The 115,544-nt window shown below is 53.1% G+C and overlaps 2 protein-coding genes and 2 long non-coding RNA genes across 11 annotated transcripts; all 4 read right to left on the bottom strand.

The window, feature by feature from the left end:
* Positions 1-23,037: 23,037 nt before the first annotated feature.
* LOC120760684 (uncharacterized) lies at positions 23,038-31,924 on the bottom strand. Its single transcript, XR_005703444.2, has 2 exons — positions 31,812-31,924; positions 23,038-27,126 (listed from the first exon to the last, which is right to left on the bottom strand). It is a non-coding gene; the product is annotated as an uncharacterized LOC120760684 (long non-coding RNA).
* Positions 31,925-33,205: 1,281 nt separating this feature from the next.
* HSPB8 (heat shock protein family B (small) member 8) lies at positions 33,206-36,814 on the bottom strand. The gene is made up of 3 exons (XM_040081269.2): positions 35,954-36,814; positions 34,894-34,957; positions 33,206-33,968 (listed from the first exon to the last, which is right to left on the bottom strand). Exons 1-3 carry the CDS (start codon positions 36,330-36,332, stop codon positions 33,815-33,817), a joined length of 597 nt encoding a protein of 198 aa, XP_039937203.1. The 5' UTR covers positions 36,333-36,814; the 3' UTR covers positions 33,206-33,814.
* Positions 36,815-45,334: 8,520 nt separating this feature from the next.
* On the bottom strand, positions 45,335-90,934 carry SRRM4 (serine/arginine repetitive matrix 4). Of its 4 annotated transcripts, XR_009208387.1 has the most exons (14): positions 90,791-90,934; positions 71,850-71,993; positions 69,567-69,647; positions 68,205-68,276; positions 66,584-66,610; positions 66,076-66,126; positions 63,471-63,563; positions 62,319-62,481; positions 53,828-54,165; positions 52,039-52,251; positions 51,674-51,784; positions 50,488-50,628; positions 45,616-49,890; positions 45,335-45,520 (listed from the first exon to the last, which is right to left on the bottom strand). XR_009208387.1 is itself a non-coding variant. In XM_040081053.2 (13 exons), exons 1-13 carry the CDS (start codon positions 90,919-90,921, stop codon positions 49,644-49,646), a joined length of 1,812 nt encoding a protein of 603 aa, XP_039936987.1. In that variant the 5' UTR covers positions 90,922-90,934; the 3' UTR covers positions 45,335-49,643. The 4 variants fall into 4 exon arrangements, 3 of the variants coding, with proteins under 3 accessions (XP_039936987.1, XP_039936989.1, XP_039936988.1); XM_040081053.2 differs by having other exon boundaries at positions 45,335-49,890; XM_040081055.2 differs by lacking the exon at positions 90,791-90,934 and adding an exon at positions 72,444-72,505 and having other exon boundaries at positions 45,335-49,890.
* Positions 90,935-102,895: 11,961 nt separating this feature from the next.
* LOC120760586 (uncharacterized) lies at positions 102,896-115,039 on the bottom strand. 5 transcript variants are annotated; one of them, XR_005703412.2, is made up of 4 exons: positions 114,633-115,039; positions 104,974-105,155; positions 103,743-104,406; positions 102,896-103,525 (listed from the first exon to the last, which is right to left on the bottom strand). It is a non-coding gene; the product is annotated as an uncharacterized LOC120760586 (long non-coding RNA). The 5 variants fall into 5 exon arrangements; XR_005703411.2 differs by having other exon boundaries at positions 102,896-104,406; XR_009208392.1 differs by having other exon boundaries at positions 102,896-104,406; positions 114,637-115,039.
* Positions 115,040-115,544: the final 505 nt, after the last annotated feature.

Here is a 115,544-nt window from a genome sequence, read left to right as displayed (position 1 = left end):
TCTGCTTTATCCCCCTCACAGTACAACTGTGAGATGAAATGTGAACAGAAACTAAATTTTACAGCACCAACAAAGTAGCATCAAGCTGGCCTGGGCACCAACTTTTACAGGTCCTCCACACAGGGATCAAACCTGCAAATGGAGCATCTTTGTTGTCTAAAACCACAGTCACTTTAGCCAGACGTTCAAAATAATTGAAAATTTGAAATTACAAGGCAATTTTTTCCCCAGGAATTACAGTTACAATATAGTATATATAGTATAAAACATCTTACAGTTTTTGCATAGGTCTTACTAAAGACAGACAGACACGCCTAAAATGTTACTAATTTTTCAGTGAAACAGAGCTGAATTCTACTACAAGTACCATCCTTGGCCCAGAAAAAAAAAAAACCTCAGAAAAATGAACTACTTCTTATTTCACTGTCAGACATACAATGGGAAAGAAAAAAAAAAAAAAAAAAAAAAAAAAAAAAAAAAAAAAAAAAAAAAAAAAAAAAAAAGAAGAAGAAGAAGGGAAAAAAAATCCAAGTGCCAACACAATGCAGACAATGCAGTGAGATGTGCTCTGCAGCCTGAGGTGAAAGAAAGGGGCTTTGGAGTCCTTTTTCCAGTAAGCTGCTGTATCCCACTTAGCGAGTAAATGGATTTCTGGGCAAAGCCATTGTCATCACTGAGCCCATTCCCACAGAAAAGCATTCCCTGAGAGGTCCTGGGAGCAACCATGAACCACCTCACTGGTTTTGTCCATAAATAGAAAAACTCATTCTGCAAACAGAAATGAACATTTTTCATAAGAACTAAAAATCATTTTAACCCTCAACAACAAAGAAAAACATGTTAAAAAGATACAATGACAGGCTTCTGACAAGTATGACAGATTCACAGAGAAGAAAGAGGTGGCTGTGCTTTGTAACAGACATTATTTCAAACTCAGATCTCAGAACTCCCAAGAAGTTCAAAGAAAAGGGTTTTTTTAGTTGGTTTAGGGGCAGGAAAAACTATTGGTGGAACGAACAACTATGGTTAAATTCACCTCTGGAAGGAACTGGGGGTGCAAAACCAGTCCTGTAAGCAGAACACACATCCTTTTAAAAGAGTGCAGTTTTCTCATCACATCCAGATAGGCAATATCCTAATGCACAAATTACAGATTACCTCCTTGAAGAACACGGGCAGATGAATCAGAATCTCAGCAGACTGGCAAATACAAAATTTGTTTGCTGTTACTCTGCATGCAGTGACATACCTAAGGTCAGACTGCAACCCTCCATATGGAGGAGTTAGACAACAGGAATAATGGAGTAGGATCATTACGGAATTTATCAAATTATCTTTTGTCTATCAAAACTTCAACTTCTACATTTATTTTTCACACTGTCTAATCTTTTTGAGATTCCAAACCTATTTCAAAAACTCAGATGATTGAGTTTGTATAATGAGAAATTTAATGACCTGTAAAGTGAGTGCATCTGCCAGCCCTAAAAAAGTCATCTTTTCACCACATGCACGTCACAATATGGGACTGATGGTTCCACTGTTACTTTTCCAGGCATCCACTCCTGTTGCCTCCCTAAAACAAACATTTTGGGATGTAAGTTGAAGACTAAGAATATTAAAATGCTTAAATATTCCTTCCAATATTTTTCCAATAACACTTTGTAGAGAAATATCCACATTCTTTAAGTAAACTGAAAATAGAGAGTTTGCAAACAAAAAAGATAAGCAGATTCTGAGCCACTGTTTAGTCTCACTCAAGCATATTTTTGTCAAAGGGTCAAATTCCGCTCTGGAATAAAAATCCTTATTGAATATGTATTTTGACAGGGATGAATATGATCCATATTGCAACAGCAGAATGAGTGTGTATCCGAAGACTGGCTGGCACCAACTCCATCCGCAGTAAACATGAGACAGATGAACATGTCAAGAAAAAGATCTTAGTGGCTATGTTTTATGCAAGATTACAGAGCACCCTTTAATCCTGATACAAACTCCAAATCACCCTTTGTAGCTATGCATACAGAATGTGCTTTAAATGTAACACGCAGAACACAATTTACGCTTAATATACAGAACTCAAAATGACCTCTCTTTATTACGTGTTTGTAATTGATATTAAAACTTTAGCATTCAGGCACACAGATCCAAGCTGGACATCAGTTTACAGTCGTTAACACTCTGGTCTAGATTTGTTTGGTTTTCTGCAAACAAAGCCCTATCTGTGACTTTAAAAAATATTAGTATTTAGGCAGTACCCTGCACTCTTCACAAGTGATGCTCAGTGCAAGCTGCTGAAGTTCTGACACGTAAATAAGGGAATAAGCCCCAATCAAACTTGCCTTTCTGAAGGACAGCTATTTTGAGCAGCAGTTTGTGATGGCCCTGCCAGCTGCACACACAGCCTGCCTTGCATCTGTGGCCCATTCTCTGTGAGCATTGCCTTTGTTTTGATTTCCTAGTTTGTGTCCCATTAGTTTTAAGGCTGGATGTCACACTGCCGTTAAATCACTCTTTTGGAGCAGCGGTGTCTCCCAGCTGACCTCAGAGCAGAGGCACAAAGATTTGCATTCTCTCCACTTTCTCTGGCAAGCCAGGGGTGCTGAGAGCTTCCAGCTCACACAGCAAACTTGCTCTGACTCACCACACACCAACCCAGATCTCACACAGATAATCAAAACGAACATTAATTTACCAGAACAGCTCAAAGTGGAAATACCTGAAGGGAAAAAATTACATACACAATATTTCACTGAGAGCAGCTTCTCCAAAGGGAAGGATTCGAACATTTCTGATGAGCTCATGGAAACAGCAAAGTGACTGTTTGGAAAAGGTTTTTAAGGGTTTTTTTTTTTTAGCCTGTTTTTATCTGCTTTCACTAAGAGATGAAGCGAACTCACCATCAGCAAGAGTGATTTCTGACTGTCAGACAACAAAGCTAAAAGAATTTTGTGCTTTTGAGCTTTTAGAAAAAGTCAGAAAAAAATCCCCCAAAAACTAGAGCTTTCATCTGATGAACCTGGACAGGGATCACTAGGATCCTGCCAAGGTTTAATTTCTCATTTTTCATGGATTAACATCATTGTTTATATAGTTCAGGCTGTTGCATAGTGACACAGGCTCTAAACAGGGTGACAAGAAACAAACCCAGCCAAACAAATAACAATTCCAAGATGCAGCAATGCCTCTGATGGGTGTTTAGAATGAGCTTATTTTACAGAAATCCACCTATGAGTTTCCCCAACAATGGCAGCAGTTGGGAAGCAGAGCTTGGAGGGCATGAGGAGCCTCCAGTGATGTACAGCTGCCTGCACAGAAGAGTCAGCTCCCTGAACTGTGATGAGCAATTTGTCTCACAGCTTTGATCCAATGTCACTTTAGCTGACACTGACTCCAGGAATTAATTTCTAATATTTCAGGGAAACCTAGTAAAATAAAAAGCAGGCAGTGCATGGTGGATATCTGTAGGTAACCCATCACCTGCTGCAGGTGTTGATAGCAAAGTTAAATATCTCCTGTTACAGCACAAAAGCTCTCAATTTCTTGGGTACATGAATACATAACCCCACCCAAGGCAAAGTATCAACAAAGTAAAGCAGCAGGAAAAAAAAATTTTAGCCATATGCTGTAATACTGTGTTGGTCTTATGCATGTGAGAGGCTTCCTGAGTAGAACAGATCCTTTTTTCAACCCTCTGCCCACTGGAAAAGGATGTAAGTTCCATCACAATGGAGTTGGACTGCAACATGTTTGGGGTTTAATTACAAGACAGTTGCTATAGAGCTTTAATTATCTTGTTAATGTAATAAGTGCACTGCATGAAAACCATAAATATTTCTCACTCTGGCTGAACTCATCAACACCAAATAGAGCAGCAAATACTGGCTTTGGAAGTCATTTAGCAAGGGAATCTAAACCCTCGTTAAATTCAGCCCTACTGTTATGCTGTCATTATCCTGCAGATGGATCACAACCCCTCTATTTCAGCACCTTTTGGGCAAAAATCTTGGTCACTGGCGAATTGACACCGAGTTGTGGCTTCGGGTTGTCGTGCTTGGCCATCATGAACCGAAGGCAGTCACACCATTCTTCACCAGCCAGTGCATATACTGAGGTTGTGACCCCTGAAAGAAGATACTGATCCGAAGAGCTCCCAGTGAGCAACCTCTGGTCCTTTCCTGGTTCTTGTTCCCCTGTATCCAGGCAGGAGGTGACAGGAGAGGAAGACCAATCACATGGTAAAAGTCTTATTCTAGCAGTGTCAGGCAGGACAGGTTTGACTTCCTGCCATTAACTCCCCCAATCATAAAGGTAAAAGTTTGTTTAGTTCTAGGCCCTAGCTGTGAGATAACTTCATTTATTCTTGAATTAAATAGCTCCCTAAAAAGCAGGGTAACCAATGAGCCCTGAGGATCAATTGTTACCTAACAAAGCTGTGAGTCTGTCTCTATGTGAACTGAGAACTGTCAGGTTCGAGGGGTACAAGCACTAAAGAACAGCTTTGGGAGAGGGGAGGGAATCAACTGAGAGCAGAAGTCAAAACCACTGGATTCCTGAAGCACTGGATTTCCTTCCACTGGGAAGGAAATGTTGCCAAACACTGGGACTAAACAATGCCACCTGGGCAGATGAGGATCCTTGGCATGGCAGACAAATGAGCCTCCCTGATCACTATTGTACCTGCAGCGGAGAAATGAACCACCAAGGCCAAAACTACTGGAGTAAATACACTTCAGACTGAAGGACTGCTGTCCAAGGGCTGCTCTAACAGATGAAGAATGATATGATTTCACCCTCCCAGCAGTGCCTTAGCTCAAGGCCAAAGACACAGCAGAAAGCACACAGTGACCAGCATTGGCTTCAGCGAGTTCTGGACCCTACTGCAACCTGACTTTAATTGCAGATGAGAAAATATTACAAATAACCCTAACAATTACAAAATAACCCTTTGCAATCTCTTTAACTCAAACACATGGGCTGTTATCTGCAACCTGATGTAACACAGCTAGAATGTGCCTTTTATGGGAAAGGAAACTTAGGAAAAAGTCAGTCATTCTTCAAAAGGGAAGGTTTTGGATGGATGCAGCATATGAATGAGCCTTTATGAATTTAAATATGCAATATCAGCTTTATGAAGCATCTTTTGACCCTTTAAATGAAATTGAGTAGGTGTGAATGAAGTGAAATGCGCACAGACCAAATCTAGCAGTGTTTCTCTTGGAGAACTGTGCTTTGCTCCACGATTACTGCTCTGAGGTTGATAGACAGGCATATGAAATATCTTGGTCCTCCATGCCAAGAAGGATTGTGGAATCTGTCCTTTCTGCCCATTAGATTAGCGGAGAGGATGCCTAAACCTTTTAGCAGCAAGTCATTGAGGAATTAAAGTTAAAATCTCCCTCTTAATACACCAGAAAAAAACAGGTCCAGGCTACAGTACTTGGAACAGCGTCACAGCCCAGATTTCACAATCAGCACAAAGCAACTCCTTCAGAACGGATGGAATGCAAAGCAACGTTAAACCCCCATTCCCCATATCCTGCTTTTGAGCTCTTAATGTACAGAATAAGTTACAGCTGCCTAATTAACTTGGCTATTGCCCCCTAAAAATACGTTCTATCTTAGCTCCCCTTCTGTGCAAACAGCATAATGTTAATTTAATGGAAAGGTCACATTATACTACAAGGAAGGGAGTGACATTCCATTATGTCCTTCTCTCCCTGCTCACAGTCCTCCCCCTGCTGCTGCCATACATGCAAGGCATTTTCTTGTAAACATTTCATGAATAATGAGAAACCATCTATCCAGGGAAAGTGCTGCCTTCCACCACTTGCCGTTGCACATCATTCTGCAATCTCAAGGAAAGCGAAACACCACCCACTTGATTGTAAAATGGTTTTCCCTCTGCAAGCCAAACTCAAGATTTAATTATTATGCTTTCCCTGTCACTCCTGAATGCCTTCATTCACTTTGCCTGCACAAAGAAATATTCCAATCCAAGAACAGGTCTCAAAGTTCTTGAATGTGGAACAAGTTACCCTGAAACTCATTTCCTTTATGAGGGGAGTGATTCCTGCTCTGCCATGCAGTGTTTGGGGGGAATTAGCAAGGTGTCCTGGTTAAACTTCAATTTGCTTCAGCTGCTGTCTGCTCACTGAATCTCACCTCTCCTTTTCAGCTGGATCCATCATTCTTCATCATTTTCTACCCTGCTCTCTCAGGTAGCTTTGCTTTGCTCTGTTGGCCACAGTTAACCAGGGATGGCTGATGTGACCTCTACATGCAGTCTGCAAGGTGCTTTTGACATCATTTGTGGCAAAACTGATCTATGAATACATGATTCTTCCTAGAAAATATTAGAACCCAACCTCTGTCTACAAATCTAGTCCTGCATTTCTCTATCAGTTCTGTTTATTTATTTATTTTTTTTTGGAACATAGTTTTCCACACTGATCATGTTCCCCTGCCCCTAATTAAAGTTACCATTTCCTGCTAGTGATCACAGAGCAATTTCTAAGTTCTGTGTATGCAGAAGAGCTCAGCTTTCCCTCCTGAAACATTTTCTTAACATTTCAGCTATGCACATACTCATTCCAGACATAATTCCACTGAACATGACATTAGAGTAATCCACCAGTGTCTGGTAAGATCAGCATTAACATTCCTTTGTGCTGAACGACACAAAGGAATCAGAAGCTCATCCATAAATTACAAAGTGTTAACCTTACTGTCCAGTGCAAGTTCTAAACTGAGCCTACCCAGAAACAGGAACTACCATTTCGTTCTTACACAGAGCTTCGAGTCAAATATGAAAGGGTTTTTTTCCCATTCTCACCCAAAAATAGCCATTCCATGCAATTACCAAAAGTATTTTTGAGCTGCCACACTACAGCTGGGGGGAGCAACAGATTCTCCAAATACAAGGAATGGTTTATTGCCTTCATTATCCGAACTTACAGAGCATTTGTACGCTCCATTTCAGCGAAACAGGCACTAAACCTGGTAGAAATCCAGTATTTTGAATATTCACTGCTCAGTGTAACCTTTGTAGTGCACTTCCCTCCTGCCCCAGGCAGGATATTGCAGCTCAATTCCCAAAGCCAGGTGAGCTCCGAGGACAGCTCAGCTTTAATCACAGCAGTTAATGCACCATGACTGGACCAGCAGCCTGACATTTGGCAAGTTTACTGAAACCTTCATAACAATGCATTATTACATTTGATATGCCTCCCTTAATTCATTATGGAAGCAGCCTTTAGGAACAGAAATTGAACTTTTGGAATTGATTAGACTGTTTTGAGCTTTGATAGCACGGATATTGTGTGGTCCTTCCTGGGTAGCTGCTGTTTCACAGATATGTCAAACCAATTTGGTGATCATAAACCCTTTATTTTTATAGAACATAACATTTTCACCTCGTTAGGCTCAGGTCAGAAGTACTACCTTGCATGTAATATCCATGTTAGACAGTAAAATGAACACTTTAACCAAATAAAAAAGGCCCATTCTTAAAACCATAGTTCCATAAGCATGAGCCCCATCTCGGGTCTGATTTTTATCACCATTTTTGTTTCACACTCTAAAAGACAAAGCAAAACACTTGCAGGAAAAGCCAAGAGCTCAGGATCACAAAGCCTTTTGCTATAATACCAGTTCTACCCTTTCCATATGCAATTACCTAAAGATAATTCACTTTTCTAAGTCATTTTGTGTGCAAGTACGAGAAAGACAATGACTGTCAGTCTCACAAGGCCACGAAGAAAAACATTTCAACAAACCTCTCAGTAAGGAATGCTTAAACGTTATGGTTAACAGTAATAGAACCAACTACTTCAGCACTGAAGGACAGCTGCTCTTCTCAAACAGTCAAGAATTTCTGATCCAGGCTGACTACAGTAGCAGAATAGATCACAGTTCAGAATAAGCGATAAAATTCAGAAATTCTCCACCACCAGCTTCCCTACGCCTGCTAAGTAATCTCAGATACTTGGCTGCCTGTGTTGTTATTCTCTTGTTAGAATTACTGCAGTATGATGTCATATTTCCCCATTTTGTCTGAGCATGTGTGCAAATAAGAATTTTAGTTCCTCAGATGTGGTGTCGTGGACACTTTCCAATTTTTTATTAATGCTTTTTGAAAATCAAGCCCAAGTTAGAAGAAATACATTTATGGGTCAGACTATCCAATGAGCTTAATTAACAAAACCAACATTAGCCAGTGTACAGACTAACAGCCTAATGTAATATTTGTTGAAAGAGACAGAAAGCTCTCTGCCATTGAAACTTAAACTTGTATCCAAGTTTGATGACATGTATCTAAAATTGAATTTCTCTTCTTGCATCATTTATTCTCTTCCAGTTCTATGACCACCTCACTTCACAGCTTCTGTTTATCTTTCATTCCGCTCCTCCATTCACCGTCACAAACCAAACTGCTGCAGACCACCAGTTCTCTCACCTAAAGATACAATTGTTTCTTACATTGCACAGCCAAATTATTCACATCTGCTTGGTCACCCCATCCTAATTCACCCTCATACCTCATGCATTCAGGCTCACTAACATTCAATAACAGCACAGAAAAGCAGAAATGCAACAGCACTTTATGGTTACATTGCAAATGTCTGGTGGGCCAATGGATGGGGGAGAAGGAAGGAGCAGGAGAGGGAGCCCAGGCCATTAGGCTGTTTATTTAAAAACAAACAAACAAACAAACCCCAAACCAAATCTCCTAGCTCATTTTCTTCACAAGAAACCCATCTTTTGCTATTTTAAAAAAGGAAAAGTCATGTAGTGTTGCCCTTGCTAATACAGTTAAAGGTGACAGGAGACAGTTAAAAATAACACTTGAGCAACTCATTCTGTTTGCTGGAAACCACATTCCCCATCAGACATGTACAGCCAGGGCTCCACTGGCTCGCTGAGAGCTGGAAGTGCACATCAGTTTTCATCGTGAGAAGTGAAGCAGAGACATCACCTCAAATGGAGACTGAGCGTGAATCCTGTCCTGCCTGGGGTTACCAGCTGGCACACAAGTTATGGATGGAGCTTGTAGGAAAAGCCATTGGTGCAACACCCACAGCTCCTTCTGCACACAAACACTGAGCAGAACAGCTGCTTCCCTCTCCCTTCACTCCAGAAAGGAAAAATACCCAAACAGCTCACTCACCACTTGTTAACACCAAAAGGGAAAAAAAAAAACCAAACCAAACCCAAAGAAACAAACCCCAAACAATAAGAAAAACCACAACATCCTTTTACCACCCCCCCCCTCAAAACAAAACCAAACAAACCAGAAACTAGAGAAGGTTAGGCAAAGAAAAACTATATGCAAAATCCACCTATGGTAATGAGGGACAAGAAATCTCCATGGAAACCTAAGTCAGGCATACCTGTGTCCCCTCTGCACGGCAGAGCTCTCAGAGAGAGGCATCACACACCGTGACAAAGTCTTTCTGACATTCCAGGTCCCTCAGAGGCACCAAACCACGCACCCTTTCACTGCTGTACAAGCAGTGAGAGTCTTTCCTTCCCTGTGACACCACCAGCTCTGAATTTGTAACCACACACGGTGCCAGTGTGCTCGCAGCTGCTTTTTTTTTGTTTCACGTACTCCAAACTCACCATCGCTAACAGGTTTAGGCAACAGCAAGGTGAGAAGCTGCAGACAATTGACAAAGGGCAGTTTTCCAACTACTGACTTTTCTTGCACTCTGGAAATTTATTTTGTTCATGTTCTGCAAGATTGTGCAAGCCATGACACCGCTGTGGGCTAAAACAAACCCGTTTTGCAGATGCTTTTAGTTTTCACACTGGTCCATGTGGAGGGCACATGCAGCAGTCAGAGCTTCAAAGAAAAGAAGCAAACCCACACAATTACGCCCAGGTTCTCTTTCCTCATTCCCAATTCTTCATCAGAAATGCACAAGGACAAACAAGATAAACTTGGATGGCTGGGGAAGCTGAAAGCATGACTCTCACTGCTACAATCTCTTCTGCACACTCCCTGTTCTGTCTTGCTCCCTTCATTGTGTCCAAAACACCAGCCCGTACTAACACTGGAATTCTCGAGCTGACAGGTTGTCACATGAGGAGCCTGGCAAAACAGAACAGCAGGAGAAAAAAAGAAAAAAAAAAGAAAAAAAAAGAAAAAAAGAAAAAAAAAAAAAAAAAAAAACCCAAACCAAACAGCTTTAGCTCAAATAGAAATTAACCCCTGCAAACAAAGCACATCGCAAGATTGTCACTTCCATGCTGCCAATATGCATTTTTTTTAACTGTTAAAAAAGATACTCAAGTGTTACCAGTGAAGACTTTGAGACTGCCTCTAGCAAGCCGTGGAAAGACGTGGAAAGGCCCAGTTTGACCTGTCAGGAAGACACCAAAATACCCCAAGAGGTACCTGAATCTGAACATCTCACCATATTTGTATCCACCTCATACAGCTAACACAGAAAAATAGTCTAGAAAGTATTTTGTGCCTTTTCACTTCCAAGGACAGTTGAGTAGTTTATGGAAAAAATACTGGGTTATCCTTTCTCAATAGCATTTTGTTGAAATTTCTTGTTCTTTAAATAGGAGGTTTCAGGGTATGGCTGAAGCTGGGGTGGGTTTTGTTTTTTAAATGACTTAGGCCCTTACCAGATACAGGGAGGACACCTGTGCTGATCAGTGACCACAAACAGGTTCTCAGTTCAGAAAGGATTAGGAATGTCACCACACCAGTGCAGTCTGGCCAGACCAGTTTCTCCATTTTGGAGAACATAGAAGACCATCCACCACCAATATTTTCCTGCTGCTCGCAGAGCAATAAGAAATTATGACTAACCTTCACATAAGAGAGATGGCAGGAGAAAAGAAAAAAAAAAAAAATCTTTGCATTAAAAGTTCTGCCTTGAAATACATGTTTTTAGTCTTCTAGAAAGCAAGGTTTTAAATTGGAAACACTGACAGATCTCTAACTGCAGCAATAACAAATAACATCAGTGTAATTTCTCTTGAAAGAAATTGCTCTGCTTTCTCATCCAGTTTCCAGCTTCAAACCTTTCATTGCCGAGGGTATTGTCAATCTTATCTAGTGACCCATTTACCCAAAGCACAGAATTACAGAACACAATATTATGACAAGCACAGAGCCGACTTTGACACTAATAACACTCGAGATTCTGTGGACTCGGATTGTTTTTAGTGCTTGGTCAGAAAGGCCACCTTCCTTCCAATGCAGAAAGTCAACAATCCACCTCAGAGGTTTTGCAAATGAATTTGTCATGGCAATTAAGGGGAAGAATCTATCTAGCCACGATAAAAGGTGACTGACAACACCGTGCACCGCTACGTTACAGAATAAGAGAGAGACCTTTAACACATTGTTCTGAACACTTAGGAAATCAAAAATACAGTCTGGAGAGCTACATTCTGTGACTTTCAATGAATCAGTGGTGTCTGCAATGCACACCCGACCTCTGAGGAAGAGGGGAGCAAACCTCAGACTGAAGCAAGGAACTTCCAGTGATCTGTAAACGGGGGGTTGAAGGGCTCTGTCTCACGTGGACTGATATCAGCTGATTTTAACCCAACACAGGACCAGGCAGCCCTGCAGGGATTCCTCTCCCCAACAAGGTTTGGGAAATACAAAAACCCAAAATCCACTTGGGAGATGGGGGGTGGTATCAGTTCTGGTTAAAAAAACATGGTCTGTCCAACTCCCCAGGATTCTCCTGGAGATCAGAGTGGCAGGAGCAGATGGAGAAGAACCATGGGCAGTCTAAAGCCATGAGGGTCACAAAATCCACATCACTGTGAAAAATGGCCACTGCATCCTGCCTGGATACTGCTGTACAGGGTGGCTAAAAGAGGTTTCCTTGTTGTGGGGTTGGAGGACTTTTTGCGGGTTTTGGGGAAGGTTTTGTGGTTTGGTTGGTTTTACAAACACCACTGCTGCACACCCTGAGCTTCCCCTGTCCTTCACTGGCATTGCCAGTGGGTTGGACAGGGTTTATTTTGTTCCAGTGTGCTGCAGTGGAATGCAATTCTTCCACTGTGCTGGCCCAGCTTCGTGTTTTCCCTGTAATAGCCACCACATTCCCGAGAGACTACAAAACAACAGCTTCCAGTGCGGCAGTGAGAATATTCAGATGTCAGCTCTATGTTTCCTGACACCAAATTTACTTCACAAAGATACAAAAAGCATCCGTGTACATACAGCTTGTCTGAACATATTTGTTGCCATCAAGTATATTAAAAAGTGTCCTAAACATGCAATTATTCCATGTAATGCCCTATGGCCATTTTATTTTGTGAAACCATCCACACTCCCTCAAGTGCTTTCAGCTCTTAAAATCTATTTTTTAAATAATATCAGTTTAGAAAGCAGCATTTGCCAGCAGATATTAACATACTCAAGGCCTGTTGAATTCACATTTTATCATCATCGTGTTGTTTACAAATTTTCCTGTCATTCATCACTGCAAATCATCATCATGCACTTGTGGTTGAAGAAAACACTAACTCAGAAGGCAGAGATGAGTGCAAATGCATTAATCAGAGATCATGATTTTTCTAGCAGGAATGTTATGCTCTCAGACACCTATAATTAGACATCTCCAGTACCTATAATCTTCTCAGATACTCAAAATATTATGGGGACTGCTCAGTGTGGGTAAGAATGGAATGAATTAACAATATGAAACAAAAATACAGGTGAAGAAAAGTATTTTTAGACCTGGGCTATAAAAAAACCCCACATTTCTGTTCTAGAATGTCTAAAAAAAAAAAAAAAAAAACAAACCCAAAAAACCAAGCCTACAAACAAATATTTCTGCAGAGAAATATTTGACAGCCTTAATAGTGAGACCTGATGTGTGAGCTGCATGAAATCCCTGGGTCTTCCCCAGACCGGGGGTTGGAAAGAAGCAGAGGACAGGTCAGATTCTTCTTTTTTTTTTTTTTTTTTTAACCTTTTCTTTTCTCAACTCAGTAACCTTTTAGAAAAAGGGAAAAGAATCATCAGTCTGAGATTTCCAACACTTTGTAGAGCTTTCAGCACAAAAAGGAACAGCAGGTGAGACCATTCATCTCTGATTGCCTAGTGAAGCTCAAGCATAAGCCACAACCACACATTGAGTAATCTACATGGTTTCGTTTCTGTTTTAATTATGTACTTTTAATTTGGTCAAGTTAAACAGCCAAATTCCAGCTGGGTTTCAGAGCACCCTTAAGGATCAAACCCTGACATCATTTTTCAATACCCAAACCAAATCATTACCTTGAATTAACCAGTATTTTCAGGATTACCAGAATTTAAGAGGGCATATTTGCAGCTAAAAAATCTTGAAAACAACTTCTAATATTCAGCAGAAAATATGTTTGAGAATTTAAGGGACAAGAACACTGGCAACCCTTGCTGGATGACCTCAGGATGAGCACAGGCAGCCAGATGCTGCTTCAGGTGGAATATAAAAATGAAGTGAATGTGGATGTTTTCTGAAGCTGGGCCTGATGGCACAGGGGGGTTGCAGAGGCTCCATTCTGCTTTTCCATGAAAATTGCTCGGTACAAACCAGCCCAGACACCTCAGGGAGCTCCATCTCTCCCTACGTGAGCCAAGAGCACTGAGGAAAAGAGAACAAGCAGCAGAACCCTGCAAGCCCATCTCGAGATCAGCGACACAGCTCTTGTCCCTGGGTTTGGGAGTCAAGCTTGACTTGGAAATGACTTGAGACAGTGCAACACTCACAAAGTCAGTGGCTGCTGCAGGACTGAGGAGACCAGGACATAATCAGTTTGTTGTTTGTGTGGGTTTTATCAGAGTCCTGGCTCGCCCCCCGACACCCTCCTGAAACCCAGCCACAGAGATGAAGTGAAATGTAAAACAGTTATCCATCTCTGAAGCCATCCCTACTTATCTAAGCTGTATTGCAAAAACTTTACATTTTATACTGTTCTTCTGCCTTTTTTTTTTTTTTTTTTGAGCTGTTTACCCATCCCTTAACTGCCAGCATTTATTCCTGCTTCTCAGTCCATTCTCTACCCTCAAACCCTCACTACAATGCCTTTCCTTCCATTTTCAAGACTTGCTACCTTTCCCTGAATATTCTCCCTTAAGTGCATCCTCCTTATGTCACATTTTCCTTTTCACTCAGCCTGCTGCTGTCCCTGCTCCAATTTAAGTGCTCTCATTAAGAACTTCAAATATCAGTTTCAAAAAGCCAATTCCCAAGCCACAACATACCCATCAAAACAGTCCAGCTTTACTTACAAACACTCTGTGCCACCATCAAATATTGTAGCCTGGGACACATTTCCTGTGATTATCCACAGGAAGGCAGGGAACAATGTTCCAAGCATTTATTTAAACAGAAATAATGATTTCTTTTCCCTGAAAAAGAAGAGCTTACTTCAAAGAAAAGTCTCCCCTGCTCTAAAAGGGAACCAGGAAAACTTGGATCTTTGTGGAGAATCTCTCCAAGCTCCTGGCAAGGTTTCTCAGGTGGTTGAAGCATCTCTGAATGAATTATTTTTCTCTCCTAATGATCATTTTTCCAGAATTTTCTCCCTTGGAAGTTTGCTGCTTCAGGTCAAGACCTTTCCTTCCTCCTGAGCAGAGCCAAGCAAACTTTAAATGGGCACAAAAGCCCAAAGATTCAGTTCTTTAGCGGCTGCTGACACCTTTATTCTGCTGTTCCCAGGTGGCTCTGGGACCACAGGTGCCTCGAGTTTGCTGTTCCCACCTGCATTTGCTGTCACAGGTCCCTTGAGTCTAACAATTTTTAAATGCATCTGGTGCTGGCATTGTTCCAGAACAGGAGCCTTGGTGGTTTTAATTCCCTAAGTTATTAAAGCCAGTTGTTTCCCAGTTATGAAAGCACACACACAGCTGCCCAAAGTCTGAGGCAAGAGTTTTTAATTTTCTAGAGGGTAACCCAGCAGAAGGATCTGTAGCTAATTAACACTACACGAGGTCTCATTACCCTCGGCACCCCTCGAAAATAGAAACACATCCTGAGGGGCCAGGACACCTCAAACCTAACCAGCCTCCTGGGGAACACCTCCTTTGGATTTATATGTCAAATAAAGCATATTTATATCTATTTCTAGCTGCAGCACCACCTCCCCTGCCTGCAGCCCTCATGCCAAGGACCTCCCAGCACCCAAACCCAGGGGCTGGGATGAAGTTTCCACATCCCCTCCTGGGGCCATGCGTGAGCACAAGTGGCCACAGACTTGCCAAGGGTCATGGGGCTGTGGCAAAATGTGGAATAGGTAAAACTCTTCTTAGGAAAGGATGCTTTTGATGCTTGATAATTATATATTTTCAAGCCTAATCAATAGATAGGAGTTAATAACCGAGCTCACGCATTAGAAAAAAATAGCCGAATTACCAGTTGGTGGAATTGCCTTGTTAAGTTTAGGGCTTGACATGTTCCAGTGATCACAGGTTTAGGGGGAGGTTAACAAAGCCTGGGGGAAATGGATGTCCACTGATAGCAGACACAAAGAATGCAGAATTATTGGGCCCTCTGGGAGAACTCCCAAGATAAGGAAGAAACTAATAAACCCAACTCAGCAACTGTGCTGGAATCAGCTCTGACATCTCCCTGTGTGCCAGGGCAGAGCTGCGAGGGGGTTCCTCCCGCAAAACCCACCCAGGGGGACACCAGGAGGCAGCTGCTGGTTTCTCCAAGCATGAAGATCACCTCTGGAGAAGGATTTCCTCACCTTTCTTTCAGCTGAGGGTCAAGCTGGGCTGTCCCTTCACTTCACAACGCTGATGGAGAGCCCAGTAGTTAAAGCACTGAATGTCATTAAGGACAATATTAATCAGTATTTCAGTTAGTTAAATATAATGCTTGGCTACTCTCCCATGTGGCATCTTGGGGTACAGGACAGAGCAACCCCTGCCTCCCCAGCCCTTGAGAAAATCCACCAAACCTTGCTCCTCCCACAACTGTTTTCAGTAAAAGCCTTTTAAACTCCACTCAAACCTTGTCAAACAGGCTGTAACTGGTGCAAATGAAAACTCGAGATGAATTTAACACTGTACCTATTCAGCCCTAAAATGCAGGGCTGATCAGCAGCAATAGCACATTATTTGAGGTCTATGATTTCCAGCAGATTGGGTTTTTAGCTTGTCAAGATCACTCCAACCACCTGAATCCTGCGAGTTCTCTAAAGGGACAAGGTATCTGAAAACATCTCCTCCCTCTTTCCTCTCAGCTCTGAAAAAACCTACCCTTGCTATCATTTCTCTGCATTTTAATCTGTCCAACTCTTCTTTGCTATTATGACTTTTGATTTAGAGGGATGTGACCAGACAGGAGAAGTGGGGAGCCACAGTGGGGTTGTGGGGCTCCAGAGGCTGCAAGAGAAAGCAGGGGGCATTTGCAGCTGGACAGGTTCCCCCACCTCATTTTCTTCCCTGGTTTTATATTTTCTACAGGCTGTTTTTTACCCTTAAAACTCCTGCATTGCTCTACTTTTCTTCTCAGGAAAATCTCCTCAGGCACGTGGTGGTCAAGGCCAGAGGTGTTCACCCACTGACCTGCTAAACTGGGGAGCTGGAAATGCCATTTCTGCTGCTTTTCTCATTGGATGCAGTTTAATCATAGCTGTTTCCAGCTGAAAGGAAATATTCCGACACACAGTGTTTGAGACAGCCCTGAGAAATGTCACAATTTGGTAACAATGACCCTCTGAGCACCTGCTGGTTCTGGACGTGGGCATACAGGAATGATTTCAGCTGAAATATTGGAGAAAAACCCAGTTTCAATGAATTTCCTAACACCTCATCTGGAACTGGGATTTCAGCTCGGGCAACCTTTGTCTGCAGCAGGGTGGAACCTGCTGGGGCTCTGGCTCCTGGAGAGGGGGAACCCAGCTGAGACACATCCCCCCCTGCACCCCCTGGAGCTGTGAGTCAGTGCAGGAGCTGCAGAGGAGCGGGTGGGCACACAGGAGCCATCCCACACCCCTGCCCTGCAGGCACCAACACTGTCACCCTCTGGAACTGTGCCCAAGACTCACTCTGCCTCCCTGGCTTTAATGGCTTTGAAACAACCAAAATGCCATTTGGCTTAGGATGTTCAGGAGCCCAGAGGGGATCAGGGGCTGTGAGTGTCCTCCTGAGGCTGGACACTCCCTGTCCCTCCTCATCTCCCTTCCTGCAATTTGTCCCCCACCCCGTGGCCCCTGCAGCCCGAGGGCAGCCTGCAAGCTTTGGGGCAAGGCTCTTGCACAGATCACCGAGTTTGTCTCCAGGCTCTTTGCAATCCCTTTCTCCCAAGATTCTTCCATGGGGAGCCCACCCTGCAAACTCCTTCCCGGCAAGGAGCTCCCTCTGGAACTCAGGGAGGAGCACGTGCCTGTGCCTGGCTCCTTACAGCCACATCCACAGAAATGAGCTCCCTCCAGGACACAGGGGGTTGTATTATTCAGAGACAAACAAAAAATATCCCAAAAGATGGATTTATAGGTGTTGTTTTTGGAGACACTCTCCTAGTTTCCTCCTGTGGAGGTTCACAGAGCTGAGCCGAGTGGGATCTCCCAGTTCTTCCCTTCCTCATCTCCATTTCTCCTCCACCCTGTTCATCTTTAGTCCCATTTTCAAGGAATACTCCAATAACAACAGCTCGGCATTTGTTTCTTTTTCCTTTCTGTGTCATTTCTCCATCCAGCTTACAGTTCTGGCGGCAATTTAAGAGCCTTTACAAATTACATTCCTATCTTTTTCACTGTTATTGTTAGAGGAGAAAGTCCCATTTTTCACTGTGATCCTTCAGGTTTCCGCTGTCACTGTATTTAAGACTTTTTTTTTTTGTCCTTAGCTTTTATTTTCTCATCCCTCAAGGGCAGCCTTGGAAATTCAAAGCTGTTCCCTGCCTATCAGTGGATCTGGTATTCTCTTTTGGCAGTTCCACGGTGACTGTCTCTCTTCCTTCCAACCTTCCACCCAAATGACACCTTTTCTCAATAAATTACGCTTTGTCTCTGGGAGTGATGGTTCCATTTGTGACAGTTTGGATGTACAATAGTTGCATCCCAGTGGATATCTCCAGGACTGTCAACTAACAGGCCAATGCAAACCCACTGGTGCAGAAAATAAAGAGATTTACGTATTTTGGGCTTTATTTCACACCCCCTACCCCAGTAGTTGAGCTGTGCTCTGCATTTTCAAAGTTTTAGTTTAAAGGTAGAGTTGCTCCTTACAAAAAAACAAAACAAAACAACCCAAAAAAGCCCCTCTCCTGGATTGGAGGGGTGGCTGAACTCATGGTAGAATTCCCCTTTTTGCAACGTGACATCCCTTGGGATCCCTGGAAAATGCCTTGGAGCAGCCAAACCCATCCAGCCATTTCTCCCCACACTGGTGCAGGGCTTCACGGATTGTTTATGCTACAGAGGAGACATTGATTTTTTTGCAAACATTTCCTAACAATAACAACAGGGATCGATTTGTGCTGCTGTTTCTCGTGGTTTTGCTAACGGAGGATGAACGTGTGGAGCAGCAGCTTTGAGGTGTCCCTCGGCTCCCTGCGGGGACACACTCACACCCAGCAGTGCTGCAGGGGGGGATGATGCAGAGAAATCTTGAGAAATTTGGATGCTCACGCCCTGCTCCCATCAGATGACAACGGAGATATGCAAGCCCATGGCTGGCAGCAACACCATCCTCCCTGGCTCCTGCAAGCTGCCCAAAAGCAACAGATTGAACGTTTTAAAAGAAGTTGTCAAGATCCAGCCCTTGGCTTTAGCAGCCTGGGACTTTCTTCTCACAACCCTGCACCTTCTGTCTCCTTTCCAAACACCAGACAAGCCAAACATTATTTTCCAGTCCCAGCAGCTGGCACAGGGCTCTGGGCAAGCCTCTCAGCCTGTCGCTGGTGAGATAAATGAGCCTGTTTCAGCGGCCGACTTCATAAAAGTATATGAAAAGTAGTTAACAAAAGGGTACTTCACAAAGAGGGGAATGCAAATGCAACCTCCTAGATAACTAATTAACTGAAGGAGGCAGACAAAGGGGAGGCAGCTTCCCATCTGTGGAAAGAGATGTCATTTTGTAGAGGCTCTAATTAGTTCTGCCCCGTCCCGCAGTCGTTCTGTTGCCCCCGGGCTCTCCAGGTGAGCAGGGGGAGAGCAAAGCTAGGGGAAAAGCTGCTTCACCTTGCTAAAGCCCCCCCAAAGGTCGTGTTTTCAGCAGAGCCCCAAGCAGCAAACAAAGCTGGGGTTGTTTTTTGGGAGTGGCCTGCGCAGCCATGCAGAGCCAACCAGCTCTGGCCACAAGGAGATCACAGAATCACAGAACAACTCAGGCTGGAAAAAACCTTGGCGATCATTGAGTCCGACAATTAATCCAGCACTGCCAGGTCCACTACTAAACCCAGCTCTTCCATGGAGAGGGATTTCTTTCAGGTTGCTGGGGATGCCCCTGGAACTGTCAGTTCAGACTGGGCTTGGAGCAACCTGGTCTAGTCCTGCCCATGGCAAAGGGGGGGTTGAACTCAATAATCTTTATATTCCCCTCCAACCCAAACCATTGTCTGATTCCCCTACCCCTCCTCAAAGCTTTCCAGCCAATTTTGGCACAAGCATTAGGTTTTGCTACACCCCGAGCTTCTACACCCTGTTGTCGTCGATGAGACGGCCGCAGCACCTGAGCGCTTCTTTAAAAACTTCGGGGGGCCTCAACTATCAGCACCTTGTTATCTAAAAGTCTTTCATACCTTCTCAGTGTTGCAGCCCCATGAGCAGCCCCACACGGCTCTGACTCTCTCTCCTGCATTTCCAGCTCGCTGGTTCCTGCCCCTCGCACGGCCGCCTCACCCCGCCTGTCCCCGGTACGGTGTCTGACCCTTCCTGCCCCTCACACCACCTCCTGTCCCTTCCTCCTCCCAGCACAGCCAGCAGACTCCAAGTGACCCCTCCACACCTAACTCCCTCTTTAATCACCCAGAGCTGCGAGGGCAAGGCTGCTCCCACTCTCGGGTAATGAACACAGCTGCAACACAGCAGGGGCAAGAGAGCCCCAGCACCATCTCCGCCTGTTCTCCCACGTGCCCCTGCTTTGGACTAAGGCACAGCTCACACGGACGCGCTCCCCAGGGAATGTGGCACCCGGAGGGAGCACCCTGAGCTCCATCCCCACTGTGCCACCGCCCCCATCTGCCCCCTTCAAGCTGTTCTCTTGCTACATCCAGGTTTTCTTTTGCTCCTCTGCCTGCGAGGGGCCCTTTGCAGCCCCCAGGCTGCAGGAGCTCAGCAGGGTTAACGCTGGGAATTAGTCACCACCGGGACCTCAGTCAAGAGTTTTATTTAATGCCCTTTTCCAAAGACATTTGTACTTGAAAAAAAAACCTGAAGAATTATGAGCTCCCTGCTAACAGACGTGACTCAGAGGAGTGGTGGGCACACGCCACTTAAGCGAGAAGTGTCTTGTGCAGCGTGGGTGAGGAGGGGAGAGGGGCTGCTGACAAAGTGGGTTTTGCAGGGAAAAACACCCAAATGGCTTCGGTTTATGCTGCCAGCAGTTTTGCTACGGCAGGAGTGGCTCAGATCGCTGATGGGGAGAGCCCACCAGTGAAACTGCTCCAGGGGCTTGGCCAAGGTCTGGTGTGCCTTAGTCCCATCCACCAGAGCAGCTCTGGCATTCAGTGCATGGAGCAAATCCGTGCCCAAAACGTGCAGCAGGACAATTCTCTGCTACCAAAGGCCACGCTGTCCCTCATGGTGCTGTCCTGTCCCTGGGAAGGCCAGGAACTTGCTCAGCAAGAAGTTCATGGGACATTGCCAATCCCCTGGAGCTGGCTTTGGACACCACGTGCCTTTGCCAGGCATTACCTGTGACTTGCCAGGTGCACAGGCTCGTGCAAGGAGCACCAGCAGGACAGATATGGGGGGATGCCCAAGTCCCTGTGCCAAGCATGGCAGGTCACTGTGGGGACATCGTAGGAGCTGGGAAGTTTACAGGAAAAAAAAAAACGCTAATTGAGTCATCCCTTCTCAACACATCATGTCCCACCTGCATTCAGCCGGAAATTAACACTGGAAATCAACAGACTGGGCATTGTCAGCAGCCAGGAGATGCTGTGCAGAGGGAGGGGGTCCAGAAATAAAGTTTATAGGGATACAATCCTTGAACTTTCTCTGGACTGACTTCTAGTGCATTACCGGAATGGCCGGGATCGGCTGCCAAGTGGAGGCATTTGGAAATCCGCCCAGCTCTTTCCCAAAGTGGGCGAGGAGGAGGAGGAGTTGCCTGAGCTGAGCTGGGTTCCTCCAACCCCTGTGAGGCCCCCAAGGGACCAGCTGGGAGAGGGGACCTGTGGGACCCGGATGGTTGGGACAGGAACGGTGACTTTGCACAATGCTGTGCCTCGGTGACTCGTGACACTGCAGCAGCTGGCAGAGGCTCTCTGGAGCTGGCTGTACTGGGTATTATTAGAGCTGATGGTTTGATTTCTGCTCCAGCCAAAGTTCAGCTGGTGCAGTTTGAGCTCTGATGCTGGGATGGGCTCTGGATGCATCCTGTCCCTCCAGAAACACTTGGTGCTGACAGTCACCATGTCCCCTGTTTGCCAGCACCCAGCCGTGCAGCTTCCTACAGCAGGGTATTTCCTAATCCTCCTTTTGTTAGCACTAAAAAATAAGAAAAGCAACGACCATAAATGATACTAAGCCAGGGCGTGCAGGGCACCGGCTCTGCCAGGTGATATAACCCTCCTTATTTACATTCCCCAGGGAAATTTACTCCCCACTTTGCAGAGCTTGAGCTCTCAGAAATCCCTTTGCTGCTCTTCTACCGGGGATGTTGTGGGGAATGAAATAAGAGCCTACAGCTCATCTGTATCAAGCTGCAGCACATCCCTCTGCTCCTCTGGGGTCAAGCAGCATCTCCCCCTGTGACTGCCCAGCCTTGCAGAGGAGGGAAGCAGGGAAGAAGCAGGGCCAGGAATTGGCACAGGAAAGCTGCTGGACAAAGTGGGCATTGCTAGGAGTCCAGAGAGACAGGAGATCCCTCTGTGCCACCCCAGCCTCTGTTGGGACGGGGGGCATTTATCCGAGCTGCTGCGCAGCAATTCCTGGCAGGCACAGAGCCTGGGAGGAGAAATGGAAACAGAGGGAAAGTCATCAAGAGCACTTCCATTAACACCATTCCTGCCAGGCCCAGGGAGGCTGGGGTTTTGTCAGGTCGTGTTGTCACCATGACTTCGCTGTTTCCGAACCTCGAAGAGATTCGTCCCAAAAGCGCAACCGCCTCCTCACCCGCTTCCCTTTCGGTCCCCAGCTCTTTTTATTTCACTCCTCGAGATAAAGCTGCATGTGTGGGGGAGGTATTTACACACACACGAGAAAGTATTGATGCACATAAAAATAACCTGATGATTTGAGAAAGACATTTCACTTCCACAGAGCTCTCTGTTCCCTGTTCCATTATAAATGGAAAACGCTTGGTGTTATTGAGGCTGCCGGGAGGTTCAGCATTGCTCTCAGTGTGGATGCAGAGAACATTCTCTCTGCTCATGCACAGGGTCTGCAGCTGGGGGAAACAGGCACTGGGTATGAGCTCAAGGGGGAAAAAAGGTGAGATTTTTATGTTCTTAAGAAGTTTATGGCTCGCTGTGAAGCAGCAGAGATGAATTCCTACAGAAACCCTCCCATATCCTTATTTCATTCATGACACATTTCCAGATGTGTGAGTGCCTGTCTTCACATTGCTTTCATGTTTGAAATACCTTTTTTAAGGGAACAAGGGAGGAGAAAGATAAGCACCCAGTGCCTCCAGCTACAAGCTGACGCTGCCCGCTCTGGGAGCTCAGCTGTGCCCAGGTGTGGGGGCGATGGAGCATCTGCCCATCCCATGGGGCTCACACACCTGCTGCTCCCCTGCACACCCCATTTAGCATCCATTGACCCCCAAATTTGGGATCCATCGGGCAAGACCCCCCTCTGAGCAGCACACGGACTCGGGAGGGAGCGAGCTCACCCAGCGAGGCGGGCAGGCCCAGCCTGGCTCGGGGAAGCATCTCTGCCAAAACAAGACGCTCCCGAGCCCCGGGGCCGTGCTCTCGGTGTCCCTACAAGCCGCAGCACGCCAGGACATCGCTGCACCGGGGCTGCAGCAGCCAGGGAGCAGCGCTGAGCGCTACAGAACATCCTCTGCGGGCTGTGCTCCCTGGCTGCTGCCGGCCTTGCTGGGACTCTTTCGAACACTCTGCCGCACGCAGCACTCTCGGAGACAAGCGACAGCCTCGGTGCATTAACAGCGCTCCGCCACAGGGTATTACTATTATTATCTGGGTTTGCGGGTATAATAGATAACACAGCACTCCCCCCTAAAATAACCTGGCGTTAGGAGCAATTTGGAGCAAAGATTGGGATATTTGCCGAGCGTCCCACGCTGTGATAAGCGAGGCAGCGCTGGGAGCTGCGCACCCCCGAGCTGCGGGAGCTGAGCCGCACGACGGCTGGCTCCAAATCGCTCCGTGATTGCAGGAGGAGATAACAGGAAAAAGCAGCGCTCCGGCAGAGCCTGCCCGGCCAAGATTGTTTAAAAATACCCAGCCCCAGCCGCCGTGGCTTCTGCAGCTCTGCTGGGAGTCGGGAAGCCCACGCTGGTGATGAGCAGGTGCTCCTTGCAGGCTCAGCCCTTTGAAAAAGCTCCTGGGATCTTGCCCGGGGTCTCTTCTCCCAAAATCTAAGCCAGATCCCAGCTGGGAAGCACACTGAAAAAACCCACAACCACATGCCCAGGCAGTGACCTCCCTCTGGTGCTAAGCACAAAGCCACCTCACCACCACGGGGAGCATCACCCTGCCTGCTGATGGACCCATCTGCTGGGATGAATCCGACAACGCTGGAAAGAATTTTAAAAGGAGCATGTAAAAATAGCTTGCCCTGAGGTGGGCTGGAGGCAGGGCTGCCCCAGGGGGACCAGCCAGGATGGAGCTCGAAGCAGCAGCTTCTGACCCGGCTGTGGGTGCAGGTGCTGCCCATCACCGACCCTTCCCTGCCACTGGTGTCCACCGGCACAAGGGAGGCAGCGAAGGACAGGGAAGAGGCTTCCCGGGAATGCCAGCGCTGCTCCCCTGTCATCCCCAGCACGTTCCCCCGGGACGAACACAACCAAGGGGAATATTTGCTGCTCTTGCTCACGGTGTCCCCTGAGCCCATCCCCGGGAAGTGGGACCCGTCCGAGGGGACAAACCTGTCCGCACACGTTTCCTGGGCTGTGACTCACACGGCTTAAGTAAACAGCCAGGTAAACAGGCTCGTTTTACTTTCAAAACAAAAACAAGGAGCCGCAAAGCCCACTTCCTTCTCCTTGAGTAAGGACGGTGTGTAATCATTGGCATTTGTCCTCCGGGTGCTTCCACGAGGTGCCAGCGCTTTAAAGCCTGGCAGCCGCTACCAGACAAAGTGACATATTTAGCTCAGGAGCGAAAATGCTGCTCGCCTGTGAGTGCCAAGGAGCAGGAAAACAAAAAGCACCTGCGAGGGAAACGCCTGCTGCTGGGGACAGCCTCGAAGAGGCACGGAGAGCTTGTCCCTAAGGCAGAACAGCTCTGGGCATGGCTGGAATTAGGGGGATTTACAGCCAAATGCTCCCTTGGTGCATTTGAGGGTCTCTGCACCCTGCAGGAGGTGGCTTTCCAAGGAGAAGTACAGCTCCAGACACGGGACATGGCACCGCACTCACACCACAACCCCCGAGGCTGAGCCCCGACACCCCAGGTTTGCCTGTGGCTCCTTTGTTAGAAATGGGTTTGGGCAACACCTCCAGAAATTCCTGTCCCAAACGGCAGCTTCCCCTGGCCTGACCCTGCTGGCTTTGGAATCTCTGGGTGTTAAATGCCCACAGATGAAGCCATTTCCCAAGCTGTGTGCTGTAAGATCTCACTGTTTGATAGCTCCTCTTATGCCATTTCAGTAGCAGGTGGTGGAAGCGGGGGGAGGAAAAACCTATAAAATGTTTAACATCCCTTTAACATCGATTTATCTGAGGAGAATTCAAACAGCACAATTTCCTCCCGCCATCTGGGTGCCACTTTAAAAGACGTTTTCTCATATCACTGCAATTTTGGAAAATCTTGTTGTACATCTATGGAAATGCAAGATGCTTCCCCTAAATTGTGCATCAGCGTGAAGCTCTTTAAACCTCAACAGCAGCTATGATATATTTTGACAGCTCCCAGACGGCTCCTGAGAGAATTTTCCTGTTCCAACACTCCCCGTGCAGGGGGGGCCCAGCTTTGGGAGCTGCAGTCCTACAAAGCAAAGCTCTCTGCTTGCTTTTGTACCAATTTCTGCTTGGTTCTGCCTTGTTTTGCTTCAGTGCTGGGAAGGAGGCAGATCTCACCTGAACAACTGGAGCTTCAGGCGGTTGCACGCGTGTTCATGATGTGTATTTCCCACTCATGCACCCCCAAATAGCTTAGAAACACATTGGACTGCTCCAAAACCTTAGAGACATCTCCAAAGTCCTGATAAACATCCTGCAAGTGGGGAATCTGGAAGGGGAGAAAGGATTCAGTGATGTCCCTGCTGCTCTCAGCCTTTCCTAGACACCCCAGATAACTGCAGGGAGAGCTGCTCTGTGCAGACAGCCCCAAAAATCCAGCTCCACAGGAGAGGGAAGGCATTTTCTTCATCACCCCACTCCTGAGGGAGACTCCCAGCCCTCGGACAGGTGAGAAAGACACCCCAGGCCCCAGCTCTCAGCTTTGGCTTTGCTGAGCTCCCTGAGCCTCAGCCACTTCTGAAAGCATCCAGACTCAAACACTGATTCACAGCCGGAGGAAGCGCCCCAGGAATGAATCAAAGGGTTAACACAGGCCGGGGTGTTTGGTGTCAGTCACCTTAGAGCTTAATAATCACATAAACACAGCAGGAGTAACTCTGGAGCAGCCAGTTTGTCCAGGGGATGAGCTGTGCCTGGCAGGGATGGGACAGAGGGTGAGTGCCCACTCCTGCACAGGGCTCAGAGCCGGGGTGAAACCAGGACAGAGGGGTCCAAAGAGCCCCCACCATGCCACTACCACAGCACTGCTCCCCCCACCACATCCCCACTGCTGCCTGTGACCCACAGCCTCAGCCCCAGGATGGAGGAATCACTCTCTCCCACTGGGACACACTGGGAAGGGACAGACAGGCATTTGAGAATGCTCTAAATCCAGAGGGTTTGCTTACTTTTTAAGATATTAGTGATTTTTCCCACATGGCTCCTGCATGGCAAAGAAGGGTCCCATAAGAAAAGCTGGAGCTGACACCGAGCCAAACCCCTGCCACAGACGAGCAAAGTTTTTGTCATCAAAAACCCCCCAGGTTTTGGAGGGGTCTGGTAGCTCACCTAGGGCATGGACTAAACTCGGGTTTGATAAACCCAGGACTGGGTCTAAACCTGGCAAATCAAACCTGGATGGATCTAAACCACAATCCTGCCTCAGAGCAAGAAGCCCTGTCTCGAGCAATTTCCACCACGCACGGGTCAGGGAAATCAGGGACGTTTCCAGTGGAGAGATGGGCTGTCCCTGTGGGACCAAAAAGCCCACGTGACATCACAATCGCCTCAGTTTCCCCAACGACACCTTGAAACCACAATGCATCTTTCAGGTTTGCCCCAATGCCATCAGAAGCCAGCTCTGGGGACTCAGGTGGATGCTGGTTCTGTAGTGTTCCTCCCAAATCTGCCTCCTCTTGCGGCTTGCTGGGAGGAGTTGAAATGCCGAGCACGGCTTCCCGACGTTCACCCTGATTTTCAGAAATTGCATTAAATCGGTATTGCTGCAAATTGCCGTCTTTTTTCGGCTCCAGCTTGATGTAAAAAGGAAAACAAATGGAGTTTTAAAATGCAGCTAATCAAGGAGTTAAAGAGAGGTTAATCCTAATGGATTAATCAACTCCTGGGAGGATGGGCAGGAGGCTCGGGTGAGAAGGAGCAGAGAGGCAGCCCAGCCTGGTTCCTCCTCCCAGGGGTGATGCAAAGGTTCAGGGAGAGTGTGGAGACAGTGGTGATATTCCTCCTTCCACCTGGCTTCCTCCAGCGTGGGGATCACAGAGGAATAATGTGTCCTGGACTTCGGTGTATCTTCCCTGAGAGAACAGAGCCCTCCTCGATGCAGCTGTCATCGTCCCCTGAGGAAAAGGGTGAGGAGTTTGACATCACCACCCCCACCGACAGAAAGCAAGGGGTGACAAAAACCAGGATGTGGGGAGCCCCTGACTGGTGTTAATGGCCTGGAGAACTCTGGATGGGATTGGGAGAGGGGTTTTGAGCAGAGCAGAGCCCTCCCAAGGCTTTCGCTCACTGCCTGCAGCCACCAGGGCCGCCCTGAGCCCCCTGCAGGGTCCAGCCCACGGCTCCTGCCACCAAATCCAAACATCCTCCTGCCCAAACCACCAGCATCTGCCTGCCAGCACAGCCAGGCACCCTCCACGGGACAAAGCCTCTTTCTTAGCAGCTAATTGGGTTTAGGCATAAGAAGGGCTTGAACATCATTAGTGACAGTGAAAGCAAGGAGGTTTAGGGAAGGTTACTAATGATATACACGCTGTATACAACAGCATAATCACCCCCAAAATATTAGATCCATTAACTAGCATTATCAAGGCCTGGAGCTCGTCATTTAAGCTTAATGAAACCAATACATTTCTCCAGCACTGGCAGCAGGGCTCATCCCTGGGAGGGATGAGTGGTGGCAGCCAGGGGAGGCTCGAGCCGTCCTTCGCTGCTGCACCGGGGCCCTGCTGGCTCTGGGCTCAGAGCTGAGCCCCCTTCCAGGTGCTTTCAGCACCAATCCTCTCCAGCATCAACCTTTTGCTTTGGCAGCTCAAAGAGCTTCTGCTCAGTGACCACAGAATGGCTTGGATGGGAAAGGACCTCGAAGCTCACGTCACTCCACGAGCAGGAACATCTTCCACCGGGCTGCTCGGAGCCCCATCCAGCCCAATCCTGGCAGGGCGCCGATCCCACTGCCTCCACCCACACCCCCCTCCTCTCCCTTGTTTTGAGCAGCTCTTTGGAGACCGGAGCAGAAATGATTTGGAGCCAAGGCGGCTGCGATGATCTCACTGCTAATTATGCAGAGAAGTCATTTCGCTGCGGCTGCGGTGATGAAGCGATATGAGAGGAGCAAAACCCCACAGCCGCTTTGTGCCTCGCAAATGAAACAGAAATAAAACCCAAAGTGAGCAAACCCAATGCCTCGACCTCTGTGAGCCACTGTGGGTGCTGTGCTGCCCCCAAAGCCACTCCAGTTAGGGACAGGCAGCTCAGGCTGGGACACAATTCAAAATCAGCTCCACTTTCCTCTCTGTCCACAGCTGTTTTCCACCCTGGCCCCAGCAGCAGGATCATTGCTGCAGCAGGACTCACCATCATTTTAAAGGGGAGCTGGGAATTAGCACCATCTTTATTAAAACCACTCACTCACACCTCATTTTACCTTCCCACTGGAGATGATTTAGCTTGATTTATTCTAATTAGTTGTAATTTATTGTTTTAATGAGCTCTTCTGCAGGCTTTTTGTGCTTCATAACCACCCTCCTTGGCTGCTACAATGCATTTCAAGGTCTTTTAATAAGGAGAGGTTTCCAAGGCTGCCTCGGCTAGGGAGGTTTTTGTTGGAGTATGAAAGAATCAAAACTAAGCCCAAATTTTCCTCTCCTCCAGGATGGGTTTGCTGGGGAGCATCTGACTGAGGGCAGGAGGCTGCACCTCAGCACTTCACCCAAAATGGCAAGGGAGCCCTTAATTATCAGCAGCGTTTGCAACTGGGTTTAAAGAGTGACAAAAGAAAACAAACAGGAGAAAAACTCTCCCTCATCTGGCTGCAGCTCTGGAACAGGGAATTTGGGCCTGGAAGGTGCTGGTGCCCAGAGGCACCATGGATATTCCATGTAATTCCATGGACAGGTCAGGGATGCTCAACAGCAGGGGCACCCACCCAGGAGGGTCTGTGCTGCTGGGGGGTCACAGGGCCTCAGAGCCCACCCAGTTCCCTCCCAGGGCGGACACAGGCAGAAGCATCCAGAACACGGTGCCATAATCAGCGTTGCTTTACCCACAGAGATCTCTCCTCCCCTTCCCTCTGCTGGGATGGGTGAAGCTGCGGGAATTTCGTGATCTGCTCCCAGAGAAGTTTTTGCTTCTCTGTCCCCACAGCCACCACGTGTCTCCCTTTGGAGACATCCAGAATAAAGCAGATGAGATTTGCTTTGCGAGCAGAGAGAAAAACTTCGTGAAAAGCAAAACCTCCACAGGAGGAGAGACTCCCAAAGAGAAACATGAAAACCCCCAAAGGGCTTCAGCTGCAGCAGAGAAACACCTGGGTGGTTACAGGATATTTTCTCAGGGAATAGGGTCTGGCTCGTACTGGAGCAGCTGAGATTTGTGTGAGAAATCGTGAGAAACCCTCAGAGAGCCGGAGCTGCTCCAGAGGGCTCTGGGAAGCCAAAACACCTAGCGGTGTTACACCAAACCCCCGTGCAAACGCAGCTGGAGTCACTGCAGGAAGGGGAACAGCTGCCAAGAGAGAGCCTGGAGAGCTGCACGTCTCCTGGGGGGCAGGGGAGCTCTGCAGCCCCAGGGACTGAGGAGGAGGGTGCTGGAGGAAGTCAGGCTGAGCTCCTGCACGTGCAGAGGCTCCCAGAGGGGCTGGAAAGCACAAACAACCCCATGAAACAACAAAGGGTTCCCTGTGGGCACCCAGGACCCCACAGCACGATCCACAGGGAGCAACGAGGGACATCAAGGGCACCCCTGCAGGGTGAGCAAGGGTGTCCAATCCATGGGCACAAGAGCTGCTGAGAGTGATGTTCTCCAGAGCAGGATGAGCTCTGCTCAGCCACCACCTGCTCCTGCCACAGGGGCTGGAAATTGGAAAACCCAACAAACCCCGTTCTTCTAGGAGAAGAGACTACGTCTCTGGAGGTGCCTGGTGGATCTGGACAGCTCTGGAGCTTCTTGTGGATTATTTACCCAAGCTCCACATGCTGCCAACCAAAATAAATCAATTCAGCTTTCGCTTCCATTTTAGGAAAATAAATCCTCTGGGAAGGGCTGGGAGCTGGTGCCCTGCTGGGAGCCACGTGCTCCCCATCCCAGCCCCGGTGGGATGCAAATGGGCTCGGAACCCCTCGGCCCCACCTTGTCCCTGCCTTGCAGGGGAGGTGGTGCTCCACAGCTTCCTTGGCAGTTTGGGACAGACAGCAGGACACAGCCAGGAGGTTTACTGAGCCTCCTGGAGAGCTCTCCCACGGCTTGGGTGACCTTATCCTTATCTCCTCTCGTCCTTCAGCCAGCTGGAGCAGCAGGTCCTCCCGGGCCACTTTCCCATGATGCAGCCCCTTATCTCCCGGTGCTGAGCCCTCCCCATCAGCCCGTTCCAGCTCTGTGTTGGCAGCACTGGCAATCACCCGCTTCTGCTGCAGGAGGGATCAGAAAATTTTTTTCCCAAAACACAAAAAAGCTGCATGGACAACCCACACTTCCCTCCAGCTGTCAGGAGAGCTTTGCTGGGACTCAGAGGTGAGCTTGCAAGCTCATGGTCCTGAGATGGATCAGGAACCACTGGATTCCCACCTCAGCCCAGAATCTCTCTCCTGGAACAGGCACACTCCTTTCTCCCATCCCATCAGTGCCAATTACAAATTGCCCAGCATTCAACTACTTCATCCCACCAACTCTTTCAGATGCTGTTGTGTATTTGATCAGAACTGGCTTCTTAGAAAGAAAAAAAATAAAATCTTCCAAGCACCTGCTCCTGTCTCCTCCCCATCCAGGACCCTGTGTTGGCAGCATCAGTGTTGCTCCAAGAGCAGCGTCTGAAAGGCCAGCCTAGGATGGTTCCTGTGTCTCCTTCAGCAGTGAAAATCATTTGGTCTCAGGTGATGTGGATATTGGCAAGCCTAATGCTGCTGCAGGAGAAAAAAGGGAGCAGTGTCCTCCTGGAATGACGGGGACAGGGCTGGCAGAGAGGTGCTGCTGGGGCTGGGGTGCCCCGTGCATTGTGAATTGCTGCCGAACACAATCCTGCCCTTTCTCCCCTGTGTGAGAGAGGTCCCAAAATGCACAGCCAGGATCTCAGCCCCTCCTGGGCTCCCTCAGGCAGCCCCAGGGTCAGACCCACAGGGTGCCCACTCCTCCCCTCAGTCACAGCCTGCACCAGGTCTGCCCCTTAGAGCTGGTACTAAGCCACGAACCACAACATGTTCTGACCCCCCTGAGGGGCTGGAACTGCTCCAAACCCACAGATGTGATGTCACTGCAGAGTGGCAGCTGCTGCTCTGTCTTACGAAGCTGGAGGCTCCAAACCAACATCTCATACACGAGGGAGGGTGAGCAAACTGCTCCCAGTCCCCTCCAGCCCCAGCTCTGCTCACCCTGGGACCCCAGAAACGCACAGACCCCAGCCCCTCTCCTCAGACACGGGGAGGAGAGGCTGGTGCAGAAGTGCCCCAGTGCTTCCAAAGTGATTTTTGCGCTTGCACAAACACCAGTGGGGATTGCTTGTTTAAAACCTCCTCTGCGGGGATAATCAGATCATACTTGAAAAGAGCCTCCGGACCTCCAGTCACAATTATTTCATTAGGATGTGATACTCCAGACCATCCAGGAGCTTGGGAAGCTGCTGTCTGCACAGGTCCAAGCACGCTGCCCATGGAAGAGGTCCTTAGTGCTAATTGCCAATGCCAACCCCAGCCATTAGGAAATTATTGCTAATGCAGCTTACAACAGCTTTTATAAGGCACTATTAAGGAATTAATCAGAAAGCAGAACCAAATAAAGCAAAAAGCTATTAAAGAACAACAAAACTCACCCCAAACTGCAGGATCAGCAGGAAAAAGAGCTGGAGTGCAGCAGCCCCAGAGCTGAGCCTGGAGCTCCCTTTGTCCCAGCAGTGGTGTTGCACCAGCCTGGGGCTCCCCCCAGATACCCCGGGATGGGAGAGTGGCTCAGCTGGGGCTCATTCCCCCCCGGCAGCTTCCTGAGGAGCCACAGCTGGTCCCCTGCAGCCCTGCTTGGGGAACCACCCTGTGCCAGACACGGGTGCAGGGCCTGGGGTCCACTGGGGGACATCCAGCGGGGTGCTGGGCCTAAGCAACCCCCAGGGGCCCCTGGGGTCCTCCTATGAAAGGGGAAAAAAATGAGGTTGGGCCTGGGGATATTTTTTTCAAAAGTCTGATAAAAATAACTCTTTGGAGGGGTGAGGAAGAGGAAGGACAATTTGTGCTGGAGAGGTGTCACCCAGAGGGCCTGACGGCTCCAAGTGGCACAAGGACACGGGGCTGGAGCTGTGACTCATGACTTTTTGGCGTTCCATCCCGGTGTCGGTATCACATTTCGAGGATTAGATTTTATTCATAAAAATCGCTGTGCTCACAGCCGGGCCTGGCAGAGCCGGAGCGGCCGAGCTTGGGGCTGGCCGTGCTCTGCACCATCGGGGGGTCCCAGCCCCGGGACAACTGCTGGAAGTTAAAAATATAATCTGCAAAAGTAGGTGAGAGTGCCCAGGTTCCCCTTCACGACCTGGAACATGGGTGCCTTGGTGGCACGCGGGTGTTGGGCCAGGGTTTACAGCACGTGGTGGGTGTTGTTGGTAACCGCAGCCCAAATGAGCCAGAGGGGAACACGTGAGGCTGTATTTTTAACTCTGAGGTCCTGGTGACATGGAAAACTGGGTGCCTGGCCCAGGTGCTGCCAGATCGATGGAAAATTTCCTACCACCCATCCACAGCTCGGCTTTGCTAACCCCGGGCGCTGCAGTGGGTCCGCAAACGGTGCTTTGCCTCCAGGAATGTTCCCAAGGCTGTGCCCAGAACCCAGCAGAAACCATTTGCCATTCCACTGGGAAGTGCTCCCCCGTGGAGCTGCAGGTGGGGAGCTGGCATGGTGAGATGGAAATGGCGATGGGGCAAACCCAACTTTCCCAACTCCCAGCCTGGTTTAGCATCCCCAGGCAGGAGGAACATTTTCAACCCCCTGAGGGGCTAAGGATGGGATGAGCCCATGGTCCTTGCCAGGCCCGATGCCTCCCCAGCACAGTGTTTAGCTGGGATGTGGAATTCCCCCATCAGGGCAGGCACCCCATCTCTCTTGTCCTTGCCTTCGTGGCGATGACCTGTGCCAAGCTGGGAGGTGGCACATGGTGACATTCCCCTCCTCCCCACCACCCTCCCGCACCCCACTGGCTCAGCCGAGACAAGCGGAGGCTAAGAACATCAACTGGGTTTTATTCCTCAGGTCTGACAAGTAAAAGCACAAATTGTCTTTGAAAATAAGGAAAAGAAAAAAAAAAAACCACAACACCAAAACCCCAAACCAACGTTCAAAGCACGCAGACCGTTTCTCAGGATGGAGGCCACGCCATCAAGCTCCGCTGCCGGACGCGTGTCCTTCGCAGAGATGTAGTTAAAAAAAAAAAACAACAACTCGTGGAGGAGGAAAAGACACAGAGCTACGGGTTTCCACGTCAATTTTAAAGAAAAAAATAACAGGCCCCTTTTTGCTATCGTTATAAATATCCCATCCGAGCGACTCGGAACAAACAATAACCGTAAGGAGGAACATCCTTTCCGCTTGGCCCCGTGGGCACAAAACCTCTACCGGCGCCTCAGAGCGCTGGAAGCCCTCAGGGACGGTGGCCTGGCACCCGGTGTGTGCCCGGCTCTCCGCCGGGGTGGCGGGTGCTGCCATCCCTGCGAGCGGCACCCGTCACCCTTGCCGGAGGCTGTCAGGACGCCGCGCCGCAGGGGACCGGGGAGCGGGGGAAGGGGACGAGGGACGGGGGTGGCGGGGCGCGGGAGGGCCGCGGGTGGCCGCTCAGGTGCAGGTGGCCTCCTGGCTCTCGACGGGGATCTCGCTGCCGCCCTCGCCGTACTGCTGGTAGGGGGGGATCTGGGGCGCCTCGATGATCAGCAGCCCCTCCGGGGACAAGGAGGCGAACACCGTGATGGGATCCACCTCGTAGGGCAGCCTGCAGGGGGGCAGGAAAGGCGGCGTGGGTTAGGACGCTGCATCGCCGCTGGACCCCGACCCCCGCACCGCCAGCGCGCCGGGACCCGGCGGGGCCGAGGCAGCGGCGCCGGCGCCCCGGCAAAGCCTCTCTTATTACCGGAGCGCCTGGGAATGTGCGGGGGATATTCAGAGAGGGCTCCTGGCCCGCCCGGCCCCCCGCGGGAGCTCTGTTTAATCTCCCCGGCAGATGTGTTTGACGGGATGTCAGCGCCGCTTGCGCGGCGAGGAGCGGGAGCAAATCCCGGCCGTGCCGCGGCCGCGTCAGCCGCCGGCGTTGCCCCTAAAAGGAGCCCGAGCGGCAGCGAGCGCGGGGCGAGCCCCAGCTTTCCCGTGGGACTCCGGGACGCGCAGGGCTCCTCCAGGGCGGAAAAGCAGAGCTGAGCTGCTGCCAGCCGAGGAAACCCTTCCCCTGCCCTGGGCTTCGATGCTTTTCCCTGTTAAGCGTGCGAGCCCCGCGGGTGGGATCTGCCCCCCGCATCGGTCGGGGCTCGCCGGCCTCTGGGCTCGCCTTCGCGGTTGTTGCCAAAGCGAGCCGCGGCTGAGTCAACGCGATAGGGATCTCGCTGACATCACGGAGATGCGGGGAGAGCAGGGATGTGCTCCGGGGCTGCCGGTGGTGCCAGCCCGCCGTGCCCTGCTGCTCCCCGGGGGATTCCTCCTCCCCGCACCCCTCCTGCTCCCCGCGCCCCGGGCGCGCAGGAGACTGACAGAGCTCCTCGAAAAAGGCCTCCTCCTCCTTTCCTTCCCTTGGGAAATCACTCTGTGGCCCGGCCCAGCCAGGCACGTGCTGCAGAAGGGCAGATTTTGGGGTGGAAACAGATCCCTGCGTGTGTGAGCTGGGGCGCGGGGACTGGCAAAGCTCGGCCAGGCCGACCGGTACCTACTGGATTTTCTTGGTGAAGTTCTTGGAGACGATCCCTCCTTCCACCTGTTGCTCCTCGTGTTTGCCTGTGGGGAAGGCCAACACCCCACATCAGCACCTTACCAGATTATTTTTTTCCCCAACAAACAACAACAACTAAACCCAAAGTTTCCCGAGCAGCTGTTTCCCTGCCCCTGTGCAAAATCTTCCTCTGGGGAGGGCTCAGGAAGCCTCTCCATGTGGGGAAGGAGATGCTAGACACAGCACAGCCACGTTTCCAGTGGAAAACTGGGGTCTCACAGGTTGCCAAGAGCTGGGGCTTCAAAAAATAATAAAACCTTTGTAGGCAGCAGCATCAGTCCTGGCCCCACTCCCCCAGATGGGCTCCTTTCCACCACTCTGTCATGCTGGGATTCCCTGTACCTGCAGCATCAGCCCGAGGCTGCCAGGACCCCCCTGAGCTGTGGCTTTCCCCCTGTGAGCTCCCAATAAACACCCAGAGCTGGGTTAGGTGGCAGCCTACAGCCCTCCCTGGTGATCCCAGCCCGGAGAACACGGGGACACTGGGAAATGTCAGTGCCAGGCTGATGGGACACTGAGGGCAGTCGTGGGCACCCCAAAAGCGCTGGACCCCACACCCACTGTTCCCCCCCATTAATTGGTGTTTCAGGGATGTGTTTCTGGCCGACTCAGAGCTGGACACTGTGAGCAGCTGCTCCCTTCTTCCCAGCCTCTCCCTCGGCCCCTTTAAAGGGAATCTCCCTCCGTGCCGACCTCACCCTGGCTATAATTAACCAGCAGAGCTGGGGCCCCTCTTGGCCGCTCGCTGCAGGGTGCTGCCAGCCTGGGGGAGATTTACCCCAAAGGACACATGTCCTTTCTTCTTTTGGCAGCAAACCACCACGGCTTGTGAGCCAGATCCCCCCCGTGACACCCAGACTGCCTCTGGAGATGCCCCAAAGCCCCACTGCAGCCCTCCCCTGCTCCCAAGCACGCCGCCGCCTTAAAACGAAGGCGATTTTGGCACTTTGCAGCAATTCCTTGAGCTGGCAGCGCCACCTCCCCGGTGCCTTGGCTCTCACCTGACACCTCCACGTAGCCATCCTTGGTTTTGACCGTCAGCTCCTCGGGTTTGAAGCTGTGCACGTTGACGCACACCTTCCAGGGCTCTCGGGGGAAGGGCGCGGGGCTGCGGCTCTCGGGGTACCCCCCGAAGTGGGTGCCGTAGGCGGGGGCCATGGGGGGCGTGCGGCCCAGGCCGGCGCGCAGGGGGCCCGGCCAGGTGGTGGTGAGCCGGGGCCGAGCCCAGTCGGGCCAGTCCGCCGTCAGGTCCCCGGGGAAGGGCGACAAGCCGAAGTCATCGTCCAGCAGGCGCGAGGTCAGGCCGGGCTCCCGGAAAGGGTCGCGGAGGCTGCGCCTGCCGGGATAATGGCAGGAGAAGGGCAGCTGGCTATCGGCCATGGCTTCCTTCGGAGGGGTCTGAGCGCGTCCCCGGGGCTCTCCGACGGAGCCTCAGCCTCTGTGCGGCCGCTCCTGGCTGCAAACTTCCCCCGGGAGCCTGTCCCGGAGGAGACGCATCCACCCCGGGTGGGAGATGGGAGCGCGGGGACGATCCCTCCTTCCCGGCACCAGGTGAAGGACGATGAGAAAATCGATTCAGGCTGAATCACCGGGAGCCGGAGGAGCGCAGGAAGGACGGAGAGAGCTCTCTGGCCGCGAGAAAACGCTTCCTGTCTGGCTGCGATCCCAGGGCTGGGGAGGGGAAAATAAAACTTCTTGTCAGGAGAGAGAGAAAAAAAATGATAATAAAACCAAATATCCTGAGATTAAAAAGCTTCTCTCTCACTCTCCAGCACTTTATGTGCAACTTTCCCTGCTGCTCCTGGGTGAGAGCTGCAATAAATGTCTGAGCCTGGAGCCCAGAAACTTCTCTAACCTTCCAGCCGCTGGGCGAGTACTATTTATATGGACTTCAGAGGAGGGGGGTGTGTGTTTTGCAAGTCCTGCCCTGTCAGCCGAGTATTTTGGAGAGGATGAAACAGCCGTGGGGAATTTGGGCAGTGGCAGCTGACTTCTCTTGCCGGCCCGAGGATCCCGGCTGCCACAGAGCCGCGGCGCTCCGGCAGCTGCCCCGGCCCCTGCCGCCCTCTCCTGCTGCTCTGCCCGCCCAAAATAGCCCCCAAGCTCACTCAGGGCTGGCTGCTTTCACCGCCGTGTCACCTGTTAAAAATACCGTGGTGGGGCCGACCAAGGTGCTCCCCTCACTGTAAAGGCACGTGTCCCCACGGCACCGAGTACCACTGTACCGGGAAATGGGTCACTGCCGGCACCCCCTGGGACCCCAGGGCGGCTGTTTGGGGCGTGTGGGGCAGGGGGACAGGATGACCCTCTCCAGCACTGCTTCTCTGGCCATCTTCACCAGCTGGGCCCGGAGGAACATCCCTTAACTGCAGGAGGGAGACGGACCCCGGGCAGCAGGCAGGGCACTGACGGCGCTGCTCCGCACCTGCCTCCTCCTCCTCCTCCTCCTCGCCCCACCGCATGCCCCGGCCCTGCCGCAATCGCGGTGCGGGCAGGGCGAGGCGTTAATCACAGCCGCGGCCGGGCTAATAATGACAGGGCAGCGGCGGGAGCGGGCTGCGCGCTGTGGGAAGGGGCGCGGCAGCAGCGCCCGAGGGGAGATCCCGGGCAGCATCCGCCCGGGACACACGGCCCCGAGCCCGGCCACAGGCGGGGTACGGCTGGCACTGACCCTGGGGGTGATCCAGGCACGGCTCCGGTGGGGTGTGCTGGAGGATGGGATGTCGCCAATGAGGGTCACGCCGGCTACGGAACCACTTCCTCATGCCGCATCCTGGCTCTGCATCACGCTCTTCTCTCCAGCATCTGCAATTTTTCTAATGGACTCTATGGGAGTAATTGCAGCAGGAAGGCTTTAATGCAGTACAGGCCACGCAGGGATGCGGCCGCTGGTCACTCCGTGGCATTAATCACGGCAGCATGGCTGGAGGCAGGGAGCTGCCTCTCCTTGGCTAGGGCAGGGCTGCCCCCGTGCATGGAGACACCTGGGCATCACTGGGGTCCGAAGGGATGCCTGGAGGTGCCACCTGAACACTCCTGGTGCGGGGAGGCAGCTGCTGGTGGAGGGACTGAGCATCCCCCTCCATTCCCTTGTCCTGCCCGGCTGCCTCTGCCTGGCTGGAGGCTCCTGGTGCCCGTGGGTGACAGTGCGGGCACAGTCCTGGGGGTCACTGCCACACACAGCCTGAGCTCAGCTGGGCACACCTCAGCTCGGCTGGGAGCAGGATCTGCACCCCCTTGGGCAAACACCAGCGCTCGGGGTGAGAGGGACAAGCCCCGAGGTGGTTTCAGGCAGTCCCACGATCCTACCGTGTTTCCAGGAGCCTCACAACATCCCCCATCCCACGTTTCCCGCATAGCTCCAGGCCATCCTCCCTCCCCGGCCAGGAATTCTTTCTGTCGCCTTGTTCATCCCGATTAGTCACACGTCCCCTCCTCCCGCCTGCTCTCACCCTCTCTGGGCCATCCCAATTTAGCTCGTGTTGTCATTCCAATCCTCCCGGCTGCCTCCCACCACCGAACCACCCCACGACATCAGCTCTGGGAAACATGAAGCGCCCTTGCAGCCCCCCTTCCCCTCGGAGTGACCCGGGGATGCTGCCCGGTGTCCCCACGATCCATCTGTGCCATGTCCAGACCTTTCCCGGGTGCCCATCTGAGCCCTGTTCAGGAGCATGGGGACATGGCCCAGTGCTGCTGCTCCCCTGGGGGGCTTCCAGGGTGCTGCAGGGTCCCCACTGCCCCTGGCTCCTGCCGACCACGGCAGGGCCCTGACCCATGGAACTCTGTGCAGGGCTTGGAGCAAGGGCCGTGCAGGAAGGGAAGGGCACAGCCCCGGGGAGAGCTCTGGTGAGCCCAGCGTGACCTCCAGGGAGAGATGGACGCATTTCTGGCTTGGACTCCCAGTGCCTGAGCAGGGTGGGGCATCCAAAGGTCCTGGCAAAGGGCAGCAGGAGCCTGGCCCAGCAGGAAAAGGAGAACTGCCGGAAATACTAGCCCACAACTTTTTTTTGCTTCAGTCAGTGCCCTGAGGAGCCAGTCCTGGGCAGCTGGAGTGGAGGCACATGCCCTTCCCTGCAGAGCAGCTGAAACAACCCGAAATATCCCACCGCACGCACTTGTATCCAAAAGGAACATGATGCAAAGGAAATACTGTCCGAACCTTTATTGGAACCTTTTTCTAACCAGGCTAACAACTCAAACACCCAGGAAGACAAAAGGATACAGAACACATGTGGATGGAGAGCAAGGGGAGCTTTACAATGGACTCAAAGAACAGATGCGCCGGTGTCGTTGGGGATGGAATCAACCAACAGGCAGAGAACAGAGACACCGTTTCCCTCGAGGCTTTTCCCACATCTTGGCTTTTGTTCTAAATCTTCTTCTCTTTCCCTGGATTTCAAAGGTGGAGAGCTGCCCTGGGCTGCTGAGGGTGTTGTTCTCTAGGCAATATAACCCAAAAGCTGGGGTGCTTGACCATGACACTGTTGCTTTGGAGACCCTCCCAGTCATGTGTGAACTGCCAGGTAGCAGCAAAGTCATGAGAATTATTTATTAGTCTCTGGTGAAGAGGTAATAAAACCCCACTGGACACTGAAGGGCAAAGTCTTCCCTTAGACACCCGAACCTGCCCCTTTCCCAAACCAACACCCCGAGAGCCCCGAGGCTGAGCACCCAGCAGCTCCCGGCCAGCTCTGCGGGCACAGCCGGGGGCTGGAGCCGTGTCCACACTCGGCAGCACAGGCAGCCCTGCCCAAGGAGCGCAAACACCTCCCACCGCAGCGAGCAGAGCAGCGGCTGCGGCGTTGGCGGAGCGACACTGGGGCAGCGTGGGATTTTTAGCACATCTCATGCTCTTCTCAAAGCTGGGGGAGGATGCCTGCAGCAAGCTCTGCTCATGTTGGAGACAGCAGGGGAGGCCTCCCCAGTCCTGCCCGGGCTGCTGAGCTCACATCAGGGCAAAGCTACCGGCACAAAGCTTGGGGAAGGGGGCAAAGCAGGACATGGCACGAGGGTCTCAGGATGGGGCAAGGTGGACATCCTCGCTTCCTGGTGGAGACCGCGGCCGGTCACTTCCATCCCCTTCCTCATCACTGATGCAAAGGGTGACAAGTGTCCCCATCCCCCAGAGGGAAGAGGGGACCAGCAGTGGGAGATCAGAGAACTCCAGGGATTTTTGGTGATAGCAGACCTATGCCACGTGGCAGAGGAAAAGGAGCAGGGTTATTCCTCCACCAGAGCTGTCCTGTCACCTCAGAATTCCCCACACCTTTCCAGGGGGATGCGATTTGTCAACAGAAGCTGGTTCAAGGAGATGAAGAGGTTTCCCCTGCCTTGCCCATCTCCATCACAATGAGGTTCCTCTCTAAATACTGGTGGTGAGGTCCAAATGAGCCAAATTTGCCTTCCTCTCTCCAACTCTTCGAAGGCTCCTGCCTTCATGGACCCAACAGTATGAACCAAATAGCTTTTTTTAAAAGTAATGCTCAATAAATAGAAGAAATAAATATTAAATAGAGGCCAAGTCCTCTCAGCCTGTTCCATATATGTACAATGCATAGCAAAATAACTGATTGGCTGTTGCAGACAAGTTTGGTACAAATTCAGTCCCCAAAACAACAAAAACATTGAGAAAATTGCAGTCAACATAATGCTCAATGCAGCTGAGTGCTGCAACCAAGGAAGAAAGAACAGAACAGTCTTTTGAAACATCCCTCATCTTTGCTTCCCAGCAAACCTGCAGAAATGGTGTTGGGTTTTCTGGAGCCTGGGGTTGGGAGACATGGGACAAGCCTCCCTTGGGGGGACAAACCCAGAGCCAAGGCAGGTCTGGTGAACGGGGAGAGTTGATGGCTCCAGGGTCAAGGAAACATTTGGGAGTGGGTGCTGTGACGTGCTCTGCCAGGGAAAGGCAGCAGGGATGCTTGTGGGATGATTCAAAATCATGGGAGGGAAAGAGCTTTTGAGTGTGAGACCAGGCTTCCAAAACCCAGCCAAGATAGTATCCTGATGTTGTGGCCAGCCCTGAACAACCCTTGTGTGTCTGACCACAGCAGCAATTCACCAACACCAAAATGACCAAACTGCCTTTCCAGAGGTGAAGCTGCTCTTTGCAGGGAGCACCTGCAGCAATCTGAGATGTTGGATGCAGAGCAAAAATCCATAAAAGCAGTGAATGAGAGAAACAACATTTAAAAAGAAATAAATAAAAAAAGCACTGGCAAAAGGCACAGAGACAGAAAAACTCACAGCTTCACGCAAACCCACAGAAACCACATCTGTCCCCTAACAGGGAGGGTGTGCTAAAGCTTGTACTGAAAATAAATTAAAAAAATAAATAACACCGAGGGAAACTCACACGTGCACACACACATACACACACAGACTCGGTCGGGTCCGTCACCGGAGGCTGGATTTTGCAAGGACCTTCCGCGGGGATCACTCTCTCACAGTCTCATCTCTTTTGTATTCCCATGGGTGGGTCAGTGCGCAGGGATAAACACGGCAGGGAGTGAGTCCTGGCGGCGGCATCCTCCCAGGGAGAGCGGCGGTGGCTGCGCGGAGCAGGCGGGTTTCGGGCTGAGCGCTGGCGGCGGAGCCAAGGCAAACAGCGCGGGGCCAGCTGGCGCCCGGCCGGCGCACGCAGGTGACACTTCCCCGGTGGCACTGCCAACCCCTCGGCCGGCCAGCAGACCCTCGCCGTCACCGCCGACACGTCCTAGACCCGTTTCTGTGGTCACACCCATCGCATTCCTGCACAAATCTGATGAGAAACCCGATGTAGAAATTGCTTCCTCCTGCTGCTGAGGACTCTAGGACGGTGTAGATGAATGTAGACGAGAGATCTCTGAAGTTAGGTTTTAGAAGATGAGGTTTATTGTAAGGGATGTGAGGCCTTGCTCGGAGCTGCCAGGCTGCAGCTCGTGGCAAGGCCTAGGAAGGTGGGGGAAGGGAGAAGTAGGGAGAGGAAATTCCAAGAGAGGAAAGTCCTCGGGGAAGGGTGCAAGCAGAAAGAGACCGTCCAGCCCCCCTGGGACCCCTTATCAGGGGTCTTCAAGGTGGGCTGGAACAGGACTTGGGCCAATGGGGTTACAGATACCTGATACTTCAGGGGAGGGGTACAGGTGTGGGATGAACCATACATTGAGGGGTGAGACAGAACATTCCATTTGACCTCTGGGTCTGGCTGCAGGTAACTTTCAGATGGTCACATAACTGTTTTCCCAGAGATCCAGTATCTAATACATCTCAAACATCAAAACTTACTTTCAATTCTATCTCAGTTACAGGTTTCACATTCTCAGAATAGAGGCAATCATATTTATAGGGCTTTCTGGCTTCATCCTTCCCAACATCTCCCCCGTTCTTATTAACAACTAAAACGCTAGATACTGTCTTACTCATTAATTTTTGCACACAGTGAAGTATGCAGGGAACCGCTACTAAAACTACAATTACTACTATTAAAACAATCAAACCTATCTTACAAAGTTCCTTTAGCCAAGGTGCAAAGCTCATACCATTAAAAAAATTGTCTAGCCAAGATGGGTCATCTATTGTAATTTGGCTAGCTAAATCTCTCAATTCTTGCAATTGTTTATGAATGGAAACAGAGTGATCAGATAAATTCATGCAGCACAAACTTTCAAAATCTTTTGGAAAAGGTACTCTAACTAAACAGGTTTTTCAGGGCTTCTGTCGGATAGACAGATGGTATCAGAGCCTGCAGACTTAGCTAAAACAACTCAGACATTCATCTTTGGTTAACTTAGGTAAAGCTTCACTACAAAAACTAAAACAAAAGAACAAAAGTAACATGCAAACAATAAAACTCCAGTCTTTTCTTGGGCTGCTTTTGGCGGATCATCTTCTCTTGATGATTCTGCGCAGCTCAGGTCTGGGTGCTTGCTTCTTGGTTTGCAGAAGTACTGGCTGATGTGGGGGTCTCAGCAGGCTTCGATGCGTGGTATGGTTTCACGTTCTTCACTGGAACCCACTTGAGTCCTCTTTCTGTGGAGGCAAATGCAAACCTCTTCCCCCATGTTACAGGATTATGTGGTTTTTCTAACTGTCTTGATTTTAAATTTTTAATTGAAACTGGGGGGTGTTCTTTCAGTTTTACCTTTTTAGTGTTCAAGAAATGTCTGTAAATGTGAGGGTGAGGCTCTTTTGCAGAGCTGTTCAGAAAATTATAAACATACTGAGCTTTCTTCAATCTCTTTTGAGGTGTAGCTTGGGCTTTCCCCCTTTTCACTTGACTTAAAATGCGTTTTAGGGTTTGGCGTGTTCTTTCTAGGGTATTTTTCAGCAGTTCTTTAAAATATGAAGAGCAGATGCCACTGTCCTTTATCACTTTTTGCAATTCTTTCATGTCCTGAGATGGGATAGGTGTCCCTGTTCTGGGACTTCCAGCTTGCTGGCTGAATATCACAGGCATAGCTAGAGGATTTAGATTTTCTTCTTTGCAAATTTCTCGTGTGATTTCATGCCAGTCTGTCAGTTGAAGGTCATCAGAACATTTCTGGGGACCTTCCAAAATCGGGATTGGTGTTGGTGGATCCTCAGATTTGAGAGAGTTGGCAGCTGCAAGGGCAAAACAGTTCTCTGTCTGTCCTGTATTTGTTAAAGTGGCTGCCACATTCCATCCTCCCCCTTCTCGTTGCAAGGCTTGTGTGCCAAGCTGTGGTTCTGTCATGCTTGGGCACGATGCAAGATGCGGCGGCAAAGGCAGGGATGCAGGAGGCACAGGCAGGAATGCAGGAGGCAGAGAGCTTGTCAGTGAAGACATCTGAGAAGAACTTGAAGCTGCGGGAGGAGTCGTCAGGCATGAAGCTGTTACTGTAGCACGTAGGTCTGGCGGTGGAAGAGGCGCGGAAGGATACATATAAGTCGCTGTAGAATCGTGTTGCTGTTGTGCTGTGTGCAGGGTCGTGGACGGGGGAAGGGCTGCTGAAGGCTGTGGTTGTGCAGAAACTGCTGAAGTCTGTGGCGTCGGGGGCTGTGCAGCACGCGCGGCAGTGTGGACTATTTGCGATGGCACTGTAACAAGTTCCGGCTGAGCGTAGGTTTCTGCATGGCTGCGGGAGCTGGCAGGCTGTATTACAGGCGGTGATGCGGCTTGGCGGGTTGGCGCGTACTGCGCATGCGCGGGCTGCGCAGTCTCGGTGTAGGGGGACGTTATGGCGGCGGCTCGCATGGGGCGCGCGGGAGGCGGCGGGGGCGCGGGAGCCGCAGCAGCGGTAGTTTTAGGGGCCGCGGGAGGGAACGCGAAGGAGTCTGCGGGCACAGGACACGCAGGGGCTGCGGCAGGGGGCAGCGCAGCGAACCTGGTGGCGGCCGCGGCGTCTGGTGCAGCTGCTGCTCCGGCAGGGACGGGGGGACGGGGTAGAACACACCGCGGGGCAGGGACTGGGCTCGCATGGCCATCCGCCGTTTGTGCCGCGGCACTCAGCCGCTGGTAACTCGCAGGCTGGGCCAGGGCTCGCCGCGGAGCGGGGACAGGGCATGCATAGTCAGCCGCCGTCTGTGCCGCGGGAGTGAGCTGCTCGTAGCCTGCGGGCAGGGCCAGGGCACGCCGCGGAGCCGGGACTGGAACGGGCTGTAGCATCCGCCGCGGCGTGGGGCTGGGGCAGTCTGCAGGCGCCCGAACACGCGGGGGAGTGACGGGCGCAAGGGGAACTGCAGGGATAGCCGGTACCGGCGCCGCCGGCACCGCGGGCGCCGGCACTGCTGCAGCCGGCACCACCGGGTCGTAGAAAGGCGGCGGCGGCGAGGCAGCGGCGGGCACAGGCGAGAGCGGCTGCGCCGCCAGCGCCGCGTCGGCCGCTGCGAGGGGACTCTGTGCTGCTTGCAAGACTGTGGCCGCTTGGTTGTGGAGGAGTCCGGCAACGGCGGCGACCACAGCCGCAAAAGCCATGGCAGGCGGAGCGGCGGGACTCGCGGGGGGGAGGGGGAGTAGAGCCGGGGCCGCGTGGTATGGAGGGGGCGGGGCTGCCGCCGTGCCGGCAGCGAGAAGCACCGCAGGGACGCTGTCAGTGGGCGGGCTCGAAGGGGCAGAGACGGGGACGGGGCCCGGCACAACGGAGCGGGGGGAGGGAGCCCCGGTAACAGGAATTCCATCCGTGAACGGGACCGAGGGCGCGGTGGGAGGGGCCGCAGGGTCCGGTGGAGGCGTAGGGGCCGAGGGAACGGGTGCCGCGGCCACGAGGGTGGGGGATGGGGCCGCGGCGCTCGGCGGGGCCGCGGAAACCGAAACCACGTGGCGCGGCGAGGGGGGGGAGGGGGGCGGGCTCCGCTGCAGATCGGCGGCCACGCGGAGGGGAACTACGGGAGCGGGGTGACCAGGTGCCGCGGCTGTAGTGGCATTTTTTGTAGCGAAGAGCTCAGCGAGAGCCCTAGAAGCTGGAAGGAGCTCAACAACAGTGAAATTCCTTCGTGAAATATCATTAAAGAGTCTATTTCCAACTGAGTCCCAAAAGTCTCTGGTAAAGACGGCTGAACGGTCAGCATTGGGAAAGTTAACTAGAGTCCATTCTAAAAGGTCTTTCAGCTCTTGCTTATGTAAAGTACTGTGATTGCAGCGTAAAAGATACTTAAGTTTCTTATAGAGATCTCTATCAAGGGTAGAATGGCAGTGCCCCATTTTTACACCAGTGTAGCTCACCTCGATGTCGCAGAAGCAGGTCCTCACTCGAGATCCGACGTGGGGGTTGGCCAGACACTCCAGTCGGCTCTCAGGACGCTGCGCGGGGTCCCGTTCAAAGCCACGGCTCCAGGCGCTGCTCAGGAACAGCTCCTCCGTGCTCAGGGACTCCAACCTCCCCTCGGCGCTTCAGTGCGGGCAGCGCAAAGCAGTGCCCACACGCGCTCAACGCACGTGGCAACGTACCACGGCAAAACTCCCTCCGTGAGCCCCAGTGGCCGCCGCTCAGCAGCAGCCGTCTGTGCTCGAGGGACGCCAGACAAAACCTCCTCAGAGCTCCGAGTGTTCGCTACTTAGTAACGATCCTCGTGCTCAAGGTTTTGTCTTCGGCAACTTTAAAGAGCTCCAGCCTCACGCTGCCCTGCAGCGATATACTGTGCTCACGACACCGATTAGCATACAAGTGGTAATTTACCGTCCATGGGGAAGTCTCTCACAGCTTGAAAGGCTGGGTCCGGCGTTTTCCACGTTGGGCGCCAATTGTAGAAATAGCTTCCTCCTGCTGCTGAGGACTCTAGGACGGTGTAGATGAATGTAGACGAGAGATCTCTGAAGTTAGGTTTTAGAAGATGAGGTTTATTGTAAGGGATGTGAGGCCTTGCTCGGAGCTGCCAGGCTGCAGCTCGTGGCAAGGCCTAGGAAGGTGGGGGAAGGGAGAAGTAGGGAGAGGAAATTCCAAGAGAGGAAAGTCCTCGGGGAAGGGTGCAAGCAGAAAGAGACCGTCCAGCCCCCCTGGGACCCCTTATCAGGGGTCTTCAAGGTGGGCTGGAACAGGACTTGGGCCAATGGGGTTACAGATACCTGATACTTCAGGGGAGGGGTACAGGTGTGGGATGAACCATACATTGAGGGGTGAGACAGAACATTCCATTTGACCTCTGGGTCTGGCTGCAGGTAACTTTCAGATGGTCACATAACTGTTTTCCCAGAGATCCAGTATCTAATACATCTCAAACATCAAAACTTACTTTCAATTCTATCTCAGTTACAGGTTTCACATTCTCAGAATAGAGGCAATCATATTTATAGGGCTTTCTGGCTTCATCCTTCCCAACAACCCGAGATTCCGACATGAAAAGGCGCAGCTCTGCCCTGCGTCCCTTTGTCCGTGCCGCGCTCTCCGCCCTGCCCCGGAGAGCGCAGAGGGACACGGTGGCAGCAGGAGTGAGTGTCACTCCTCCGGCCACCTCACCGAGAGGGGCCAGAGCTGTAAACCCTCACACGAGACCGGCGGCATGGATACATTTGAACAAACAAACAGATCCGAAAATAACTTAACGTTAGGGGGAAAAAAAAAAAATAGAATAAATAAATACTGGTCCATTCTGACATACAATTAAAAATAGAATAATAATAATAAATTAAATAAATAAATAATTTAAAGAGGTTTACTCCAATGCAAGTCTGCTTGGGAAACCCCAGGAGCGTTTAGCTGCCACGGACTGTACAGGCAGGGGCAGTCCTTGAAGCAGGGATCAGCTGGACGAGTGCAGGAGCTGTCCTCAGCCCCACACAACCCTCAGGGTCATCTTCTGACCCACAGAGGGTGGATGCTGCTAAGCCTGGTGTGGTGCTTCCATCATCTGTCCCCAGCCACGAGGACTCCAGTCAGTGTGAGTTTGGTATTTACACTAGTTGCACAAAGTCCCTCTTCTTTTCTTTCCTCATTTTGGACCGTTGGGCTCGCTGCTTCCTTGCTACAGCTCCGCGTGTGTATTACGGGGTGCCAAGGGGCAGGAGGCTGCTCCTGGGCACTGGTAGAGCTGGGAGGGTCTGGGTTCCCATCACTGCCTTTGGATCTTCCCAGGGAGCAAGAAGGATGGGGCATTTCAGCATCAAACTGGGAGAGACTCTTTGGGGAAGAAGCATGAGGTTTTCAGCCCTTTTGAGAGGGAGTCTGCTGCAGAAGGTGGCCAAGGGGCCGCTGTTGGGGCCAGCACAGGAGGGATGGCAGTGGCATCCTGTCTTTCAACCCTCAACCACAGCCCTGGAGTATTCGCTCAGCCCTAGCAGGAGCTCTTCTCTCCGTATCCTAGAAAGGGTCTTTCCAGAAGATGAACACATCCCCACGAAGCCACCAGCCATACCAGTGCCCAGCTCTCTGCCTCAGCCCCCTCATCCTCATGTTGCCTGCAGCAAGGAAGGCAGGGGATGAGGGTCTGGGAAAAAGGGGAGCTTTGGCCATTGAAGGCACAGGACAAGGCGGTCCAGCACCAGGAAAGATACTGGGAAAGAAGTCCCTGACATAAAACTTCCTCTTGTACCACCCAGATGGAATCCCTGCCTGCGCTGCTGTACTTTCTGGCAGATAACAGATTTATAGGCTTGCTGATGCGATCATCAGTTGCAACACAGCAGCTCATGGCACTCAGCCTTCCTCCCTTTGCTGCTTTGTTCCTTTTCCAGCTGCCAGGGGCCTGTAGGTAATTCTGTAGATGGGGGGTGGGGGGTGGGTTGCATTCCTTTCTACCCCCTCTCCTGCAGATGGTGGCTCCACTCAGCCCTTCTCTGTAACACTTAAACAACACACACCTCCTTGACTCATTAAGCCCGAACTCGTTAATAATCGTGCAGGATGGAAGGGGAGGGGATGGAAAAAGGGAGGGAGGGAAGTCTTAAGCCCAAATTAGCGTCTCTAAGCACCCAGGTGTTGTAAGAGAAATAAACTCCTCAGCACCAGCCCAGCCTGTGCTGGGAGAAGCCTTTGTTACCCGGCAAAACACAGTAATTGCGCAGGCAGCTGGGCTGGCAGGGAGACAAAACCCCAGGGCCCAGCCTGTGGCTCCCTGGAAAAACAAGCAATTAGTGGGGGGCCCTTCCCGTCCCCCTACACTGCTCTGGCCTCCCAGAAACAAACTGGGGCACCAGTGCATCCTGCTGCAGCCTGGCACCGGCCCTGCAACTGTGCTGCTGATCCTGCCCCAGGGCAGCAGAGGGGCTCAGGGAGGAATGATTGCCTGGAATCCTGCTTGAAATTGCTGTGTGTTTTGGGGAGGGGGAATTGGGGCGCCCTGGCTCTTGCAATGCCCTTTTAACCTTGTGTGTTCTGGCTGCACCCCACAACTGCTATCTCTGCATCTCCCTTTGGTCCCACTGGCAACGCACTCTGAGGGCACCGCTCCCTGAAGAAGAACCTAAACCCAAACTGTCCAAGGCTTCCTCCGAGAAGGGAAGCCCTTGGCCCCTGTCTCCCACACATGGCCTGGCCCTTGGAGCACAGCACGGCACCAGCTCCCCTCTGCCTTGTACCTCACCAGCCCCAGGTCTGCTTCAGACCTCAGCAGGTGGTTTGCAAGCAGTTCAGCGCTGGGGGGATAAAACAACCCTGCAAAAGGTGCTGCTACCTAGTAGGAAAGGGCAGGAGAAAGAGCAAGCAGCCTTTTTTTTTTTTTTCCCCAGGAATTATGTCAGGAAGGATTTCTAACCTTCTATTTATAGCAGGGACTGGCTGACTGGCAAAAAAATTACTTTCTCTGCAGAGTGGGCAGCAGCCCTGGAGGAGGGACCCGAAGGACCTGATATTTGCCTTGGTGGGAACAGCCATCCCTCCCCATCACCGAAGCTTTTCAGCAAACTGCTCCCCAGCTGGTCTGTCTCTCCAACAGAAGTTAATTTGTTGGTTCCTGGTTTGTCAGAAGAGCAAGGAGCAGAATTCTTTCCTTTGGACCCACTGGTAGTGCTTTGGAGAGCAGTAGCAACGGGGAGGTGGGAACATCGGGGAGGATGGAGCAGGTCTGTCGTGACAAATCCTCTATAAAGCACCGACCCTTCTTCCAGCCTGGCCAGGGGAGCTGGGACTGATCCACCCACCCCACACTGGGGCGGAGGGGCTGCACCATTCTCTTACTCCGAAGTGGGGACCCGGCAACGCCACCGTGGCAGTATCGGGGATGATTGCTATCGATGGCCAGGTAGGTGGGAAGGAAGCGGAGAACGCCAGGAATGTGGCGGTGACGCCGGCACCCGGTGTCAGCCAGCAGCGGCACTCCCTAACGACGCAGGCTGTCGGAGCTGGCTCCTGAGTCATAGCTCCTGCTCCTGCTGCGGCTGCTCCTGGGGCCCGAGCTCCGGCTGCTGCTCCAGCTTCGGCTCCGGCTCCGGCTCGTCCGGTAGCTGGAGTAGCTCCGGCTGCGGCTCGGGGAGCGGCTGGAGCTGCTGTACCAGGAGGAATAGCTGCCGGCGCTGCTGGACGAGGATGGGCTGGGACGGTAGTAGGGGATCGGGCGTTTGCGGGCACTGTGGGGACACAGAGATGTGGGTTACCAGCGACACAAGGACAGCCTAACTGCCAAACTCTCCAAAAAGCTCTTTTTACTCTGCACAACACTCCCAAAAATGAGACTGTGTTCATTTAAAAGGAGAAAGGGATCAGGTAGCAGACGGGTCTTGGGATTCAAAGCACCCACCCCCACAGCCCTGGGGAATGTCCCCGTCACTCAGTCTGCTGGGCTCTACTTGATGTTGTCCCAAAGAGCCCTCTGCATGAAGGTTAGAGTCAATAGTTGACTCTCTCCAGTGTGGGACATCTACCACAGGGCAGGGTGAAATAAAAAGCCTGTGAGGGAATGCTCCTGGCACCTGAGTCCTTGCTCTGACTTAATCTTTTTTTCCTTCAGCTACTGTAAATTGAGACCCTCTCCATCCTCCCTCTGCCTCCAGCTGGAAATCCCCAAGCTCTAGGGGAGGGGTGGAAGGGCCTGCTGATCAGGCTCAGGGAAACCGGTCTCCTGGAGAAACCTCCTCTGGCAAGGGCTGGGACCCAAGGACAGCCCTCATGCCCCCGGGAAGTGCCAGCTGAGCCTGTCTCCAAAGGATGGGACAGCATCCCCTTGCCTTGTGATGCGCCGAGCTTCGAGGTGGCTGGGAGAGTCTCTCCGGCGTTTCCTCAGGGGGGAATAGGAGCGGCGCCGCCGCTGCCGCTCCCGGTGCGGCTCCTTCTCGCTGGAGCTGTATTTGTGCTCCCGCTCGCGGTCCCTGCGGAGGGCACAGCATGGGGACTGTCACTGCAGGGGCTTTGGGGCTGGGTCAGGGGTGGGGAGGCAACAACCTACGAAGGCACAGATGAGCAGAGGACACTCAGGCTCCAAAAGAGACAAGTCTGAGCGCTCTGGTGGCGTCACCCCTGAGCACTCACGCAGCTGGACAAAGAGACTGGACACCACTAATTGCGTTCCAATGGCTTTGCACTGCCAAGCTAAGACGGCTTCCAGGGACCTGTGTCTGTAGGTGCAGTCTGTATTTAGCTCTTGCTGGCCGTGCTGCTGGAGCTGGCAGGAACAGCCCTGCCAGCAGGCCCCACGTGAGCCGAGGGCCTGGTAGCCCTGCAGGGCTCCACAAGCCTCGCCAGAAGGAGTGCCGGCGTTGCTATGGTTTTCTCTTTTGTTAAATTCCCATACACGTCAGCACAGGCCCTTCTGCGCAGCATGGCTGACTTCATACACCCTGCTCAGTGCCATCTGCAAAGCAACACGTTACAGGTCAAGGGCCTGCCTGATCCCTGCATGCAGGAAGTGTTCTCACCAGCACAGGGATTGTCAAAGCCCGCAAGAATCGACCCCAGGAATGTACGATTTTGAGGTTGCAAAATGTTCACAGCAGCACAGGTGCTACCAGGAAAACCTGCCAAAGGCATCTCTAGGGTAGAACTGTGAGACTGTTTGCTATGGTGTAGGGAGGGAGTAGAGGTGCCTGGACTGTGTTTCCCTCTGCAAGGCTGTGGGTGCCGGCCTGGGGGGTACCTGGCATCTGCCCTAACAGCAGGGGCATTTCCCTGGGCCTGACAACTCTTTGTCAGAGCTGTGACTCTAAAAAGGAGAGTGCTTTTCCCTGCTGCAGTCAGATCCCTCTCTGACAGGGGCTGCAGCCCTGCTGCAGGGGCTGCTGGCTGTGCGGGCAGACCCAGCTGGAGCCTCTGCCCACCACTCACAGCAGCGTGACAGTGGTGGAGGCAGGGCGAGAGTGTGAGGCAGCAGGTAGCACATGAGTGGACACTAAATACCACATGAGTGGACAGCTGTACCTGCTACGGCTGTAGCGGGAGTAACTGGGGCTCCGGCGAGGCCTTGGACTTCTACTCCCAGGACTTTTTTTGCAGGATTTGGAGGAATAGCTGGGGGAACGTGAGGAAGACCTGGAGATAGGAAAGAAACATAAAAGAGTTAAAGATGCTGGAGGGTGAGGCTCTACCAGACTACTCCAAATGATGAGGGGGAAAAGATGTCCCATTCTCCAGGGTCTCAGCCCACAGTCTGCATGGCCAGTTCACCCCAAAAGCCTTGTGGGCACCCCCTAAACTCTTACACCTCCCCCTGCAAGGAGCCTGCCAGCTGGCAAGAATTAGACACTGCCCAGGGTCACAGAGACAGCCGTTCCAGCTGGCCTTACCTCTTTCCCGAGGAGCAGGACCTGCTTCGGGAGTACCTGGGAGAGGCCTTGTGGTGCGAGGAGCGGGAGCGGCTGGAGCCGGGGGAGGATCTGCCCGTGCTGGTGCAGGACTCGCTGCGGGAGCCAGGCCTGAGCGGGGAGCTGTGGGCTGGGGAGGGGAGGAAGTTTCGCTTCTTCTCCTCTGAGGAACCGAGACATGAGGATAGGCACGCTCTGTGAACATATATTTGGACACTTTTTGAAGCTGTGGCTGAACTGGGACTGGTCCCTGGCTGAGGGGAGCACCATGCTCCAGCAAACAAATATTCCCATCCTTCCACTCCCTAACTGGAGGTGAAGACAACCTCTCAGCTCCCCAGGCTGCTGTTGCAGAAGACCCCATGAGTGTGGGTCAGAGTCCAAGAGCTCACCCTCTGGGCGCTGCCAGGGAGGAGAGGTGTGGAAGAGCTCTCGGGTGGCACAAGCAGCAGCTCGTCTGCCCCATGCCCAGCACACCAGAGGTGTCTGGCTGGCAGAGCGTGCTCAGGCCGGCGAGCTGTGCTGGTCCTGGGCAGGGAGTGAAGTAAAAAGTGCTGGAGTAGGGGAAAGGCAGAGCACGGCAGGGCAAGGGCTGTGCTCCAGCCTGGCTGTGGAGCAGCACGAGAGGGCACTGAGCAGGCATGTCCTGTTGCCTTTGGACAGCACTGCGTGAATTCCTTCTCTTCCAGAAGTGCTCTGGGAATGAACTGGGGTCAGAGCCCAGCAGCCCGGCAGTGTCCCAGCAGCCGGGGCCAGCTGCAATCCCAGCTCCACCCATGTGAAGGCAGAGTTATCCCACTGGAGTCACTATGTGAAAAGTACAGACAGACCTAAAATTTTACCCTCTGACTGAAAAATTAGTTTTGTTCTTACTAAAACCGATTACCCTGGCTTCCTCCTGTCACATTCAGTGCTCCAAACTATGTCCTGGCTCTAACTTTCAGGACCCAAGAGCCTGAGCTGGAAAAGCTCCCTTCAACCACCGCCTGAGCACAGCCCTGGTACCAGCCACCACACTTCAGTGCCCTCATTCCCAACATCCTCTGGCAAACACAGGAATGGGAGGTGGTGACGGAGGCTGGCAGCTTCTCCCCTCTCCTGAGGACAACCTGTGGCCCTGGGTGGTGGTTGCATGCCCTGTGGCCCCAGTGCAGAGCTGCTGCTGTGTTATCCTGCAGCCAGCCAAGGACTTGCCCCTCCCTGTGTTCCCCATTGGCAGGAGATGCTGTCTTGTCACCCTGGAGCTGTGCTGGATGAGCTGGGAGGGGCCACTCTGGATTTGGTTCATTGGACAGGTGAAAGAACAGCCCATAATATTAGTGGAAATAAACCCCGCTTCCCTTCCCCACCATAAGCAGAGAGAGAGAATCAGCATGGCAACCCCCAGATGCTCCTTTCAGATTGTGCCCAGAAGGGCCAGAGACTTTTTTTTTGGCGTGGCCATGCCCAGGTGAGCAGGGGTGTGCTGTGAATGTGGTCTCACCCAGGCCCAAACCCTGCATGAGCCACAGCAATGCCAAAACACTGACACAAGCAATGTCCAGGGATGTGATGGCAGGTTTTATCTTCCTCCTCAGGCTACACTACCGGTCCTTGCTGGGTTCTGGACTCCAGACTGGCAAGACCGTGGGTCTGGTTGGTACCTGCCTGCCTCCAGAGCACAGAAAGCTCCCTGCCAGCCCACCACGGCAACTGGCGAGCGGGCAGGAGACACAGAGCAACAACGTACCAGGTATTGGGCTGCCTGCAGCAGCTACTGGTAATCACTGACCTTCGGTCTTGTCCCTGGGCATCTGGAGACAGATTTTCCAAAGCTGTTCCCTTGGTCTGGGAAAAGCAACTGGTGAAGGAATTTCCTGAATCAGAGCTGTTATCGCTGTTGGCCAGTTTGGGCTTCCCGGACGAGAAGGCATGGCCAAAGCCATCATGGACTAGACTTCTTTTCTCCTGGCTGTCCTTTGACCTGGATGAGCTTGTTTGAGTGGAGGGAGGGGAGGAAGTATCGTTTCCTGAGTCATATTCATGATACTCTCCATTCTGGCTGGCTAGGTTGCCAGGCGGGCTGTCTGTTTTGGTAAAGAGGTCAGCAGAAGACCCTGACTGAGAGATCTGAAAGCAAAAAAGCCATTTGGCATTGTTTGAATGGTTTTTTGGGGGGGGTTTTTTTTGGTTTTACTTTGGTTTTTTTTTTGTTTTTTTTTCCAAATAAACCCAGAAATTTTACCATCATGATGCACTGAAACAAAAGGAAAAGAAAGAAAAGAAACAAAGTAAGAAAGAAAGAAAAAAAAGAAGAAAGGAGAAGAAAACAAAAGCACATATCCCTAAAAGAAATCCACAGTAAGAAGAAACTTATTTTCCCCCTGCTATAATAACGGGAAGATTTAGAGATCATGCAAAGAGTATCAGCATGCGGTTCATGTTAAACAAAAGAGTTCAACAAATTAAGCGGGCAACCAAAGTATTAAAATAAATGACTAACTAAATGAAAAAATGTAACAGAGGACAAAGCCCTTATTTAACCTTAAAGAGGGAAGAAAAAAAAAAAGGGTATGTATATACATATTAAAAACCTACATAATCCTTGCAAAGAAAACAAAAGTGAAACAAAAACTTAGATGAGTAAATTTTTTTACGCTTCCTCAATAAAGTGGTTGAACCAATGTCACTAAAATAAGCAACAAAAAACCAAATCAAATCAAATTAAGGGCTTCTGTAGAAAGCAAAAACTGGCAAATAAACAAGCTTATCACTTTGAAATTAAAAAAAAAATAAAAAAGGAAAAAGCAAAAAAATAAAAAGAAAAAAGAGGGTGAGGGGAAAAAGAAAAATCCCTTTGGAAATAAAAGGTATACAGATACTTTTTTGTGTGCTTTTTACCCCCTGAAGAAGATATAGCTAATGCGCTCAAGTGACCTCTAATAAATTCCCTGGTGTCTTGCGGATAGCATCCACTTACCCATCAAGAACTCCTCCTTTAGTAGGTAAGGTGTAAGAAAAAAGGAAGAGCGGGCAACATAAGTCCATCATTAGAGTCTCAAATTACATGAAAAAAACATAAACCCTGTCTTCAATCCACACTGCCAACTGTTTGCTGCCTCCTCTATGCAAATGTCATGACTGGTTTTTGTCTGCTCGCTGGTCTCCCTTATGATTCAGTTTTGTTTCCTCCTGCTTTAAATTAGCCTGTCCAGCCCGTTCCTGGAGGCTGATGGCTTGTGTTGGAAGCTGCAGCTTGCACTGAATCCCCCTGGGTTGTATGGAAACGACAAAGGGAACTCGAGTGAGGGAAGAAGCAAAAAAATAGAGGAGGAAAAGTATCCCCACGCTGCGTGCCAGAGACCTGTGGGTAGGGGTGTGGGAGCCCTGCTCCTGCCAGTCTCTGCAAGGGGACCAGCCACACCCCGGCTGGGTTGCCGAACACAGCAGGGCAAGAGAGGGCCTCAAACTGACATAGACTGACCTGGGCAGGGCTACTCTCTGGGACCCTGGGCACCACCAAGGGGATTTACATCATTTCAGTATTTTATAATTTGGTTTTAACTGCACTGGCAGTTACCTGAGCCAGCTCAGGAACACGGCGGCACTGGGAGTGAGGCTGTCTCACCCTTGCAATGGGGTGAGAATTAGGGCCCAATGCACACATCTGCACTCTAATGTGACCTCTTCCTCTTTCACTCAGAGCCTCCGCTCTCCTCAAACCCACCCATGAGGTTTGATGCAGGGTTCTTAGGGTGGACACGCAGGTCTGGCTCCTCCCACTGAGGACAGTCCTCCAAAGGTGTTCCCAGCAAACCGTGCTCCCTCAAACACGTGCACATGCCCTCATGCCATGCTCTGGGGCACACCACGCCCCCATCTATGCCATGCTCTCCACACTGGGGTCCTGGGTCATGCCCTCACCAATCTGGGGCCTTTTGAGCCAAAAAACCACATTGCAATGTTGGTGCTATTTCAGGCAGCAGAGGAGACCTTGACCAGCTGTCACACAGCAGGCACAGGGCCAGTCCCTTTGGAGAGTTTAGCTCTGGACTGGATGGCTTTTTCATCCTCAAAGGGGCTGCAGACTCAGCCTGTGTCATGTTTCATATGGATCTCCTTCATCCTATCAGATGTTGCCTCCATATCCACGCTCCTGCCTGTGGCATTCAATCTGTGTCCCCAGGGAGAGCTGCTCCCGACCCAGTTCAAAGGTGCTAAGTGGGACAGGGACAGCTGACTCGGACACAGGTGCTGAACCAGCAGCAACTGAAACCAGAGCAGAGCTGCCAACACCCACAGCAGCTCTCAGCACAGTCTGCAGAAGGACGACTGCCCACAACACTCTGAAAACACCTGGAGCTGGAGGATCTCCAAGTACTTTCTGTGTTGCCAGGAAAAGAAGCATTACTGCTTCAGGGACAAGGGATTGGTTCATCCCAGCAAATCCATAATGGAGTTCCCCATCTCCAACCCACACACACTTCTAATTGATGCTCAGTCCCAGCTCAGAGGAACCAGAAGCCCCAGCAGCAAACATGGGAAATGAAGTGATCCTTCTTCATTAGCCAGCTTCCACCTTCAATGTAGAAGCCCTGGACAGAGCAGAAACATCTCCCAAATGTTCCCAACAAGGAATGAGTTGAGACACATATTGCAAGTCCTCATTTCAGCATCTAGAACTGCTCCTTGCTTCTTCTCAGATCTAGAAATTCTCTACCAGTCCTTGCTTACTCCAGCAGAAACTGGAACATCACAGGAGCCTAAGGGTGCCAAGTAGCCAGCTCTGCTTTTCACCAGTTCTTTCTGAAACCCTGATCCAGAGCCCCAAGACATCTGACCTCTGTGCTGTAGATCGCTGCACTCTCCTCAGCCACTTTTCAGAAAATACAGGATTGCACTTTCAAATACATTACCAGATATTTCTCTTCAAAGATGGGACTTGGTTTGCATTCAAGCTGAATCCTAACCCAGAGACAATCAGCTTTTCACCACCTTTCACTTACAGGCATAAAACCACCGTGTAAAGTACTCCCTGGCTAGAGATAGGATGAGCCTGGAGTGGGCACAAGGCTGCTCCAAGGGCTGCTGACCCCAGCATCACACACAGAAATACCTTCCTTCTGTTCCTCCCCAGTTTAAATTGAAAGGCTGTTATTTCTGCCAAGAGATACAGCAGTTTCCTGGCATTTCTAAACCAGCTTTTCAGACTGTCTCTGGGACCTGGCATCCTTGTTACTGCTCTGCCTTGGCTGACATCTATGTTCAAAGCAGCAACTGTTGTCAGCACATCACAAAATCTGTCAAATGACCGGGAGGATCAACAAGCTCCTTTGTAGTTCAACATCTGTGGCAGCAACACTCTGGGAAGCGGCAGTGTGGATATCAGTGAAATATGGAGCTGACAGTCTGGGTGAGGGCTGGAGGGTCTGGATGGGGCCAGGGAGGTGCCAGGAGGGACACAGCAGCTTCTCAGCCCCACCACCTTGGGGCACCAGGCTGTAGCCAGAAGCTTCCTGCAGGCTGTGTGGGAGGTTCTGCCCTGCAGCAAGAGCCAGGACAAGTCTCAGGGTGATCAGCTTGCCCACCTGCTCAGACCCGTTCCCCATATTCCCCACTGGATGACCTTGGCTTTGCTCGTGGTCCCATTTAACTGTTTCTGAAAAGCATGCCAGGCACCCAGGATGGAAACAGAGTACCACATCTGAAAACGCTGCACAGAGCTCAAATGAATCACACCATTCTGTGTGATTCTGAATTCTAATGGCTTTTTGCTTTTCTAGGGTGGCTTAAAAGAGCCTGCTCTTTCATAAATCTAATTCTCTCTATGTGAACATTTGGATTTCCCTCCACACACAACCCCTAATAAGTAATTAAATAATCTCAGTGAACTTTGCTTCATCCAGCTTTCAGCAGGGAGCATACTGCTGCCCTCAAGGGAACCCAGGATATGTATTTATTGGATTTTTTGTTTCAAATCATTATTTAATCAAGATGAGGAGGGAGCAGAAATGAGGCCCTCACTCATATTCTAGAGTGTAATTCCAAGTGCAATCCCAGACCAAGAGGCAGCGCAGTCTAATAGATTACAAAAACACAGTCACTGCTCGTCTTCCAGTTAAACTGAGCAGCTCCATTTACTGTGGCACAAACAGCCCCGGGCCGAGACGTGACAATGCCTTGTCTCAGCCATACTGGGACAGCATCGTGGCTCAGCCTCGCTCAGAGCTGCAGCATTTCTTCCCTGGGTCTTTTTTCTCTTGTTTGCAACTCACTTCAAAGCAGAGTTAATTTCCCTTTCAGAAGGGCATAACGTCTGCCTTTCTCTCTTTTTCTAGGCACTGTGCTAATGAAAGGAATGAAACACTTGTGCCGTGACCCCGGCCAGCCCCGCTCTCGGTGAGGGCCCGGCTGACATCTGCCAGAGCCACAGGGACAGCACCTGCTGGGGATGGGGCTCTGCGCCTGCCCTGGGGCTCCTCCACCTGCCAGAGCTCACCTCTGCTGAGACCCTCCCCCAGCTGAAAAGCCAACTTCTGAGTGACTACAAAAAGCAGAAGTTCTGTTGCAATTCAGTATAACCCCTTTTGCAGTTGAGTCCCTGACTTGAGGAACACTGGGTGGGAAATTTCCCCCTTTTTTGGCTGGATGGGGAATTCAGGCTGAGGCTTTCTCAGGCTGAGCCCCTGGCTCACCAATACATTACTGGGGTAAACTCCAGAGAATGCCAAGCAGAGGTTTGTTTCTTTTCAAGGATCTTTTTAGCCTGCTGCGGTGTAGGCATTTGTGGCCCCACCTCAGCTTGAGCCAGACTGGCGCTGCTTTGGAGCAAGAGTTTGTCTTCCACCTCCTCTTTTTGGTAGCTGGTGCACAGCCCAGCCCTTCAATGAATACAGGTACTGATCCTTTCTCCTCAGCTGCTGCTCCCAGCACTGAGCTGTGGATTTGTCAGACAACAGCCAGGGCTAACTCAGTCCCCCGGCTGTGAGGAGAAAACAGGGAAAGAAAAAAAGAGGACAACTTCTATTTTTATAGAAGGTTTTGCCTTTCTGCTCTTGAAGGGCCTTGTTTGCTGTCAAAATCATGCTGCCTAGCACTCAAAAGAATAGTTTTTCCTATGTAAGCCAAAACCCAGGCTAGAAAACAGCAGCAGCAAGACAAAATGCAGGTCTGCCATAAGGTTTCCTCAGCCTTCCAGCGCACTCTGTCCCAGTCCCTGCACAGCATTTCCCCATTCTACCTTCCTGCAGGCATGAGCACAAAGACAAACAGCATCATTTGGACCAGCTGTACCCCACTGAGCTTCACTGGAAATCTGGCTCAAGCCTGTGATAATTTGTGGCATCACAAATGAGTTACAGTGAAAGCAAAGGAGCTGGCAAGGAAAGTGTATGCACGGTGCAGTTATCTTCATCAGCAACAACAAAGGCAATTAGATCTGTGCCCTGCAGGTATTTATATTGCACTGCTAGAGGAAAGCACAGTGGCACAGTCATCCATCTGTGTCGGTGTGGAATAAAGTGCCTGCAGCTGGGCAGGGGCATTCTGTACAGAAATAAATGCTGCACATTACCCACAGCTTCTCTGTGCCTGCTGAGGCACAGGCCCACAATCCTGCTCTCCATGGGTGCCTATTGCGGCTGCACGGGATTAAAGGAGAAGGAGAGGGAGCAGCTTGGAAATTCACTGCCAAAAAGAAAAGTAGCATGGAACTTTGAGGTGTTTCTGCATGTGTGCAGGCATGTGTGGGTGCCTCAGCTTTGGCACAAAGAGGGAAGGAAGCAGCAAGGTAGATGCATAGGCAGGGCATTGTTTTGTGTGCTTTATGCCCCAGCAGTTCCAGGCAGACCTAGTTAGAAATTGTGGCTGTTTCATTACAAAGGAATGAAGACAAATAGGGTGGAGAGGATAGCAGAATTTACCACAAAGCACTTCAAATTTTCAGAAGCAAAACAATATAGCATTATCTCATATTTCCCTGTATCTCTGTGTATTTTCCCCTGATCCTCCTTGGACACTCCCTTTTGAGATATGACAGTGCACCTCCCCAGGTAAGGAAGGTTTGGTTTAGAAGCCCAGGCCAGATGGAAGGATAGGGAGCGTAACATAAAACTCTCACAGACAACTGAAACATGGCATTTTTGTTGAATCCTAGTTCTGAATTTTTTTACAAAATCTTTCATTCTCTGGCATTTTTTTTAAAGTATGTGATCAACATATTCTGCAAGAGCACATTTTCATTTCAGGCTGCTCTCAAAGTCTGACAGAACGAAGCTTATTCATAGAGCAACCATTTAACTCATGAAAAGGAAAGGCATCAAAGGGTTGTGTATAGTCATTAATAAATGAGAATAAAGGTTCCCATTCCATTTTTCCCTTGCCAGTTTTGAATACATGATATTTAATGACCTTATTCAGCAAAATTTCAGGGGCAGCTCTTAACCAGGAACTTCAATTTGAACAAGTGCTTAAATGTGCTCTTGAATGGTGTCCCAAGAGAACGTACTTCTTTTGGGGACAGGAGGACAGTAGTGGCTTTCATCAGTCATTATTGCCTTTTAGTCATTAAAATATTTGCCTAAGTTATTAACCCTTACTAGAAAGAACACAGGAGTACTCTGATGACTTTTGCTTTGCATCCACCCCCTGTATCCGGAACTATCAAGCTCTTGTCTTCCCTTCCCTGCAGCTTTTCCATTTGCTTTACTCATTTGCCTCAAGTGAAGCAAATGGAAAAGCGAGCGCAGGATGCTTGAGTTTAGCTCATTTTAAAGCTTTTAAAATTTTAAATTAGAGTTTACTCTTTCTCAGGAAACAGAACAGCTGGCAGTTGGCCTCACAGGACTTAGGGAGCCTGGCTTCCGAGAGAGGAAACCTAGCACTAATTAAAAACTAGGCTTAGGCTCAAAAGCATTTATGAAAAATACACCGCTTGAACTAAACAACACCCTGGTGGCATGATGCAGAATTTGGCTGGTTGTTTTTTTTTTGGGGAGGGAGAGGAGCTCTGAACTCAGCAACACCCCCAGTTCATGACAATGAGCCTCATACCTTGTTTTTCTTCCCTTGCGTGTGCGTGCACACATCAGCGTGTGGTGTGAGGTTCTGCTCTCCACGCTGCCTTATAAGGCTTTACAAGCACTGACTCACATGGCCCCACACGCTCTATAACGAGAGCAAATATGCATATCTATAATGTTGAGAGACAGCTTGTGCCTGTCTGTACCCACGTACAATCCCTGGGTATTTTGATCAGCACGCTGTCTGTGTGGGTGAGTGGGTAGAGTCTCTTGTCTTGCTGGCACCATCTCTCTCCTATCTGATGTAGCTGCTGCGTGTGGCTGAGCTATTTCCAATTGATGACTGGGCTTGAAGGAGAAAACAACTTTGGGGCTTGGAGGACTCTGTACTCAAAACACCTCTCGCATTACACATCCACACGTGGGACTATCAGATCCTGTGCTACCTCTGGTCCAATGCAGCCATTTCTCTCTCTGGAATACCTATCTGATACCAACACCAGTCAGGGCATCACACCTCTGCTTTACTGCTGCCAGGAACAAAGGGGAAATGTGCCACAGAAAAGGAAGACTGATATCAATCTCTGTCTAATATTTCTCTCCATCTCTTGCTCCCTCAATTCGTGTATTGTATCATCTCTTCCTGTGTATATGGAAAAACATCCCAAGGCACTGAGCCTGGTTTTACCCTCAGATGCACATGCAGTTCCCATTAGCATCAATGAGGGCTCCCATAAGTTCCAAATTTGGTCCCTAGGCTTGTCAGTCCAGAGGAACAGTGATCCTAGAAGGATCCTGATAGTCAGAAAACTTCCCATGCCAATCACCGGCTCATTAAATGTAAATGTTCCTTTTGTATATGTTTGATACCCCTTTTTAGCCTGAAGGGCTAAACTTTTGGATGTAAAGACCAGTGAATGAAGTTCACATCCAGCTGAGCAAAGACAGCATAACAAACTCTTCCCTTTAAAATATAGTTTCTGGAGGCCACTTTTTTTGTTTTGTTTTAAATGTCTTCAATTCATTATTTATAGGCTAAAGACTTTGCAAGTTTCCCCCCTCTGCAGCCCCACCCTCGGTGTGAAAGTGCTGAAGGAAGGAATGACTTTAAATACATCAGAAAACAGCACCATGAATTAATAATACAGTTTAACCAAGTTTGTCTAAAGTCACTATAATTGAGTTATAAAAATTTCATATCAGAGTTCTTGCCCAGATTCCTCTGGCTAGTTCAAGCAAAGAAGGACAGTGTGTAATACTTACTACTTCCTTAGAAGACAGGAAGCTGTAGAGTGGGAGGGTTTGGCTGGCTTTTTGACTGGCCTGAACCTCTGCAGAGGAGCTTCTCTTTGCCGTGATCTTTGAATGGTGCCAGGAGTGTCTTCGCCGTGTTTTATGCCCTTCTTCCCGAGACCTGGCTCTGTGCCTCCAGGAGACAGGAACAGCCAAAATGTTATTCCTTAGGATTGCAGTTGTGCCTGCTCCCAGCTCCACACCAACCCTTGGCAGGTCTGTGCTAGGACTATGCATATGGGAGAATGTTCTTTCACATGACTGCTCTGTGGAGTCATGACGGAGAGAAAAGGGATGTTTTGCTTTTCTGCTTTAAAAGAAAAATAATAATTTTGCATCCAGGCTTTGGACCTTAACCTCAAATTTCAGCTCCAATGCATGATTTTATGGTGGCTCAAGGCAAACCATGACCTTTGTGCACCCTAGAATGTTCCTATGGTGATACACCTCCAAGAGAAAACACACTCTGCTCTTGCATGAGCACCCCTCCAATTACTGATTGCATTCCTCCCCCCACTGATCCTCAGCTTTTCATAAGAAAATTCCCAGTACTTAGGAGGAGCAAAGTAGGAGAGTGGGGGTGGGCTGTTCAAGTGCTTTCAGAGAACATGAAACATGAACTCATTATGTGTATAAATCTCTTGCTATTGCAGCAATGCTGGGTCTAGCACCAGCATCCACTTAGCTGGCCCCAGGATGCATCTGTCATCCAGAGGAGAGATTTTAATCAGGTCAAAGACAATAACTATAGATTGCCATGGGCAAATATATGTCTATTTCCATTGCTAAGACCATGTTTAAGGGTTTCCTGGGACATCAGTAGCACAGAGCCCTTGGGCTGGGGAAGGGACACTAGACTGGAATCAGCTGTCATGGGCTGGTCATCAGCCATGGGGATTAGAAATGACTGTCAGACCAAAAAGCTGCAGCCACTGCTTCTTGAGGGAGAACCTTTCTGTGGCTGATCACGAACAGCTCAGCCCCCAGTGTGTGACTTGGCTGCTACCAGGATGGGAAGTGACCGTGCACAGAGAGCCTGTGGGTCACACAGGCTGTGGCAGGCACATCCTTGAGCCCAGCAGGGAGTGCTGAGCATGCCGAGCTTGGGAGCAGCACCATTACCTGCTCCGGCAGCTGGGGGAGTGGGAGTCGGAGCTCTCTGAGCGAGAGTGGCAGCGCCGATGCCGATGGGATTTCCGGGTGCGCCCACGAGAGCTTTAAGAAGCAGAAAGGAAAACCAGCATTAGGTTAGCAGTGGGGGGGATGCAAGAGCCAGCAGCTGAAGGCTGAGGTTGATAATGTTCAAATCAGAAGAGAGGTATGCCTTTTAAACCGGAGAGATCGGTGTATGAAACGTGGCACAGAACATCAAGGCACGAGAAATTCTCTGTCCCTTCATTGCTGCAGTAACATCTTCCTGAGATCTCTGCTAGCATTTTACACACAAGCTATTAGGTTGGCTCTGTAGTATGCTGGGGGAAGATTTGTGGACAAGCATGTGGGAGTGCAGCAGCCAGCACCAGTCCTTTCAAGACTTTAAAGAGCCATGTGCTTGCCTTTCATCCTGAATCCTACCCTGTAAGAGCCAGGCAACTGCCCAAGACCTTCCTGTTGCTGAGCCTTGGGGGAAGCACCATCTCTCTGGGCAACCCATCACAAACCTCTAGCCCTCTCCCTAGTGTTGGCTCCTTGTTAAAGAGTATGGAAGGATAGAGTACACTCAGTAGCAGCCAGCCTTCCCCACCCTCTCCAGGTGGGAGCATTCAGCCAGTCCTGTGGGCAGCTTTTGTGGCTGCTGCACAAAGTACAGCTTCCCTAAGCACAGCCTGCCTCACACACGGTTCCTGCTTGAGAGACAGGACCATTTCCCTGCCTTCTGACAGGTGTCCAGTCACTGGTGCTGCCTTTTCTGACAGGGCCTGAGGACAGTCCTCAGCAACCTGTGCAGGGGACAGAGGGGCAGTGCCCTGCTGCAGTTCCCTTTGCACCACCAGGCTGTTTCTCATGGACTACCCGGCCCTGTTACTTAAGGGCTATAGTTGTCCATGCCAGCAGCTGAAGTCCTGGGTGCAGAGAGCAGGGTGACATGGGTGGCAGGCTAGCTGCCACCTTCTGTGCCCCATCCCTGCCATCTTTGCTCACCACAGCAGTTATTTTAGATCTGGAAGCATTTCCATCTGCTCAGGCTGGCATGGCTGTGCCAGCAGGCAAAGCTAACTGTGTGTGAGCTGGTGGGAACAGCCTGGGAGCAGTGCCTGCCACGCTACACAGGCAGGCACTGACAGCACAAATACAACCTGCTTGGACAGCGTTTAGCACCTTGCTGGTATAAAAACTCAGCAAATAATTGCTTGAGAACAGCATCTCCTTTAAGACAAAAGAGCAACCTCCAGGGCAATTCCTTCAGCTCTGCTTGGCTGTTTTCTTTGATGCTTTTCACACCCAGTGATTATATATTTTTTTAACTTTGAATTTTGGGATCCTCCTTTCTTATTTCCATACAGCTGCAATCAGCAACACTGAACAACTTTCACTCATATGGTGGATTTGTGTGAAAATCCCCATGTTTGCACTTTACCCCCTGCACCAGTCCCTCCAATTTGTTTTCCCTTATGAAGGAAGGGAAAACTGGTCCTGCGTGATTTAGGTAACCAGTTGCTCGATGCAAAGATAAGTCAAAGCAGTGTGATTATACAAAAATCCTCATGGGATCTGTCTGATCCATGCCTGGGAGCAAAAGGTTTGCAGAAACTGGGAGTGGCTGAGCTCTGATTTGCTGGCAGAAAAGATGAGGCTGAAACGCCTTGACTGGTTTATCCCCAAAGAGCAATTCCAGCAGCTCCAGTTCCCTGAGGTCAGGGCACACCAGCAGGACATGGATCTTAGGTTTAACTGCACTGTTAGGGTGCTCCTGTGTTAGCCTGGGGAGAAGCATCCTTTTACAGATAACCTAGGAAGCCTCTCTTCTACCACTGTGGATTTTGGGTGCAGGGCAGCCCAGTTTGAGGGCAAACAGCTGAAACTGTGCCATTTAATGAGCAGAAATCTTAGCAAAAAGGAGACTGGCTTTCTGCATGCAGTGGAGATGGCCTGTGCAGGCCCCAGCAAAGCTGACCAGGGGATCAGTGCCCAAGGTTCAGCCCCAGGACTGTTTCCTTGCTCTGAAAGCAGGTAAGAAGCCATAGGTTACAGTTCCCAGAAGACAGAGAATGGACGGAAAAACAGAGGCAGCTTACAGTCCTTCCTTCCTGAGGAATCCCATTTTATACCATGCCCCTCAATTATGTGCCCCACAGGACAAGGATTGTGCTCTGCTAACACTCCAGGGCTGAACCTCAACACCAGATTTTTGCAAACTCCATCCCCTCCAAACAATCCCTTCTCTTCCCCTTAACCCCATTCAGATCCTTGGCTGTACTGTGTCTCCTGAGCAGGTCCTAATGGAACCTCCTAGAGCAGCAAACCAGGAGCGGAGGCCCTTCTCAGTAAGATACACAAAGTACAGAAAGAGGTGTCACAAAAGAAAGGGAGAGGAAAGAACTCCAGCCTCTACAAACCCTTCTTCCATTCCGGCAAAACCAGAATTGCTGGTTTTAGCTTCAAAATAATCCTGAGAAATGCTTAGAGCTGTGCAGCAGGTGTTAGCTCCGGGGGCCCCACCACATCAAGCATTTCCTAACCCCACACTGTGCAGGCAGGGCAGGCAACTCCATGAATCACTACTTACTGTTTTTTGTGTTTTCTTTCTTCCTTTCTCTTACTTTTGGGGCTTGAAGAACTAAATAAGAAATGGCTAATTAATTCGGAGGTTTCTGTTCCGATAAAAAGCTGTGCAATCACGTGTCAATGTTACAACTCAGTTGCCCAAGAGCATGCAGTAAAAATGAAAGGGATTCATGATTGTCACAGCACAGGGGGTCTGAGTGCCTGCTGACAAATCTGCTTCATGGGCTTGGCTAAAACCCTCAAAGGGATCAGCCAACTTGGTGACTTTGCCTTTTTCCATAGAGAAAATGAGTACTTCTTGAAAATGTATACACACATACTGGAAGCAGAAGAGCTCTTTCAGTCCACACCTGGGGAGACACTGACCCACATGGAATGGGGGGAACACAAGCAGATTCCACTAAGAAACCCAGAAGAAATGTCTTCTGCCCCCACTCAGTGAACATTACCTTGAAAAGAGCATTAAACTCTTATTTCTAAGGAACCACCCACACTTGCTCAACTCTTACCTGTGCCTTCTCTTCTTTGACGATAACCTGCAAGACACAAATATGGACATTGAATACAGGGTCTCACAAAATTGGAAATTTGAATCCAAGACCATGTCTTTAGGCTCAGACTGAGCACTGAGACAAGACCTCATGCAGCACCTGGGCAGAATGGTCCTGCCTATCCTCTAGTCGGTAGGTGAGGGAGCAGCTGAGAAATGCTGGTGTGGCAGAGGGGACCAGCACACTCCACAAGTAATTGAGAACGTAGTCCTCAGGATAACAAGTCTTTAGAGAGATCAGATGCATCCTCTCTCTCTGGTGGGTAGTTTTTCTCTGCTACTGCCTCCAGTTTTGCACTGCATGTAGTGGTGGGTCCACTCCCTGGTTTTCTGTATGAGGGACCAAATTGCAGTCAAAGGAAAAATCCTCTCTTGTGTAACTTCAGAGCAGTCTCACGGCCAAGACAGCATGGTGGCCCTGTCTTGTCTCCTGGAGCACTCCTGGCATGACACAGGAGACACCTCTCTCATACAGAACACCCTGGTGGCATGGAGGACATGTCCCTGCCCCAGTGCACTGCACACCCCACTGTCTCTCAGCTTGGAGCACAACATCCTGCAGAAGGCACGGCCTGAAGTCCTGCCTGGAGGGGCTGTGAGATTGCCTCTGGCAAAGTCACTTGGGGTCTGTAGCTGAAATGCTGCCAGGTGTCTGAAACCACCCCCACTGGTCACTAATCCCGAATGGTTCATATCATGCTCTCTTATGGGGACAGCTCCAGCTTATCCTCGGCTTGCAGGGGCATAAATGGCTACCAAAGGTTCAAAGCCAGAGTCTCTGACCCAGGACTTCCATCAGGAGATGGCATCCACAAAAGAGCATAAAAATCACTCCTTGGGGAGAAAGTGTTTTAAAGGAGTTCCTATACCCTTGTCTCTCCTTCTCCCTTGCTCTTCTTTGGCAATTCAAGCTCAGCTTTTCACCCTGTTACCCACTTTTGGTAGCTCCTCTCTTTGGTTCAATATATTATAAATACATGAACCTTCTTAGGGAGATGGAATCCACTGTTCTCGTCAAATATTGGTTTAACAGCTGAGAGAAAACAGTGGAATGTTTGCAATTTTAAAATTTAATCATGCTCTTTGAATTAAAAATGGACTCCAGAAGGGGAAGGTGGAAACAGTCACTGGGGCTGGGAGAGGAGACTGGGATGTGGGTGTAGAGAGTTCATGTGAGCCTTTTTCTGGTCCTGACACACTCTGCAGGCTGGGGAGGAAGGGATGGGGACCAGTACAAGCCCTGAGCACTGATCCCATTGGCATTCCAGAGGATGGACACATGTGAACAGAACAGGACAGCAGGCTGAGGCTCCACAGACCTCGCAGTGATTTGGCTTGTCCATCTCTGTGTCCCCACACCTGGACAGTTCGTGTTTCCCTGTTTGCACTGGGTGGACACTCCATTCCATGCCCTCCTAGCCCAGAGGGACTCTGGCTATGCCTCCTCAATGCTCACAGAGCCTCATACCTCTCTGCAAACTGGGACCAACAGCTGCCCGAGGCAGCAGTGCCTTCCACCCCTTCTCCAAACCCCCAACAGCCATCGTCAGCAGGGAATTACATTTTCAAGGGAAAAATACCTGTTTCTTTTTCGCTTCTTGGAGCTTTTCTTCTTTTTCTTCTTCACAGGTGAAGGGCTGTAGGAGGGAGACCTGAGAGGGCAGAGAGGCATTAGGGACCACAAGGCTGCTCACAGCCATCCTGGCCACCCCAGTTCTCACACCACCAACCAGCAGCATCTCCAGGGTGGAGAGTGGCTGGGGGCTCCTGGTAGGAGCAGGGTGAGCCCAGGGATGAGCCCAGGGAGGAGCCTCAACCCAGCTCTGCTGCCCTGAGGGGAGGGCGAGAAGATGGAGGCACCTCCCTGGGCTGTGGAGCCCCCAGGCCCTCACACCTCCATCTTACACAGACCCTTTTCCCTCACGCCCAGCTGAGGACTGCCTTCCCTTCCTCCCCACACACCACCATGGCCACCCTCACATCCTTCACTGATCCTTCTCTCTCACACCCAGCCAAGAGCTGCCCAGCCTGTCCCCTCACGCCACCATGGCGTGTGCTGTCCCGGCACAGGGATGGGTGTCCTGGCAAGGGCTGCGCAGCCTGTCCCCTCACGCCGCCATGGCTCCCTCATGGCCCTCTTCCCTCACACCCACCGAGGGCTGCCCAGCCTGTCCCCTCACGCCGCCATGGCTCCCTCATGGCCCTCTTCCCTCACACCCACCAAGGGCTGCCCAGCCTGTCCCCTCACGCCGCCATGGCTCCCTCATGGCCCCCTTCCCTCACACCCACCGAGGGCTGCCCTGCCTGTCCCCTCACGCCACCATGGCGTGTGCTGTCCCGGCACAGGGATGGGTGTCTCGGCAAGGGCTGCCCAGCCTGTCCCCTCATGCCACCATGGCTCCCTCATACCCAGCCAAGGGCTGCCCTATGTATCCCCTCACGCCACCATGGCTCCCTCATCACCCTTCTCCCTCACACCCAGCCAAGGGCTGCCCTATGTATCCCCTCATGCCGCCATGGCTCCCTCATGGCCCTCTTCCCTCACACCCACCGAGGGCTGCCCAGCCTGTCCCCTCACACCGCCATGGCTCCCTCATCACCCTTCTCCCTCACACCCAGCCGAGGGCTGCCCAGCCTGTCCCCTCACGCCGCCATGGCTCCCTCATCACCCTTCTCTCTTACACCCAGCCAAGGGCTGCCCTATGTATCCCCTCACACCGCCATGGCTCCCTCGTCACCCTTCTCCCTCACACCCAGCCAAGGGCTGCCCTATGTATCCCCTCACGCCGCCATGGCTCCCTCATGGCCCTCTTCCCTCACACCCAGCCAAGGGCTGCCCTATGTATCCCCTCACGCCGCCATGGCTCCCTCATCACCCTTCTCTCTCACACCCAGCCAAGGGCTGCCCAGCCTGTCCCCTCACGCCGCCATGGCTCCCTCACCTCCTTCGCTTCTTGCGGCCAGATTTCTTTTTCTTCTTCTTCCCCCGAGCTGGCAGCGGCCGCTCCTCATCACACGAAGGGCTGAGGGTGGGGGACAAGACCCAAGAGACATTAAAAATGATAAAAATAAACCCTGAATGGGCTCACGTGGGATGCTCGGGCATCCCCGCCTCAGGGACACGGGGCAGCAAGGTCAGTGTTCACGGCGGACCAAGGGTGTGGGTGTTGCCTCATTACGCTCTAACAAATTATTTAACCACAGTCTAAATGAAGTGTCTAATAGAGATATAACAAGACAGCTCCACCACAGCAATGCTGATTATTTAAAACATGTTTGCTGAGGTTAACGACTCCGAAACAGATTTATAGGTTTTGTTGCTCTTTGTAAATATGCTTTAAATAATTAATTGGCATTTAATTTGCATACAGTAATTATTGCAACCAGATGCATCTAACTGTAATAAAGATTTGACACGTGTTAAGTAGCAATTGATTAGAAATATATATATATCTATTGAGACACTATGGTAATTGAAGGAGATATGCATCTCTTATACAGTTGTTAAACCTTGAAAATAAACCCTGCTGCAAATTAATTTCTTCTTTAAACATATGATGCTGAATCGTGTTATGTTTCAATGAAAAGCAAATACCGTGGTTAATTAATTCAGAGCATTGGGCTGAAAAAAAAAAAGACAGATACTCTGTGGCTACTCATTAACTAAAGCAAATGCTTGTAAAGACAGAGGCAGCTGGTAGCAGCCTGGTGGCATCCCTAAATCAGCCCAAATCAGCCATGTGGATCTCCAAAGAGACCCACAGGTCCCTCTGAACCCCCAAATGGATCCAGGACCAAGGTCTGTGGGGGCACAGTGAGCTCCCCAGGGCCTCTGAAAAATCACCGAGGTGCTGGGTTTTGTGCCTGTTTCCCCACTTCTCATCCTGCCCCTGGGAACAGCCAGGAGCAAGGAATGGGTGGAAGCAGCCCCATGGCTAGAGAATGCTGTGAGATCTCCACTACAGAAACAGGCTAAAAACTGAGCAGAAAAGAAGCAGAATGTTTGTTCTTGTGCAGCAAGAACAAACATTATTGCTAATGAAAGTCTTAATGCAGAGCAAATAACACTCTGGGGGTGGGGGACACTCAGCCTCTACCACCCCTCAACCCTTGATCATTCCAGGGCTTGAATTACCACTGAAATTACACTATCATAAAAACCTCAATTGCTTAGTGCTTTTAATACACTTTGGGAAAAAAAAAATAATAAAAGCTCTGCAAAATGAAACCGCGGGCTAACGCTTCAGTTGTGAGCCGTGAATAACGAGTGCTTCTGGTGCAGTAAATCCAGTGTGGAGCCGCAGCCCGGCCCCATGGAGCACCCACATACTCCCCCTCGCTTCTCCCAAGGATTTCACGGACCAGCAGCAGCACCAGAAGAGGATATGGCACACCTCGGCCTCAGCTGGGCCTTTTACCTCGATGCAGAAGTGGTGCATTTTTCCAGGATGTCTCACTGCCCAAAGACACCCAGGGACACGGCTGGGCAGCGCCACAGCCACGGCGGAGCAGGGAGGAACATCTGACCACGCCGCCACAGGCAGCTTCTGCAGAGCCCTTCTCCCTCTCCCTAGATAAAGTCTTTCGCCTTTGATGTGGCAGCTTTCTCCCATGTGGCGATCCGACTTCAATTGTTCCTCTGTGATTATAATCAAAGTCTAATTAAAAGTGTGCTTTAGATTATTGTTCCGGTTGGCCTGAAATCTGAAGATATGAAATGTGCCTTTCTTGCTCTTTCTTTCCAGCATCTTTAACTGAACTGAGAGGCTTTAATCCCAGAGACAGTAGAGCAGGCAGGGCTCAGAGACCCCAGCTGCTCCATTTACAACGTTCCATTCATTTTTTTTCCCCCTCTCAAGGGGTCAGGGACTTAACGACAAGCCGATAACGAGGCTGTGTCCTAATGAAGGCAAGGCTGCTGAGCCGATCTAGGCATGGGGAGAGGGGAATTGCTGAGGACGATTCCCAGCAGACCTGGTAATGCTGGCAGGTCTTGGAAGACTCTGAAGGAGGCTGTAAGAGCAAGGCCTGGAGTAGGAATGAACCGCAGCTTTGTCCCCGCAAACTCGCGCAGGGATTTCATGCAATCGCACGCCATTTTCTGCGCGCACGCTGAGCCATTTACGCCACCGCCGGCTCCCACAGACCCCAGAGGGGCTGAGCGAACAACCACGGACACCTCCCGTGCCACCCCCGTGTGCCAGGGTGACGGCCCCGGCTCCTACCTGCGTGACCTGCGGTGGCCATGGTCCCGTCTGTCCCTGCCCTTGGCACAGCCGTTGGCGCCGGCGGGCTCCCTGACCACGCAGCTGCTCAGCTTCTCGGGCCGTCTGTCCTCCGCAGGGTACGGCAGGCAGCTCAGCGTCCCACTGCCGGGGCAAGAGGCGACAAAGAGCCGTCAGGAGCCGTCCCTTCGGCTGGGCTCATTCCCCGCATCCTGGGGGATCTCCTTTCCCCGTTGCAGGTGGGAGCTGTGCTGCTGTGAAGGAGAGCTGCAGGTCGCTCTCAGTGCTCGGCTCTGCAGCGGGAAGTGCTCCTGCAGGGCTCTGGAATGCCCCGTTCCCAAACCGAGCTGCCCCCCAGCCCAGGCACGCTGTGCTCGTTGTTCAGGCAGAGATGCCACGAGCATCATGCAGCCGAGGAGCAGCTGGACAGCAGAGCCAGATCCAATCCATAGAAAGTAAAAACAGGAGCCAGTAAGGACATCTCCTACATTGTGGGGTTTAGATCACCAGCTCTGCAGAGACAGCACAGGTTTTGCACTCTGATAGCAAAACAAAAGAAAAGCCCTTTCCCATTTCAAATGTAGTTTTCCAAACCTTGATAACACCTTGCCACACATCCTCATCCTTAGCTGGTAGCAAACTTCCCCACTCCTACAAATAAGTTGCTGGGCTAGTGAACACACCTGGTCCTGCTGACAGCTCAACCTTGAGAACCTGGGACAGCCCAGCAGAGTTAAGGGGAACCATCTGGGCCAGGTGAGTGCCTGCAAGAGCCCTGGGAGTTGGCAAGGAGCAGAGCAAAGCAGAGCAGAGAAAGCTTGGAGAGAGTGGTTTCTAAGAAATATTGGGGCTTGTGCAAGCGGAAATGGAGAAAAGAAGCCGAATGGAGAAAACAAACCCAAACAAGTCTGCGTGCAGACACTCGGGAGGAAAGTAAATAGGTTTCCAGGCCCTGCAGATGTTTATTTCAAAGAATGAAAAGATTAATGAAAAGCCATAAACCATACCCAGCAGGGGTGCTGAAAATGCTGGGGTTTGGTGTCATCCCAGAGCATTATGGAATAGATAAAGCAAATGTGGGCATGTCCAGGCCCAGCCTGGCTGTGGGGTGATCCCCAGGGTAGGTTTGGCTCAGCTGACACTAAAATGTCCCCCTCTCTTCCCATTATCATTTTAAAGCCAATCCCAGGACTGGGCTGTGGGTGCCACTTTAGGGTCAGCTCTGCCAAGTCCCGTGGCTGTATCTGCCAGCAGACCTAGCTCCTCTCCTTGGAAAGCAGCACTCTGGAGCCCTCAGGCCACGTGGGCCCCACGAGAGCAGGGGGAGGCTGGGATGTCCCCCTGCAGCCACAGTGAAAGATGCTTTGGCTGCCGAGACCACCACAGCCGTCACACATGGGCTGTGGAGATAGGAACAAGGGCCGGGTGTGTGCTGCACATCTGGGGGTTAAGTGGGGGCAAGAGCGTGGTTAAAGAGCAATGGCACACTAAAAAAGCCCCAGTTAGGCATGGCTGGAGTCTTGTATGCCCCAGGGAACATCCTGCTGCCTGCCTCAGCCACGAATAACACTCCTTGGAGTAGGAGTTGGCACAGGAGCACCTGAAGGGTCACCCCTCTCTTCCCACCTGTGTTTTCTCCCTCAACAAGCATCCACTTTAATTACCAGCTCCTCCTTGGAGCCCATTTTGTAATGTCTTAACATTTAAGGATATGTCCAGCCAAATAAAAGGGACAGAGATCAGTGGGGGGAAGCTGGGTGAAATATTTCTGGCCCAGAACATGCAGGAGGTGAATAGTACCTCTTGCTTTAATAAGTCTGTTTGTAATAAATCCCCGAGTTGCTTCCCAACATCTCCATTATTTTTAACCACCCAGGAAGCTACATGGTTAATCATTTTCTGTGTGCCAGCTAATTGGCTTGTGGCCTTTCCCAAACCCCTTTTAAGAACAGCCTTCTGAGGCTCAATCATTAGGATCCATTAAAAAGTCCCCAAATTAATGACCTGTGCAAAGTCTGAGCTGGATGCACTCCAGCAGCAGAGGCAGAAGGGATCCTTCTGAGGCTGGCAGCAGGGTGGAACACCACTGCCAGGACCTGGGCACGGCAGGTGACATCCTTGTCACCCAGCCTCTAATGGGATTTCCAGGTCCTGGGGTTAAAACATATTGGCCTCGAGCAATCAAGGACTCCTGTCCTGCAGCGTGCTGGGAGCCATTTCTTCTGGGCTTGGAAGTAATTATTGATGGAAATAATTATTCTCCAATTCCATCAAAGGCTGGCTTCCACTCAACCAAATGTTCCCCTCTGATGGATGCTGAGAGTCACTAATGCTTTAAACTGGCTGGTAATCCCCTGGCATGGAGCTCCATAGACATTGATTGAATATATATATATAAAAATATATATATATAAACAAACCATTTTCTTTTCTTATTGTCTTTTGTGTCTTTCATGACTAATATAAAAGTGCTACAGTTTGGTGTGAACGATCTCTGTGGCCTCAAAGGAGGGATTATCACACCTTCCCTGCTGCTTGTGCCTGCAGCAGAAGAGAAAAAGCCTCCGTGGGTGTTTTTGCTGGAGCTGGCCCAGGGAGAGCAGCGGGGATGCTCAGCAGGATGCTGCTGGAAGCACGGGACTCACTCAGCCCAGGGGATGTGCCAGAGGAGGCAGGAAGGAGAGGAGGCAGGAGGGATGTCCTGCTGGGGGGCAGCACTGCTCCAGCGCTCCTAGTGAGGAGCGCAGCCTCTCTCCCCAGAGAGCTGGTTGCATGTTTGTCCCCGAGGATGCTCTCACTCCTGGCCACAGTCGGACCAGGACAAGGCAGCTGCCCACACATCCCACCTGCCCTCCAAGCTTCTCCATTTCCACTTGGCAATTCGATCACTTGCTCTCGTTTTTCTTTTCTTTTCCCTTTCTTTCTCCGGTGCAGAAATCCAGCCTATCCATCAGACCTGTCCAGAAGCATCACATCTGCTCCTGAAGGGAGACCCCCCAGAGCAGGGCACCTGTGGGCTGCCTGCCACCCACTCAGTGCAGAGCATGCCCTGTGCAGCCACCACAGCTGGCTCATCCTGTCCTTTCCCATCCCAGCAGCCTCCAGTCCAGGAGGGGTTTTTTTGGCTCATGGCAATTTTTGCCAGTGCTGCAGTGGCTGGAGGAGAAGCAGCAGGCACACAGGGCCTTCAACTCTCCACAGGCACAAGCCTCTCGTAGCCCAGCCTGCCCACCTCCACACTGTGGTGTCAGATTTAGGCTCTCATGTGTGTTCCCTCTCTAAGAGAATGTGTTGGTAGCAGAGGGAAATGATCTATTGCCTACCCTGATACAAATGGCGCGGGAAAGGTCACTGGTGGGAAGGAACCCAAATATTCCTTATCTGAAGGCAGATGAAACCACCATAAACCACTATGGCCACATGGAAGAGAAGGGATGGGTGGCTCTTTGCTGCTGGCAGTGCCCTGAGGCCAACCCACTCTGCCTCCCTTCCCTGGGGAAGGGATGTCGCCCCCAGTTTGTGGGGATACCATGGAGATCAGTAAAGCACTGCCCTTGCCCACAGACAGACCCTGGCACTGTCCACAGAGGACAAGACAAGGGCACAAAGTGTTTGCTGCCTCGGGGAGTAAACTCCCAAACCATGCCCGTCCCTCCATCCTGGGCTGCCGTGCTGCATGCCATGGCCAAATGCCATCTCATCCGGCCATGAAATGTGGCACTTGGTGACACACGCTGCTCAGGGACCTGAGCCCAGTGACACCCGTCCCCCCCAGCCCCGCAGTGACAGCACTCAGGGCGGGTTTGGTGTGCACTTGACATTCCCTGGGTGCTGCCATCGCGGGGCTGCCGGGGCTGGCACTGCCCTCCCCTGCCCACAGGCTCTGGAGCCCCAGCCCAGCTGTCCTGGCCCCGCAGCAGTCGCCTGCCACAAACCTTCCACCAATCAGCCTTTTCCCGCAGTAACTCATCTCAAGAGGAGACAAAAGCAGGAAAATTGTCTCCCTAGTGACCTTTCAGCTGCCAGACTGTGGCACCAGACCATCTCCCTGCTCAGCAGCACTGTCCCTCACCTCTCCAGGATGGACCCCAGCATTGCTGGCCTTGTGCAGCCTCTGTACCCTTCCCAGCTGCCCTGCAAGCAGCAGTGTAAGCAAACTGGGCCTGGATCATGCTAGCCAAGCAGTTTTGGGGGGTTTTTTTATCCTTTATTTTCCTTTACACATGCAGCTGGGTTGGGTGCTGGATGCACAAGCACATCAGGGGCCCTGGGCACTGAGTGCACTTGGCAGACCTGCACTGGCAGCACTTCTAAGGTCAGAGGATTTGGGATAGCCAATGCAGAAACTTTGCTACGTTCCCTGCTTCAGCCCTGGCTGGCTTCATGTTCCTATCATCTCTACACCCCCCAGTGAAAAAGCAGGAGCAATTTCAGCCAACCAAACCCCTCAAAAGAAAAAGGTTAAAACATCTCTGATGAGCCCAAAAGCTGTGAAAGTTTCATTGGCATTAAATGATGAAGGATGGATGCCTTGCCTGGCACTGGGAACATCAGGACACAGGCAACCTGAGGGGAGGCTGGAGAAATTCCTGTGCCTGCAGCTGCACCAGGGGTGTTCTCGCCACTTCTCCTGAGTAACATGCAAAAAGTGCAGGGACAGGTGATGGAATATCCCATCTTTCCTCTCCTTTCCTCACCTGGAGGTTTTGGCTGTGCAGGAGAGGGCAGTGGTGGGTCAGGATGCCCGGTCTCCCACATCCCTGCACTCTATGCCAGAGCCACGTCACGTGTGCTTCTGTCCTGGGCTCTAGCAAGGGTGATCTGAGCTGCTCAAAGTGTTTCTAAAATTCACTTTTTGGGCTGAGAAGCCTTTTGGCACCAGCAAAATGAGCCTCTGATGTTTTCTCTGGCTTTGTTTATCTGACTGAAAAAGAAAAGGGTCAGACCATTCCCTTGTCCCCCGAGAGGGAGGGGACAAAAAAGAGTGTTGTAAAGACATTTCCCAGCAAAAACTCCAGCAGATGTGTTTATGTAAAGCTCTTTGAAATACGCACTAAAAATACCTCTTCAAAATTAGGAGATGGGGAATATTGTGAGTGCTTCCCACAAGCACACACATACACACACAAACACCCGTGGCAGGTTCTTTGCCCACCTCATTCAATCCATTATTATTAGTGCAGCAGGTGCCCTGCAGTTTGTTATTGAAAATTATAATAGCAAATCACCGAGATATTTTCCTTGATTACACAGACTCCAAGCCAGTTCAATTTTAATCTTCTCCCTGCTATTTTTTTTTCTGTGCATCAGCAGAGGCACCAGCTGCAGAAAGGCACGTGGGTTTCTCGAGGCAGTTCAAACGCAGAAGAGAAATACAATTCTGTACTAGACATTTTTCATAAAATTTTTGCCAGTTGTGACTCTCCTCCCCCTCCTGCTCCTGGGAACCCTGTGTCCTGGCACAAGCCTGCATGCGGCTCCTTTTCCTTCTCGCACTCCAGAAAGGTTTAACGACTGCTCTCAGCACATCCCGGGCCAAAAAAGCAGCTTGGCTCTTTCTTTTCCAGCAGTTGATTTACTATGCATGGTTGGATCAGAACAGAGGAGCTTCCCTGCTGGAAGAGGCCCCGGTGGCGGCACAGGATCAGTGCCAGATGCTCCGGGGGATGCTGTGAGGTGGCAGCCCACGGGGAGGGCTCTGTCCCGGGCACCAGCTGGCAGCGGCGGCGGCTCCTGCTGCGCAGCACGGGCTGGACAATCCCTGCAGAGGGAAAACTCCACGGGGGAAAGCGATGCCTCCATGGATCGCCTTCCTAGGCAGGGTCAGGCACGAGGGTGAGCACAGCCTCTCCCTGCTCCCCACGGCTCCGTCTGCTCCTCCCCAGGGGCACCGGGAGCCCCATCCCCTGTCCCCTTTCCTTCCTGAGCACCTTGCAGGGCTCGGTGTCCCTTTCTCTCGCTGCCGGTGACCCAGGATGGCTCTGCTGACTGCCCGCCAGCGACAACAGTGAGGAACCTGAGGAATATGGCACATGGTCACATTGTTTCTAAAGAAAACCTGGACTGCTGCCCCATCTCGAAGGGTTTCTACGGCATCTTGTGCCTCCCACGCTGCCAGCTCGGAGGGTCCCTGCGGAGCTTCCTGCCCGTCAGCACCTGCATGCTGCCGGGCCAGGCTTGCTCTCAGGGGGACAATCCTGAGCCTTTCCTGTCCTCAAATCCTCTCCCTTAGACAAACAGCCTGCAGGTTCCCGTGTCTGTACAGGAGCCAGGTTTCTCCTCCATCAGGAAATACGAGAGGAGCATTGGCTGTTTCAGGTGCCTGCAAATGCAGATGAAAGTGCTGACATGGGCACGCTGCCCCATGGCACAGCAATCTGGCTATCCGTGTTTTGGGGGGCTCTGGGGTCACCCAGAGGCCTGGGGCTGAGAGTTTATGCTAACCCCCCCACAGCCCCACCATCCTCCCAGCTGGCCTCAAACAGCACTCCCAGGTCCTTTCCTTGCCATCACCCCCAGGCAGCCTGGAGCAGCCATGGAAGGGGTGAGCTGACAGCCAGGCATGGGGGCAACCTGAAACAGCCCCTGCAGAGCTTGTGATTAGGAAAAGTCTGGATCTGAGTTCACATTTCCCATTAAACATTTGCCCACAAGCAGCACAGGGCAAAACCAAGCCAGGCAAAGGTCAGAACCAAGGGGCTGGGAGGGAGCCCAGAGGTTGTGGCTGGGCACTTCCCAACACAGCACGGGGAGCCAGAAGCTGAGGAGTGCCAGTGGATGATGCTTAACGCTTTAGGAAGGGCTTAACAACAACAACAACAACAAAAAAGAACTCGTGGATGTCCTAGAAAAGAAGTGCTTTGGCACTACCTGCAACATGGTCAGGCTGGAGAGCACCTTCACACCCAAGGGGCTGCACAGCGCCAGCCTCTGTTCCAGGGACCATCAGATGTGCCCGTTCCCCCATTGTCCAAACCCCGTGCTATTTGGCACGGCAAACTACAGTGAAATAGTGTATTTGCCAATAACAACTCGTTAAATTTTTATCAAATAGGGAATTGTAAGCACACAGTTACCCGGAGCTCCTGGGAGCACTGAGAGATCACTTTAAAAATGAATTAGTAATTAGGCACTTTGGAAGCAGCAAGGAGGAGGCGGCTGGAGAAGATCCACTTGGAGCAGAAATACTTTCTTTGCCACTCACATGAAGTTTTTCCTCCTCTCCCTTAACTTCCTTCCTTTGGAAGAAAAGGGGAGAACACACTGGATGTCCCAACACTCAGGTAATTCCAAGAACACAGTGTGTTCATGCAGCTGCCACCTGTCTGCAGAGCTGCCCTGGAAATGCCTCTGGTTGAGTTTCTCTGCTGGCACATCCATCCACCCGTGCTGGGGACAGGGACACTCAGGTCCCCAGATGCCATTTATAAACCAGCCCCTGAGCCACCCCACGTGCCAGAACACAGGCATGGTGCTCAGTAGCCTGTGCTGTGGAACAGTGATTCCAAGGGCTCAGCTTGGAATGACTCCAACTTTAAAAAATGCTCAACCCCTGCCCCAGGGCAAACTCAGGCGTTCAGCCAGATGGGTGTCCCCAACCAGGGCATCACCTGGGCAGGGACTGGTGAGGCGGGGTTCCCTGGACATCCTTCTCTTTGGGACTTGTCTCCTGAACTTCCAGCCCCCTGTGATGCACAGGGCTGCACTGCCAGGGCCACCTGAGGCCAGGAGGGTTCTGTGACCCCATGAGGAGCAGATGTCCCCATGCAGGAAAGTGTGGGCAGAAATTAGCTCCCATGGAAAGGAATTCACAAACAGATTCCTGCTGCTGAGCAATGAGCCTGAAATGTTCCCAGCCCAGCAAGGGATGTGGAAAGAGGGCTTTAAACTCCCACCCTCACTTGCTGACAGGGGCTTTCAGTGGCCAGAAGGGCCCTTTGCCTCCCTGTGTGTGCAGCGACAGCTGAGCTGGGAAGCTCCCAAATTGCAGCTTCATGGGTGGGAGTGCTTGTTTCGACTCCAATCCTCTTCCCTTGTAACACCCCGGGTCCTGTGGGAAACACCTCAGTGGTCAGGCTGCCTGCCCAGGAAGGACTGGTGAGGAGGTTTTGACTAAAAGAGTTTCTGGAAGGGAAGGCAGGGCCTTTTCTCCTCCCACTGTGCTCCAAGGAGGAAAAGGTTGGCACAGCTGTGCCATCCCTGCCACACAGAGAGCTGTGGGGTGCTCAGTGCTGTGTGGGAGTCAGAGCCTGAAAGAAACCTCCTGTCCACTTCAGGTCTTGTCCCCACCCTTCCACACCACCCTGCAACTCTGGGCATTGTTTTAAATCATCCCAAAAAAAGTAAGGGGGGGGATATTTGTTGGCTTGCTCCTTCCTAGCGGGAAGATTTGGAAGAGGCAGGTGAGTCCCTGTGGCAGACCCTGCCAGGAGGGGCTGCAGAGAATCATTTCGGTTTCCATCCCATCCATCTTTAATTGGGTGTAATAATAATTTTATTGCTTGCTGGGATTTGTGAGGCTGAACTAATATTTGTAAAATGCTTTGCTATCCTCAGCTGAAAGGCAATCTGGAGGGGCAAAGCCCTGGTGTTATTCACATTTGGATAATCCAGAATTATTCATAAACAAAATCAAGATTATGCAAATATATTCATTAGTTCTCAGAATACCTCCAGGAAAATAGAGGAATTAGTTTTGTTAACAATTATGTATTATGTGTGTCTAAGCGTGCACAGCCCCGGTGCTGGGGCACATTCGCCTGGGACTCATCCCGGGATCCTGGAGTGCTGGAGAGCAGAGGTTTGGCCTGTCCAAAGCGACCATCTCCATTTTGGGATATCCTGATGCCCCACAGCAAATGACAGCACACAGCACAGAGCCCTGTGCCCTGCCAGTGTGCCCCTGGCTGCTCTGCTGACACCCCCAGTGTCCCCTCACATACAGCCCCCATGTGAGCACTGTCGCCTTACCCCCCCCCCAAAGCAGCCTTTCCTGCCCAAATGAGGGGTTTTACAGTACATGCAGGGCTAAGAGGCTGTGGATTTGGGATCTGGAGGCAGCCCCCTCACTCAGGGCCTGCCCTTTGTGTCCAGCACAAGCCCTCACATGATGCCAGCTCGTGCCCAGCCTGGCTTTCCACGGTGTGTGACCGTCTGTTTGGGATGTGCTGGGGAATGGGAGATAAAGGTGCTGTGAAAATGCTGCATGGTTTAATTAATGCCACATGCCTTTCACTCTATAGGTTGTGTGGATGGTTAATTATTTTTATAAAGAAAATAATTAGTCCCAATCAAGGCAGAAGCTCTCCAGAATTACAGCTCATTAACCGCTCTCACATTTTTCTGTTCTATAAAAAGTCATGTGGTGCTGATGAAGATTATAGACCCTTGGAATCAGCATTAAATACAAATTCAGACAGTGTTACCATCCTATTACCATCAACTGCATCGACTTGGCTTCGGTAATTGCAGCTGGAGATGAAGGGCAGGGATTTCTGCTCCACACAATCTCTGGAAACAAACACCCTGCCCATCAGTTTGCCGCAAACAATGTGACACCAAGCCCTGACTTGGCTGCGTGCATCCCTGAGGAGCTGACAGCCACCAAGGAGAAAGGGAAAAGCTTTGCTGGCCATGTGAAGGTGAGGAGTGCTCAGGGCTGGTTCGGTTCCTGTCTGCACTGAGGTTGCACAGAGCAGGAAGCACCTTGAATCTGCCCTTTGGCAAAGCCACCAGTCCAGTGGTGATGCAAAGGCAAAGGAAATGTCCAGGAAATTTCCAGGAAATGCAGAGGGGACAAGGGACAACCTTTAAGCAGTGGGATTATCCTCATGGGACATGGGGAAAATAGGGCACGGGGGATGCTGTTGTTGGGGATGGGGGAGCATCTGCAGGCGTCTCCCTCTGGGCCGTGCTAGTCCAGGCACTGTCCAGTTCTATTGAACGTCGCAGAGACCTCACTCAAAGCCTAATTGAAAGAAATCACAGCACATTAAAGGGAGTTCAGGTCAAATCAATCCCAGCGTGGCGGGGAGGGCGAGCGGGGGGAGCAGGGCGCTGGCAGAGTCCCAGTGCCAGCTCTGCAGGCTGGGCACAGGCTGTGTCCTCGGGCTCCACTGCCTGCTTTACCACCACGGGAAGGTGAGGTGAGAGCCACTGTCCCCTGCTCCGTGCAGGACAAACCTGGCAGCAATGCAGCCTGAAGGTTGCAGTGGCAGCAGCGGTGGGGAGGGGGCAGGGCAGCCACGGGTCCTCAGGATCCTGCTTTTCAGTTTCCATCAATCAGGGATGGATGTGCCCCGGGTGGCATTCACGGCCCAGAGAGCCGGCAGCCAGCACTTTGGACCGCAAGCCTCCGCTGCAAAATTAACCCACCCGTCCCCAGGGCACAGCTCCTGTGCCCAGAACATCTGAGCCCTCTGGGGGGCATGGGGAAACTGAGGCTCTGGGTGGGAAAAAAGCCCTTGTGGCAAACTCCTGAGGCAATAGGGGAGTAACTACTGCCACAAGGCAGCACCTAGCAGGAGCTAACCCTTCCACTGGCACATGCTGTGCCTTTGGCTCTGCCCCTGCAGCTGCAGAGATGCTCCACACTCACGGCGAGGGCGGGGATAGAGACAGGGACCCTGGCAGCCTGGACTCACCAGAACATCCAAAACCTCTCCAAAAGAGATGAAGAGCATCCTTCACCTTCACTGGCTCCTGACCCACATGTGGGAAGTGTTTGGGAGAGCACAAGGACTCGTCCAAAACCACACCAACAGCTTCTCCAGCCACCAGACAGAACTGAATCCCTGCTTTTGGGGATGTCCAGGGATCTCAGGGGAGATGCAGCCAACATATCCTGTGCCCTGCAGAGCTCAGCCCCACACAGGGGCGCCCAGGGGCTAGAGGAGGTCACCAGGAGACCAAGCTCATCCGCGATTAGGGGACATGGCACAGCCAGGCTGACAGCCCGTGGGTTCCACCACTCCCCAGCAGGTCAGGCTGCAGATCTCCCTGTTTCAGGGGTTACACCACAGCTCCCTTTGTTCCCCCTCCACTGGTGCTGCCCACCCAGACCCCTTGCACCTCCCACTCCGTGACATTATCCTCCTGCCCCTCTGCTGGCCCTGCACTGTCACCCTCTAACCCGGCCAGGGCATGGCTGATGGGCAGACAAAGGCAGGGACGGGGTGAGAGATAACCACGGAGGCTGTCCCACACACAGGGAAGGGCAGGTGACACATGACAGGTTTTGTTGCTTTGGGGTTTTATTTTCTGTAAGTTGCCAGCCTTGGAGTTTTCTGGAGAATAAAAACCCCATCTCTTCAAAGAAGTGCTGAAGCCAGTTGTCTTGCTTGTCCCCATCATAAGAACCCTGAGCAGGCTCTGATCGGAGCAGGGAGATTTGAAGAGGGGAAATGCTTTATAGGAAATCAGTTTTCTGAGTTAAAGCGCCAGCCTCAGGGGTAGGTCTGCCCAAATCCCAAACTGCCTCCTGCACCCTCCGGGCCACAACCATGTCCATGCCCTGGCATAGCAGGGCTGCTCTGCTGCCTGCAGCTGATGGAGCTGTGGAGAATAAGTTCTGTTATATTTACATGCTCTTATAGGTTGGTGTTACACTCTCATGGCTTTGGCGGGCAGGGGGTTGTACAGCAGCTCCAGCTGACCCACACATTAATGCAGCAGAAGCTCTTTAACTGTGAAATCTCTCTTAATGCAAAAATATTTCTCTTGGTGAGCAGTAGCTAATTCTTCATCCTGACGGTAATGTAGCTCAAATCCCAGCCTCCTGCCCCACTCTCTTCCAGTCACCCTCCAACACACGTGGGCACAGAGATAAATTCGATACAACCAGCCCATTGCCAAAGTGCCATCAAGTTCCAGCGGGATGATGCACTGCTGGAATTTGATGTTAGTGGCAGTGAAAACCCATTTCCTCATCATTGCCTGTGGGTCTCAGAGCATTTCAGCCACCCTGTGGGCTGTGAGAGGAACACCTGACCTCAGCCCTGGAACCAGCAGCAGGAAGCCCCCACAGCCCATACCAGCAAGTCACAGCCCCCCCTACTCCAAAAAAGAGAGAGCAGAGCAGCCCTATGGACAGCAGGACCCTGCCCACAGTGTCCCCACTCGGGGGGTGAACGAGGAGCTGCCCCTGGCTGGGGCTGGGCAGCAGCTGCTTCTTCTTCCATTAATGACGAGACATAAATTAAACATGGAGAGTTAAACGGGTCATTGGTGGAGCCCCAGCCTCGCTGCCTCCAGCCCAGGGGCTCATTTCATCCTGCCTCAAACACCAGTGCAGTTTTTAACGGAGTGTTTTTTGCCACTTGCATTATTTTTTGCGAGCCCTTCCTGCAGTCCCTGCTGCGCTGGCAGGGAAAGCGTTCCCACCGCGTGCGAAAGAAACGGCTATTTTTAAACTCCCCGTGTTTGTCAGCGCTTTCAGCTCGAGTGGCTCATGGAGAAGCCAGTTTTGCAGCACCCGGTGTCCCGCAGAGGCTCGCGTGGCCTTTGCCAGGAGATGGTGGCACAGGCGTGGGCACTGTGCCCGGCCGTGCTGCTGGCGGTGATGGTCCAGCCCGCTCATCCCCGGGGCGTGCCGGGTCCGCACCAGAGCCCTGGTCCGGGTGCTGTGCCCACCACTCCCACCGGATTTCAGGCAGCACAGCCTCTGTGTCTTCGCAGCCACCTATGAAATCATCAAGCAAGGCTGCAAACACAAGCTGGCTCCCGGGATTTGGCCTTTCTCCCTGCCCTTTGCCGGGAATGCCAAAGGGCTCCAATCCAGGCATCAAACCCAGCCCTGTTTTCCAGCTGATGGCACCGCCAGGGATTTGGGGCCAGAGGAGGACCCAAGGGAGCGGGAGCTGTGTGTGGGTCACAGGGAAGAACTGTGGGTCACAGCAGACCCATCTCCGAACAGCAAAGAGCCCCTAGGAGCTCATGCCAGAGCAGGAGCTGTGCCAAAAGCCCTGGCACCCTCTGCAGCTGAAACTCTGGTAGGATTTTATGTCCGGGTCAGGCTTTGCAGTGAGGAAGATGTTCCAGTGCCCACAGGGAGAAAATTTAAAAAAAAAAAAAAAAAAAAAAAAAGAGAGAGAGAGAGAGGGAGAGAGAAAAGGAAAGGGTGGTCATGCATGAAATGATTTCATTTCGGTGATGTGGGGGTTGCATTTGATAAGTCCAGCTTATCGAGAAATGGAGGTATAGAAAGGTCCAGCCACCAGCCATGGAGATGTGGGAAAGGTAGGGATGGGGCTGAGCAGAGAAAGCCAGGGAAATCTCCCAAGCCCTGGTGAGAGAGAGGACCCCCACGCAGTGAGAGTGGGATCTGCACAGGCCCTTCCTGGAGTCAAGCTGCAGCAGGACAGGCTGATGGGGGCAGGACAGGCAGGATGGTGACAGCAAGGACACACAGGCAGCCACAGGACCTGGCGCTGGGCAGGAGCTCCTTAGCAATGCCTGTCATCAAGGTCATCACTGCTATTTATTATTTAGGGCCTCACAGCCCTAAATATTCATTAGCAGGACTTTGCAGGAGGGGTGTGAACACGTGCGTGGGGTTCAAGTGTCCTGCTCCCCTGCCTCTCCAGGGATGGGATAAGAGCAGGGATGGGGGCTGGCTGGAGCTGGTGCTGCTACCTGAGCCAGGCAAGGATGAACCCCAGCCCTGCAAGACCTTAACCTGTCACATTTCGCCCTGGCCTGGTTCTCCACACACCATGGAACAGCCTCACGCAAGTGCTGGGATGCTGCTGAGGCAGGGAGGGGACCCCACGGTCAGCACAGCCCCTCGAGGTGCCAGACCCCACCAGTGCTACCCTCACAAACCTGGCACCCCCAGCATCCGCAGACGTGGGGCTGCCGGGCAGCCAGGGCAGTGTTTGCAGCAGGTTTGTTCAAGGGTGAAATAAAATATTTCTGCAAAACCATCCTCCAGCCAGCCAGTGGAATTCTCCTCCCTTTTGCTTCCTTCCACCTGACTTCATCCCTCATCTGAAGGGATTGGATACAGTGCTTCCCCTGGCACAGCGTGGACACCACAGGCTCTCCTTTCACCAGAGGTGGGGCAGCAGCAAGCCCTGGATTTATGAAGACCCTCATCCCATGTTTCCTCAGCGGCTGCTGTGGCCCTTCACTCTCAGCAGCAGGGCCAGGTTGTGCCCTTGTTCTTTCTGGCAAGCCTGGGAGGAGCTGGAGCCGTGGTTTGGGCCCCAAGCAGAGCTCAGCAAAGCTCTCAATGGACTTCTACAGGTCAGAAATTACCTGTCCCCAAAACCACAGCATTTCCCAGCAGGGTCACGGTGCCCAGCACCAGTCCAGAGGAGAGGCAGATGGGCAGGGCCGGGGGAAAGAAAGAGGGTGAGGATGATGAAGGCTCTGCGAGCAGCAGGGAGCGGGTCCTGCGGGCATTCCCAGCTCTTCCCCTCACTCAGCTGCCCCCAGCCTCCCGGCAGTCCCCGAGCTGCCTAATTAGCTCTCCCTGCTCCCAGCGCCGTCCAGCTGGAGCCGGAGGGCAGGGGCAGACAAAAGCCTCGCTATTGACAGCCCCTCCGAGGAAGGGGCTTTTCTTCTCCCCCTCGCTTTTCTTTTCAAGCCCCTCTCCCCCCTCTTGGGCCGGGGCCACGGGCTCATTAGCACTTGGGCTCGTTGGGATGGAGGCGGCAGATGGCAGCCAGGCTGCCGGCCCCGCCGCCGCCTCTCCCCGCGGAACAGATGCCCGGCCAGCGAGGGGGAGGATTAACGGGAATGGGGGGCCATCCGCACCGCAGGGCTGCCAGGGGGGCTTCCTCCCCGGCAGCACACCCCGCGCCCCTGCCCGGGGGCTGCCAGCCCGCGGGGGACTGGCGGCCACCAAAGGGTGTCTTGGGAAGCCGGGGGTTGGCACGGCCAAAAGTCACTGCAAAGGCCACAGAACTGCAGCTGCTTTCTGCACTGTACCGAGACCTCCGACACTGCAGTGCCACGGCTGCTCCTGCCCTGTCCCGGTGCAGCGCGGAGAAGGCGTCAGCCTTGTCCCAGCACGTTTGCCGCGGCACCCAGAGTCCTCTCCAAGATCGCCCGCAATGGCGAACTGTGGCTTAATCCCACTTCAGCAGCACATCCCTCCCCCTCCGTGCACGGTGCGTCCCGGGGGATTAAGGGTTAAAGCACAAATCCCCAGCCCTGCCCTGATGTGACCCACTTAGACCATCTGGCAGGGAGGGATGCAGGAGCCTCCTTTCCCCCAGCGCTGCCGGCGCTCACTCGGCATCACCGGCTGCCCCCGGGGCTGACACCAGCACCCACAGGCCCCAGAGTGCCCAAAAGTGGATTTTGGCTGAGTTTCTGGGGACGGGGCAGCTCATGCCAACAGTACTGTTGCTGGCAGTGTGGCAGCAGAGAACTAAACCACCCCCAGAATCATCCTGCCAGCCCCCAGACTCCCACCAGCTCCAGTTCCCTGGGACACCCTGGAGCATCTCCTGCCTGGATGTCCCCAGGTCCCGGCAGCAGTGCTGATGCAATTCTTAGCAGCGCTGGGGGAAGTCAGGCTTCCAGGAGGGACAGAGCTTCCAGCCCCACCGAGGTCACAGCCAGGGAAGAGACGCAGACAAAAGCCCGGCCCAGAGGGAGGAAAGCGCATCCTGCTCTGGATCTCACCAGAGCCAAAGCCCCATCCTCATAGTTCAGTGAGAGAGACCGAGGGCACCTCGGTTTGGCAGAGGGGCTCCGGGCAGGGGAGGTGGTGCCTGTCCCTGACCCCATCCCTCCTCAGCACACTGGGCACAAAACCCCCTCAAATCCCACACTTTTTTTTTTGCGTATGCTGGAGCAGCTCCCCTACAAAGGCAAGCTCTGGGTCAGCCCCAGCCTTTCCCAGCCTCCCCTCACCACGCAGTCCCTCACCCTGCACAGCAAAGCCCCACCAGGCCACGCGTGGGGAAAGGTTAATTGGAAAATCCCCTTTCCCATCACCTCGGTTTTTCCTTTCACATTGCAAACCGGTCAATAATCCATTTACTTTGGCAGAGCTCTGCTCTGGGCACAAAGCTGTCTGGGGGGCTGGATTTCACGTCCCTCCCCAGCCCCAGCAGGAGCAGGAAGGGAAGATATTAATGTACTCTTTTGTTACAGGATGAACCATGGGTTTAGCAGAGCTTTAACCCTCCAGACCTCCAAGACAGCTTGATGGGAATTTAGATGGAAGAGGCTTTACCTGCAGAAGCAGCAGGAAGGTAGCGGTGAGGGATGGGGCAAGGGGGAAAAAAAATCACTTTCTGGCCAGGGAAGCCCATTGCTGCCCCACAAGGATGCAGGGTTGACCCCTTAGCCATTCTCAGGCACCCTGCAGGGATGGCTTTGGGCGGTGGACACTGGGGGAGCCCCTGACAGGACCCCTCATGCCACAGCTGAGCCCCTTGACACTCCACGAGGGCACAGGCTCAGCCAGGAAAACTGCTGGGGAGGTGGGCAGCACTGGCCTAGAAACCATGGCAGCGTCTCCACTGCTGTGGGAAGCATGGGGCCGGATCCAGGGCAGGGTGTTTGCAGGGGACCAGCTGTCAAGTGTGGGAGAAAACAGGAATCCAGATGGTCATCTTAATATTTCATTTGGCTAACTGGTCTCCCCATCTCCTCTCTGGCACCACAGTCATCTGCTCTTAAATTAGCCGGGAGTATCGTCAGGGAAGAGAGGCTGATCCAAGCAGTGGCGCAGAGAAACCTTCCGGAAAAACAAACCCAGAGCGGAGCCAGGCACGGAAACCGCTACAAGAGGAGCTGCTGCAAGCCTTGGGTCTGTTCTCTCCACGGATGGGGAGCAGGAGCCTGGCTCTGGCTATTGCTGGACTACGAGCCTAGTGCCGGCTTGGGGACATCACTGCAGCCCAGTGGGGACCGCCCCTGAAGGTGTGAGATCTGGCATCTCAGAGGTGTGATCCTGCCCAGACGGCAGCCTCGGGCTCCTGGCAGAGCCCTGTGGGATGCCAGCCGAGCCGGCAGCACCGCTGAGAAGAGCTGGGAATCACAGCGTCTCTGTCCCCGCAGCCTTTGGTGGCAGCCCCTGGAGGGCAGAGCCCCTCCGTGCCTGGGACAGGGTGAGCGCAGCGAGTGCCCCGCAGAGCCCGGGCCGGCCCCGCGCTGTGCAGCCGGGAGCGCCCACACCGCAGGGCAGGGAGCATCCCCGGGCCCGCAGCGCACGCCGCGAGGGGACGAAAGGAGCTCCACGGAGCACTGCCCGGCCTGGGCACCTGGAGCTGCCGGTGCCCACGAGAAAACCGCAGCCAAGCCAAGCTGGAGGGGCCGTTTTGCTGAGCGCCAAGAGCTCCTGGGCTGTTTCGCTCCCACCGGAGCCGTCACTACCAACAGCACGGAGAAGTGCACACCTTTGGGAACTTTTTAATGGATCTGCAAACGCCCTGAGCCGCGGTGCTCAGCCCCACCAGGATGTCTGCGCAATCCAAACTGCTGGCTAGACAGAGCCAGGCATCATTCCTGGCACCCAGGCTGGCTCTATTTCCCCCAAAACCCGAATTTTTTGCCTTATTTGTTGCCTAAAGATATTTAAGCAGCACAGCTCACTCTGGCACCTTCAGGCAGGAGTGTGTGCAGTAAGCCAGCCCTCAGCCCTTCGGGTGTCGACCATACCTGATGCAGGGATGGAGAAAAACACGGTGGTTCCTCTCCACCACAAAAGCTGAAGCCCTGCAAACACTGCCTGTGGAAACAAGAGTTGCTCTTCTCAATTAGAGGCCAAACCCACGCCTTTCTAATTTTCCTACCCAGTTTAACAGAAATCAGAGAGATTGGAAGATTTCACACTCGGCAGCTGGGCTGCAGGGGCAAGAAGGAAGCCCCATCCCCACTGCTGCTGTGGCTCACAGCCTCCACTGGCATGGGAAGCATCTGAAATGGCTCATTCCAAGGAATCTCTCTCCTCCCTAGTACAGGCTGAGCTTCCAACACTCAGCCTCCTGCAGACTGAGCCCCTCTCCTCTACAGACACAGCACCTCCACAGAACTTTGGCTGGTTCCCCACAGCAGCTGGGCAGAAGCCAGCAGAGGAAAAACAGAGCAAAGAGAGAGGAGAGCCAGCAAAGGCGTCCTTTCTTTATAAAAACAGCACAAATGGGATATTATTAACAAATACTGAGACAGTCGGTGAAATAAAGCTGGTCTAAATTAGAGTGTGCATAGCTGTGAGGAAGCCACACGGACCTTTGCTGTGTGACAGCCTGGTGGAGAGGTTCACGGGGTACCTGCAGCCCCCTCGCCCCTTTTCACAGATTTCTCTGTTGCTCAGCCTCTGGCAAAACATGGGGGCACCGACCTCCTGGAGCAGGAGGGCAGGACAGGTACTGCATGAGCAAAGTCAGGGCTGCTTGGCTGTGGGACGTGGGGCCACCACCCCCAGAGCAGTCCCGGTCCCTGGCAGTGGCCAGGCTCCGTGCACTGTGTGTCCCTGGGGGGCACCAGGCTCCCCTCAGTGACAAGGCAGGGTCCAGCCCTAGGTTGTTTCCCTCCCCAGGTTTCCCCTTCCCAAGGGTCCCAGGTGAAGGGCTGACACAGAAACAAGGCAACCAGCAGGACACACACCCCCGGGCTCTGCACAGAGCTGGCCACACTTTCCAGATGATGCCCCCACCACTGCCCCCACTCCGTAGCCCACCTAGAGCCTTGCAGACCCTCACCCTGCTCCCCTTGGGGCTCAGTCAGCTGCCAGGCTCCAAACACCACCGAGCTAAAGTTTCCCAAACCTGCTCTGCCCTGGAACACAGCACCTGCCCAGGGAGGGGACTGAGCCAGCCAGCATCCCCCAGCCTCAGGGGGAGGGTGCCCCGGGTCCTCCAACGAACTGCTGGTGGCAGGGGGACACACTCAGGGCTCTCTTTACGGTGGGAAGGGCACCAGAGCTGGAGAAGGACGCGGGGTCTCCCAGAGCCTCCCCTCCCTTGCCCCGGCAGCCCTACCTGGGCAGCGGCTTGCGAGCGGTGATACTGGCCACGATGATGCTCTCGGGTCGCGGCGTGGCCACGGCTTTGAAGGTGCCTCTCCAGAACTTCTCGAAGAGCTGCTTCTCGCCCTGCTGCACGCCGGCCATGGCCCCCGGAGCCCCGGCCAGCCCCGGGCCGGCCCCGCCGCTGTCCGCGGTGCTGAGCGCTACATCCCCGGCGCCGCTCGGCCCGGCCCGCAGCCCGGCCCGCTGCGGGGAGTGCGGCCCGGCCGCCCCCGCTCCCGTTTTGTGCCGGCGGGGCGGGCGGAGGGGCCGGACCCGCCGCCGTCCCCTCCCCGGCACCGCCCCCGCCGCAGCTGCGCCCGGAGCGGCGGAGCCGAGCCCGGGGAGGGGAAGGCTCCGGGGGAGCCGCGACCCCGCTCGGGTCGTGTCCGCTCCCCCGCAGGCTGCTCACCCCTAGCAGGTGTCTCCTGGGGGATTTCCACTCCCTGGAACCCCCCAGGACCGTCTGTGCGCCATCCCTATCAATTCTTTCCCGAGCCGAGGGGCCGCTTGCAGATCGCTGCCGGATCGTGGGCACCGCTGCACTTTGCCCTGTGCGGGGCACGGACCCTCCAGGGCAGAGCGAGTCCCCGTCCCCTCGCAGAGGCTGCCTGTGGTCCTCGTGTTTGCCCGGTCCCAACCGGACACGAGTAAAGAAAGGGAGAGCCTGGAGCCACGGCTGAGGGAGAAAGCAGCAGGAGGCCGTAGAGACCACTCTGTAACTCGTCCAAACCCAGGCCCGTGCGAGACAGAGAATTTGAAATACAACCTCTTCTTTTCCCCTCCTCTCCACCTCCCTTCCTATTTAACTGGGAAGGGGCAGGGATGGAGCACGCAGCTCCTTGGCTCCAGTGCAGCGGCAGGCTGGGAATCCCACAGTGGGGTCCCAAGCAGCACAGAAAACAATTCCTCACCTTCCAGGGCAGGATTTGACCCGCCAGGACCGGACGCGTGGGGAGGGAAGAAAGCTGGGGCGGTGCAAGCGCAGCGCTGCGATTTCCCTCAGCCTCTGTGCCGAGTACAATAAAAACGTCTTTAGGAGAAAGCGCTTCTTCCACCACATGCTTTGAAGCGCAAGTAAAAGCTGGTGACCTTGGATGAATGAGACTCTCTCTATTGTGCCTCAGAAACCCGCATGATACGTTTATGTAAGCGGCGGGGGGATAATGGAGCCAGGAACAATAGGCGGTGGGAGCCGGAGAAAAAGGAAAATCATGGGGAAACTTAATCGCTTCTTTGCGACGAGCACAACACGAGCGGAAGGCTCGTTCTGGCGGCGTTGTTCGCCAGCTCCTCCTCCCCTGCCCCCTCTGTGCCGCCGGTAGCCGGGGTCAGGAGCGCTGTCCCCGCAGCGCGGGTGGCACACGCGGGCCGGGCTTTGTGCCGCGGGGCCACGGGCGGCTGGAGATGGATGCTGGGGAAGCGGCAGCGGGGAGAGCGGGCACGGATCCAGCAGGGTTTACAGAAACGCTGTCAGCTCTGCCAGACAATGCCTAAAAACCCGACAGGGAAGGACAGCGCTCACGCACGGCGCAGGGATGCTCGCTGGGAGGCTGCTCCCCACGGGAAAACGCCCAAGGGCGATGCCTGGGAAAGGCAGAGCTGAGGCTCTGCTCTAGCCCGGGGCGCCCTGCGCATACCGAGGGCAGATGTCAGAGCGGGGATGCTCCAGGAGCAGCCACAGCTAGGAAAGGGCAGAAGGAGCAGGAGAAAGGGTTTGAGAGGTCTAGAGCTGCCGCGCTGTGAAAGCGCTGCTGGGGAGGGCACACACAGCAGCCCCAGGACAGTCACCGCTGGTCCAGCCCAGCGCTCTTCTCCTGCAGCTGGGCACGGACAGGGACCCTCCACACAAACAAATCCAAGCTTGGTTTTCCTCTGGTCCTTCCAGTCATTCCCGTAGGACACAGGCTGTTCATTAGGAACCCGTTCCCCATTCAGAGCACATTAAACTCGGTAAATGGAGATCAGGTGTAAGTACACACTCACCCCCCCCCCTCCCCCAATCTGGTTTGTTGGTGAATGACCCAAACGTGGGGTGAGGATCAGGCAGGAGCCCCACCGGCGCTGTCAGCCCCAACCCCCGGCTGGTGCCTCATTAACCACACACCCTGCAAGGCATCACCATCCCCTGGGCTTTGCAGGATGAGCCCAACCAGCCCCAGCTGCAGCCAGTGGCACTCCAGGGCATTTCACCCCCTTCCACCAGCGATCCCAGGTCTAATCGCCCTAACGCCAAGTCCCAAATAAAAGGAATAATAAATGTTTGCACTATTAAATTAGCAGCACGGGTGGTGTGTGGGCAGGAGGAAGGCTGCGATCATTACAAGAGCCCTCTCTCCTGGCGTACCTTGTGGAGACATCAGTGAGCCAATTAAGCAATTGGCTCGGTTAACGGCGGCTCCCAGGAATAGACTTCCCTGCTATAGAATAACTGCGCAGTAATAAATTGTCTCATAAATAAACAGCCTGAGAAAGCTTTACGAGATACCCAGAAAAAGCACTATATCATAAGCAAAAAGGATGCTGTGCGCATCTGGTGTGTCCATTAACCCGTGGCGTTGCCGGCGCTTCTCTGACCTGGGGCTGGTGTCCCTATGGGGGCTGTGGGGTTGGTCCCATGGGGTGGACGTGGCCACAGCATCCCTGGAGCCCCCGCAGGTGCTGCCTGCCCTGTGGGACCACTGTTTGCCAGCAGCACAGAGCCCTCAGTTACTCACCCATGGGAGTGCCATAAATGCCAGCCCGGGTTATTTACAGCTCCAGCAGTAACGTGGGGTTCTGCCAGGTTCAAATGTTTGCAATAAACTGTGGCAGAGCGAGTGAGTCCTGGGATGGGAACAGGGAAACTGGGATTTAAAGGATAATTGCACTTTTTCCTCTTAATTAGAACTTATTAGTAACAGAAAATGTAATAGTACAAAATAGAAATAACACCAAATATAAACCCCATCTTCCTTAAAGAGCTCTTCTTTTATTGTTTGGGGGTATTTTTTTGAGTGACACAAAGGCCTTTCCCCCCCTCCATGGGGGGCTGCAGACCGGGCCCTCCCCGAGGCTGCTGACCCCCAGCCCTGCTTGCCACACCTGGCTCTGCAGCCCTACAACTCCCTGTACCCCACAGCTAAACACCCAGAACCCTCCTGACCTCCAAAACCTCCCCTCAGCATCCAAACCCCCCATGGAAACGTGAGAGGGACCCACCTGGCTCAGGAACAGAGGAACTCCAGCCATGCCTTCTCCTGCTTTTCCCTCTTCCAGGTTTAAAGTGCCCCGTGTCCTCATCCCCTCCCAGACAGGTTTCGATTTTGAGGGTATGGAGAGAAGAGAGGGGTCCCTGCTCTGGTGAACACCCACGGTGGGCATTGGGCTGCTGTTGAGGAAGACAAGCCCATGGCCAAGGGAAGCAGGGATCAGCGGGAAGAAACTGTGTGTGTGCAGGAGGTACCCCAAGGGAGGGAAAGGAGAAAATGTGTTTAGCTAGGATTAAGTTTTAATCTGTTCCCCCTAGCAGAGAGAAGAAAGCTGGGCTTGTCCTGGACCTGCACAAAGATTTTTCTATAAATGTTGGGTGTTGGTTTTTTGATTTTGTTTTGTTTTGTTTTCCCTTTTTTGGCTTGTACCCAGTAAAAAGAGCCAGAGCCTGGTTTTGCTCAATCCACCCCATTCCCACCTCTACATGCCACTGGCATGGGACCACTCCACCCATTCCCCAGCCAAACAGCTTTGCTGCAAGGGCAGAAAGTCAATAATTATCTCTGGAAGTGTTCATTATCATCAAGAGTCAATAAACAAAGGCTGTGAGTGCCCTCTGCTCGTGGCACTCCAGAAACACCTACCAATTATTCCCTTGACTTGGCCAGCCCTGCCTGGCAGGAGGGGCATCCTGCCTGACACTGCCTGCTCTGGCCAGGCTGGAGGAGGAGGAGGAAAAAGAGGAGGAGGAAAAAGAGGAGGAGGAGGAGGAGGAGGAGGAGGGGGAAAAAAAAGAGGAGGAAAAAAAAGAGGAGGAGGGGTGATGCTCTGCTTTGGAAGCTGTGGGAGATGTGGATGGACACTGAACTGGTTTGGCCATGGAGCTGTCCAGAGGCTGCTCAGTGGGGCTGGATCCAAGCTGGTTTTCCCAAGAAAGGAGTGAGTGGGCAGTGGCCTGCAGGGTGAAGAAGCAGCAACAGCCACAGGACGATGTGTACTGTGTGCCAAGCTGGGAAAAACCCTCCGATGGAGGCAGGATGCTGCTGCTGGAGCATCTTTAGCCTGGTGAATGCATTTTGTAGAATTAAACTGTTGCAAGAGGAGATTCACCAGTTTCTAGGGGCAACCTGTTTTATGGCCTTTTCCCCTGCAAGGCTCCTGGCTAACCCCTCAGCCCTGGGCAGAGCCCAGCACCCAAGGGTCCTGCTCTGGCTGTCCCCATATCCAGGCACATCCAAGGTCAAGGCACTCACCAAAGGTATCTTTTTATTTTTTGTCCTTCCTTTCTCCCCCCACAGGAAACACAGGAGTGCCCACGGCCCTGGGGCAGCTGCAAGGCTGTGCTGGCCCCTTGGGCACAGGATGGTGGCAGAGACCACCCTGTCCCCTCCCTCCATCAGCCTGCCCAAGTTTCTCCAGGCAGTAAATAAGGGCAGTGGGAAGTGGAGCTGCAGCATTCCCTGGATGCCAAGGCTGTGGGCCCTGGGGTGCATCCCCTGTCCACACAGGCCACCCATCAGTGCCCAGCTCGGGAGCTTCAGGATGCTGGACATGGTGTCAGGGGGCTGCTGGGGCTGACATTGGGGGGAGGACCTGTTCTCCCCTTGTTTGGGTCGATAAAGGATGGGAATGTCCCCACGACCTCCATCAGTGCTGGCTCCACTGTGCCTGTGCAGGGAAGAGGGAAACCTGTGGGGTTTGAGTGTGAAAAACCACGATGGGAGCGGGACCAGCGCAGCGTGGGACACCCTCAGCCAGGATACCTTTCCATCATCTCCAGATGGACACTGGATGCCTCTCCATCATCTCCAGATGGACATCAGGGACCTGCCAAGCCCCTGTGTCCCCCTCCCCAGCACCAGGTGTGTCCCACCCCAGCTTTCTGTGCTGGCCTCCATGGAGGCAGGCGGCTTCTCTGTCAGCTCTGCAGCTCACCTGCCCACGCATCTGCTCCAACAAAAGCCTTTTTCCCTCCCTGCTTACCCACCCAAGCAGCCTGGCCTGGATATTTAGGCAGTACAAGAAAATAAAAAGGCTCACAGGGTCAGACCCTGTGAGCGTTCCCAGGCAAAGCCATTCGCAGCCGCCGGGGAGAGCGGAATGAAAGAACAGGAGCAGAAGGAGGCAGGGAAGCCAGGCCACGTCCTTTTCTCCCCTTTGGCTCTAAAAAAGCTCCAGACTGGAAAAGGGGACGGAGGGCTGGAGCTGAAAATGAGATTTTTCCCCTCTGAGTGGCAGCGGCCGTGGAGGAGAGCCGGCCCCCGGGGACCACGGGGCAAAGCTGCGCAGCCGCTGCCGCTCTCCGGGTGCCACCGCCGAAAGGTCAGACACAGCTGGCAGCGGGGGACGGAGGGGACAGAGCCCGCAGCCGCATGTGTCTCAGCAGGAGAGACGGGGCCCGGCTTTCCAGAGCGGGAGCAAAGCTCCTGGCTGGGCTGCGGGGGCACGGGCAGCCCCCGACCGCAGGCAGAGGGTCCCAGGGCCCCGAGGATGTGCCCCGGAGCCGGCTCTCCTCTCGCTGCCCGCCCCGCTGGCAATTAGTGGCCTCCAATCACACGGACAGCGTCGATGCCTGTTGGAGTAATTAGTGGCAGCTCGGCCGGATCCCAGCCTGCAGCTCGGGCCTGGCTCGGGGAGGGAGTTTGGGGATGCTCGGCACAAATTTGGGCTTTTGCCTCCAGCTTTGGAAGGGTGGAAGGGGTCAGATTCAGGATGCGTGTCCTCCTCCAATGTTTCCATTCCTGGCTCACCCCAGTTCCCAGTGACTGCCCAGCTCCTGCTTCCCTTCCTCCAGCACATCCCTGCACTGAACCCATGAGCTGGGGCAGGGGCAGGAGAAGGTCAGAATTCCCCAAACTGCTCGAGCTCACCCTTCCTTGGCCATCCCTTACACAAAAGTCCTTCTCCCTGGGGAAGCTGAGGTCTGGATTAGGTGGGAGAAGGACAAGGGACAATCCCCACCCTTTCCCTTTGGATTCACATCTTAAAACTCATTTCACGACATGAGTCCCCAGGAAGATGCTGCTCAAGACCAAAGGTATTTAACCAAATCTGCCTGGGGAACGCTGATGGGACAAGTGGTTTGACCCCATGCAATCACCTCCTGCTCAGTTTTTTTCCCTGGATTTTCCCCCTGTGGATTATCGTGCTGGGGCAGTGGGAACAGTGACAGAGGAGCCTCCTCAACCCCTGCCATGCAGGGCTGCCCACACCTCAGGGGGATGGAGCAGGAGGGAGCAAAGTGCTGCATTTTGGCTTTTATAGACTATTACTGATAATAGAGAAGAACAAAAATGCTTTAAAATAAAGCACTCGAGGGCGTCAGCCTAAGCGTTAAATAGGCTTCTGCTAAAATGCTGCTTCCACGGAAGAAGCTTCCTGATTTGGACTGGAGGCATTACCCTGCTTGGGAGAGAGCTGGAGCTTTGATAAACCCGGGGGGACAGGCAGCACCATCCCGGGAAAGGGCTCTGGTGCTTCTCCTGCCGTGTGGGATTGCTCCACCCGGGATTCAGGGTGCTCCTTGCTCAGCTCTCTCCCACCCAAGCAGAGGTGCCTCAGGAGAGCATCCACTCCCCTAAATTTTAGGCTTCTCACCCCTGTGGGGAGCGGCGCTGTCCCTGCCAAGCACACTGAGCGTTTTGCAGTGTTAATGGGCAGCACGACTGCTAATGTGTAAACTTTTACTGCTCTGGAGAGTAAACAGAGAGTTTGGGGGAGCAGACACTTCCCATTAAGACACACTAATGAAACGTGAAAATGTTTTAGTGTGCTGTAATTTTATATATTTTTGAGAGCAGCTGCAGTGCTGTTCCATTTGCGGCTAATTTAAGCACAATTAAACCCGGCTAAATTACAGCCAAATATGCCGCAGGAACTGATGTGACAAGGGACGTGTCCAGGGACCCCAAATCTTGCTGACCTTGCTGTCACCGTTCGGGCTGGTTTGCAAGAACTGACAGCTCCTGGAGCTTGGCCAAAGGTCACAGCAGATCCCTGAGGACAATGGGATCTTCCAGCCAGGGTGGGGCAGGGGCCCCACACGTCCCACAGGCTCCAGAGCTGCTGGGGGTATCTGGTGTTCCTGGCTCTTGGAAAGGGCCTCTTCTCTGCTGGCTGTTGTTGGGAGCTTGGATGAGGCCAGGGCTGCAGTAAATCCTTCCTGCTTGGCCAGAGACCCGCACTCCCCCCTGCAGCAGCCCTGATGTCCTTCCTGGGAGAACTCATCAGCCCCCAGTTACCTGGTGAATGCTGAGGCTGCATCCCACACCTCACCCCAGCTGCCTCCTGGGGTGGCTGATTCATCTCAGAAAAAACAAACAAACAAAAAACCCAAAACCAACCAAACAAAAAACCCACCACACCAAACCAACAACAACAAAAAAAACCAAACCCACATTTTTTTCTAGAGAACGAAGGAGCTGGTAGGATTTTGTTCTTCCTTTTGGGGAAAGGGAGGAATAGAGCACCTAGGGGCTGTGTTGTGCCTGCTGGTAGCACCTCCTTAGCATCCTGAGCTGGGCTGGTGGCTGCGCTGCTGGGTCCTGGCTCCCCTCAGCAGGGATGGAGCCCCCAGCCTTGGGTCCTGGTTGGTTTAGGGTGCAGAGTCTGTTCTCAGCACTTTGGGGGTGGTTTTTACTGCTCTGGTTAGCTGAGGATGGCCCTGCTCCAGTGAGGATTGCCCCGAGGGTTTCCAAAGCACCAGCAGCCAGCTCAGTGCTCCTGCAGCCCCCGGCACAGGGAACTGCCGCCTCTCCCAAGGGCTTTTCCGGTTGATTTAGGCAATTGCTGTAAATCCCCTGTGGCCACTGGTTTCCAGCTGAGCCAGGTTAGACCCAATTCAGCTCAGGGACAGCAGGACTGACATCCTCCCACAGCCTTTAGAGATGCTCCTTGTCCCTAGGGGCACCACTTCCCTGCAGATCTGTCCCCCACCTCTCCCCCGGGCCGACAGGCACCAGGCTCGGCACAGGAGCAGCAGGGCAGCGTGGCAGTGTCCGGGATGGCCAGGATTGTCCTACTCAGCCTTGCTGCAGGACTCACATTCCCCTTTCATCTCCCTCCGTACCTCTCCCCAAAACCTGGGGCAGAGGCAACTCCACCCAGTGCCCCTCAGACAGCCAGGGGTGAGGTAACCCCATGCCCCACCTGCCTTATCACCCACCCGGCTCCTCCTCGGGGTCCCCTCGGCTCCTGCTGCCTCTTAGGAGCCCCGTTAACCAGGCCACGCCTCATCAGCTCCAATTAGCGGGCAGCTCATTTCCCTGAGCCCGAGCCCGCGGCCGGGTGAGCGGTGCCTGGGCATCCCCCGGTGCTGCTGCTGCAGTGCCCGGCGGGCACGGATCGCACGGATCCCACCGCTGGAGGAGGCTGCAGCCAGGGCCAAACCTCCCCAGAGCAGCCGCCAGCTCCGCTCTAATTAATCCAATTACAGCGCTGCGTTGGCGGCGCAACCGGTGGATTAATTGCGGTTCGTTCCAGGTAGATGGAGGCGGAAACGCTCAAACAGGCTCCTTGTTTGCTGTTAACTGTGCAAAGCGCAGCTCGAAGCAGCTGGGGAGGAAGGAGTCCTGCCACCAGCACCAGCAGCGTCACCCTCGGTGGGACAGCGAGGAGCTGGGTGCCTGCAGAGCCCTCGCACCGCTCCCAGAAACAAATCCTTGCCTGAGACTGAAAAACCAAAGATTAGGGGGTCGACGCTGGGAGTAGGAGTGCGAAGTAAAAGGCTGCTTGCTCCCAGACACATATATATATTTAATAGAATAAAAAGGAGATTATTGGAAACAACTGATTGTTCAGACTGTCAAAGAGATGAAAGTGTCAGGAGTAAACAGATGCTGGTCACGATTCAGCGCTCATTAAGGCAGGAGAAGGATTCATTTCATATGCATGATTAACTCCTGGCCACTGATGATTTACACAGCAGATGATCAAAGGAGAATTAATTATTGCACATATCGGGCTGCTGCCAGCCCGGCCCCGGCTCCTGACGGCGCTGCCGATGGCACAGCCCGTGGTCCCCCAAACCAGGATTGCTCTGGATAGTGCTGGGCCCGGCTGGGAGCTGTTTGCCCCCTCAGCTCTCAGCCCATCCGCCCCATTTCACTGCCCAGCATCCCGAGGATCCAGCGCTGCACCCACCAGGCAACGACAGCATCACTGGGAATGTCGGAGGGTTTCCAGCTCGCCGACACCCAGCCCGACCATCCCCTCCCCGTTAGCAGTAATTAACCCAGGGAAGGTGTCTCTCCGCTTGACACCTTTTCTTCCCTTTGTGATTGAGTCTCTCTTCGTTACAAATCCACTCTGTAATTAAAGGAACTCCACTCCCTTCACCTGATTTATTTTTTAATACCGTCCACTTTTGATCTCACTTGATTAAATTACGAGCCGTGAATCAACACCACTACCAAAGCTGCTCTGCCTCACTCACATCTCTCCTTTACAAAGAATCTCCAAGAGTGACGGGAAAACAGCAGCTCTGCTCATGCTGGGATTTCATGAGGAGCACTGGGGCTGCATCCTACCGGGCTCATGGAGAGGAAACGTGAATCCCCCAGGCCCAGGTGTGGAGCAAGGAGCGTGGGATGATTTTGCTGCCACTTTTGTCCCCGGCAGGTGATGGAGGACATGGGGCAGCTGGAGAGGCATCACTCTTCTGCTGTGCCTGCTCTCAGGGATGGAAACCCTGCTGGAAACAGCACCCGAGCCCTGCTGGGATGCTCCATCTTCGGGAGCGATGGGTTGTGAGTCCACAAAGGACCTGCAGCCCCCACCGGCACGGGGATCTGAGCCCACCCTCGAGCATCCTGTCCCTGCACCCTGCCTGCACCACGGCACCCCCGTGCCCTCCCCGTGCCCTCTCCTGCACTGTCCCTCCCAGCTCTTCTGAGGCCCCCACGAAGGGACAATCGGATGTCGGCCCCCCTGACCCGGAGAGCCCTCGCTCACTGCGGGCACCCGGCCCGGCCAGCGCGCATCCCTGCGGAGCAGGGGCCGGGGGAGCCGCGTGTCCCTGGCACCGGGATGGCACCGGGATGGCACCGGGATGGCACCGTGACTCTCTCCGCGCACTCCGGGTGCTGCCAGAGCTTTTAATGACGGATAATGGTGGTCTGCATTTAAATGCACTGCACCGTTGACTCACGACTGCAGCAACACCGGGATAGAAGGAATAAATCAGAGAGGGCTCCCAGGAGCCTCATCCCAATGGAAGCGTCTCCTGCGGACACCCCAGAGCGAGGGCAGGGGAGGCGGCAGAGCCACCTCTTCCTCATCCCCTCACTGAGTGCAAATGAGCCTGATGCCAATTTAATGAACTGCTGATGACTATCGCCTTTATTTTTAAATCTGAATTCCCGCAGGAGTCACCTTCAGCAGGGAAGCAGCCCCTCCCCAGGCACGGCAGCGTGGATTGATTGCCTGTATCTGATTAGCAATTACACCCGGCGCACTTCGGCGGTAAACACCATCGCCCTGCGCTGGGCACGAGGTGATGGCAGATTGCGGGGACCCCGGCGAGAGGGCTGGGGGAGCAGGGATGGCACCCTCGGGGGCCGCGGGCACCTCCAGCAGGAGGGGACAGTCCCTCACATAAAATGCCTCTCAAAGATTGTGTAGGCTCTGTGTGGTGGGCTGGGCTCTCCACCTTTCCCTCCCCCAGGATAACTCTCTCCCGCTGGTACTTACAGGCATTTATGAATTGTGTCTTTAATACGGCGCCGGAATATTTGCCCCATAAATTCTTAAGATCAGATTTATGGATGAGCTATTACTGACATCACAGGCTATTAATAAATCGGTTAAACCTACAGAGAAGATTGTATTCCCCCATCTTTACGGTGGCACAATAAACGTGTAAAAAGGGCCATAAGGCAGCACAGCAGCTGCGGGTGCTGATGCCGTGGCACAGGGGCCATGTGCTGTGTCCCCCGGGCCACCCGCCCTGCCCTGGAAGCCACCAGCCATCCCTCCCTCGCTGTGGGGCTCTGGGATGTGAGGGAGCAGCTCCTTGAAGCCGGGGATCCCAGCGCATCCCCATTTCCCTGCAGGCAGAGGTGCGCAGGGAAGCGAAGGCAGTGCCGAGGCACTCGGGAGGGTGGAAGGGACACAGAGGACGCTGCTCCGGCAGCGCTGCCTCCTGCGCTCAGGAGAGGAGCTATTTGCAGAGCCGAGCGCGCAGCTATTTCTGGGAGAGGCTTCATTGAGAAAAGCCATCTGGAGAGAGGCGGCAGCTGGCCCCGCATCTCCGGGATCCGGTGGCTTCCCAGGGCTTTGGTGCGCAGGGAAAATGCGGAGTCTCTCCTCCTTCCCAGCCACATCAACCGGCCGGATGTTGGGATGCTTTGCCCCTAATTCAGAGCCAGACAAACCTGGTGGTTTTATCCTCCCTGCCACCCTTGGCAAGGTGGTTCCCAGCGTGGGGAGATGCTGAACCTTCCCATGTGTCTAAGATTTAGGCAGACAAGACCTGGAGACACCCTAAGACCAGATCCCGGTGCCATCACGGGCGACAGGAAATGTGGGATGGAGGGCTTGAGCCCCACACCAGCTCCTGGAACGGGGGTACCGTGTGAGAACCTCCTCCTGAAGAGAAAGGGGCTGTGGAGGACAGTGGCAGGAGGAAGATCCCACTTCTGGGAAGCCCTGGCCAAGGCATAGGGCTGGGAGCTGGTGGCTGGGAGCCCCCCCCACTGCGGTGGCCCCACGTCCAGCCTGTGCCCCCAAGCATGAGGAGCCCCCCACCAGAGTCAGGATATTACCCCGGGGGGGATATAAACAAAAATGCAGTATTTTCTTCCACCACCAAGTTTCCATCAGTGCTGGCTGGCTGGGTTTGATTAAACCGCTCATTTATTACATTTTGCAATATAGTTTCACTACCAGATTAAACGAACATAAAACCCACACCAATGGTCCCAGCACAGCCAGTCCCCAGGGCCAGCACAAGCCGTGGCAGCGTGGGCTGGGGGGGACAGTGGTACCTTTGGGGTACCTCAGGACCCCCTCCCAGGCTCCCCCAGGCTGCTGGCCCTCCACCAGCTTTTCTCCAGCGGGGAATGCAGCCGTGTGTGGGTGGATTCCCTGGGGATTGCAGGCACGGGGGATCCACACAGCTGAGAAAGGGCCAGTGCAGCAATGCAGACGCTCCTCCAGCCCTGGGCTCACCGAGACACATCACCTGCTGAAGGGACACACACGGGCCACGGCCACCCAGCCCTGATCTGCCTCTGTCACTGAGCTGTCCCCAGGGTGCAGCAGGTCCCCATGGGGTGCGAGGGTGAGGCAATCCCATCCCTGATCCAGCCCTGAAACCTGCTGAAGAAGAAATCCTGCAGTCCAGACCCATCTGCACGGGGCTGTTTCACCGTGCAGGGTGAGCAGGGTGAGCAGGCTCTCAGCTCTGCCTGCTGCCCTTGGAGGAGCTGGCTGTTCAAGCGGCACTCCAGCACTGCAGCTGCCGGGCTGTGCAGCCTCTCCGTGACACCAGCCCCGCTCCCAGGCACTTGAAAAGGCTCTGTGTAAAAAGAAATTAATAACAAAGTGAATTGCACTCGAACGCAGCTTCTGCAGAGATAAAGCAGTGGCAGGGGAGCGCTGGAGTGCGAGGGAGGAGTTTAACCTCCCCTCCCCACAACCCCAGGCAGCGATGGATGATGACATTATCACAAAACCGGGTCAGATTAAGACCAAAACAAGCTGAGATCCACGAGGCTTCCTGCTGGGGTCCTCACCGGCGGGGCTGGGTGTCAGAAGGCTGACAGCAGCTGTCAAATGATTGATTCCAAAGCAGGCTGGGTTTCCTTCCCAGCCCCGTGATTGGAAGCTGGGAGGGCTGGAGCTGCCTCCCGACCCTGCTGGGGCTCTGCCTGGGTCTCACCCAGCAGCCAGCGATCGATGCTCACCCCTGAGCCAGCTGCCTCCTGGCTGGGGGTCTTTGTTTGCTTTGTGATGGGCAGAGTTTGGGAAAACTGCATCCTAAAAGCTCTATGGGCCTCGTCTGGAGGCTGTGGGGTTTTCACCCCCAGCCTTTGCCATGTCAATGCAGCAGCAGATCAACCCGCCACGGAGCTGCCCTCGATCCTGGCAGGCATGGAGAAAGGAAAAATGTGTTTTAGAGAGATGCAGGTTTGCAAGGGCACGACTCACTGTGTGCCCCATGGGCAGGAATGAGAGGAATGGAACAGAGGAGGAGCATCTTCCACAAGCTACACCTCCAAGGGGGACAGAGTTTTTTCCCAGTTTTTAGCTGGAGTTTTCAGGGAGCAGCATTGGCAAAATATCCCTGGCTGAGGAAGCAGCAGCCATTGGGATCTCGGTGCCAGAGCTCCATCAGCAGCAGTGAATAATGAGATGTCTGAGCTGTCCTTCAGCACCAGGAGGTATCAGGGAAAATGCCTGTGGGAGAAGAAATGGGCTGGGCTGGGAACTCCAAACCTCACGCAGAGGTTCCTGTTGGTGTCTGACTCTTTGGACAGGCAGTGTCCCATGCCCAGGCAGTGTCACCCTGGCTGGCATCCCTCCCCAAGCACCACTGTGCTCCTGATGCCCAAGGGGACTTGTCCTGCAGGGCCCCCGCAGGTGCTGGCAGGAGAGGGAGTCAGGAGCCGTTCCGACCTGTCAGGGCAGAGCAACTTAATGTCATTCAGAGCTGGGATCTCACCTCCAAATCCCTCCTCCTTTGACAAGAGCAAAAACCATCCACTCAAATCTTCAAACAGCAGTTCAAAGCCTTTACATCACTCTCAAGATTAATTAGCAGCTAAATAATAATCCAGGATAAGTCTTATCGAGGCATTAGAACCACGACATGGTCAGCCAATGATGTGTGGGATCCGAGGCAGGAGAAAGTTTCGTGTTCCTGCTTAAATCCAGCATCTCCCAGGGAAATGCAGCCTCTTCCCATAACAAACAGCTGTGTCAAGAGTCAATCCTCACCAGAGGAACATTTCAAACCAAACTCACCTGGGGCAGAGGGGCTGTTCACTTCACCTGTGTTAGCCTCAGGCAGGGCAGCAGCAGAGCTCTGCTCACTGAGGGCCAACCCAAATATCCACCGGTGGGTTGGAGGACACATTCTGGTGGCTCAGAGCTGCAGGGTCAGGCAGGTCCTGGGGCAGGTGGCTCAGCAGAGGCACGGCCGTGGCCTGAGGATGGACATTAAACAGAGGGACACTGTGTCACACCTGGGACATCCTCACATGCAAGCAGTGGCAAGAGGAGAAAGGACTGCCATTCCCTCATCCTGATGTGGGCACTCAGCCCAGGCACCTCTGCCATGGCCCAGAACGATGCCTCTCCTGCTCTGGACTCCGACCTGACGCTCACATCCCGCTCCAGAGGCCCTCACTGCAGGGCACAGCCCAATCCCCCCAGCCTGGGAGTGCCATTCCTCTCCTGCCAAGTCCCCTTTCCCCAGGCAGCTCTGAACTCTAGGAAGAAAAACTAACTAACTAACTAACTAACTAACTAACTAACTAACTAACTAACTAACTAACTAACTAACTAACTAACTTCATAAGTAAGTAAGAAAGTAAATAAATAAATGCCCCTCTGCAGCAAGCTGGCTGCACCAGAACATTTATTTCATAGGATGCACCATTTATTTTCAATTATCGCGGTGCTTCCCCCCCCTCCCCGCGCATCTCGCTGGTGGAAAGTTGGCAGAGTCACACAAGAGCCTTGGCAGGAGCAGCGGCTCCAGGGAAGGGACAGAGGGATGGGGACAGCACCCGCACCTCTCGCAGGGGCCAGGAGGAGGCTGGCAGCCCGGCAGGAGGGGTCAGGCAAGGAGAGGTGTCCCGGCTGTCAGCTCTCCTCGGGATTAGCGCGGGAGGAGGTGACAGCAGCGAGCAGAGCGGAGGCGGTGACAGGGACGCGGCGGGGGAGGGCAGAGAGCGGGGTGAGAGCGGTGCCCGGGGTATCTCCTCCCTCCGGTGTCACCCTCGCAGCCCCAGCCTTCTCTCCTTTCCCCTCTCCTCCGGGACCTGCTCTCGGTGCCTTTGGCTGACAGGAGACACCAGCGCTGACCTCCGGGACGCAGCTGAGATGCAGCTGGAGGCTGAAAACCCCCAGAGCTGCAGGGGCCAGGCTGCCCCCAGGCGCTTGTGTGACAGCCTGTGCCGCATCCCCAGCCCGCAGGAGATGCTGAGCTGCGACCCAGGCACGGACTTCGGTGCCTGCACCCCACACTTGCACACCAAGCAGCTTTTTTATTCCCAGGTGTGCCTCAGCCAAAGCCATTTGAAGATCCCTGACACGTCATGAAGGATTTTCTAATGGGGCTCAGCAGACTCTTAAGATTTATATCAAAAAGGCCCAATTTATTGAATTAATGCTGCAGAGCAAAGCCATGGCTGCTTAACAACTGGAGTATCAGTGTTTTACAGCAACATAACTAATAAGGCCATTAATACCAAGTGGGCTCACTCCTGACATTTATATCACTGTAAATCTCGCTCTCAGCACCGGAATTATTGATGTCATCCCAGGCACTCGAGGAGCGCTGTCATCCTTTATCAGGCTGAAAGATTTGAGCCAAGAAACAACGAATATAAACACAATAATAAAAAAAAAGAGGAGTTCGAGCAGAGCTGGGACAGGTCCCTGAGGCAGAGGTGGGGCTGGCCCCTGCTTCCCTGCAGGAAGCCAGAACCCAGCCAGGTCTCTTGGGACTGAACCCATCCAGCTCACCTGGCTGCAGCTCCCCACGTGCACCGGCTGTGCCCTGAGCAAGGAAAACTCAGGTGATTTTCACAGAATCCCAGAACGGGTTGGAAAGGACCTAGAGGATCATCTGATTCCAGCCCACCGTGGGACTGCTTTTGCCTAAGGCCCTGGGTGGAGAACACAGACACCGATCCCACTGCCACAAATTTCAAGCAGGGGCTTGATTGTGGATGCAGCCAGGGAGACTGAGAACCTCACAGGGTGAGGCAGATCTAAACCCCTCCTGCCCCCTCAAAAAAACAACCAAACCAAAAACATCCCCAGCTCTCACCAAGCACCGGGGAAAGCACAAATAGGAAGGAGATGGAGGGCAGGGGCGTGGGAGTGCTGAGGAGCCCGACAGAGCTCGCTGAGTACTAATTATTCCCGGCATTATCTGCGCAGACTGATAAGGTTTTCATTAATAAACTTGGCGGAGGTGGGGAGAGGCAGAGAGAGCAGCAGCCGCCGCTGAGAGCCAGGCAAGAGCTGCGGCTGAGCCGGCACCAGCGGAATGCCATCAGGACAGGCAGCGATTAGGGACCCGGACAGCAGCGGTGGCAGTGGGGACAGGAATTAGCTGTTCCTGCTCGGCACTGCTGTGCAGGCTGTCTCCCAATTCACAGCACGCTGGAAATGAAATCGTTAGCCACCTTCCCTAGGCAGGGCCTTGTTAAACCCGAGATCTGCAGAGACAAACCCTGGCTGGTGAGGGAGGAGGGTGAGGGAGAAGCATCCCCCGCTCACAGCCTCGCCGCACCGCTCCGCCCTTCCCACACCCGGAGCCCTCTCCCTGTGGCACACTTCCAGGGGAATGCCTGGGAATTTGATCGCTCTTACCCTGGAAAGCTGAGCTAAATCTCACAGGGACCGCGTGTCCAAGAGCATCAGAGCTGCAGCAGCAAGCCAGAGACCACGGTGGGAGGTCAGCCCGGCCCCAGCCCAGCAGTTCATGTTTTAAGTTCAGGTTACATCATGCAAGACTGAAAAAGGGAAAAAAAAAAAAAAAAATCCCATCCCTAACTTCCTTGGATCTCCTTTCTCGTACCTTACCTCTCAGCTTTTCTGTAAGCCAAATCCAACCTTTCCCCAGCCCTTCCAGGGAGCAGCAGCAATTTGCTCTGCTTGGCTGTAATTAGTTGCAAAACCACCACCAAAATTGCCTGGTTGAAGAACATTTAAGGAAAAGAAAGGGGGGGGGGAAAAAAAAAAAAAAGGAATGGAGCTGCAAGAAAGCAAGCAAAATCCATCATAGCTAATTATTTACTCTTGATTGTCAAAAAAAAGAGATGGATTGATGAAAGGAGTTGGTAAGCAGGATGATAGCGGGAGTGTTGTTGAAGGCAAGCACTGCAGTGGGATCCAAAAGCAGGAATTTTCATAATCTATAGGCTGTTAATTATCTAAACTGAGGTCTCTCGGAGCTGCCTGAGTGAAGATTAATTAGTTTTTGAAATAATAGCTAAATTGATACTGGGAAGGAGTTTGGGTCCCAAAATAATGGCTGAAAATTAGCCAGCCCGTTTCTCCATTTCTCTCTGCCATGTTCAGGAGGACATTTGTCTCTGTTGCTTTTGCAGAAAAGGGCCATTAATCAAATCAGCAGATGGTCCTTCCCAAGCCTGGGGTGTTGCAGAAACACAAAAGGGAGGAGGAGGAAGCAATCACCAACAAGTGTTAAGGGAAAAAGTCCTCCAGCCCAGTGATTAGCAACTCCAGAGTCCATTTCCCTTGAAAGAGCAGGAGCTGTTCAACCGGAGGAACATTTCTGGGGACAAGGAACGTCTCCCGTGACAAGCAGGCACCTCCAGGAAAAGGATTTGTCTGTCTTTAAAACAAATTACCTGCACTAATCCCAAATGCCGGGATTTACGTCTCCTGGCTGACCCAGGTTTGATGTCCAGCTTGTCAGTGCCTGCCCAGGCTTTCACCCACGAGTTGCCAACTTTTGGGGTGTCTCTGCTAGGAACAGAAGGGGAGGAGTGCCAGCCCCCAGGGAAGAGCTGTGTTTCAGGAGCTGTGATGGAGCTGGCTTGCAGAGGTTTGGGGTGCACACACATCACCTCCTCCTCCAGTCAGGCCCTGGGAGGGCAGGCACGGCGGGCTGGGGAGCAGATCCAGCTCCTGGGCAGGGTGCTGGGGCTTGGCTCCTTGCAGATATCTCCACGTCTGGTGTTTCCAGCTCTCCTGTCCCGCCGCAGGCTCCCTGCCAGCACACACCGGGCTCTCCAGCCCAGCTAAGGCAGTGGGGTGAGCACACGGTCCCTTCTCCAGATTCCTCTCCAGCCATTTCCCAGCCCCAGGCACGGGGATGGTTTTTCATCCCCTTTTTGCAAGGTGATTAAACGCTGCGCTTGTAAAACACTTCATTCTGGGAAACAAATTATGCAAAACACACTCAGTGGGATCTCACGCTGATGGATACAGCCGGCTGACAGGGGGGACTCTGCTCCCAGGATTTCCTTTCTGGGGACTGTGAGAAGCTGCCTGGCCATCCTGGCAAAGGGAGTTCAGCACAGAGCTCTGCTCCATCACAGCCCCCAGGGACCTCCTCTGGGGAGGGCTGGCTGGTGGCAGGCACAGCACAGGGACAGACTGGTCTGGAGGAGGCTTGAGCATCGAACAGAGCAGCTCTGGAGGCCCAGCACATCTGCATCTCCTGCTGTTCCTTATGTGAACCCTCACGTGGGTTTTTCAGAGCACTTCTGCTGCTGTTGGCAGTGCTGCAGCACTCGTGCACCACGCTGGGATGAGAGCATCTGGATGGATCTTCACTCAGTGTGTTTCCAAGCAGCTCCAGGGATGCTCTCCTTGCCCACAGCCTGGGCCAGCACTTTCCCAGCACGAGTCCTGGCTGGCAAGGCAGAGCCTTCCACGTCTGGGGCACTGATGATGGGCACGGAGGCTGCTCAGCTGCAGACAGGCTCTGGCCATGGCAGGCACCAGAGGATGGAGCTCACTCTTCTGGAGTGGCTCAGGGATGCTCCAGGGGAAAGGACTGCAGGCAGGCAACGTGCTGGATGAGGAACAAAATCTGGAGCCTACCTTGGGTGCAGCATTGTTAAAAAAAAAAAAAAAAAAAAAAAAAAAAAAAAAAAAAAAAGGAAGAAAAGAGAAATTCAGCTTCCCTGCCCCTGAACTGCTGGCTCATGAGTGACTCAGGGGCTGAGTTCAGCTGTGGAACTCAGCAGTGGGGTGAGCGCTGCTGGCCTCTCCTTAACCTTCTTAGCAGACCTTCCAAGCAAACCCTTCACCAGCTCAGGACAGGTTCCGCTCACGCTGCGAGGGGATTCTGAAGCACCTCTGAAAGCTGGGACGAGGCACGTGGATGTCCTGAGGCGCACACACAGCTCTCTGCTGGGCGTGTGAGACCTGGCAGTGCAGACACAGCACCGGAGCATCAGCCTGGGGAGTCACCACAGCAACAGGGATTCCACCAGCCGGGAGGCGTGGGCCGGTCTGCAGGGCACCCAGGGACCCGGGGACAAGGGGCTCCTCTGGTTCACAGGGGGTGGCACCTCCTGGCACCGGTGGCCGGAGCCCAAATGGCTTTGCAAGCCCTGCAGGTGTTGTTCCAACAGCTCAGCCTGGCCTGGGGAGTGGGGATCACCCACGGCAGGGTGCCACGTTCAGGACTTTCTGATCAAAGCACTGATGGCATCAGCGCCGCAGCTGGAGCCGGCTGGGAGCTGAGCTGGCTCCCTGCCTCCCTCAGACTCCTGTCAGGTCAATCATCGCACAGCCTCGCTTCCCAGGAAGCCAGCCCGGGAGCAGCCCGGGGCTCACGGCTCACCCAGAGCTGCTCCTCGCTCCTCTCCAGCCCCGGGCAGGAGCTGGGGGTCCCGTCTGCCCCCAGCCCCCCACGCTCCCAAAGGCTGCTGCCCTGGGCCGTGGCAGCAACGGGGACAGATTGCCACAGGGTCACTGTCAAATGAGCTGAAGGCATCATCCCTTCTCCGCAGAGAACAGCACACACTGAGCCTTTCCAAGTCCAAGAGCATTGCTGAGAGCTTTTTTCTTTCCCCCCTTTTTTCTTTTTTCATATGCTAAAAATTGATTCCTCCTCTGCACCGCTGGTAATTCCACTGAAGTTTCTCATCCCATTGTTCCCTTTGCTTCACAATTTCTGCATTTTCCAGGCTCTGTACTGGATGAAGTGCTGTCCACACCCTCTTTCTACCTACTTTCCCACATTTTTGGCTCGTGATGGCCACTCTGGACAGGAGACATGCTCTGGTGCTCACTTCCCTGGCTAGGAACATGCCCTTTTCATCACACAGCTTCCAGGAAGCCCTGGGAGCCACAGAAACTCGGGCAGTGCTGTGTTCGTGCCTTCCTCTGGCATCCAAGCTCCCCTTTTATTCACGGGTAGAGAAGGGGTTGTGGCAGCGATTCAGCTGCTTCCCCCCAGGCTGGAGGGAGAGGGGGGCACTGCACATCTGCAGAGGGGAGATAAGGGAGTGGGGCACCTCCAGTGCCTGGGATCTTATTAAAGGAGAGCTGGCTGGCGAGATCCTATCACTGCCTAGAAACATCTGTGACTTCATCCTCCACCAGCGCCGACAGATCAAGCGAGCAGGGCGAGCAGGCTGGGCACTGCTGCGGGGCAGGGAGCGAGGGGAGGCTGCCCCCCTCGCCAAGGGACCCCGAGCCACCCTGTCCCCAGGGCTGGGCAGGGTCACTGGTGACGGATCAGCCCCTGGCAGCTCGGAGCTGGACGCTGCTCAAGCACTTCAGCAGTGCCAGACCTGCCCAGGGAGCAGGGCTGGGGTTGGACCCTGCCAGTCCCCCCTCATTCAGGGACATGGGGGACAGGGACAGCTCCTGGACAGGGACATGGGGGACAGGGACAGCTCCTGGACAGGGACATGGGGGACAGGGACAGCTCCTGGACAGGGACATGGGGGACAGGGACAGCTCCTGGACAGGGACATGGGGGACAGGGACAGCTCCACGGCACCTCCCAGCTCTGCAGCCTGCCTCGGTCAGCCCCACCTCCCAGTGCCAGCCCCGTGGGTGCAGCTGCTGAGCCATGCCCCAGCATTTTCCCAGCCCCTGCTGCTTGCCCAGGAGGAGCAGAGTTGACCTGCCAAGGGCTGTTCCCACCTCTCTGTTCCACCGCAGAGGGAATTGGGCACCACAGCAGCTGATAAGCAGCTTGCTCCAGCAAAGCCTAGAATGAGTTGCAGGCAGGTGAAGCTCAGATTTCCAGATCCTTTACTTCTGCCCCAACACCTGGGAGCCCGATTTGTCTCTGAAACCATCGTGTGCTGCTGGTTCCTCTCAGGAGCACGCACGAGGCAGGCAGCAGTGCAGGGAGGGATCCCTGCCAACAAACACCACTCGTGCTGGACACGGCCAAGAGGAGCATGGGGACAGGACCCGGTGCCAGAAGTTCCTTTCTGCCAGGGCAGAGCTCACTTTGTCCCTGCAGCAGTTTGGCAAAGGGGTTTTGGAGGGCACCAAGAGCCTCGCTGATGCTTGTGGGGCACAGACAGGAGCAAACAACAGCCAACAGCAGTGGCAGCAGCATTCTTGTCAGACCAAACACCACAAAAGCCACGTGAATGACCACAATAAACTCTCCCCACCCTTCAAAAGGGAGGGCAGGTGTGCAGGAGCCTGCTCTGAGCCCTCCTGGGAAGGCAGAGAGGATGCAGCTCCTCACCACGACCACTGGAGAAAGCCTGTGCACAGCTGCCAGCTGAGTCACAGGGTCACAGCTCCCACCTCATCCTCCCCTGCAGCACTGCCCTTCCCTTCCCTTCCCACGGCTCTGGGGGACAAACACGGAGCCCCCACAGCCAGGAACGTGGGCAGAGCCTGACAGGGCAGGCTCTGCTCCAGGGGAAGCTTCCCAGCTTGGGAAAGAGCTGTGCTGGCCAGGAGAGCTGTGGGAGAGGATGGCTGAGCTGGAGACACCTGAGGGAGCAGAAGAGGCCAAGCACAGCAGCAGGGAATGGACACAAGCGTCAGTGGAAGGAGTTCAGAGGAAGGAGCACTACAGGGAGACAGAAACAGTGCCAGGAGTTCACAGGAACACAGAATGGATTGGCTGGGAAGGGACCTGAAGGATCATCCGCTTCCAACCCCCCTGTCACGAGCAGGGACACCACAAGTTAACCAAGTGCAGCAATATTTGGGGAAATGAGCAGGCCCAGGTGTGCCAAAGCAAAGGATGGGAAAAAGCTTCTGTCAGCTCCTCTCACCCTCTGTAAACACCACCCTGGGAGCTCCTTGTCTGGGATCACAGCCTGCCCAGCCCCATGGAGAAAACACATTTCTGGGAAAGCACAACACATCCAACCAGAGCCAAGGGTGTCAGCAGCTCGTGGCTCAGTGGCTGACAGCCCAAACACCACCAGAACGTCTCCCAGACAATCCACCCTGAGAGAGAATTCCTTGTGCTTCTCAGCATCACAGAGCAGCCCTGCTCCTCCTGCGCTCCCCAGTTCCTCACTCAGGCATCTCTGCATCCCAAAAGAAGCTCCTGGTGAAACAGAGACCTGGCCTATTGCCATGAGCTCCCCTCTGCAGGGCCACAGCTGCTCCCACAGCCCAGCACATGCACCAGAGGGGATCAGGGACATTCAGGGATTCAGGGATGGTGGCAGGAGAACACGGTTCTGGCTTGGTGCTGAGTTTTGCACCATGCTGCACTGTCCAAGACTAAATTATCTTTTACACTGCTCTTTTCCAGCCAACAGAACAAACAACACAGCTGGGGGGCAGCAGCAGAGAACATCCTCCTGTGACAGCTGCCAAGGGAACCCAGAACCTTTTCCTTCAGCCCCTCTGCTCTGACACAGGGCAGGTTCCCAGACAGCCCAGCCGGGCGTTTGTCACCAGCAAAGGTGACAAAGGGAACAGCCAGTGCCCCTGACGCAGCTCTGAGTGGTTATGGAAGGAATGTCTATTTAAGGGAGTCAGAGCCTTTCTAACCTACCTTCCTGTGAAAGGAAAAAACCCACCTAAATATATCCTCCCAGAATTAGAGCTTTTAACTCGCCTGCCTCCTGCAGCCCATTGTCCGGCGCACCACGAGCTGTTTCCCTGGAAATGGCAGCGCAGGCTAATTGCTCTTTGAAGCCTTTCCTCCCACGGAGCAGAGCGGCAGCCTCAGAATGCCATTCCCTTCTCTGACAGCTCTCTGTCAGAACAGGCTTCCCAACCTATTTCTCCTTGGTTTTCTCCCTGGACAAGCAGGATTCAATCAGAAGCGTTTCCCTGCAGAAGCCACCCGAGGGTGCGTGCAAAGGAGGAGCTGAGGGGACACGCCTGGGGACTGACAGCTCCAGGGGAGCTCAGCGGACCCTCAGCGGTGGGATGAACCCTGCCGGTGAGTCAAGGCAAAGAAGAAATGTAAACAGGAGGAGAAGCACATCTGATGCACGTGGTTTTTTTCACCCAAGCTCCTGCGAAGAGCAGGTCGTCGGAAGGCAGGACAGGCATTGCAGTGACAGCTTCTCATTTAATGGAATTGCTACACCTCAGAAGGAAAAAAAAAAACCAACAAAACCTTGTCATGAGCCAAGATGATTTTCCCCCAAGATATCCTTGAGGTTGGGTGATTCCATCGAGCTCTGGAGAGGAGAGCCTTGCTCCCAGGGCTGGGAGGGCGCTCTGTGGGGAGGGAGGATGCTGGGGAGGAAGGCGGCCCAGCAGTGCCCTCTTTGGGCACGGCCAGGTGCGGGGAGTGCGGCCACGGCTCTCCTCCCCGGGCTGGGACACAGCAGGGACTTCGCTCCCGGCCGCAGCAGAGCCGGGCGGGAGATGCTCACACGCAGCGGGTGTGCGCTCCGGCAGCCACAGCCCTGCCGGGAAACACCTGCCAGAGCCAGGGGATCACCTGCGGGAGGAACCAGCCAGAGCTGCCCCACAGCCACCCCCTCCTGCCTGGAGCTCCCCGCACAAACCCACAGAGCGCAGGGATCCGGGGCTGCAGGAGCTGAGGCGCTTGGATCCGTCGAAGAAGCGCTTTGAGGGAGTTCTGAGGAGGCTTTGCCGACGCAGGAAAGGGACCTGGAGCCGTGCAACGACGTCCCTGCAGTTTGAATCAAACATCCGGATGGGCAATACCCCCACAGCCTAGTCAGGGTTTCCAAGGGGAGAGACATCCCTTGGAGACAGTTCTGCTGCATTGACGTGGCACAAAGTAGTTAGTGAGGATTGGGTCAAAGTAAAGATGACCTTTTTAGTAATAGTGATAGACATTGGTAAGAAATAGTAAACAAGAAATACGTAGTAATTAGTATAAAAGATAAGGACAGCCCAGCTCGGGGGGAGACGTGAGGAATCCATGCAGCTGCGAACATCTTGTCGGACTCCGAGAAAATTGTAAGATAAGAAAAAATAAACGAAGTATGCAACCTTGAAAAATCTAAACCTGAGAACTCCGTCTCTTCCTTCGGCTCGGCTCGGAGCTGCGCAGGGGAGCAAGGACCCTGAAACCACCTCAATGTTGGGGTAAGCCCCTGACACAGTTCCTGGCTTCTTTGCTGGCACACAACAGCACCGTGAGCAACCACCTCCGAGGTTAATTGGATAAGGTTCTCCAGCAAGGTCTCTGGCACAGCAGCATTTCCTTTCCTCTGTGTTAAGCCCTCTTTTAACCCTCTCGGCATCGCCGTGCCCCTGTCACACTGCTGACCGTAACAGGGAGCTGCTGCAGCACATCACGGGCGGGTGAGCTGCAGAGAACCACGAGCAGCAGAGAAAGAGGCAAGAGCTGAACAAGTTTGGGAGCTGTCAGCTCCAGCAGCAGCCCCGGGGTCCGGCTGTGCTCGTGCCCAGAGCTGCATGAAGAATACATGGTACTGGAGTCACAG

This window comes from Hirundo rustica, chromosome 17 (genome assembly GCF_015227805.2).
Source record: "Hirundo rustica isolate bHirRus1 chromosome 17, bHirRus1.pri.v3, whole genome shotgun sequence".
In the NCBI taxonomy this organism is placed as follows: Eukaryota; Metazoa; Chordata; class Aves; order Passeriformes; family Hirundinidae; genus Hirundo; species Hirundo rustica.
This window is presented reverse-complemented; position numbering and strand designations above follow the sequence as displayed.

Coding starts and splice junctions, on each gene's coding strand:
- HSPB8 (XM_040081269.2), bottom strand. CDS start 36,332: ATGGCCGATAGCCAGCTGCCCTTCTCCTGCCATTATCCCGGCAGGCGC. Junction 34,958..35,953: donor TGGCTACGTGGAGGTGTCAG/GTGAGAGCCAAG, acceptor CCTTCCCCACAG/GCAAACACGAGGAGCAACAG. Junction 33,969..34,893: donor AACTTCACCAAGAAAATCCA/GTAGGTACCGGT, acceptor GCCCCCCTGCAG/GCTGCCCTACGAGGTGGATC.
- SRRM4 (XM_040081053.2), bottom strand. CDS start 90,921: ATGGCCGGCGTGCAGCAGGGCGAGAAGCAGCTCTTCGAGAAGTTCTGG. Junction 66,611..68,204: donor AAGAAGCGAAAAAGAAACAG/GTATTTTTCCCT, acceptor TGTGTCTTGCAG/GTTATCGTCAAAGAAGAGAA. Junction 51,785..52,038: donor TCCTGCTCCTCGGGAAAGAG/GTAAGGCCAGCT, acceptor TCCTATCTCCAG/GTCTTCCTCACGTTCCCCCA.